Genomic DNA, 144179 nt, shown 5'->3' on the forward strand with positions numbered 1-144179 from the left:
GTGAATTCAGTATAAAGCTAAGCAATACTTTACAGAATGAAACAGTACCAAATTGGTTGTTAACACAACCTGGCCTCAGAAACAACCTAATACTAAAATTCTAAAAACTGTGAGGACCACAGTAAATGGTAGGGGGAAAAACTTGTAAAATGTATTTATGTTCTCTTATAAATCAGTTTGAAAACTGGAAAATATCCATAAATACATTTTTCTAAATAGCATCCATCTAATTTGTTGGTTCTCACTTTTTGATGTGCATAAACGTCATCTAGGAAACCAGATAAAATTTAGACTTCAAGCCTCCTCACTCCAAGAAATGTGGATTAGCAGGTTTGGAATGGAACAAAATCCCTGCATTTTTACTGAGCACACCATGTGAATCTTAGATCTCACTTTGAAAACCTCTGCTAATCACTTCAGCATGTAACAGGGAAAGAGAAAACAGCATCAAAAATCAACAAAGTAATTTTTTTTCTTAAAATGCATAGATATCATTTGTTATAGGGCTTATATTAGGGGGAAAAGGGACTAATCACAAAAGTGGCATAAGTGGAATTAATGAAGTTTGTTCCTTGGATCAGATACCTATGTTACCTATACATCATTATAAAAACATCCTAATGTTAAAATATCAAGAGATAGTTCTAAGACTGCATTTCACCTAACAATGTTACAAATCAAAGATAATCTAATAAAGGTAGCAAGGGGAATGACATACCATCTTGCCTATATACTTTAAGAGTAGACATATGCTGTTTTATTAGAGGGTTGCTTTTTTTTTGAACTAGTTTTATTTGATTGTACTGTATTTAGTTTCTGAAAGATTTCTAGGATTTAACCAAGAATAAATAACAAGGAATGTTGCTTTTTTCTAAGTTGTCTTGAGGAAAACACATTTGCAATTGACATTTTTTGCATTCATGTGGTGAAATCTCAGTTTCCCCAGTGTCCATTTTGTAACTGTAGTGATAAGAGTCACAAAACACATACCTTTCTTCCTATATTAGACATGGAAATAAGAAATTATTATGTTTTCGGGCTTCCCTGGTGGCACAGTGGTTAAGAATCCGCCTGCCAATGCAGGGGACACAGGTTCGAGCCCTGGTCCGGGAAGATCCCACATGCCGTGAAGCAACTAAGCCCGTGTGCCACAACTACTGAGCCTGCGCTCTAGAGCCCGTGAGCCACAACTACTGAAGCCCACGTGCCTAGAGCCTGTGCTCTGCAACAAGAGAAGCCACCGCAATGAGAAACCCACGCACCGCAATGAAGAGTAGTCTCTGCTCTCAGCAGCTAGAGAAAACCCACATGCAGCAGTGAAGACCCAATGCAGCCAAAAATTAAATAAATGAATAAATAAATAAATTTAAAAAAAAAGAAATTATTATGTTTTCTAGCCTCACTTCTTTCTCATCCCAAACCATAATTCAGTCAAAAAGTAATAATGATAGCAACAATTCATAAGAATGGCTGAGCACTCACTACGGGGACAATCAGTGCTGCTTGAATCATCTTATTTAATCCTCATGACAGCCTTTCAAATAGGTACACTCATTACGAGTGCAATGCAGAGGAAGAAACTGAGTCTTAAATGGAACAAGTAATTTCCTCAAAGTCAAAGAGCTAGCTAACCATGTAGGAAGAGCAGTGGGTTGAATGTGAAGTAGAAAATGTAACAAAATATGAGACATGAGGCCTGACTTGTCTTCCTTCCTCAATTTGTTTTGAGTAAGGGGTACTTTTCTTTGGAAGGTCTAATATTTTAAGGCAGCATTTTTGATGGGAAAGGGCTGGAGGAAACAGATTAATAAGACATGGTCTCCTCCTTCAATGAATTCACTGTCTAGTCTGAGAAAAAGACATATAAACAAACAATTCTGAATTCTAAACATAAGTAAAAATAACACAATGCATGGTTTCCACAACAGAAATACCTTATGTTGTATTTGGAGGAACAGGACATATTTGACATACTACTATTTAATTTGGTTTTTGCATAACGGTAAGAGATTGTTAAAGAAAATGGTAGAAGTGTTTTGGGCTGAGGGAACAACAAAGGTAACCAAAAAATGACAGATGTCTTCTACCTATCACATAATAAGTATCAAACATGAGTGCTAAGAGCCATGTATTATCTCATTTAATTCTATGAGCTTGGCCTTATTTTTCCAGGAAATTGAAATATAAAGAGATTAAAGGATTTGCCGAAGGCCATAACCAAATAAGTGATATCACTGGGAATTGAGCCTAAGGAAGTCTGACTTCACTGCTCAAGCTCTTAACAACAGAATAGTAGTTACTCCCCCCCTGAAAACTTGGTTGACACATTTGGGGACCAGCAGAAGACTATAATTAGACTTCAGTGATTTTGAAGGACATAATGTGAAATGAGGCTGAAGCGTGAGATTAGGAACAGATTGTGGATGGCCTAGCATGCCTTGCTGCAGAGTTTAGAATTCACTCTATAAGCAATACTCAGTGACTGTTAAATATGAGGAGAAGAAGTTTAATAATCAGATGAATGTCTTAAGGTAACTGTAGAGGCAGTATGGAATCAGAATGGTAAAATATTTTAGGCAGGCTGAGAATTCTGGAAAATATTAAAATAGTTTACATGTGAGTTTAAAGAATGAAATCAAGTCAGTAGGGATACATTCCCAGAAGCAAGAACTGCTGCTTTAAGTGGAATTATAATGACAGAATTGACAAAATTTGCCAACCTATTTTATGTGCAGAAAGTGATCCAAGGATAGTTAATTACATTAACAAAAGCCTGTAAGAGTCTGTAGCAGGTCTTGTCTTACAAACTTTCAGCCATTTAATCATCTTAAAACCCTAAAAGGAATGTACCATTATTAACCATTACAGAAGTGAAGAAACTGAGGCAAAAAATAGCTAAGTACTTTGCCATAAATCCTTCAGCTTGTAAGAATTGGAGCAAAATTTGAACCCAACTAGTGTGTTTCATTAGAAGGCTTTATTAGAAGCATTGCAATTGATATTTGCAAAACAGGACAAGTAATATGTTGTTATGTCTTGGAGAATACAGTTGAAAATAGAATATTCTGTATCATAATTATGAGAGGGTCATTACCAGGGGTAACTGGCAGGTTGCCCAAAGAGATCCTCATCAGATGGCTTTGAGCTGTGTGACTTTGGCAAGTGTAGTTTTAACTCTCCGTCTTCAAGGCACAGAAACTTGATATTACCTGTGTCCCCAAAGTAATCAAATTTAAGAATTCTAATTCATAATAACCAAAGCTTATGAGAGAAGGGTACACATTGCCACGATGTCAATTCGTTTTTTATAAGGAGAAATATAATTCTCAGAATTAGATCAGCTTTACCATCATTCTCTCATTTTGAACAGGCTTTAAGCGAAGCCAAATTACAATTGGAATTTTTCTCAGTGAGCATGGAAGTGGTGCAAATTGATTTAGCTACATGACACATGAGCAGTATCAGGCTTTGTTAGCCTAACACACAATTCTATGTGATTGGGATTTGCCTACCAGGAAGATAAGATATCCAAATTAACCCTAATAGATACCCTGTCCCAGGTGGAGTCTGGATAGTGGTGGCAACGTGTATAGGTGACTCTCCTATTCTTTGTTTGCTGAGCAACACCATCCACAATGACTCATACATGCATATAATTGTATAACTACATACTTAAATATCATTTCATATATTTCATACATAATGGTCTACATGTGCTATGTCATTCACATTACACACTGGTCTTCACCCATCTCTATTCTTCTCCGTTATATGATAATTCAGAGTGTAGAGTCAAGTTCTCAATCTTATTCCCTCATTTTCAAAAGCTTACTAGGTGAAGGTACTTTTTGCCCTAGGAAGTACCATTTATGATTATGTCCATTTTAGAGATGTTGATATTAAATTATTGAAGAGTTATCCATCCATAGGAGTCAAGTAAGAATTTTGGAATTTAAAAATGGACCCCAAGCAAAATGACAATAATTTTCAGTTATAATGAAAAAGTCAATAATATTATGATATTAGTTCTCACAAATTCCACATCAAATGCTTCTTAATATTAACAGGGCAGTGTCTCAGACTCAAGAGACATATATTATTTACATTGTTTAACAAAAGAAACATTCCTCTGCCTGATGGAATTAAAAAGCGACTATGTGTTTGGCAAGGCTTAGAACTCTGGCTAATTCCCTATAGAGCATGGTAACATCTAATGCATCCTAATTTCAAGGGTTTACTTAGCATTGCTATTTTACTATGGCAAATGTATTATATGCCTCATAATAGAAATCAATTACCCTATTATGTGTGGTCTAAGATTAAACTCATCATTCCACTATACACATGGGTAGGCAGATATTTAGGCTGTTAGAAGGAAAAAATGAAGGCAAGGTGAAGTAATCACAGATAAATGTTTCTCTTTCAAGGAATGTCAGTTTTATAATTTTACATCATCAGCCTACTTCTCTCGCATTTATGAATCATAATGTAGTTAGTGTTGTGAGAAAAACAAACAGCTAACACTTGTGTTTTATGAAAGGGTAATGTACACATTCAGTGCTAAGCTTCCTGAACCAGAACCTTCTTAAAAAGATGAAAAATAGTTATAATTCAACCTTGTTGAAGGTTGGAATAATTTGATTTACTGAAAACACTTTAATATAAGTTACTACAATTTTATTTTGTATATTCTAATCAATTATGTACATGGTAAGTGATAAGACCAATTCACACTCAAGATTTGGTCTCTAGATCATATCAGGTGGTTCTTTTAAGTTGGTTCATTGGCACACATTTCAACATGTGACTGTATCATGCCACCTATTTAGATGAGGTGAACAAACTAACTCAATTTCAATTCACACTTGAAAACATATACTCTGAGGTGTGCATGATAGTAAATGGCTCAAGCAATACTTGCATTCAAAAAGCATTTGCCATTATTTTGTTAATAGGCCCTATTGCTTTAAATCTACAAGGAATGCAAATAACTGATAATTCTACACTCATTGAGGAACTCTCCAGTGACTTACTTCAGTTAAATGTTCCAACAGGCATGTTTAGCACTGCTTTCGGGATTGGTAAAATTCCAAAAGTCTATAAATTAAAGTTCTGCAGAGTGCTATCAAATATGCATAATGAAGCCCAAGATGTAAATTAAGAAGATTTATATGGCTGCATTCTGCTTACGTTATTCAATAGCAAAGCCTCACAGGCTTTTATGCAGCAAATAAAGTGTTCTTTTTCTTGAATTCCATTTTAAATGGTCACTATGGATTCATTCTGACATTACTTGGTTCACCCATTATAGAATTAATTGTCGTTTTAAATCTATAAATCATCCTAAAGGTTTATCACACAACAGAGTCAAATTACATGATACTCCACGCATAATGGTCTAAAGATATATGAACAGCTCAAGCAGATTCAGAAATGCACACCATTTATATTGATGGCCTTTCAAAATATCATCCAGGAATTATGATGTGAGACTCCAACAATTTCCTTGTCGTTTTTGACTTAGAGATGCTCATCTCTGAAATCTGAAGAATGTTATTATAAGTTTGATAAGTAATGCTAAGATCTATTAAGAGGAATGTATGAATTTTATCTACATAGAGACAATTCACCACCACGTATAATTGGGCTGATGAGATAGGCATGTATCATAATATTGGCAGTGTGAAGCCTGTGTTCTTGAAAACATGCATTATTTTATATAACAGTTAAGCAAAAAAATAGTATCTAAGTCTTCAGATCATGTTTTGCAGTAAGACTAAAGGCATTTGAAAAGCAGAAAAGGGACAAATAGGAAAATATGGCATTCCATTTAAAGAAACTATTCTAAAAGCTTGTGACTAAAACGTACAGGGGAAGGATGCCAAGTGGAATTAAGAACTAATGTTAAAGATTACAAAAAAAAGTCTAACAAGTTTAGAGACATTCGAACATATCTTTGAATGTTTATGTCTGCATGCATCGGGAAATAAATGCTATGTTCAACTTAAAAAGATTGGATAATTTTCTAACTGAATATTAACTTTTACTGGAACAAACTAGAAATCAGTTTTCTCTTAGTGTCTGTTTATTTCCAATTTATTTCAGGGCATTGAAAATATGTGATAATTTCATATTGAGTATTTTAAACAAAAGGAAGTATAAAGCAGACTGAATAATTATAATAATCCATTAATATCAAAGTATTCACAAGCTTTAAACATTGAAATATACACTTTTCATTCAAATTTTTGCTCTTACACATAAAATATTGTCTCTTCGGTTCACTGTAAATGTTTTATTTGTCTGCTCCCATTTTGAAGAAAGATTATCATCATTGTGGCAAGAAAGAACAGCTGGGGAAGCTTAACACCAATTTATTATTATGACCCTCTCTTCAATATACTCCATCTGAATGAGAATATTTCAGTAAGATCATTATTCATTAAACTTTAGTTTAACTTAAAAAATAGCTACCTTAACATTTTACATAAAATGGTTTATTTTAAATTAAAAGTTTCATGATTAATAAAATGGGAGTGATATAATTTAGGCTTTTCATTGGGTACCTCTGTTGTTCTAGCAAGAGATTACAATGTTTATACTTAGCGATCTGGTTCAGACCCAGTATCATCAGACTTTGCATCTTTATAGCCACAATGATTTGTAAAAGGTGTTGGACTAAGTAAGTCCAAAGATTTTGAGAATATGTTAAAACAACCAGAAAAGAAATTCACTCATTTTCTTAATATTCTTTAACTTGTAAGGAGAGACTGGCATTTCTGTGCTCATTGGGAGAGAGAGAAAGAGAGAGAGAGAGTGGTAAGACAGAGATGCAGAAAGAGATTAAGAGAGATAGAGAGAGAGAGAGAGACGTAAAGAGATGAAGAAAAAAAAGATCATCACTTGTGATGGTTAATTTTATGTGTCAACTTGGCTAGGCTATGGTGCCCAGTTATTTGGTCAAGCATTATTCTGGAAGTTTCTGCGAAAGTGTATTTTGGTATCAACATTTACATCATCTGACTTTGAGTAAAGTAGATTACCTCCATTATGTGGGTGGACCTCATCAAATCAGTTGATAGCCTTAATAGAACAAAGATTGACAACTCCTGCACAAGAAGGAATTCTGCTAGCAGACTGCCTTTGGACTTGAATTTCAACTCTTTCCTGAGTTTCCACACACTCTGCTGGTTCTATTTTTCTGGAGAACCTGGCTAATACATCATTATATTTTTGTTGTATCAATGTCTGAAGCCATATCTACTTCTGATCTTCTCAGTTGCTCGAGGCCACTAAATCTCCTTTTCGCTAAAATAATTTACCTTGATTTTCTCTCATTTATAGTTGAAGGAATCCTGATGCAGTTTATATACTTTGAAAGAAGCAGAGAAAGAAAAGAAGAAACAAGTTCTTAATAAATGCTAACATGTTTGTAATATGTCAAAGTAAAATAATTTTACTCTCTGAGTCTTAGCTTCTTCATCTGCAAAATAAATATAATTATAAAGAATTATTTTGCGATATAAAATGAATATGTGCGGTAGTGTTTTGTAAACTATAAAATGTCATAAATACAATATATTATGTAACAATTTCAAGAAAACATTTGGGATTTTGCTGACTTTTAATTAAAAATATTTTAAATTATCATTTTATTTATATTATGTTTCTTTGTAATGTCCATAGTTTAAATAATAAATAGGAAAATATTTAGAAATATGGTAAGGAATCTCTGAAATAAATGGATGGTTGAACAAGACAATTGTTGTGGTATACAATTAAGGCATTCATTGGATTTTTAAGTAATGGTGAGAAAGTTAAGTCAAGCAGCCTACACACTTTATTTTCATAGGTAGTATAGTTTGTTTTTTTCCCTAAAGTATGTTCCCGTATTGCACACCTGCCTCCAGAGATTTTCTGCAAATAAATGAGGCCTGTATGGATGTATAAAGCATTTCAGTACACTTTATGAGATGGCTTTTCCGAGAAGTCTTCCAATTTAAAAAATCTGCTTAAGTGTGTTAAATCCAATATGTTCCATATTTATATAACCACAGGTATTTTTATTCACATGATATATTGTACCATCCTCTTGAATCACATTACTGAGAACACAGTTGAAAATCACAACCTAGTAGTAGGTCTATTTTCATACTAGACACTTTTTAATTTAGTAGAAAATCTAGAACCATGGAATTCTGCACCATTACAGATTTCTATAGCACTCAACAAATTATATTCCACTCTTATACATTCATTAAGTTCTGTGTTAAATCCAAGCTCAAGGAATAAAGGAAAAAAATTGAAGGGATAGACACAGAAATTGTCAGTTCTTGATTGTTCTTTGTGTGTGTATGTGTTTATATGAGATGGACAGAAACATAAAAGGAAGAATAAAGAATAGGTAAGTAAAATGAAAATTCAAGCCCTCTTCTCCAGAAACGTGAGACATGCCTGGAATTGTTCGTAGGGTTCAGATTTCTGGAAAAAAACAGACACTAATTTTTAAATATAGAACTTACAGAATCAGAAAATTGATTAGTAAATACTGTATCATTTCTTCCCAGTCTACTTAAAACAACATTAATAAAAACATAGGGGAATCCAATAGCAAAAAACAATGAAGTTTACATTGCATAGAAACCTCTTCTCAAATTTTTTAATTTTTTTTTTAAGATTTATTATTATTTATTTATATTTTATTTTTGGCTGTGTCAGATCTTAGTTGCGGCACGTGGGATCTTTACTGAGGCATGTGGGATCTTTCGCTGCAGCATCTTTTGTTGCAGCACATGGGCTTCTCTCTAGTTATGACGTGCGGGTTTTTTTCTCTTCTCTAGTTGTGGTGTGCAGGCTCCAGGGCATGTGGGCTCAGTAGTTGTGGCGTGTGGGTTCCAGAGCACATGGGCTCTGTAGTTTGCAGCAGGCAGGCCCTCTAGTTGAGGCGTGCGAGCTCAGCGGTTGTGGCGCACAGGCCTAGTTGCCCCGCAGCATGTGGGATCCTAGTTTCCTCTCCAGGGATCGAACTTGTGTCCCCTGCATTGTAAGGAGGATTCTTTACTGCTGAACCACCAGGGAAGTCCTGACATCTCAAATAATTTATCACCGTTCAGGTTTATTATGAAAATTATTCTCAAATTTTAAGTGATATTTAATATTTTTACAGAAAACTTTTTTCCCCCAAAATATGGATTTATAAGATATTCAAGTTGTGTTTGTGTGTGTGTGTGTGTGTGTGTGTGTATATATACTTGCATGAGACATATAATTTTTTTGTTAAATCATGCTTAGAGATTTTATTTCTTCCTTTTTATATTTTATAAATCAAGTAATTAAAATGAGTTGAATTCTCTCTTTTGGTAATGATTCATCTCCCCAGTAAGTCAACATGATTGCTGTATTAGTCACATATATTCAATAAAATGATTCCACATACCTAGCCAGTAGCATGAATATTACAAAACCCCATAGTTTAATTTAAAATTTCTTTTCTGTTAGGTGTTGTTTTTGGATGTTGACTACAAATACTGCTTAAATTTAATTAAAAATGATATGCCATAACTCTTTCAGTAGCACGTGCACGCACACACACACACACAAACACACCTGTAAAACCCTGAGTTATTTAGAAGGAAGGCAAATGTGAAAATAATGTGACTATAAGTTTTTCTAGTCAAAGAAGTTTCTTCTTAAGTTCTATACAACCATATTCTTATATTCTTACGACAGAATACATTTCTTCTTTAGCATTGCATTATATCTCTAAAAGCATGTTCGGCATATGACTTTAAGGGAGTTCTACTACTCATATTGTTTCATCTAAAGGACAGAACTCTAATCTACTTCTTGCTAAGAGTGACAATAATCTAACACTTTTATGAGGACAGATCTTAATTGAACTAAATTAAAATTAAAATTTTAATTGGAAAGGGATTTTTAGATTGTCACATCAAGAATCCATTCAGGGCTTCCCTGGTGGCGCAGTGGTTGAGAGTCCGCCTGCCGATGCAGGGGACACAGGTTCGTGCCCCAGTCCGGGAAGATCCCACATGCCGCAGAGTGGCTGGGCCCGTGAGCCATGGCCGCTGAGCCTGCGCGTCTGGAGCTTGTGCTCCGCAATGGGAGAGGCCACAACAGTGAGAGGCCCGCGTACCGCAAAAACAAAAACACAACAACAAAAAAAAACAAGAATCCATTCAATTTAGGCTAGTGCTGGATTTGTAATTTTCCTCATTTGTTTTGAGGATGTGCCTTTTTCTTAAGAATAATTCTCAACTTCATGATAATAATAATGTAATATTTTAATCTCATTGACACTGGTAAATGTTGTGATTAGTTAGATATATTTTTAGTTCTGCAGTTATAGTGTACATTTACTGAACAACAAACCAATTTCATTTATTGGAATTAAACTTCAGTCATTATTATGAATCTATTTGGAGGAAGAGAGAATTGTTTAAGTGAACGTGCAGAGAAGATTTAAGTGAAAAATTCAACATTTGCTCTGACTCATTGACTCCTTTCCAATAAATTCAACTTAATTTTAAACATTCCTTTTCATGTGTCACGGAAAATTTGAAACGCAAAGAACTATTACAAAGCATGTCTGGATTTTTAATATGCAGTTTATCTGTCATGGTAAAAGAACGCTACTTCAGTAAAAACAAAAACGATTGGTACGTTTGTCTTATATCTGGGAATACTTTCATTAATATAAATATAAGATGTTAGAATATATGCAATGGCCCTTTCTTGTATACTAAATGGCTGGCAAGGGTTTCACAATTTTAGCTGTAGAAGAAATGAAGTCCTGCCTAATAGACCTGTAGAACCAAATAAGAGAATGGAAGATAATAATATAAAAAACTGCATATAAAAGAGTCAGTTGCCGTATTTGTGCACTTTTTGTCAAAGGATTAATTTAATAGCCAAAAAGATAAAAAGTAAAATATTTGCCCTGGCTTGACATGGATGGAAAATATTGTAAGAGTTCTTCTTCCTTCAGTGATAAAAAGAGAAGTGACCAAATGTGGTGTAAAATATTTCCAACATATATCACTCTCAAAAGGCTTCTATCCAGAATACATAAAGCACTCCTGTAAATTAATAAGACAAAAAAACTGAATAGAAAAAAGGGCAAAAATCACACTTTGGCTTTAGAAGCTTTCTAAATGAACAATAAATATCTGTAAAGGAAAGAATATCAGTTATTTTATACATATGCACTTTTGTGATATGTCCAAAAATGTCTCCTTAATTATAATTTAGTCCTGTCCCTTTCTCATTTATTGCCTTTCTATCACCTCCACATTTATACAAGCTGAGATGCCTCAGCTATGCTAATTTCATCAAGACCAGGTATGCCTTTCAATTAGGGTATGTGATCCAGAGTACAATACTTTTCAAGGAGCACAGGACATGGACTGTTTAAGGCAATGGATTTCTAAGATTATTGATTCCAAGCTACAACTCCCCTAAAATTCACATGCTTGAGGACGTGTATGTAATTGAGGGACAGTGCACAATCTCCTTCCCTACACCTCACTGTTCACAACCACCTAACCTCACTATGTAGAAGAAAGATATATATATCTCAATTAAATGAATTTTACTGTAATGTGTTGCCCTATTGTCCTAAGTACCCAAACAAAGAAGCAAGTTTGAAAGTAAAATACTGACATAAGCAAAGACTCCTTTAATCAAGAAGTGCATGCAATCTGAAGGACTTCTTTTTTTACCTTTTCCATTTCTAAAGACTAAGCCTCATACTAGAGTCAAGACATACTGGCCCATGGAAAAAAATTATTACCTAAGTGTCAAATTCATGGCCATATATTACTAGAGCTAGAATTCAGAAATAAAATGTATATCAAAACGATGAATGTTAAAATATTTTTCAAAATTAATAATGAAATCAAATATTTTCTAATAAGGCAAAGTTTTTGCTTGTTTGGTAAAAAAAAATTGCCTTTTACAAGTGGCTTTTATGAACTAAACAAACTAATTACAACCACAATATTTAAAAATATAAATAATTCGTATGGAAACACAAAAGACTCCGAATAGCCAAAGCAATATTGAGAAAGAAAAATGGAGTTGAAGGAATCAGGCTCCCCAACTTCAAACTATACCACAATGCTACAGTAATCAAGACAGTATGGTACTGGCACAAAAACAGAAATATAGATCAATGGTACAAGACAGAACGCCCATAGATAAACCCACGTACATATGGTCACCTAATTTACGACAAAGGAGGCAAGAACATACAACAGAGAAAAGACAGCCTCTTCAATAAGTGGTGCTGGGAAAACTGGACAGCTACATGTAAAAGAATGAAATTAGAACACTACCTTACACCATACACAAAAATAAACTCCAAATGGATTAATGACTTAAATGTAAGACCAGACACTAAAACTTTTACAGGAAAACAGGAAAAACACTCGTTGACATAAACCACAGCAAGATCTTTTTTGACCCACTTCCTAGAATAATGGAAATAAAAATAAACAAATGGGACTTAATTAAACTTACAAGCTTTTGCACAGCAAAGGAAACCATAAGCAAGGCAAAAAGACAACCCTCAGAATGGGAGAAAATATTTGCAAATGAAACAACACACAAAGGATTAATCTCCAAAATATATAAACAGCTCATGGAGCTCAATATCAAAAAAAACAAACAATCCACTTAAAAAATGGGTGCAAGACCTAAATAGACATTTTACCAAGGAAGACATACAGATGGTCAAGAGGCACATGAAAAGATGCTCAACATCACTAGTTATTAGAGAAATGCAAATCAAAACTACAATGAGGTATCATCTCACACCAGTCAGAATGGCCATTATCAAAAAAGCTAGAAACAACAAATGCTCGAAAGGGTATGGTGAAAAGGGAACCCTCCTACACTGTTGGTGGGGATGTAAATTGATACAACCACTATGGAAAACAGTATGGAGGTTCCTTAAAAAACTAAAAACAGAACTACCATATGACCCAGCAATCCTACTAGTGGGCATATACCCTGAGAAAACCGTAATTTAAAAAGAGACATGCAACACAATGTTCACTGCAGCACTATTTACAATAGCCAGGACACGGAACCAACCTAAATGTGCATCGACAGATGAATGGATAAAGAAGATGTGGCACATATATACAATGGAATATTACTCAGCCATAAAAAGAAACAAATTTACATTATTTGTAGTGAGGTGGATGGACCTAGAGTCTGTCATACAAAGTGAAGTAAGCCAGAAAGAGAAAAACAAAACCATATGCTAACACATATATATGAAATCTTAAAAAAAAAAAAATGGTACTGATAAACCTGGTGGCAGGGCAGGAATAAAGACACAGACATAGAGAATGGACTTGAGGACACGGGGGTGGGGGTGGGGAAGCTGGGGTGAAGTGAGAGTAGCATCGACATATATACACTACCAAATGTAAAACAGTTGGCTGGTGGGAAGCAGCAGAATAGCACAGGGAGAATGGCTCAGTGATTTGCGATGACCTAGAGGGGTGGGATAGGGAGGATGGAAGTGAGGCTCAAGAGGGAGGGGATATGGGGACATGTGTATGCATATGGCTCATTCTCTTTGTTGTGCAACAGAAACTAACATGGTATTGTGAAGCAATTATACTTCAATAAAGATGTATTTTAAAAAATACATACATATATAGAAAGAATGTATTTAATAAGATAAAGACATTTTATCAAAAATATATTGACAATGGAGTATTTAAAACAACAATATTTTAATTTTCACAGCATTTTTAGGTTATACAAGATGTCTCTAATTTAAAGGGTAATGTCTAATAAGTAGCCATTCATTGGATAATGTTTTACTATATCTCTTCTTACACATGCCTTTGAAATATGAGGAAGTAAATAACTTTGTATCAATGCCTCAGTAATAAAATATTGTGAAACTTGGAGAAAATACAATTAGGAATTTAAACAAAATTTAAATAGGACCAAAAAATCTTTTATATTTTATACAATTGTGCTTACAACAGAAAGATTTAAAAGAAAAAAAGGATAAACACCATAACAAGATACTTCAGTTCCAATCTACTTAATTATGTTAATAAGATTTCTTAGTGTTTGTATCCAAATATACCAAATTAATGAATATAACTGATAGTTAACCTTTCCTCATTCTAGTAATATTATTCATTCACATATGTGAGCTAAATAGAGAAGAGTAAATATAATACTTTTATTTTTCTGATTATTTAATGCATTCCAAAAATATTTTCTTTGATAATTATATGTTAAAATTCATTCATTGTAATTAGTTTATCATTTGTGCACTACTGCATGTGCTCTAAGAGAATTATGCTTGGAAGAATACAAACTAATATAATTTTTCTTGAGTACTTTTTCATGGATTATGATGGAGACAAAATGCTATGACATGTAGATTTCACTGCACACTTTTACATATGACATAGATTATTCTTTAAATTTCAAAATGCCAGTATCTGGCTTCCAATTCTGATACAGCATCTATAATAACTATAAATTCTTGAGAAAATAAAAAAATTGAATGACCTTATGGCACTTCAAAGTGAATAGAAGCCATAAGGCTCTGGAGGTGAGCCAAAAATTGGAAGAAAGAGACAAACAATAGAGAAAGTTAATATAGCCAAATGTTGACTCTTTGAAACACTAAACACAAGGTTAAAAGCAAAGTAAACCTCTAGGTAGACAGAACAAATAAATTAGAGTATGGAATTTATCAATATCAAGAATTCAAGAGATGTGCATGTAAAGATATACCTTCATGGGTCTGATAGACATAGCATTAATAAAGGTCTATTATGAACCACTTTTATGACAACAATTTTTTTAAAAAATTAGAAGATATACCCATTAAAAAATACAATTTAGCAAAAATGACACAAGATGAAATAGAAAATATTCATAGCATGATATCTATTAAATACATTGAATTTTTATTTAAAAACTTTCTGGGTTTCCCTGATTTCGCAGTGATTAAGAATCCACCTGCCAATGCAGGGGACATGGGTTCAAGCTCTGGTCTGGGAAGATCCTACATGCTGCGGAGCAACTAAGCTCATGCACTGCAACTACTGAGCCTGCGCTGTAGAGCCCATGAGCCACAACTACTGAGCCCGCGTGCCACAATTACTGAAGCCCACGCACCTAGAGCCCACGCTCCGCAACAAGAGAAGCTACCACAATGAGAAGTCTGCACACCACAACGAAGAGTAGTCCTGCTCGCCACAACCAGAGAAAAGCCCGCGAGCAGCAACGAAGACCCAACACAGCCAAAAATAAAATAAATTTAAAAAATAAATAAATTTTAAAAACTAAAAACTTTCCATCAAATAAAATTCCAGGCACAGAATTGTTTCACTGGTGAATTCTATTTAATACTTAAGACATAAATAACAAAACTCTTACATAAGCTGCATCAGGAAATAAAGAAAGAACACTTTCCAACTCTTTGTATGAATCAGCACATCTTTAATACTAAATCCTAAAAAAGACATTCTATTAAAAAAAAGTGAGAGCAAGAAGAAAAGTACACAGCAATCTCCTTCATAAACAAAATCACATATGTACAGTAATTTCTGACAAATATTCCACAACAAGCTAATGGGAAAGGAACTGTATTTTCAATAAATGGTGCTGGATTAACTGGGTATTCACATGAAAAAAAACCCAAAAACTTAGCCTCATATCAGATTATACACAAAGACTAAATTTAGATGGCTCATAAACCTCAACGTAAAAGTTTAAATGACACAGTTTTTAGAGGAAAATATAGATAAATATTTTCATGATTTGGGAATAAGAAAAACTCTCTTCCTACATCTGGGTCATCTAAGGCAAAATACATAAAAAATAATAAAAAGAAAAAAAGAAAGAAAAACAGCAGAGAAGAAATACAAAAACAACTGGAAAACAAGTAATAAAATGACAATAAGGAAAATGACAATAAGTACATACCTATCAATAATTACTTTAAATGTCAATGGACTAAATGCTCCGATCAAAAGACATAGGGTGGGAGAAGGCGGAAGATGGCGGAAGAGTAAGACGCGGAGATCACCTTCCTCCCCACAGATACACCAGAAATACATCTACACGTGGAACAACTCCTACAGAACACCTACTGAAGGCTGGCAGAAGACCTCAGACCTCCCAAAAGGCAAGAAACTCCCCACGTACCTGCGTAGGGCAAAAGAAAAAACAGAGACAAAAGAATAGGGACGGCACCTGCACCAGTGGGAGGGAGCTGTGAAGGAGGAAAAGTTTCCACACTCTAGGAAGCCCCTTCGCGGGCGGAGACTGCGGGAGGCGGAGGGGGGAGCTTCGAAGCTGCGGAGTGCACAGCAACGGGTGCGGAGGGCAAAGCGGGGAGATTCCCGCACAGAGGATCGGTGCCGACCGGCACTCACCAGCCCGAGAGGCTTGTCTGCTCACCCGCCGGGGCGGGCGGGGCTGAGAGCTGAGGCCGGAGCGCAGGGAGAGGACTGGGGTTGGCGGCTTGAACATAGCCTGAAGGGGTTAGTGCACCACAGCTAGCCGGGAGGGAGTCCGGGGAAAAGCCTGCACCAGCAGAAGAGGCAGGAGACTTTTCCTTCCCTCTTTGTTTCCTGGGGCGTGAGGAGAGGGGTTTAAGAACGCTGCTTAAAGGAACTCCAGAGACGGGCGCGAGCCGCGGCTAAAAGCGCGAACCCCAGAGACGGGCGCGAGCCGCGGCTGAAAGCGCGGAATCCAGAGACGGGCGCGAGCCGCGGCTGAAAGCGCGGAATCCAGAGACGGGCGGGAGACGTTAAGGCTGCTGCTGCCGCCACCAAGGGGCCTGTGTGCGAGCACAGGTCACTCTCCACACCCCTCTTCCGCGGAGCCTGTGCAGCCCGCCACTGCCGGGTTCCCGGGATGCAGGGACAACTTCCCCGGGAGAGCGCACAGCGCGCCTCAGGCTGGTGCAAAGTCACGCCGGCCTTTGCCACCGCAGGCCCGCTCCGCACTCTGTGCCCCTCCGTCCCCGCCGGCCTGAGTGCGCCAGAGCCCCCAATCAGCGGCTCTTTTAACCCCATCCTGTCTGAGCAAAAAACAGACGCCCTCCAGCGATCTACACGCAGTGGCAGGGCCAAATCCAAAGCTTAGCCCTGGGAGCTGTGAGAACAAAGAAGAGAAAGGGAAATCCCTCCCAGCAGCCTCAGAAGCAGCGGATTAAAGCTCCACAATCAACTTGATGTACCCTGCATCTGTGGAATACCTGAATAGACAACCAATCATCCCCAATTAAGGAAGTGGACTTTAGGAGCAAGATCTATGATTTTTTTCCCCTTTCCTCTTTTTGTGAATGTGTATGTGTATGCTTCTGTGTGAGATCTTGTCTGTATAGTCTTGCTTCCACCATTTGTCCTAGGGTTCTATCCGTCCATGTTTTTTTTTTTTTAATTTTTTTTCTTAATAATTAATTTTAATAACCTTATTATACTTTACCTTCGTTCTTTCTTTCTTTCTTTCCGTCCTTCCTTCCCTCCTTTAGACAACGAATCATCCCAAATTGAGGAGGTGGTCTCTGACAGCAAGATTTAGGATTTTTCCCCATTTACCTCTTTTAGTGAGGGTGTATGTGTATGCTTCTGTGTAAGATTTTGTCTGTATAGCTTTGCTTCCAACATTTGTCCTAGGTTCTTTCCGTCCCTTTTTTTTTTTTTTCTAAATAAGAAGTTTTTAATTCAATAACTTTATTATACTGTATTTTATTTTTACTGTATCTTCTTTCTTTCTGTCTTTTTTCCTTCTTTCCCTCCTTCCTTCCTTCCTCCCTCCCTCCCTCCTTTCTTTCCTTCTTGCCTTCTTTCCTTCTTTGCTTCTTTCTTTCTTTCTTCCTTCCTTCCTACCCTCCTTTCCTTCTTTCTTTCCTCATACTTCTACTAATTCCCTCTACTTTTTCTCCCTTTTATCCTGAGCCTGTGGATGAAAAGCTTTTGGTGCTCCAGCCAGGAGGCAGGGCTCTGCCTCTGAGGTAGGACAGCCAACTTCAGGACACTGATCAACAAGAGACCTCCCAGCTCCACATAATATCAAACGGCGAAAATCTCCCAGAGACCTCCATCTTAACACCAGCACCCAGCTTCACTCAACGACCAGCAAGCCACAGTGCTGGAAAACCTATGCCAAACAACTAGCAAAACAGGAACACAACCCCACCCATTAGCAGAGAGGCTGCCTAAAATCATAATAAGGCCACAGACACCCCCAAACACACCACCAGACGTGAACCTGCCCACTAGAGAGACAAGATCCAGCCTCATCCACCACAACACAGGCACTAGCCCCCTCCACCAGGAAGCCTACACAACCCACTGAACCAACCTTAGCCACTAGAGACAGACATCAAAAACAGGAGGAACCACAAACCTGCAGCCTGCAAAAAGGAGACCCCAAACACAGTAAGATAAGCAAAATGAGAAGACAGAAAAACACACACCAGATAAAGGAGCAAGATAAAAATGCACCAGACCTAACAAATGAAGAGGAAATAGGCAGTCTACCTGAAAGAGAATTCAGAATAATGATAGTAAGGTTGATCCGAAATCTTGGAGATAGAATGGACAATAGATTGGACAAAATGCAAGAATCAGTTAACAAGGACCTAGAAGAACTAAAGATGAAACAAGCAACGATGAACAACACAATAAATGAAATTAAAAGTACTCTAGATGGGATCAATAGCAGAATAACTGAGGCAGAAGAACGGATAAGTGACCTGGAAGATAAAATAGTGGAAATAACTACTGCAGAGCAGAATAAAGAAAAAAGAATGAAAAGAACTGAGGACAGTCTCAGAGACCTCTGGGACAACATTAAACGCACCAACATTCGAATTATAGGGGTTCCAGAAGAAAAAGAGAAAAAGAAAGGGACTGAGAAAATATTTGAAGAGATTATAGTTGAAAACTTCCCTAATATGGGAAAGGAAATAGTTAATCAAGTCCAGGAAGCACAGAGAGTCCCATACAAGATAAATACAAGGAGAAATACGCCAAGACACATATTAATCAAACTGTCAAAAATTAAATACAAAGAAAGCATATTAAAAGCAGCAAGGGAAAAACAACAAATAACACATAAGGGAATCCCCATAAGGTTAACAGCTGATCTCTCAGCAGAAACCCTACAAGCCAGAAGGGAGTGGCAGGACATACTGAAAGTGATGAAGGAGAAAAACATGCAGCCAAGACTACTCTACCCAGCAAGGATCTCATTCAGATTTGATGGAGAAATTAAAACCTTTACAGACAAGCAAAAGCTGAGAGAGTTCAGCACCACCAAACCAGCTTTACAACAAATGCTAAAGGATCTTCTCTAGGCAAGAAACACAAGAGAAGGAAAAGACCTATAATAACGAACCCAAAACAATTTAGAAAATGGGAATAGGAACATACATATCGATAATTACCTTAAATGTAAATGGACTAAATGCTCCCACCAAAAGACACAGATTAGCTGAATGGATACAAAAACAAGACCCTTATATATGCTGTCTACAAGAGACCCACTTCGGACCTAGAGACACATACAGACTGAAAGTAAGGGGATGGAAAAAGATATTCCATGCAAATGGAAGCCAAAAGAAAGCTGGAGTAGCAATTCTCATATCAGACAAAATAGACTTTAAAATAAGGACTATTAAAAGAGACAAAGAAGGACACTACATAATGATCAAGGGATCGATCCAAGAAGAAGATATAACAATTGTAAATATTTATGCACCCAACATAGGAGCACCTCAATACATAAGGCAAATACTAACAGCCATAAAAGGGGAAATCGACAGTAACACATTCATAGTAGGGGACTTAAACACCCCACTTTCACCCATGGACAGATCATCCAAAATGAAAATAAATAAGGAAACACAAGCTTTAAATGATACATTAAACAAGATGGACTTAATTGATATTTATAGGACACTCCATCCAAAAACAACAGAATACACATTTTTCTCAAGTGCTCATGGAACATTCTCCAGGATAGATCATATCTTAGGTCACAAATCAAGCCTTGGGAAATTTAAGAAAATTGAAATTGTATCAAGTATCTTTTCTGACCACAACGCCATGAGACTAGATATCAATTACAGGAAAAGATCTGTAAAAAATACAAACACATGGAGGCTAAACAATACACTACTTAATAATGAAGAGATCACTGAAGAAATCAAAGAGGAAATCAAAAAATACCTAGAAACAAATGACAATGGAGACACAACAACCCAAAACCTGTGGGATGCAGCAAAAGCAGTTCTAAGGGGGAAGTTTATAGCAATACAAGCCCACCTTAAGAAGCAGGAAACATCTCGAATAAACAACCTAACCTTGCACCTCAAGCAATTAGAGAAAGAAGAACAAAAAAACCCCAAAGCTAGCAGAAGGAAAGAAATCATAAAAATCAGATCAGAAATAAATGAAAAAGAAATGAAGGAAACAATAGCAAAGATCAATAAAACTAAAAGCTGGTTCTTTGAGAAGATAAACAAAATAGATAAACCACTAGCCAGACTCATCAAGAAAAAAAGGGAGAAGACTCAAATCAATAGAATTAGAAATGAAAAAGGAGAGGTAACAACTGACACTGCAGAGATAAAAGAGATCATGAGAGATTACTACAAGCAACTCTATGCCAATAAAATGGACAATCTGGAAGAAATGGACAAATTCTTAGAAATGCACAACCTGCCAAGACTGAATCAGGAAGAAATAGAAAATATGAACAGACCAATCACAAGCACTGAAATTGAAACTGTGATTAAAAATCTTCCAACAAAGAAAAGCCCAGGACCAGATGGCTTCACAGGCGAATTCTATCAAACATTTAGAGAAGAGCTAACACCTATCCTTCTCAAACTCTTCCAAAATATAGCAGAGGGAGGACCACTCCCTAACTCCTTCTACGAGGCCACCATCACCTTGATACCAAAACCACACAAGGATGTCACAAAGAAAGAAAACTACAGGCCAATATCACTGATGAACATAGATGCAAAAATCTTCAACAAAATACTAGCAAACAGAATCCAACAGCACATTAAAAGGATCATACACCATGATCAAGTGGGGTTTATTCCAGGAATGCAAGGATTCTTCAATATACGCAAATCTATCAATGTGATAAACCATATTAACAAATTGAAGGAGAAAAACCATATGATCATCTCAATAGATGCAGAGAAAGCTTTTGACAAAATTCAACACCCATTTATGATAAAAACCCTGCAGAAAGTAGGCATAGAGGGAACTTTCCTCAACATAATAAAGGCCATATATGACAAGCCCACAGCAAACATCATCCTCAATGGTGAAAAACTGAAAGCATTTCCACTAAGATCAGGAACAAGACAAGGTTGCCCACTCTCACCACTATTATTCAACATTGTTTTGGAAGTTTTAGCCACAGCAATCAGAGAAGAAAAGGAAATAAAAGGAATCCAAATTGGAAAAGAAGAAGTAAAGCTGTCACTGTTTGCAGATGACATGATCCTATACATAGAGAACCCTAAAGATGCTACCAGAAAACTACTAGAGCTAATCAATGAATTTGGTAAAGTGGCAGGATACAAAATTAATGCACAGAAATCTCTGGCATTCCTATATACTAATGATGAAAAATCTGAAAGTGAAATCAAGAAAACACTCCCATTTACCCTTGCAACAAAAAGAATAAAATATCTAGGAATAAACCTACCTAAGGAGACAAAAGACCTGTATGCAGAAAATTATAAGACACTGATGAAAGAAATTAAAGATGATATAAATAGATGGAGAGATATACCATGTTCTTGGATTGGAAGAATCAACATTGTGAAAATGACTCTACTACCCAAAGCAATCTATAGATTCAATGCAATCCCTATCAAACTACCACTGGCATTTTTCACAGAACTAGAACAAAAACTTTCACAATTTGTATGGAAACACAAAAGACCCCGAATAGCCAAAGCAATCTTGAGAACGAAAGAAGGAACTGGAGGAATCAGGCTCCCTGACTTCAGACTATACTACAAAGCTACAGTCATCAAGACAGTATGGTACTGGCACAAAAACAGAAAGATAGATCAATGGAACAGGATAGAAAGCCCAGAGATAAACCCATGCACATATGGACACCTTATCTTTGATAAAGGTGGCAGTAATGTACAATGGAGAAAGGACACCCTCTTCAATAAGTGGTGCTGGGAAAACTGGACAGGTACATGTAAAAGTATGAGATTAGATCACTCCCTAACACCATACACAAAAATAAGCTCAAAATGGATTAAAGACCTAAATGTAAGGCCAGAAACTATCAAACTCTTAGAGGAAAACATAGGCAGAACACTCTATGACATAAATCAAAGCAAGATCCTTTCTGACTCACCTCCTAGAGTAATGGAAATAAAAACAAAAATAAACAAATGGGACCTAATGAAACTTCAAAGCTTTTGCACAGCAAAGGAAACCGTAAACAAGACCAAAAGACAACCCTCAGAATGGGAGAAAATATTTGCAAATGAAGCAACCGACAAAGGATTAATCTCCAAAATTTACAAGCAGCTCATGCAGCTCAATAACAAGAAAACAAACAACCCAATCCAAAAATGGGCAGAAGACCTAAATAGACATTTCTCCAAAGAAGATATACAGACTGCCAACAAACACATGAAAGAATGCTCAACATCACTAATCATTAGAGAAATGCAAATCAAAACTACAATGAGATATCATCTCACACCAGTCAGAATGGCCATCATCAAAAAATCTAGAAACAATAAATGCTGGAGAGGGTGTGGAGAAAAGGGAACACTCTTGCACTGCTGGTGGGAATGTGAATTGGTTCAGCCACTATGGAGAACAGTATGGAGGTTCCTTAAAAAACTACAAATAGAACTACCATATGACCCAGCAATACCACTAATGGGCATATACCCTGAGAAAACCAAAATTCAAAAAGAGTCATGTACCAAAATGTTCATTGCAGCTCTATTTACAATAGCCCGGAGATGGAAACAACCTAAGTGCCCGTCATCGGATGAATGGATAAAGAAGATGTGGCACATATATACAATGGAATATTACTCAGCCATAAAAAGAAACGAAATTGAGCTATTTGTAATGAGGTGGATAGACCTAGAGTCTGTCATACAGAGTGAAGTAAGTCAGAAAGAAAAAGACAAATACCGTATGCTAACACATATATATGGAATTTAAGAAAAAAATGTCATGAAGAACCTAGGGGTAAAGCAGGAATAAAGATGCAGACCTCCTGGAGAACGGACTTGAGGTTATGGGGAGGGGGAAGGGTGAGCTGTGACAGGGCGAGAGAGAGTCATGGGCATATACACACTAACAAACGCAGTAAGGTAGATAGCTAGTGGGAAGCAGCCGCATGGCACAGGGATATTGGCTCGGTGCTTTGTGACAGCCTGGAGGGGTGGGATGGGGAGGGTGGGAGGGAGGGAGACGCAACAGGGAAGACATATGGGAACATATGTTTATGTATGACTGATTCACTTTGTTATAAAGCAGAAACTAACACACCATTGTAAAGCAATTATACCCCAATAAAGATGTTAAAAAAAAAAAAAAATTAAAAAGTAAAGAAAAAAAAAAAAAAAAAAAAAAAAAAGAGATAGATCCACGTACAGATCCAGGTAAAGACACTGATATATAGGTACCTACAGAGACCCAGATAGAGGAACAGATAGAAACACAGATACAGGGGCAGATAGAGACATAGTTACAGATACAATTACGGACGCAGATGCAAGTACAGATAGAGACACGATTACTGGTAGAGATAGAGAGACACATACAGGTACTTACAGTGACAAAAACACAGGTACAGATATAGGTAGTTACAGAGACACAGACACAAGTACAGTTAGAGACACATATACAGATACAGTTACAGGTAGAAGCCCTGATACAGGTACAACCAGAGAACCAGATACAGGTATGATATAGAAACAGATATACATACAGATAGAGACACAGATGGATCTACAAGGTAGAAACCCAGATCCAGGAACAGGTAAAGACATCGATTTATGTACAGACAGAGACCAAGTACTAGTTAAAGACAGAGACACAGTTTGAGGTGCAGATAGAGACACAGATTCAATTTCATATAGAAACCCAGACACAGATACAGGGATATATAGAGACAGAGATACAGATGCAGATAGAAACGCTGACAGTTATATAGAGAGAGACTCACAAAGAAATACAAATAGAGACACAGATACAAGTTCTTATAGAAACTCAGATAAAGGTACAGAGAGTGAAACAGATATAGGTATAAATAAAGAAAAAGATACAGGCACAGACAGAGACACAGTTACTAGTATAGCCTGAGACACAGAAACAAGAATTTCTAGAGATACAAATGCAGGTACAAATAGAAACATAGATACACATACTTATAGCCACACAGATACAGGTATAAACAGAGACACAGATAAAGATACAGGGACAGGTAAAGGCACAGATGCAGATAGTGAAATAGATGCAGGTACAGATAGAGACACAGATAAAGTATAGATATACTTCTGCCCCATCACTGATAGCAGGACCCAAGGTGAGCTTAATGGCATCTGGGAGATGCCAAATGCTGACAGTTGACAGTATCGTCGATGGTATTCATACACGGTTTTTAGAATTCTTTGCTTGCTACATTTTCTCTAAAGAACTTCTTACTGGTAATGAGAATTATAAAGATAATTGTCTTTCCCTTTTCAGCTGGGCAGCCTGACAGCCTCTGATAACCCTGTCAACTGTAGCCCAGATGTTCTGCATACTCATACATTTCTTTACTTTGTTTTGATTTTCTACTGCTTTTTGCGTTTTCCCCAGGCTTGCTTCTCTATTTCTATTTTATTAAATTGTGCATATTCTAAAAAAAAAAAAAAAAAAAAAAAAAAGACATAGGGTGGCTGACTGGATGAAAAACAAGACTCATCTATATGCCGCCTACAAGAAACTCACTTCAGAACTAAAAATGCACAGACTGAATATGAGGGGATGAAAAAAGATATTCTGTGCAAATGGACACACAAAGTGAGGGTAGCAATACTCATAAGACAAAATTGATTTATAAACAAAGTCTAAAACAGAAGAAAAAGAAAGGCATTATATAATGATAAAAGAATCAACACAAGAAGAGGATATTATACTCATTAACATATATGTACGCAATACAAGAGCACCTAAATATATAGAGCAAATATTAACAAATATAAAAGGAAAAATTGACAACAACACAATACTAGTGAGGACTTTAAAACCCAACTTACATCAAAGGACAGATCTTCCAAACAGAAAATCAATAAGGGAACAGTGGTCTTAAATGATACAATAGACCAGTTATATTTAATAGATATCTACAGGACATTCCATCCCAAAGCAGCAGAATACATATCTTTTCAAGTGCACATGGAGCATTCTTGACAACAAATCTTATACTAAGCCACAGAACAAGTCTCAACAAAGAAGATAGAAATTATGTCAAGCATTTTTTCTGAACATAATGGTATAAAACTAGAAGTTAATTACAGGGGAAAAAAAGGGGAAATAACAAAAACGTGGAGACTAATGAACATGCTACTAAAAAAACTAATTAGTGAGTAATCAAAGAGTAAATAAAAAAAAAACACCTCAAGACAAATGAAAATGGAAATACAAATTTCCAAATTCTACTGGATACAGCAAAATTAGTTCTAAGAGAGAAGTTCACAGCAATACAGGCCTTCCTCAATAAACAGGAAAAATCTCAAACAACTTAACCATCCATTTAAAAGAACTAGAAAAAGAAAAAAAAACAAATCCCAATGTCAGCAGAAGGAAGGAGGATATAATGAAGATAAGAGAGGAAGTGAATAAAATAGAGACAAAAATTATAAAGATTAATAAAATCAAAAGCTGGTTCTTTGAAAAGATAAACAAAATTGATAAACCTTTAGCTAGGCTCATCAACAAGAAAAGAGAGAGGATACAAATAAACAAAATAAGAAATGGAAAAGGAGAAATAACAACCAATACCACAGAAATACAAAAAATCATAAGGAAATACGGTGAACAGTTATATACCAACAGATTGGACAACCTTGAAGAAATGGACAAATTTCTAGAAACATGCAACCTCCCAAGACAGAATCAAGAAGAAATATACAATCTGAACAGACTGATCAGTAGTAGTGAAAATGAAATAATAATATTTCCAGCAAACAAAGTACAGGACTAGATAGCTTCACAGGGGAATTCTACCAAACATACAAAGAAGAGGTAGTATCTATTCTTCTGAAATACTCTAAAATACTGAAGAAGATGGAATACTAATTTTTGTGAAAATTGAATAATGCTTATAGAAGAAAAAGATAAAAAGAATACAATAAACATAAGGAGTCATTATTTTTAAAATTCTGACACAATTATCCAAATAAATTTTAGAATCCAAACATAAATAACATCTTACACATATAATACAGAATTAAGTAACACAAAGATTCAGTATTTGACTATTTATTAATATGTAAAATAATGAAATATTGTCCATAAATATTAATACTTGCCTTTGGTTAATTCTAGAAATATCTGAAGATTATTTTCAAATAAAGGTAAGAATGATATAACATTAAATCAACATTTATAGTTCATTAAGAGTGAAAGAGTAGATTCGTATGTATAAAAAACAGAACTAAGACTCTATTAAAACTATTATATTTTTGGAAGTTTTTATCTAAATCTGTAGAGCAGAAAACATGCAAATCCTTAACCACTGGAAAGAAAAAAATCAATATTGATAAACGATAGTTTTTATATAATGGCATATTTAGAAAATCAAAGAAAATTTAAAAGAGTAATAAAAGGAGAAGTATAATGGATAGAGAACACAGCAATGATAAGTTTCATGAAATTAGAATTGACATGCTGTGTTCACAAGAAAACAAGTCTTGTGAGGCTAGAGAGAATGAGGCATTGGAAGAAAGGCCAGAAAGCGATTAGAGGCTTCGGCAGAAGGAAAATCCTTTCAGAACTTTACTAAGGCAATATTTTTAGATTATGTTCTGAGTATGATGGGAACCCATTTAAATGTTTTGAGAAGAAGGATATGTTTGCATATTGATTTTAAAATTTATTTTTACTTCTTACTTTTAGAGTTTTATTGAGTAATAAGTGGTTTACAACATATATGATTAAAATGTATAACTGGATACATTTTGACATATATATGCAACCATGAAGCCATCATCACAATTAAGACAACAAAAACATCCCTCACTGCAAAGTTTGCTCTGCCATTTTATCATTTTTCCTCTCAATTTACTCTCGTACCACCATGCCCAGGAAAACACAGATAGGCTTTCTGTAACTATAGACTATTCTGTGCTTCAAGCATTTTATACAAATGGAAACATGCGATAAATACTATTTTTGTCCTTTTTGTCATTCAACATAAATTACTGAGAATTTTTTTCATGTTATTAGGTGCATAGACATAAAAATTTTTATGCTTTCTTGTTAAACTGGACCATTCATTATCATGAAAATAATCTTTTTATCTCTGGTTAACATATTTTATTATAAAATCCACTTTGATGTTTATATAAACATTCCAATTTTATTTTTACTGAAGTTTAGTACTGTATGCTTTTCTATTATTTTACTTTTAAAAATTTTATGTCTTTATATTTGAAGCAGTATTTATAGACGGCATATATTTGAGTCTTGCTTTTTTATCCAATCTGAGAATTTTTGCTTTTTTTTTTTTTTTTTTGCGGTACGCGGGACTCTCACTGTTGTGGCCTCTCCCGTTGCAGAGCACAGGCTCCGGACGCGCAGGCTCAGTGGCCAGGGCTCATGGGCCCAGCCGCTCCACGGTATGTGGGATCTTTCCAGACCGGGGCATGAATCCGTGTCCCCTGCATCGGCAGGTGGACTCTCAACCACTGCGCCACCAGGGAAGCCCAATTTTTGCCTCTTAATTGGTGTTTTTATACCACTTCGATTTGATGTGGTTATTGATATTTATGTTGGTATTTCTATTTGCCCCCTGAATTTTGGTTTTTTTAAATTAATTAATTAATTTATTTTTGGCTGCATTGGGTCTTCGTCGCTGCGTGAGGGCTTTCTCTAGTTGCAGCGAGCGGGGTCTACTCTTTGTTGCGGTGTGCGGGCTTCTCATTGCGGTGGCTTCTCTTGTTGCGGAGCATGGACTATAGGTGCGCAGGCTTCAGTAGTTGTGGCGCACAGGCTTAGTTGCTCCGTGGCATGTGGGATCTTCCCAGACCAGGGCTCAAACCCATGTCCCCTGCACTGGCAGGCAGATTCTTAACCACTGTGCCACCAGGGAAGCCCAAGGGTTTTTTTTAATTCATTTTTTCTGCCATTTTGAATAATTAAATAAATTTTTATTCCATTTTTCTAAAAACAGGTTTATTGAGCTATACTCTTTAATGAAATTCATCAAAAAAATTATAGAGTTCAATGAGTTTTGACAAATGTATACAGTCTTGTAACATCACCTCAATCAAGATAATTTTTCTATAGTTCCCCAAAGTTTTCTCAAAAATTGAGTTACTTCTCCTCTTCTTAATGAGTTATAAAAATTATATATTCTAAGTACATATTTTTATCACATGTATATTTTACAAATATTGTCTCCAGGTCTATGGTTTGCCTAAGTTGCTTTTTTTTAACTTTTTACTTTAATTATAGACTTATAGAAAAATAGGGAAGATAGTAGAGAGAGTTCCCATATACCCCACATCGTTTCCCCTATTAGTAATATCTTACATCAGTATGGTACACATCACAATTAATGAATAAATGCTGATAAATTATTATTTAACTTAGGTCCTTATATTATTCAGATTTTATTAGTTTTACCTAGTATCCATTTTCTACTTCAGAATTCCATCCAGGATACTACATTATATTGAGTTGACACATTTCCTTAGGTTCCTCTTGGCTGTGACAGTTACTCAGATTTTCCTTGTTTTTATTGCCCTTATCATTTTTGAGAAGTCCTGGTCAGGTATTCTAAAGAATGTCTCTAAATTTGGATATGCCTGATGTGTTTTTCTTTATTAGACCTAGGTTACTGGTTTGGGGGAGAAACACTACAGAGGAGAAGTGCTATTTTCATTATAACATGTCAAGGTTACATACCACTGAACACTACTTATCACTGCTGATTTACCTTGATTTTCTGGCTGAGGTAGTGTTTCCAGGTTTCTACACTAAAGTTACTCTTTTTTTCGCGATTTCCATAGAGTATGCTTTGGAAGGAACTCCATGTGTGTTCCACACTTAAGGAGTGGGAGTCAGGCTTTACCTCCCTAAGCGTTACTTTATTTGGCATTCTTATGCACTGGAGATTTATCTATCCTCCCCCATTTATGTATGAATTCAGTCATTTATATCACTATGGGCATATGGATATTTATTTTATATTTTGGGTATAATCCAATACTATTATTATATTTTTATATGGCTCAAAATGTTCCAACTTTAGCCACTGAGAGCTCTTTGACTTGTCCTGACAGTTTTCTGTGTCCCTTTGTCCTACCCCCATCATTCTTTTCCTTAGCACTTCCTTGCTTTCGGACACTACCAGATGCTCCAGGCTCATTCTGTATATTTCCTGACCAAGTCCTAGAATGAGCCATTTCTCCAAGGAGCTTTGGTTCTTTTTACTAGAAAATGGTATTAAGACCAACATCTGGATACTAGGTGTGCTTGTTACTACTGGGGAGTGACTGCTTCTGGAGAACAAAGCTATATATTTAGGTATGTTATGTGAATTTCTATATATTTAATAAACTTGATATTCTCTTTAACTCTCAATGGTAACTTTATTTGGGGCTTAAGTTTTCATAGTACAAAATTAGAGAACTTTTGAACACATTTATTTGCAGGTTAAAATATTTGCTATTTATTTTTCACCCTTCCACTGTAAGCTAATCTTTATTTTCTTAACCTGATTTTTGCTTCGTGGTGAATTGTTCACCCATGAGGTTTGGTTCCTCAGCATTAATTTTTCTTAGCCCAATTTTAGCACTCAATCATACATTGACTAAAATTGTTCCCTAATTATGTTTTTATAAGTCAATTGCACCAAGTATATTGTAAGTACCATGAAGATGCACCCTACACTACATTTAGTTCCAGCTGCCAGCACATCCAACATTGAACTTATAGATAAAGTTCCTATTGAGAACTCCTCTTTCTCTTTTGGCAAATAAGAATCCATCTGTAGTCATAGATAGATAGATAGATAGATAGATAGATAGATAGATAGATAGATAGATAGGTAGATAGATAGATAGATAGATAACATAGATATAGCCATGTGAAAGCCAGAAATAGTTTGGGTACCATATTTAGAACAATATGGGTTATTCTGAATCTCTAGCAGTTAGAACTGAGCTTGACCTTTAGCAGCATTTCAGTGAATACTTGTTGAACAAATTAATGATCTCTTGCTGGGGCACAAACATGTTCATCCACATCTGACAAGTAGCTTCCAGCTATAATCTACTGTATCTAGGCCCTTGGCATGTCATCATTCTGACTGATGCCAACACATAAAACTATGTTCACATGTCTTGTACTGAGTTTCAATAGTTGTGTTTCCTGGTAAAATTTTGCTCATGGCCCTTGGAAAAGAGCTGACACTTATTAAGTATCCTATTCAAACTTATGTCTGCCAAACCAAGCAAAACCTGCTCTGTGCTGTTGGCAAGACGGGCAATCCTGACAAACATAAACAGCCTCAGGGGTACCTAGAAAAAATATTGTCTTGAACCTACTGCTTACATAACTCACTTCATGAACCCACTTTTGCACAGACCCAATTTGTCATCTTTAAAGCCTATGCCAAAATTTCTGCCTTCATATTACAGCATTTCACTCCTCCAACAACCTACATTTACAACTCAAAAGCCTATACACATTTTCACAATTTTATCCCTAAACAGAAATGTTTCAACACCTCCTTCTAGTCTATCTGTTGGAACAGACAGCCAGAGTCAACATAAATCCTTGGAGCACAATTGGATGTTTTTATATCTGGGTTTGGTGTGCCAAGCATACTACATAAAAACCAGTCCATTAGACAGATTAGACTTTCTTTCTTTGAGAATCATTTTCTGAACTGGATGAATGATTCAAGACATCCAACTATAACCCTTCTCAGTCAATAAGATGATATTCCCAGTAAAAAGCAAACTTGATCTTTTTCTTTGGAATTTAAAGTTTCCAATGTAAAAAGCCATAAACAAAATATAATATAAAGATGGTCTGGCTTGGATGGTGTCAAAATAGCTGCTACTTGATGATGGACTCCCTCCTATTCTCATAGTCAAATTTCATCTCAAAAGAAAATGTCAGTGAGCTAATTGTGTGAAACACACAATTGCTCAGCTTCCCTCCTATAGACACTTTCAAGATGATGATCCAGGAAGTTGGAGTCCAAGAATAACTTTTATTACCTTTTGGGAGTATTGGAAAAATATGAATAGTATTTATTTCTTTAAATATTTTATTTGTATTATGGGAGAGCTTCTCTCACTGTTAATTTCCCATTAAAATTAAAACAAATTCTTAAGGCCTTGAGGACCACAAAGTCCTCCATGATCTAGCACATGTGTAGAATTTCAAACTCATTTTCTAATACTGTCCACTTTTCTCACTACTTTCTCTCCACACTGGCTTTCTTGCTGTTCATGGAATATACTAAGCATATACCATTATCAAAACTTTGGTACTAGTGTTTCCCTCTGCCTGATATGTTTTTCCCTCAAATAGCCACATATATAGGTTAGTAGTATCTCATATCAAGTGGTATTCAAATATTACTCACACTATGAGGCCTTTCCTGATATCCCTATATAAATTACCATCTTTTACCATGATTAGTCTGTTCTTAAGCTCAACTTTTATTCAAAACACTACAGAGATTTATAGTTTACTTTTATTTATAGTTAAATTATTGCCTATTTCTCACTCTAGATTGTAAATTTTATGAAAGCAAGAAGACTGTCCACTTGATTCACTACTGTATGTAGTTCCCCAAGTACCAATAATTCTAGGCTAGGGTCACAATTACCACCTTAATCTATGAGAATTGCTCCATGACAAGTACACTGCACTATTCCAAATGCAACTCCCCTGAGTCATGTAGTGTACAAACTACTTTCTGTATATGTTTACCTTAACTGCATCCCTGGAATCTATAAGAGTGACTGGCATAAAAGAAGCTCCAAAAATGTTTTTGGATTATTATTTCATAACAGAAAAAGATTTTCATTGAAACATCTGGTCCCCGAGCTATTTGAGACTTTTCAAGTCATCTTGTTCACTCTCAGCCAGTGTTAGCTAGCCTTGCAGTATTGTAGCTGTGTTAGAATATTTTCAGTTTTAAGACCCAATGGCACTTTGTATTAGTTAAGGTATACTAAACTTCTATAAAAACCAAACTAAAGATAAGTAAAGCTCAAAGACAATAGACTTTTTTTTTTCTTGCTCACATAAGAGTCTAAGGTAGATGTCCCTGATTGATGGATGGCTCTCTTACACATAATTATTTGTGTCACTTGTACCCTCACAATGTTATTGTCATTTTATTCAGATGTTGGAAGGGAAAGAGAGTATGGAGGAAGTACACCAATTATTCAATAATCTTTTTACCAGAAGTGGCACAAAAATTCTACTCACTTTTCATCAGCAAAACTATTCACGTGATCATAACAAAGTATAAACAGGACTGGGAAATGCAGTACCTAGCTCTGCAGGTGCATTCTAGCTATAACTGTATATTATAAAGGAGAGAATAGGGTTTTAGAAAAATGCAGTACATGAAATATCTGTGCACACACTTATTTCCACAGATAGAATACATTCATGCCACACCCACTGCAAGGTCAGAGACGGACAAGGGGAGATGGAACCTATAGTTCCAACCATTCGTACCATATATGCTAAATTCCAGGATCTTCACGGGATATATTTCAGGTTTAGATATAATGCTTTGAAACTGGATATTTTGTACCTGCTTCTATAAACCTTGACCCAGATTTTGTATGTTCACTTCTACCTACATGCATTGGCAAGAACTACTCACATGGCATGCCTAATTGCATAAGAGCCAGAAAAGGAAGTCCCTAAGTGGGAAGCCATTTCCTAGCTATGCATGCACACTACAGAAAGATGATGGACTTAAATGTATTTAAAAAGTATAGTTTGTCATGCTATGCCCAAGTAGTAATGTTCTTCACTGACTTCTGCTAGAATCTCCAGACAGAATTAGATCCTCTACCAGATTCTTTTAACATAATAAGTAGATTAGAGTAAGAACTATTCTTAAAGGACCTAACCATGCTACAGTTTTTTTTTCCAAGTTCAGTTAGTTCATCCTGCTGCTTCTCTCTTCCTCATTTAAAAATGGTATGTTTTGGGGCTTCCCTGGTGGTGCAGTGGTTGAGAGTCCGCCTACCAATGCAGGGGACACGGGTTCATGCCCCGGTCCGGGAGGATCCCACATGCCACGGAGCGGCTGGGTCCGTGAGCCTGTGCTCCACAATGGGTGAGGCGACAACAGTGAGAGGCTTGCGTACCGCAAAAAAAAAAGGTATTTTTACATGCCACTTGTTACATGGATATCATAAGCACACCCAAGTTTGAAATACAATTCCTCTAAAGTGCAAGTAATAATAATCCTTAATTATTTATTCATCTTGATGTGAGATAAGAAATAATAGAGATTTTTAAAATATCTTTATTGGAGTATGTTGTGTTAGTTTCTGCTGTACAACAAAGTGAATCAGATATAAGTATACATATATCCCCATATCTCCTCCCTCTTGAACCAGCCTCCCACGCTCCCTATCTCAGCCCTCTAGGTGGTCACAAAGCACTGAGCTGATCTCCCTGTGCTATGCAGCAGCTTCCCACTAGCCATCTATTTTACATTTGGTAGTGTATATATGTCAATGCTACTCTCTCACTTCATCCCAGCTTCCCCTTCCCCCTCGGTGTCCTCCAGTCCATTCCCTACATCTGGGTCTTTATTCCTGCCCTGCCAGTAGGTTCATCAGTACCTTTTTTTAGATTCCATATATGTGTGTTAGCATACGGTATTTGTTTCTGAGATAGTAGAGATTTTATTGCTACATATTTGTTCTTGTCGTTCTGGTTTTCATGGTTTTGTTGTCATTGTTTGGCAATATCTGAGTAGCCTAAATGTATGTCATTCTCACTTTGGCTGGACTGACCAGTCAATCTCAGAATGCCATGTGTTATAATAACTTCTTCATATCACAAAACTACTTCTTTGTCTATGACTTTCTGCTAATATTTTACCATAAGGAAATTAATTATAATACAGGTGCTGGTTATCACAATCAGATATTTCCTGATTTTGTCCCATTTTCAAGAAAATTAACATAACCTGTTGGCACCACATGAAGATATACTGCATCTGTGATGGCTTTAAAACATCTTCACCAGGTTAATTATGTGAGGCTAAGGATGTGTTAAATTATCTTTATGTTAGTAATTGTTTTACAATGTTCATGCATATCTATCTAATCATCATGTTGTACACTTCAAATATATTTATTTATTTATTTATTTATTTATTTGCAGTACGCGGGCCTCTCACCGTTGTGGCCTCTCCCGTTGCAGTGCACAGGCTCCGGACGCGCAGGCCCAGTGGCCATAGCTCACAGGCCTAGCCGCTCCGCGGCATGTGGGATCCCCCCAGACCGGGGCACGAACCCGTGTCCCCCGCATCGGCAGGCAGACTCTCAACCACTGCGCCACCAGGGAAGCCCAAATATATTTAATTTATTTGCCAATTAGTCCTCGATAAAGTTAAAACATAAAAAAAAAAAGAACATGTTTACTAATTCTTTGATATCCCTTTCCTAGAATAGCTGGAACCTAATTCTTTCCTTGACTGTGGGATGGACTCAATAACTTATTTCTAACAAATGGAATGAAGTGCAAATAGTGGTGGGTGGTTTTGGAGATAGAAACTAGGTTATAAAATACATCCACAGTCCCTTCCTTGTTTTCTCTTGAGGCTCATTTGCTCTGGGGAAAGTCAGGTACCATCTCATGAGCAGAAGCCCACATGGTGAGGAATCAAGGGCTTCTGCCCACAAACCTGTAGGAGAGCTATTTTGGAACTACATCATTCAGCCACAGATTAGACTTCATATTAACAATGCTCCTGCTGACACGCTGACTGCAACCACATGTAAAATTCACTAATGTAAATTACTCCTGAATTCTTGATCCCCTGAAACTGTAAGATAATGTTCTACTTGTTGTTTTAAGACACTAAATTTTGGGGGCAATGTCAAGAGTAGCTAAGGTATTCCATAGTGTTTTTGCCTCTGTATCCATTTTACTTGGCCACGTGGCCTGCAGGATCCTTAAACCTCAAGTAAGCATATGCCCTAGATAGAAGCCCAGAGTCACAAGCAAATATAAGTCCCTGATATGACTTCTTCAACAGCCCTTGCAATCAACAGTCTTCTCTACTTCCCAATGCATTCACCTTATATAACCCTTTGATAAGATCCCCCCCACCCACCCATGGGGAAAGCCTGCTCTTTTGGTTTTAATTCACCAATTTGGTCTTAATCTGGGAACTCCAAAACACTTTATCTAATAAAGCCATGTTCCCCAGTTCCTTTCTCTTTCTCTTTGTGGGCACGTTGCTTTAGCCTCCCCATGGGGTCCCACGAGGTGTGCCAGGTACTTCTAGGAACTGTGAATAATAAATTTCTATATTTCACTTTCCTTTGCGGTCTTCTGTGGAACCGTGGCTCACCATCCAACATCCTGTGCTCCACTTAACAAGTGCTAATTTGACAGGTAATCTGCCATGCAGTGACAGATGACTAATAATGCATTTCATTCCACATGTAGTCCCCTAGCTAGTCTCTGAGATTGAACCAGAAAAGGTATTAGCAAGTTTGATTATGCTCAGCCTGCTTAACATATTTTACCTCAGGTATCATGCCAGTGGAGGAATGCCTTCATGGACTCCCCTGTGATCAACTGTAATTCCCAAGTTTCATTCTGCTTTATATGTAATAACCAGGTCAATCTATTATACAAAGTGTTACAGTGTATCAACCCCTCCAATGAACATTTCTTAACTGTTAGCACTAATTCCAATTAATCCCAAAGGGGTCTATACTGCCTCAAATTCACCTCAGCTCCTGCCTTTTGTAAATCCTAAGATTCTCATTTATTCTGTTCTATTAATTTTAGATAAAATACAAACGCAGCTTTTTCTATTCACTCATCACATCCATACGAAAAGTATGTTTGTGCTCTGTGTAAGCCATCATTTCTCAAAACAAAACTTATTTCTTCCTTTAAATATTTCCTAAAGCAACTGCCACATCAATAGTTTAATATTGGATGCTTGTTACAGTATCCTATCATCACTGTATATTAATGTTTTGTATCTACATGGGGAAAAATTGGTCCTCACGTCTAGGCAATTGAAGCTGTGCCTCAGCACATGGCTTCACATTCCCTTTGGTGACCTAGTGAAGAAATCCAAGCTTGCTTGGATTTTGAGCTTATAGCATCTCCTACAGGAGGCTTCCCTTCACAGAGCAAGATAGCAAGTCTACTTCTTTAGTTACTACTTCTTTACATTTTTCCTCTTATCTATGAATTGTAAAAAGTCTAAATCAGGTCCAGTTTACCAGCATTACTTGTACAGGATAAACATTTCAGTGGAAAGATCTGTCCCATACTTTGAACTATGATAATAGATCCAAATCATGGTGGATTATATATCAAGACTGTTTCCAACTCAACTTGCTAAAAAAAAATCTAAACTTAAAAATAAGACAAAGATATAACTACATGTCTTCTCAGTGCCACTCTGGAGAATTATCAACCCCAAGCATTTTATTTGTTTTCACTTTTTTATTAAAGTATAGTTGATTTACAATGTTGTGTCTGTTTCAGGTGTACAGCAAAGTGATTCAGTTATACATATATATATATATATATATATATATGTACTTTTTCAGATTTTTTTCCCTTATAGGTTATTACAAAATAGAGTATAGTTTCCTGAGCTATACAGCAGGTCCTTGCTGGTTATCTATTTTATATACAGTAGTGTGTATATGTCAGTGCCAAACTCCTAATTTATCCCTCCTCCCCTTTCACCTTTGGTAAGCATAAGTTTATTTTCAGTCTGTGGGTCTATTTCTATTCTGTAAATAAGTTCATTTGTATCATTTATTTTAGATTCCATATATAAGCAATATCATATGATATTTGTCTTTGTCTGGCTTACTTCACTTAGTATGATAATCTCTATGTCCATCCACGTTGCTGCAAATGGCATTATTTCATTCTTTTTTATGGCTAAGTAACATTCCACTGTGTATACATACCACATCTTCATTTTTTTAAATTTTTATTGAAGTATAGTTGATTTACAATGTTGTGTTAGCTTCTGTTGTACAGCAAAGTGAATCAGTTATACATACATATATATCCACTCTTTTTTAGGTTCTATTCTCATATAGGTCATTACAGAATACTGAGTAGAGTTCCCTGTGCTATGCAGTAGGTTCTTATTAGTTATCTATTTGATATATAGTAGTGTGTATATGTCAATCCCAATCTCCCAATTTATCCCTCCCCTCTTTCCCCCTTGGTAACCATAAGCTTGTTTTCTACCTCTGTGACTCTATTTCTGTTTTGTAAATAGGTTCATTTGTATCTTTTTTTTTTTTTTTTAGATTCTACATATAAGCAATACCACATCTTCTTTATACATTTATCTGTTGATGGACACTTAGGTTGCTTCCATGTCTTAGCTATTGTAAATAGTGCTGCAGTGAACAGTGGGGTGCATATATCTTTTTGAATTGCGGTTTTCTCCAGATATATGCCTAGGAGTGGGATTGCTGGATCATATGGTAGCTCTATTTTTAGTTTTTTAAGGAACCTCCCTACTCTTCTCCATAGTGGCTGTACCAATTTACATTCCCACCAACAGTGTAGGAGGGTTCCTTTTTCTCAACACCCTCTCCAACATTTATTATTTGTAGATTTATTGATGATGGCCATTCTGACCAGTATGAGGTGATACCCTACTGTAGTTTTGATCTGCATTTCTCCAATGATTAGCAATGCTGAACATCTTTTCATGTGCCTTTTGGCCATTTGTATGTCTTCTTTGGAGAAATGTCTATTTAGATCTTCTACCCATTTTTTGATTGGGTTCTTTTGCATTTGTTTGTTTTATTTTTGATATTGAGTTTTATGAGCTGTTTGTATACTTTGGAAATTCATCCAAAGGGGAAAGGGGGGAGGGATAACTTAGGAGTTTGGGATTAAAATATAGACATTACTGTGTATAAAACAGATAACCAACAAGGACCTACTGTATAGCACAGGGAACTGTACTCAATATCTTATAATAACCTATAATGGAAAAGAATCTAAAAAAGAATAGATATAGATAGTTTAACCAAATCACTTTGCTGTACACATAAAACTAACACAGCATTGTAAAACCACTACATTCCAATAAATAATTTGAAAAAGAAAATCTGACCAGACTAATTACTAGTAATGCAATTGAAAGAGTACTCTATAAATTCCCAACAAAAAAAAGTTCAGGGCTAGACAACTTCCCAGATAAATTCTACTAAACATTTACAAATGATTTAATGCCTATCCTTCTCAAATTATTCCAATAACTGAAGAGAAAGGAACACTTCCAAGTTTATTCTATTAATTCGGCATTACTCTGATACCAAAACAAGACAAAGGTGCTACACAAAAGAAAATTATGACCAATATCCCTGATGAATATAGATGCAAAAATCCTCCAGAAAATATTAGCAAACGAAATTCAACAATTCATTAAAAGGATCATACACCATGAATAATTAGGGTTTATTCCAGAGATACAAGGATGGTTTAATATCTGCAAGTCAATCAATGCAATATATCACTTTAATAAATGAAAGATAAAAACCACACAATCAATTCAATAGACACAGAAAAAGCATTTGACAAAATTCAACATCCATTTATAATAAAAACTCTCAACAAAGGTAGAGAGGGGATATACTTTAACATAATAAAGGTCATATATGACAGGCTTACAGCTAACCTCGTACTCAACAGTGAAAAGTTCAGAGCTTCTCCTCTTGGATAAGAAAGAAGACAAGGATGCTTGCTCTTGCCACTTTTATTCAACATAATATTGGAAATCCTAGCAATAGCAATCATACAAGAAAAAGCAACTAAACTGGAAAGAAAGAAGTAAAACTGTCATTATTTGCAAATAACTTCTTATATACAGAAACCACTAAAGACTCTACAAGAGAGCTTTTAGAATTAATAAATTACTATAGTAAAGTTGAAGGATACAGAATAAATATACATAAATCAGTTGCATTTCTATACACTATTAACAAACTATCAGAAACAAAAATTAAGAAATCAATTCCATTTACAATTGCATCAAAAAGAATAAAATACCTAAGAATAAATTTATCCAAAGAGGTGAAAGACCTGTAATTTGAAAGCTATTAAGAGACTGATGAAAAAATTGAAGACGGAACAAATAAATAGCAAGATATATTGTGCTCATGGACAGGAAGAATTGCTATTGTTAAAAATCAATACTACTCAAGTATTCTACAGTTTCAGCATAATCCCTATCAAAATACCAATGGAATTTTTTCAAAGAACAAGAACAAACAATCCTTAATTTTTATGAAACCACAAAAGCCCCAAAATAGTCAAAACATTCTTAAGAAAGAACAAAGCCGTAGGTATCAAACTCTCTGACTTCAAACTATATTTCAAAGCTATAGTAATCAAAACAGTGTAACATTGCCACAAAAACAGACACATAGATCAATGGAACAGAATCAAGAGCCCAGAAATAAAACCACACTTACATGGTCAACTAATCTATGACAAAGGAGGTAAGAATATACAATGGGGAAAAGAAAGCATCTTCAATAGATATGAAGATATTTGGAAAGCTGGATAGCTACATATAAGAGAATAAAACTAGACTAATTTTTACATCATATTAACAAAAATAATTCAAAAAGGATTAAAGACCTACATCTAAGAACAGAAGCCATAAAACTCTTAGATGTAAATATAGGCAACATGTTCTTTGACATGGGTCTTAGCATTATTTTTTGGATCTATCTCCTTAGGCAAGGACAAACAAATTTAAAAACAGACCTCATCAAGCTAAACAGCTTTTGTACATCAATGGAAACCATCAACAAAAGGTAAAGGCAACTTACTTAATGGGGAAATATATTTGTAAATGATAAATCTGGTAAAGGGTTAATATCTAAAATATACAATGAAAACATACAGCTCAATATCCAAAGAAAGAAAGAAAGAAAGAATATGACTAAAAATGAGCAGATGTCCTGAGTAGGTATTTTTTTAGTGAAAACCTACAGATGGCCAACAGGCACATGAAAAGATTTTCAACATCGCTAATCATAGGGGAAATGTAAATCAAAACCAAAATGAGATGTCAACTCACACCTGTCAGAATGGCTATTATCAAAAAGACAACAAATAACAAATGTTGGCAAAGATGTGGAGAAAAGGGAACTCTTGTGCACAGTTTTTGGGAAGGTAAATTGGTAGAGACAGTGTGGAAAACAGTATGGTGGTTACTCACAAAATTAAAAATAAAACCATATTATCCAGAAATTCTATTTATCTGAAGAAAATAAAAGCACTGATTTTAAAAGATATATGCACCTCTATGTTCACTGCATCATTATTTAAAATATCCAAGATATGGAAACAACCTGTGCCCATCTGTGGATGAATGGATAAAGAAGATGTGGTATATATGTACAATGAAATAAAGAAGAATGAAGTCTTGCCATTTACAACAACATGGATGGACCTTGAGGGTGTCGTGCTAAATGAAATAAGTCTGACAGAGAAAGACACATTCCATTTGTTTTGTTTTTTAGAGTCAAAAAACAAAAAACAAAACAAATGGAAAAACAAAAAGCAGAAACAGACTCACAGATTCAGAAAACAAACTGGTGACGGCCAGAGTGGAGGGGAGTGATGTGAGAAATAAGTGAAGGGGATTAACATGGAAAAATTTCCAGTTATAAAATATGTAAGTCATGAAGATGTAATCTATAGCACAGGGAATAACAGTCAGTAATATTGTTATAAATTTATATGTTGACAGATAGTAACTAGATTTATCGTGCTGATTATTTCATAATGTATAAAATAATGAAAAAATATGTTGTATACTAGAAACTTTCATAATATAGTAAGTCAATTATACTTCAATAAATGAAATAAAATAAAAATTAAAAATAAAATAAAAAGTTCTATGCCTTACTTCAGACTCCCTTATTTGGTGTTAATGTTATAAAATCATTTGTTGTATTTGTTAATTCCATTAGCACTCAAGTAGCCAAAGTATTTGATGTTATATTATTTTCTGGTTACCAGTGAAGATGATCCCATAAATTTATCAATGGGAGACATCAATGAAGAGAGTCAGGAAATGTTTTTCTTTTCTTTTCTTTTCTTTTATTAAACAACTGAAGTATAAAGTTCTGTGGGATTTGGAAACCAGAGTATTATAATTAGGAACAATGTTGATGAGAACACTTGCGATTAGTAAACATGGCCATTTTAAGAAGTTAATGATTCTAAGTTGAAGACTAGCGGGATAAAGGCTATTCTGAGCCAGCCATAGAATGTTTTCTCCTCTCTCTTGTACTTATGCTTTCATTTCTCAAATAAACGATCAAAATTTCAAAGTCAAATGGGAGGGGAGGAGTTCTGAATTTTATATATGTAATCATGTATTTATGCATAGTTCTTCAAAACCTATAATCATAAATTCTATAAAATTTGCAGAACACTAGGAAATCATTCGGCAAGAACACTTTATTGATGGTTCTGCTATTCAGAGAATAATATACAAAGGGTACTTGTAAAAATTAGATTTTATTCTATGTAAATTGAATGTATACAATCCTAGAAAAACACTGTTGGTGGTAAAAATAGTTAATAACCTGTTACCCTCACGGAAAAGACACTTATCAAGAAAATTTATATTATTAATAATAAAGTTTTAGTATCACATGGAATATTTTTCTTGCAAAATTCCTAAGGTAAATTATCCGTTGTTCTCAGTATGTATAACAACACTGCTGCTCTTCAACCGATTAGCCTACAACTGTCAGATACAATTTTATATTAATATTTCCACAGGTTGCTTTGTCATGAATAAAAGCATTGTATAAACTTTGGCAAGAAATGTCATGTAAACAACAAAACACTGGGATATTCTAAGGAACTCCAGTTGGCTCTTTCTCAAGAGAATTCCTGAGGCATTATCAACCTAGTAAACTCTCCATAGTATATAAACTCCTTATTCTTAAAGGTTTCAAATGCTGATTTCCTGGCATACACAAAATAAAGTCATTTCCAGAAAAAGATTTACATACACCTTACATATTGAACAGAAGTTTCTTATTTTGGAATGTTTACTCTAAGTAGACTTATGTTTTTTAGAGGCAGCACTTACTAATTCTCTATTTCTTTCTTCAACTTAAACTTTAGTTTTTAAAGAAGAGCCTGACCTTTTCATGATCACTTATCTGGAGTGATCTGGAATGGAATGGAGAGACGACCTTCTTCTTAGGCTCAATACATAGAAGCCTCCTTATATTCATATCAATGTCTTGGCTGATCTGTATATAAGAAGATGAGGGAGTTGAGCTCTTTGGTATATATCAAGATGACTTGGTTTCAATTTCAGCCTTCATTAGTGTTACCTCAAATGTAGCTTTTTGTATACTATATACCTTTACCAACTCCCTCAGCCTGATATACTGCTTGGCATATATATGCTAAATAATCATTTATCAAAAAAAAAAAATAGCAAACTTCTCTTCCTCTCCTGGACTTCATATATTCTACTCTCTCTAGGGCAAAATATCTTTTTAAGGATCATTCATGAATGTTTTTCAGGCTGCAACTTAAACATCCTTTTATCAAGGGGTCTTCCTTGGTCTATATTTCTGTATATAGTTTTATTTCCCCATACTAAGTGCTAATTTTGAAGAATACACACATACACATAATAACACATTCTGTACAAGTTGGTGTAAAAAAACTATCAAATTGTCTGTTTTCTGGTAGAGTATAAGCCTCATGAGGGCATTTTTCTATCATTCTGTAGCTCCAGAGCCACAGACATAGGAAGAGTTCAATAAATATTTGTGGAATGATTGAATAGTGTTTCAGAATTAGCCAATAATCACACACATAGTTGTAGAGGCTATAACAGAATTCTCTCTATCTTCCCAGTCATAAGTTATTTTAACTGAGCATTCTGTCACTTACCTAATTATTATGCTCCTCATGTTCCATGAAAAATTAAATATGTTTATGGCTTGAAATGTTGGCATAAACCCCCCAAAATCAAGTTTAAGCAATTTATGATAAAATGTTGAAATTAATATTATTTATGAATATAATGATAATTTGAGCCATAATAACCTCTTTATTCTCAATTAAGCTATGATAATAATACAGATATGCTTACCAAATATTTATTCAGCTGAGTATTTAAAAACTTTATTCTGTAAAAACAAATTAATTAAAGCTATTTCGAATCCAAAAAAAACCTATAACATTTTACTTAAATTCTTTACTTTTTCTTGTTTTTACTTATATAAAATATTTTAAATTTTGGGCTTGGAATGGGAAGAGTTCAACAGTATCTACACCTAAATTCCATTAATCTAAATCCTGGGTCTGATAGCAAAAGCCATTAGTAATTTTCTGTTATGAACTTAAGTATTTTTTTTATTTAGGCTTCAATTTCTATAAAATTAAGAGTTTACCAAAATTATCACTAAGTTCCACTGTGCTCTAAATTCTTGGGTTCTGTGGTGGGATACTGGTTTCTATGGTAACTTCCTGGGTTTTTAAAAAATTGTTGTTGTTTTGTTTTGTGTTAATATGTTGTCCAGAATATATGGATGAAAGAAAATGTTGAATAGGTTGAAAGGGTCTTAGTCCTCACTTTCAATGTGGGGCATATTACTTTTATTTTAAAATAGGTTTTATAGTGGTAAAAAATACAGAAATGACCTACATAATGCCTATATATGTGTCAGATTCTGTTTAACTGTTAAAGTTCCTCATAACATTATCATTAAAATTAATAAAGGTCAACGTCATCTTGAGATCGTAACAGACTAATCATTTTAGAGTACCCTCCATGCATAAACAGTTAGAAGACTGAACAAAATATATAAAGCAAATGTTTTTAGATGTTGGACAACATCCAATACAAAAATGCAAATTCTGTGGGAAGGGAAAAATATGAAATGAAACACACAATTGCTCAGCTTTCCTTTTATAGGCACCTTCAAGATTGTAATGTAGGAAGCTGGAGTACAAAAATATGATGGCCGCCATGGAGATAAGAGTTGGGGATGCAGAGGCTGCTGAAAATTTGTAGGTCAGGGTACCAGAGAGGAGGAAGTCCTTAAATATAAATAGGGATTTCTTGAATTGTCTAAGTAATAATCTCTGCATAGGAAGGACAAAACTCTGTAGATTGTGAGAGAAAAGGTATAGGGAGCTCTGAGCTGAACATATACTACAGAAGTTTCAAAATTCTAGAAGCTGTTCAGTTTCCAAAGAGCCAATCAGCATGGAGTGACATCAGTGACAACTCTTGCATGGCCATGTACTAGTAGTAGGGGGACATCCACCTTTAGTGAGTTCACTGAATCTAATTTAACAAAGATTAAAGCCAACCTTTGAGGAGTTTGTTTGGTTAGGATGTAGAAAGTTTCAAGAAAATATTGTCCCTACTCTAATGACAATTTTTTTGATAATGTATAAAATCATAATTTTTCTTGAGATCAGTTGTGATTACAGATCTCCCAGTCAATCTGCTTTGGCATGGCTATCATTTGACATGCTAAGAATCTCCTCCTTAAAATTAAATTGTCACAAAAAAAAGAAAATAAGAGACAAAGCTGAGGTTACTACTGTTCTCCTAAATGTATATACCTCAGCCCCTTGGAGGTTGACTGGATCATCCTAAAGAGGCCCCACCCCCTGCCAAACATCTAAAGAGAGAGAAAATACTTATAACCACCAAGATACATAAGTAATAATTACAAAAAGATTTTGCTTAAGAAAATAAGAAGAGGAGGTGGGAAGGGGGAAACATTCTCCGGCAGACAGGGGTCATCCCAGGGAAATGTTGCCAAGAGGTTTACCTGGGCTCTTCCACTTTCCCTCTTTTCCTCTTACAAGACAGAGTCAGAAACTAATGACTCAGGTTTCAGGAAGCTAAAAGACTAAAGCAGGAAAAAAAAAAAGACAGAAAGGAGAAAAAAGAAAAAGGAAACAAACAACATATTTAGCAAATGCCATGTCTAGCAAACATAATGCTAGCCCTAGGTAACTTATTGATTTAAAAACAAACCCCTATAGAGCTACCACTTAGTGTTTCCACTTTTGGGTACTTATCCAACAGAAATGAAAACACTAACTCAAAAAAGATATATGCACCTCCATGTTCACTGCAACATTATTCACAATAGCCAAGACATGGAAGCAACCTAAGTGTTCATCAATGGATGAATGGATAAAGAAAATGTGATATATATAGATATCTATAATGGATATCTGTATCTATCTATCTACCTATACATATAATGGACTATTAATCAGCCATTAAAAAAGAAGAAAATCTTGTCATTTGCAACAATATGGATGGACCTGGAGGGTATTACACTAAGTGAAATAAGTCACACAGAGAAAGAATACTGTATGATCTCTTTTACAGTGGAATCTTGAAACAAACAAAAACTGAACTCACCGTTCTAGAGAACAGAATGGTGGTTGCCAGAGGCAGGAGGTGGATGGTGGGTAAATAGGTGAAGGGAGTCAAAAGGTTCAAAGTTCCAGTTATAAAAATGTTCTTGGATTGGAAGAATCAACATTGGGAAAATGACTATACTGTCCAAAGCAATCTACAGATTCAATGCAATCCCTATCAAACTACCAATGGCATTCTTCACAGAACTAGAACAAAAAAATCTTGCAATTCATATGGAAACACAAAAGACCCTGAATAGCCAAAGCAAACTGAGAAAGAAAAACGGAGCTGGAGGAATCAGGCTCCCGGACTTCAGACTATACCACAGGCTACAGTAATCAAGACAGTATGGTACTGTCACAAAAACAGAAATATAGATCAATGGTACAGGATAGAAAGCCCAGAGAGAAACCCACGCATATATGGTCACCTTATCTTTGATAAAGGAGGCAAGAATGTACAATGGAGAAAAGACGGTTTCTTCAATAAGTGGTGCTGGGAAAACTGGACAGCTACATGTAAAAGAATGAAATTAGAACACTCCCTAATGCCATACACAAAAATAAACTCCAAATGGATTAAAGACCTAAATGTAAGGCCAGACACTATTAAACTCTTAGAGGAAAACACAGAAAAAACATTCTTTGACATAAACCACAGCAAGATCTTTCTTGACCCACCTCCTAGAGTAATGGAAATAAAAACAAAAATAAATAAATGCGATCTAATTAAATTTAAAAGCTTTTGCACAGCTAAGGAAACCATAAACAAGATGAAAAGACAGCGCTCAGAATAGGAGAAAATATTTGCACCCTGAGGAAACCATAATTCAAAAAGAGACATATACCACAATGTTCATTGCAGCACTACTGCAGGCAGGACATGGAACCAACCTACATGTCCATCAACAGATGAATGGATAAAGAAGATGTGGCACATATATACAATGGAATATTACTCAGCCATAAAAAGAAACAAAATTGAGTTATTTGTAGTGAGGTGGATGGACCTAGAGTCTGTCATACAGAGTGAAGTAAGTCAGAAAGAGAAAAACAAATACTGTACGCTAACGCATATATATGGAATCTAAAAAAAAAAAAATGGTACTGATGAACCTAGTGACAGGGGAGGAATAAAGACGCAGACATAGAGAATGGACTTGAGGACACGGGGGTGGGGAGGGGGAAGCTGGGGCGAAGTGAGAGAGTAGCATTGACATATATACACTACCGAATGTAAAATAGTTAGCTAGTGGGAAGCAGCTGCATAGCACAGGGAGATCAGCTCAGTGCTTTGTGATGACCTAGAAAGGTGGGATAGGGAGGGTGGGAGGGAAGCTCAAGAGGGAGGGGATATAGGGATATATGTATGCATATGACTGATTCACTTTGTTGTACAACAGAAACTAACACAGCATTGTGAAGCAATTATACTCCAGTAAAGATTTTTTTAAAATGTCATGGGGATAATAATATACAGCATGGTGACTGTAGTTAATAATACTGAATTGCATATTTGAAAGTTGCTAAGAGAGTAGATCTTAAAATTATCACCACATGAAAAAATATTTGTAACTATGTGAGGTGATAGATGCCAACTAGACTTACTGTGGTGATCACTGCACAACATGTACAATATAGAATCATTGCTGTACACCTGAAACTAACAGAATGTGTCAACTGTATCAATTTAAAAATTCCTAGATATAGGGGGAGAAAATAAAATATAATTAAATAATGTAATTAAACATTTATATATATTTTTATAAAATATATAATACATCATATGTGTATACATGTGTATATATATATAAAAAACAAAATTAAAACAAAGTTTAATAATTTGATCCAATTGGAAATCCAAAATTTATATATAAAATCTATATAAAGAATTTGTGTAACAAAAGGTAAAGAGGACAGAGATTAGACTTTGTGCCTATACAACATAGGTTCTCAATTAACTTTAACATTAGCTAAAATCCATCAGTTGACAAAACTTCATAGATTTAATTTATACCAGGGCTCAAATTATAATTATACCTGGGGATTCTACTAAATTTAGACACAGTGCCTCCTATAATCTTAAAAAAGTTAATTAAATACAAATAGAGGAAAAACTGACATGCCTCACTATAGACTTGCCTAAATTTCTCACAGTTCTAGTACCCATGGAACCCTAAAATATTCCATATTGAGCTCTAACACAATGAATAATAAATTAAAATTAAAGTGTTTGACACTTACAAATTGACTTGATAAATGGAACCCCAAGGACCACCCAGCTAATATGGTGCAAACTAAATTAAAATAGAGCTTTTAAAGATTAAAACTTATTATATGAAACCTAATCAACAAAGGGGTGATTATCTCCATGGCTTCTTTATTTGGCAGCCCAATTTTGCCCATTCTTAAATCTGGGAAAAATAAAGCAAACTTTTTGGTGGATTACTACAACTACGTTCCCATCCATAAAGGCCTGTGTTCCCATCCATCAAGACCTGCATACCTAATATACAGTATTATTAAAATTATTGATTCCATTCAATCAATAACCAGTACATAATTTGCTGATATAGATTTGGTTAACACATTCTATTCAGTGCCTATTTCAACAGCCTCTCAACTGCAGTTTGCTTTTGCCTCTGAAGGGACATGATACACCTTTTCCAGACTACCCATGGAGTACCTCAGGGGCTTTGCCATCACACACAATCTTTGCAGACAATATTTTCACTACATCCACCTTTCTCCAAGAACACAGGTATGACATTACATTGATAACATCCTCTTCCAAAGAGATTAATTTGACACACCTATTAATAACATGTGAGTCCAACATCTTTTAGTCCTTTTTGGTTGCCAATATATTCCTCATTTACAAATTTTACTTACAAATTAAAATCAACAAGCACTGATGATAGTGTCATCAGAAACTCTTTCACGGTAGATGCTTTGGCAACTTCTTCCCATGACTACTAGGGTCCCTGGATAACCTATGGCCATTAGTTGCCCCAGGGCTTCTAATGTAAGAAACTGCTTTGGGCTATAAACCATTAAAGCAACAAATGACTGGCTACCTAGTGGACTCTCCTGGAAATAGAGGCTCTCACAGTCCATTAGCCTATGACCCTCCATACCCAGATGCTTCTTTACCTTGGGTCATGAAAACAGCACTTCACAACCTCAGCACTGCTACTGAGGCCTCCTTAAGACAGGATGAAGTCAAACCTGGACTCTCTGGTATATTCCACATTCAGGAGAGAATGCATTCCTCCATACTCAGTACATTACCAGATTCCCCAGGTCATCCTTCCTCCAGACTCCTTGGCCACCTGGTGACTGCTTAGGATTAATTGAGAGAACAGCAATGGGAGTTAGTGGAATAACCATTACACATGATGAAGCTTTGTGGAATATTGTTGCTTTTGATCCCTTAGCTAGAATGTCTTTGATAAAGGATGGGACCCAAGAAACAATATACGTGGCCAAACTTCAGTCAATCATCTTAGTGCCATATGCCTTGGCCAACAAGGACCCCATCTTAACATTTATTATAAACTACTGAATCACTGCCTAAAAATTGCTTCTTTAAGGGTTAAAACAAACAAACAAACAAACAAAAAACACTGGGAGACTCTTCCCCCCCAGTTACCCAAAATATAAATCAAAATCACATGTTTCTACATATACTAAGGTTGTAAAACAAGGCCTTGCCAGGACACTCCTTATCCTCTTCGGAATTACAGCCATTACTGGTAGCAACCAAAATGTACATTTTCTCTTTTCAAAATACTAATGCTGGACTATTTTTTTTAATTGAAGTATAGTTTATTTACAATGTTGTGTTAATTTCAGGTGCACAGCAAACTGATTCAGTTATATATGTGTGTGTATATATATATATATATATATATACACACACATACATACATATATATATGCTCTTTTTTAGATTCTTTTCCATTGTAAGTTATTACAAGATATGGAATATAGTTCCCTGTGCTACACAATATGTTCTTGTTGTTTACCTATTTTATATATAGTAGTATGTATCTGTTAATTCCAAACTCCTAAGTTATCTCTCCTCCCTCTTTCCCCTTTGGTAACCATAAATACACTCACAGACATTGGACTCTTGAAAGAAATATTCAGTAGAACTTTCACGTGCCTGATAGTTCCCATATAACTAGTTTAATTGGGAGACATATTATTCTCCTTGAAGAACTTCTTTTCAAATTCCAATATAGCAAATAACCCCCTAGAGTTCTCTATCTTTCTCAGGTCTTAACCTAATTTTATACATTTTAGCTCTTCCCCCCCAGATCCTGGGCACATAATCTCCTGGGGCTTATTAACTATAGATCTCATTGCAGGCTGGTCAGCTACTCATTTGATACAGGATCCATTTGAACCTAGATTTCTACCAAAACAAAAACAAAAACCATGTCAAGTACATCTGCATACCATTCTGTTGACTGTTGGTCTTATTACTGCTGGTCTGGGTGCTTCCATTGGCTTACAATCCAGAAACCCACATCAATTCAAGTGGATACTCACCTGGAAAGGATACTCCAGCGCCACATACCAGATGACATTACGTAACCCAGGAGTTCACCACTGTAGATGACATTGCCTCAGATGACTTCACCCCCTGTGCCAGGGACAATTTCACTTGGACACTGAGGTCTCTGCCCAAGCAATGTCCACAGACTGCCTTAAAGTCATAGGACATTTTTGCTTTTGATCCTTTGATATTAGGGATTTTATTATGTTTCTAAGTTCACTGTCTGCTTAGGCTGTCATCTTGGTATATTCTTTGCTTTCAGCTAAAACTTTCATCCCTACACTACAAGGCCTAAAGGGAAATCTGGTAGAGGTTACTAAAATTAATGGAGATTATTGCTTTCCCCATGAGGCACCTGCTTCATATTAGTCAACCCCTTCACTCCCTGAAGAGAGGACCACCCACTTCCTGATGCCTTTTCCTACTATCCTTTTCCAGCTTTCCACAACTCTCTCTTGCCTTGCACCTCCAATCATGACCACTACACAACCAGTTTTTCCCCTTGGTTAAACACAACACCACATTCTCTCAGTTACATTATGTTATGAATAATTATAACTTCAGGTTCTACTGTGGCCCAAATTCACAGGCACAGCACCTTTTATATTTTTCCTTGCCAACTCCCCAGCAGGGTTACCCTAATGAAGCCATACTCCATTGTGCAGTTGCTATGCTGGGGATTTCCATAGTTTTTTATCCACCAGACACCTCCCTGTTTCCATCAACCAAAGGACGCCAGGTAAAATGAAGACTATTTATTCCTATCTTAATAGGACTTGCCAGAGTCACAGTAGCCACTACTATTGACACCAGTAAAGCAGGCTTTGTCAACAAAATCAAATCATAACTGTCAACTAACACTTTTCAGTGGCCCTTTACGTCACATTCAAACAGTGCATGAAATATTGTTCCGTATGCAACAAGGCTATAAGTCTCCAGCTCAAATAGTAAAAGATGACATACTAGCTCTTGACTACTTACTAGCCAGGAAAAAATGATTTGTCCCATACATCCTGCTGTATATTCATTATTAGCTCTGAATAGGTACAGGCAAAATTATGAGAAATAGGCCAAAAGGTAAAGAACCTTTATAACATAGCCAAAGTTTTCTATCAGATTTCCTTAAAATCAGAGATACTTGACAAATTCTCTTGGTGATCATGCAAAGTGATATGCCTGGTTGTGAATTAGGTTTCAAACCTTCCTCATATGCCCAATAGGACTCTTCCTAGCTGTTACTTTTGTCAGAGTTGGCCTACTTTTTCAAGTTGTCCCACTCACCTTTAACATCTCCACAACCAAGGTGACAAGTGTTATCCATCCCAATTAGTATTGTTTACGATGTTGACAATCACATCAAATTTTACAAATTTACAATTTGTAAATTTACATTGTAAATTTTTTAAATTTGATGTTTTCCTGATGCCTCGACATCCCCACAAACAGGCTGTGAGCACCCTGCCTGGGTGATCAAGTGCACCAGTGTGATATGTCTGGTCCCTGCCACCAGCTCCCCTCCTTACCCTCCCCTGACTGTGACATAGTGATATTTAAGTGTACCAATGAAGTCCCCTCATGACTTTTACTGTGCATTCCACCTTGACCCCGAATAAAGGCACTTTCCCTTAGGTCATTATTCTCTCTCAGCCCCCCACCTGCTTGGTTGAGCCCGCTTCCTTGAAACTCCTCCTATATGACATTTAGACAGTAGAAAAACAAGAGCAAGATAGAAGCTTTAAATCCAAACACAGCAACACATTTATATTAAAAGTAAGTAATCTAATAACTCCCATTGAAAACAGAGATTGTAACAATAGAAAAAAATACAAATCATATACTGTCTACAGAAATCCACTTTAAACAAAAAGAAAGATAAAAAAGCAGGTGAAAAATTATACACCATAAAATGTTTCACCAAAAGAAATCTTGAGTGACTATGTGCATATTAGACAAGTAGACTGAGGAAAAAGAAACATTACCAGCAATAAGGATGGACACTTACCAATAAATTCTATCAGATATTTAAGAAATAAACAATATTCATGTCCCACCAGCTCTTTGAAAAATTAAGAGGTAATACTTTTCAAATTGTTTCATGAAAACAACACTACAATTATATGAACGATTACTATGATATTAACAAAGAAATGAATTCTCCAACAAACTGAAATAAGCTGAAAGCAAATTCTTCCCCACTGACGCCTCCAGATCAGAAAACAGCCGGTTGACAAACTAAGTTCACCCTAACCCTGATCAAAAGACTCATGCCCCACTCATGACCAACAGAAAGTATAAGATAATAAAAGTATACTGATTTAACCTGCCAAGTTCTTGGTAATTTGTAACACAAGAGTAAAAAACTAATAAAATCATATTAAATGGTGAAAGAACAACCATATTCCCCCCCCCCAAGACTCACGACATAACAAGAATGTGCAGGTCCTAAACGTTACAAATGGCCAAAAAATAGATAAAACCATACATTTAGAAGGGAATAAAATAAAACAGTGTTTATTTACTTATATACAACATGATTATATGTGTACAGAATCCTAGGTACTAATCAGGTTTTGGTTTTTTTTTTTTGTTTGTTTGTTTTTTTTGTGGTACGCGGGCCTCTCACTGTTGTGGCCTCTCCCGTTGCGGAGCACAGGCTCCGGATGCACAGGCTCCAGACGCACAGGCTCAGTGGCCATGGCTCACGGGCCCAGCCGCTCTGCGGCATGTGGGATCTTCCCAGACCGGGGCACGAACCTGTGTCCCCTGCATTGGCAGGTGGACTCTCAACCACTGCGCCACCAGGGAAGCCCACTAATCAGGTTTTATCATTTAATTTCTATTGATATCTGTGTTATATTGTGGGCAATAGGAATTTCTTAGTTTCATTTTGAATAAACTAAACATGTATATTAAGCAATGCAGATTTAAATGGGGAATACATAATTAACAAAAAAGTTCACTATTGGATACCATGCATGTTCTAAATTTAAAATATTTATGATTTTATTAAGTTACGTAATTTTTACATGTTGGCGTTAGATCATTTCAAAAACAAAGAGATACCGAAAGAACATCTATTTGAGAAATCAAGTTATATCATTCATTTTTGCATTTAAGAGTATTGAACAAATCAAGTAAAATAATATAGAGTTTAAGAAAGCATATACCTTTTGAGGATCTTTACAAGTTATAGAATTTGAATTTAACTGTGTTAAGACATTTTCAAGTTTTGGACGAAGTTTACAGTTGAACCAAATGATTTATCCATTTTGAAAAGTAATTGTAAATCTCCAACTGAGAAACCCATGAAACCTTACTAGTAGAAAACTGTTTAAAGATCATTCTAATCTTGATTTCCTTTGACATTTGTGAACATGCTAATTTTCATTTGGGAGATTTTCTCCAGATCTTATTTTACTCAGCTTTGTCACTAAGCATAATGATAGAATTGTTCACAAATGAAGATAATAATAATGATAATAATAATCTTAGATAATTTAAGTTTGGTGTTCTTTCTTTCCATGCCTTTCATATGCTAAAAAGTATCCAAAAGGACTGATAGCAAGGGTCAAAGAGCTATAAAATCAAGTAAATTAACAACTAGTTACTAAATAATCAAGGGCAAATGGTGTTATTGCTAAAATGCTACAAATTGTAGTATTATATTTACCTTGTAAAATTAAGTTTCACATTTTAATGTTCTATCACACATTTTTTATTGTTAGTGTTCTATACATTCTGACATATATTTCAGTATATAGCCATAAAAAATAAATATTTCTTTCTTTCTGTACCACTTATTATATGTTCCACCCTCCCCCTACACACACACAAAATTGACAGCGTAGGGTATAAATAAGAATAATAATTTAGGTTTTCTAAAAACTTTACTTTTTAACAGACTTCAATAAGCTGTATATAAATAAGAAGAAATATTTAGGTTTTCTAAAAACTTTACTTTTTAACAGACTTCTATCAAGATGTCTTTTGTAATGTCTTTGTGCTTTGTATCCAAAATGCACACTAAAACGAGATTCATTTTTCATAATATCATTGTCATTTCAGAGCATAAAAATGTAGAATTAGCATCAGTATTAGTTCCACAGTGTACTTTCTTCAGATTAAAAATCAGCAAATTATTGTAAACAACATGATTTAATTCATTGGCAGTGATATTTTTGGCAGTTCAGTCACTGTTAGAGTTATGCTAGAATTATTATTTTTTTATTAGCAGTCATGATGTAAGCGATGCGAGAAACAACTATGAAATTATAATGTGCATAATAGACAATTCTGAAGCAGTTATTTTTCCTGTTTGCACATGCTTTTAAGAATATGAAAATAAATTAACTTCCAACCATTCTTCATATGTTTTCCTGTACTAACTATGAATACCAAATGCTCATTTGTAATAGCAATAGAACTCAAGAACAAACATAATCCAGAGATTTATATAAGCAAAATTGATGGCATAATAAAATATTGTTTTTGTAAAAGAGCTCAACTGCCATTTGAGTAAACTTTCTGGACATTTAACAATCTGGCCAATGACATATTTTCTTAGCATTGAAGGTTTAGGTTTTGGTAGATAATTTGACTATTCTCTATAGTTACCCTCTGAAATTTACAGGTTATGGGTTTTCAAAAACTCTCTAATTTTGGTTCTGTCAAAGTAGAATTCTATTAAAATTATATAATCCATATGGTAGGTAAACGGATGAAGTTATCAAAAATATTAAAATAAAGAAGATATCCAATAAGAATAAGGTGCTCTTATAGAAACTGAACCACATTTGATATTTACAAATTTAATTTGTATATTAAGGGAAATATATAAAAAATAAATGAAAAAATTTAAATGAAATGTCTTATATTTTAAATAATATGGAACAATGAATTCTAAACATTTAAGCCTGTGATCATTTCACATTTAAACAATCTAGTTTTAATGTTTATAGGTATAATATATTTAATGATGTTAATCAAAATATATTTATTTACACTTGGAATTCTCTTTTGGTAGATATAATCTGCATTGAAAATTCACTTGAAAATAAAGGCATCAAAAATCGTACATTTACTGAATCTACACAATGGAAAAAAAATAAGAATTCTTCCATACAGTTACTTCAAATCTAAGTGATAAGATGACACAGGGAATAATTAAAACATTATAAAACAGAATTTGATGTATCATTTATTATGCAGATAAGTTTTTCCAGAAAGATAGAAATATGGAGGCTGAAATATTGTCAAAATCATGACACCACTAATTGTCCTTCCTCCCTTCAGCAGAGAATGTGACTGGGTGTTTCTCAGAACTCAGTATTTGTCAACATTCACTTAAAAGGAGTCCACATACTTCTGGAAAGATAATGTAAATTTTGACAAAAATGCAGTATTAAGTCAATAATTAAACTCTGCCAACGTATTGGGTTTACCTTGTTCAGATAATGCCACTAACATTCGACTGCTAAGCTACTGTATATTCTGTCACATGCAATCTCTTCTGCTCTTCTGCTCTCCTCTTTTCAATAAGACCTTGTAAACTTGGACGTTTTATGTCACCCTACTGCGCCTGAATGTGGGTGTGTGTGTTTGTGTTCAGTTTCACCTAATGCATATTTCATCCGAAATGCTGTAATCACAGAATGTGAAAAGAAGTTCAGAAGAATAGAAGGGACTACTTCATCTCTTTTTCCTAGGAAATGAACTACTTTGTGACGTCTCAGTTCAACAAGATCTGAGCAACAGAATAGCTTTCATATACTGATGTTTGCAGTATGACAAGAAAGTTATAAGTAATCTCTAGTTTAATCCCTACAAATTTTTGAATTAAGCATCATTATATTCATTTTACATTGGAGAAACTGAGGCTATGAGACATTAGAGATAAGCAGAACATCACATACTGCTTATACAGAGAAACTAGATTTAAATGGTGGTCAACTGGCTTTCTAGCTGATCCCTTCTTGAAAGAAGCAACTGGATTGTCACACCTAATTCTTCTCTCATTAAGCTCACTCTACTACAAAAGATTTATATCTACATTTTGCATAAGTTTTACATTATGCCAAAGGACTTATTAATTAAATTACCATGAAACAGTGAACATACTGTCAAGGCAAGTGTTTAACCAAATAAACAAGAACGAGCAAAATAACGTTTCAAAAAATTGTAACAGTGTATAAATTCACCAAAACATAGTAATTTAAAGTATAAATTACTATTAAACATAGTGCTTTTTAAAGAAATAAATGCCATAAGCATGCAACTTTCTAGATACACCATTACAAACAGCAATGTTACTATTGTCACTCTTCAGATTGGGTTTTTTTGTTGTGGATACCTTAAGTTGAAAATGAGTTTTCTGTGTCAGAATAGAAACAGAATATCAAACACTTATAAGATGGCTTATATTTAAGCTAGTATAGCACACAAATGAAACTCCTTTCATTCTGTGTGTTCAATATATTTGTATTTCACCTAATTACTATAGTCTTTAGGTATTTCATCATTTTACAGAGGGAAGATAAGGCAAAGGAGGAATGTAAGTAGAATATAAAAGAAGAAAATGATTGTTTTAAATGTATTTCATTATATTTTTATCATTTAAGTACACACTTTCTCTAAGGCACAGTAATATACTACCGAAAGGGTGTGTCTGTGTAAGAATATGTGTTTGTGTGTGAACATGTGTTTCTATGTATGTTGTCTCTTCAGTGGGAGTGAACATATGTATCACACACACCCATCCAATATTGTGATTAACATGATGTGAATACCCACCAAATATATGCATGTCCCACAGTCTTCTCTCTATAGGAAAGACAACACTGACAATACACATGAACATCCAGGATATCGGTGACAAAAATCCAACAGTCTAAAATATGTGGACTCAAGAGGCCAAAAGAAGAGATCAGAGAAAATGGGTCAGAGCAAATATTTTAAGGGATAAAGGAATTCATCCTTGTTATGTGAGTAAATAGTTTATTCTTTTTATAGTTTAGTAGTATTCTATTGTATAAATATGAAACATGTATATTCTTTTATGTATTAAAGGATATTTATGTTATTTCCAGTTTTTGATTAACACAAACAGCTATAAAAAATTGGGGTACAAAATTTCTAAGGACATGCTTTCATTTCTCTTGGGAAAATACCCAGGATTGAAAAAGCTGGGTAATATTTAAGAGTATGTTTTACCTCTTATTAATTTAGCAGTGTCTTTAGAACACTTTCTGAATTTGATCAAGTCAAAAGTATCAACGTTTTCTTTACGGGTCATGCTATTGGTGTTGCACCTAAGGCGTCTCTGCCTAACACAAGGTCACAAAGAACTTTCCCGATATTTTCTTCTAGAAGCCTTACAATTTTAGGGTTTATATTTAGGTCTATGATTCATTTTGAATTAATTTTTGCATATAGTGCAAGGTATGGTTCCTTTGCATATGGATATCAAGTTGTCATAGCCCCATTTTTGTTAAACTTTATGTTTTCTCCTTCCAATTGTCTTGACAACTTTGTCAAAAATTGTATTACATATATGTTCAGGGCTATTTCCGGGTTCTCTATTTGTTTCTACTGATTGGTCTGTTTTCATGCCAATACCACACTCTCTTGAATACTGTAGCTTTATAGTAAGTCTTAAAGTCAGGTTTTATGATGAAGAATGCCTGGAATTACCAGAGGGACACAGCTATTGAAAAGTGTAAATAATTCCAAAGGTTTATTATATTTCATGACAAATAACAGGACATCAATCAAAATAAATGTCAGTGTCCAGAATTAAACACAATTAAAAATACATAAAAGCACATAGGACATACACTGAAAAACAGAATATAACGAGATTTCTAGAAAACACATTTTTAGAACATGTCATCAAGTTAGGCTCTGAAAGAAGATCACATCACTTTCAAGTTATTCCATGAAAGGTGACAATGATTTTCTGACTCATACTATTTCTGAAAAAATTGACATAATCCAAAGAAACTTATGCTGGTGGATGTCAATGAAGTTTTAATAGTAGTACATTCTTCAAGAACCCTTGACAAAAATAATGCTTACTGTCCTGCTTCTTTTAGTTTAGCTCTGTGACTATAACTGCTATGAATAAAATTTTAGATGAATTCAAGCTACATTATACCATACTAATGTAATTAACTAATACATTTTGAACCAATATTAGTGGATTATTGTATCTTTGTTACTTAATCAGGCTCCCTGACTTCAGACTATACTACAAAGCTACAGTAATCAAGACAGTATGGTACTGGCACAAAAACAGAAATATAGATCAATGGAACAGGATAGAAAGCCCAGAGATAAACCCATGCACATATGGTCACCTTATTTTTGATAAAGGAGGCAAGAATATACAATGGAGAAAACACAACCTCTTCAATAAGTGGTGCTGGGAAAACTGGACAACTACATGTAAGAGAATGAAATTAGAACACTCCCTAACACCATACACAAAAATAAACTCGAAAAAGATTAAAGATCTAAATGTAAGGCCAGACACTATAAAACTCTTAGAGGAAAACATAGGCAGAACACTCTATAACATAAATCACAGCAAGATCTTTTTTGACCCACCTCCTAGAGAAATGGAAAAAAAAAGAAAAATAAACAAATGGGACCAAATGAAACTTAAAAGCTTTTTCATAGCAAAGGAAACCATAAATAAGATGAAAGGACAACTCTCAGAATGGGAGAAAATATTTGCAAATGAAGCTACTGACAATAGATTTATCTCCAAAATTTACAAGCAACTCATGCAGCTCAATATCAAAAAAACAAACAACCCAATCCAAAAATGGGCAGAAGACCTAAATAGACTTTTCTCCAAAGAAGACATACAGATTGCCAACAAACACATGAAAGAATGCTCAACATCACAAATCATTAGAGAAATGCAAAACAAAACTACAATGAGGTATCACCTCACACCTGTCAGAATGGCCATCATCAAAAAGTCTACAAACAATAAATGCTGGAGAGGGTGTGGAGAAAAGGGAACCCTCTTTCACTGTTGGTGGGAATGTAAATTGATACAGCCACTATGAAGAACAGTATGGAGGTTCCTTAAAAAACTCAAAACAGAACTACCATACGACTTAGCAATCCCACTACTGGGCATATACCATGAGAAAACCATAATTCAAAAAGAGTCATGTACCACAGTGTTCATTGCAGCACTATTTACAGTAGTCAGGGCATGGCAAGAACCTAATTGTCCATCAACAGAGGAATGGATAAAGAATATGTGGCACATATATACAATGGAATATTACTGAGCCATAAAAAGAAACAAAATTGAGTTATCTGTAGTGAGGTGGATGGTCCTAGAGTCTGTCATACAGAGTGAAGTAAGTCAGAAAGAGGGAAACAAATACTGTATGTTAATATATATATATATATATAATCTAAAAAATAAAAAAAAAGGTTATGAAGAACCTACGGGCAGGAGAGGAATAAAGATGCAGACATAGAGAATGGACTCGAAGACATGGGGAGGGGAAGGGTAAACTGGGACGAAGTTAGAGAGTGGCATGGACTTATATATACTACCAAATGTAAAACAGATAGCTAGTGGGAAGCAGCTGCATAGCACAGGGAGATCAGCTCGGTGCTTTTTGACCACCTAGAGGGGTGGGATAGGGAGGGCAGGAGGGAGACGCAAGAGGGAGAGATATGGGGATATATGTATATGTATAGCTGATTTACTTTGTTATAAAGCAGAAACTAACACACCATTGTAAAGCAATTATAATCCAATAAAAATGTTAAAAAAAATAATACTGGGGTTCAGAGATCTGTTTTATAATGATAATCAATTAACCAATCATATTTATGTACCTAAATGCATATATTCAGACAATATGAAACAAAATCTGGGAATCTTCAAGATCTGTCCATAATAGACATTTTTCCAATTGTAGTAAAAATTTCACCTCTTACAGAAAATTGCTAGGCATATGGAAGACTTAAAAGATATTATCAACTAAATTGATGTAATTTTTCCAGTAACATTAGAATATAAATTCTTTTCAAGATCACATGGAAAATTTATCAAAATAGACTATATACGGGCCATAAAAAAGTCTCAATAAATTTAAAATGATTCAAGTAATACATATTCTCTGATCACAACAGAAATAAATCAGATATCCATAATAGAAAAACTGAGAAATCCCCAAATATCTAAAGTTTAAATAAACTTCTGAATAACTCATGAGTCAAAGAAATCTTGATTATGCTGATGGTTTCAGGGGAGTCTAGCTATGTCAAAATTCATCAAATTGTACTTTAAATGTGTTGTTTGTTGCATGTCAATTAGACCTTGAAAACACCTTTAAAAAAAGTTTGCTCCAGTAATTTCCGAGGCATATTCAAAGATACTTCTGTGAGGAGAAGGAAAGCCAGATGCTGTCACATAGCATGGTCTTGGGAATGGGTAGGGAGGCATCTTCCTAGGATGACAGAGATCAGCAGTGGTCTCTGGGTCTGTGGGTCCAAGGCCTATTAGAGAAGCTCCACCTAATAGCATTTGTAAATGTGTCTCTATATTCATCTGTTTCCCTTGGGCCATTCCTGACTTTAATTAAAGTACTGCTGAAGGTGCAGTCACTGTCCTTGTGGGCAATGAATAGGCATTTCTGTGTTCACATTTGGGTCAAAGACATTAGGAAAACATGCAACTGAGGAGAAACAATCCCACAGAAATCAGAAGGTGGCCAGACAGCTAGCTTAGTCAACAGAAGGCTATAGGCCAGATTTGGGAAACTGGAGCCATTTACCATAAGTACAAAGATGGTGATTCACTAAGCAATTTGAGCATCTGTAGACTATAGCAGTTCTAAGAATTCTACATCAAAAAGGCCAGCATCTGTAATACAGTTGGAAGAAATATCTAGGTACTGGGGTTTCCCTTGTTACATTTAAAAGCAAGCACACTGCTTTTGGTTAGATAGTATGTCTTCTTTGGGTGGCTTCCAGAATCTGACAGAGATTTTGCCAAATTAAAAAAGTCTCCAGTGGGTCTTCAGTTTTATGTGAAAAGAGTTAAGATACAGAGATTTAATTGATTAATTACATCTGTGTTTATTCTGTGTATATGTAGATAACCACACATCCACACACACAAATACACACAGATTGCTCTAGAAACTGATCCAGGCACCAAGAAAGCAACACTAAACAAACTGCATCCCTGATATTTAATAGAGAAGAAGCGATCATAAATGTTAAATAATTGAGATAATTTCAGATATAAATGGTAGTTGAGATATAAAACAGGGGACTGATCTAGAGGGAATTACTGGGAAGAGGCAAGATATATATGTCAGGAAGAGCCTCTCTGAGAATTGTCTATTTGAGCTGAGATCTGAATGATTATGCAAAGTCAGACATGGTCAGTTCCAAGGGCATTAATTCCACACAGAGAATGCAGCCTATGCCAAGGTCTGAGACAGTAATGAGCTTGGCAATTTTGAGGAGGAGAAAGCAAGCTGGTATGGCTGCAGTATATTAATAAAGCCAGTGACAGAAAATTAGGTTCTGGACACAGGCAATGGCAAGATTATGCAGGACCATGATAGATGTGTTAAGATTCTCTAGGAATCTGGAAAGCATTCTAACATGGTAATACGCTAAACTTTTTGATCAGAGGAATGACTTGATTCTTAAAAACTAATGTGCTTTGTTTTGGGCACTAGCTGATAAGCCCAGAACTTATGGGTGACTGTTATAAACTTGGCAACACTGCCATCCCTCGCAAAGGTCTCTTCTGAACTGCAGAAGAGAATCTTGCATTTATATTTCTTCAAAACACATTTCCTGTATAGTTGGGCATTAATTCCTGAAGATTGCAACAGCTTTATTGGGAGACTGAGAGAAATACACTCCTTGGTGTTGTAGGATCAGATCTTCAGACTCAGCTTCTCTGACTTCTAGCACCTGCATCCCTGTCCTTCACTATTCAGCTTTGCCTTTATTATGTAAGTCCATAATTCCTATATTAAATATTTTATACTCGGAATATATTAACTGGCATACATTTTACTGTATAAATTCAATTTAAGATACTGAAAATGGTCTCAAAAGAATAGAATCTTAAACATGGGGCTCTGGAATAAGTTCTTTGATCTGATTAGAAATAAAAGGTAGTAATGATTTCATTATCAATATTAAATGAGGTCCTGGTAGAAAAGGGCCAAAATAGTTACATAAATTCTATTTGCATGTATTCAAGGGCCTAAAGAAGAGTGAGATTTGAGATTGTAGTACATTTTAGTAATAACAGAATCTTACAGATGAAAATAAAACAAAGAGGTTATAATATGAGATAACTCCTTACCACACTGGAAAACTTGGATAAATAAAGCATTAAACTCATGGTTTTAAGTTCTGAGAACAAGAAATAAACAAAGAAACTGAAAGCTTGTAGTATGGCTGTGATGGTTAGTTTTATGTGTCAACTTGGCTGAGTCATGATGCCCAGATATTTGGTCAAACTTTGTTCTGGATGTTTCTGTGAAGGTGAGTTTTTTGGATGAGATTAACATTTATATTGGTGAACTTAGAGAAAATCAGAGTGACCTCCATAATGTGGGTGGGGTTCATCCGATAAATTCAAGACCTTAATAGCACAAAGACTAGCCTCTTTTAAGGAAGAAGAAATTCTGCCAGTACACTGCCTTTGGACTTGAAGTTCAACTCTTCCCTCATCTCCAGTCTGCTGACCCATCTTGCACATTTTGGACTTCCCAAGCTTTCACAATTGCATGAGCCAATTTTTAAAAATAGCTTATTTCTCTTTCTCTCTCTCCTTCCCCCCATCCCTCTCTCCCTCTACACACCCACACACACACACACACACACACACAACTTGTTGGTTGAGACTGCTGAACAGAAACTGTAAAGTTTGATTCTCCATGTGGATAAATCAGGATGCAAATTGGATTCACAGCTGCATGTATTTGTTATATTCAAGTTAGGGATTGGTTGAGTAATAGGGAGACTCTGAGCAGTTTACAGTGTGATTCTGACATCCTTAATTTGTTATCTCAAGGGAGAACTTCCATATGTGCTTCCTTGATCTTGGTTGGCAACTTTCTGAACTTTTCAGAAGCTCTCTTGACTTTTACTCTGCCCTCAGCTTTTCTGATAGTCATTTAACTTTTAATTCCTATATTAAGCCTTTTATACTGAGAATGCTTAGAGCAAATTCTGTTCTCATAACTTGGCTTATTAATTGTGCTAACCCCCAGAGAAAGCAACAAAAATGTAAGCAAGAAAGTCATAATGAGAGACTTAAAAAAATGAAATAAATAGAAATAGCTTTTGCCTTCATAAGCTCAAATTTTATTGTAAAACAAAAATGTTTCAGTAAAACAAAACAAGTGAAATCAAAATATAAAATAATAATTAATGGACTCAGTAAGTTTCCAAAAAAAAATTGATCATTCAACTCTCTGAATACCAGGGGATCAAGGAAAATTCTAACATTATTCAAAGAAACTCACAGGAAATTATAATAAATAATGCTTCCGGTAAGAAAATAGGAGTAATTAACTCAATTGTGCTGCTGGAAAATTTTACCAATACAAATTAATCCTGTTACTTTGTCATCATTATACCCAACTTTCAAAAATATAGGTTTGCTATTATGTATTTTCACCAATTTTATTTAATTAATTAGTTATGTACCTAAACCTTTTAAACTGGCCTATAAGAAGAGTTCATAAAATATGATAAAATTAATAAATTAAATATAATATATAAGATATAAAAATAGGGATGAGAATAACTAGAGTTAAGAATGAGGATAAAATGACTATTTCAAAGTTGGATATAGTTTTCTTCCCATGAATTAAATGCAAGCTTGTCTCTAAAGCTTTTAAAAGATTACTCAAAAAGGAAATCTTATGTCTAAAACATCCACAAAATATAAAAGAAACAATTTATCCACCAGGATCTAACATCATTCAGGAATGACTCAACAGAGCCTTTATTAAACAAGGACAGTTATTCATGAGACAATGGAAAGGAAGACTGGAATATGGGTAGAAAAAAGCAATACTGTTATAGGAACCTGAATACCAGCTAATATTACTGAATCTTGGTATCTTTATAGCACAAATGAAAAGAAATTAAGTGTTTTTCCCAATAGTTTTACTTATTTTCTCAGCTGAACTTTTGATAAATACTGGGTTGGATGTAACAGCTAGTCGATTTGCTTATTGAATACAGCCATGTAACACCAAGACTTAGTTTTGTATAAACAGATAAACCCTATAGTAAGCACAGGTGACAAAAAAGAGGTCATTTCTTTAAATAAAAAGCAATTCTCTGTGATGAACTGATAGAACAGCCAGGATTTGCTTTAAATTATGTAAATTTTCTCCAAGTCAAACAAATGACCAGTTTTCCCAAACTCATCTCACAATAGTATAATGAAAAGTGGTAGTTTAAATTTCCTATTCCTTCCATGACAAACATCACAAATCAAATGACTTAAAGCAATACCAATTTATTTTGTTATACAATTCTGTTGGTCCAAAGGCCAAAATAGTAAGCAGTTCTGTATTCCTTTTGGAGACTGTAGGGGGGAAACTGTTTCTTTGCCTGTTCTAACTTCTATAGGTCACCTGTATGCATTGGTACACGGCCCCTTCCTCCATCCTTGAAGGCAGCAGTTTAATATCTGTATCCTCTGTTTGTGTTATCACATTTTCTACTCTAATTCTGACTATCTACATCCTTCTAAGCACTCTAATGATTATACTAGGCCCATCCAGGTAATTCAAGATAATCTCTCCATCTCAAGATCTTTAACCTTTATCACATGAGAAAAATCTTCTTGCCATGTAAGGTAACAAATTCACAGTTCCAGGGATAAGGACATGGGCATTTTGGGGAGAAGAGGCATTATTCTGTTTCCCACAGTAGTTTACCCTAATATAACATCAGGGTAGATATTAGTCGACATTTTGTAAAATCTCACCAACAAATCCATGATAGAGTTAGTTTAAAATAACGTTACTTCTGTATTCTTTTGACAAAACAAAAATTGCACTAGCACGTAGTGAAGTAACCTGTTAAGTGAGATTATTATGTATAAAGTTAAATTTGGTGGGGGAGGAGGCTCCAATACTCATTGATAATAGAAACTGCCAGGAAACTAGGATTAGAGGGGATATCATCAACTTGATAAAAAAAACATCTACAAAAGCCTAAATCTAACATACTTCATAGTGAGAAACTCAAAGTTTCCCACACTAAGATTAGGGAAAAGGCAAGGAAGTTTCCTCTCACCACTCCTTTTCAACATTGTGCCAAAAGTTCCAGCTAATACAAAAGGTCAAGAAAAGGAAATAAAAATGTAGAGAGTGGCAAAGAAGAAATAAACTACCTCTCCATTTATTGAGTTGTTCACAGATGACATGACTGTCTATGTAGAAAATATGGAAGAAACAAAACAAACAAACAAAATCTTCTGGAAGTAATAAGTAATTGTAGCAAGGTTGCAGGATACAAAGTTAATGAACAAAAATCAATCGCCTTCCTACATGCCAAGAATGAATAGGTAGAAGTTGAAATTTCATACATAATACCATTTTAATTAGCATACCAAAAAGTCAAATACCTAGGTATAAACTAACAAAATATGCACAAGATATATATGAAGAAAATACAAAATTCTGATGAAAGAAATTGAACAACTCAATAAATGGAGAGGTAGTACATGTTCATAAATAGGAAGATTCAATACTGTCAAATTAGTTCTTCCCAAATTGATCTACAGATTAAACGTAATCCAAATCAAAATCCCAGAAGATTATTTTATAGAAATTTAGAAACTGATTCTAAAGTTTATATGCAGAGGCAAAAGACCCAGAATAACCAACACAATATTGAGGAAGAACAAAGTTGGAGGACCGACACTACTCAATGTCAAAACTTACTAAAACTACAGTAATCAAGAAAGTGTGGTATTGGCAAAAGAATACACAAATAAACCAATGGAACAGAAGAGAGAACCCAGAAGTAGACCCACAGAGATACAGTCAACTGATCTTTGCCAAAGGAGCAAAGGTAATACAATGGAGCAAAGATAATATTTTCAACAAATGGTGCTAGAACAACTGAATATCCACATGCAAATAAATAAATAAATAAATAAAAATAAAAACTAAAGAAAAAATAAAGAATCTAGACACAGACCTCATACCATTCACAAAAATTAACTCAAAATGGATTATAGACCAAAATGCACAGTGCAAGACTATATATCAAGCCACAGACTTGGAGAAAATATTTGCAAAGACGTATCTGATAAAGAATAGTTACCCAAAATATACACAAAACTCCTAGAACTCAGTAAGAAAATAAGCACCTAATTTAAAATGGGTAAAACGTTCGAACTAACACTTCACCAACAAGATATAGCAAATAAGCATATAATAAGATGCTCAACATCATGTTATTAGGAAACTGCAAATTAAAATAACAATGATATACTATATCTATTAGAATGGTCAAAGTCCAAAACACTTTTTTTTTGAATTTTTGAATTTTATTTTATTTATTTTTTTATACAGTAGGTTCTTATTAGTTATCCATTTTATACATATTAGTGTATATGTGTCAATCCCAATCTGACAACACCAAATGCTGTTGAGGATATGGTTCAACAAGGGCATTCATTATTGCTGGTGGGAATGTAAAATTGTACAGTCACTTTGAAAAAGACTTTCGCAGTTTCATACAAAATTAAGCATAATCTTCCATATGATCCAGTAATTGTGCTCCTTGGTATTTACCTAAAGGAATTGAAAATGTACACACAATGTTTACAGCAGCTCTGTTCATAATTGCCAAACCTTGGAAGCAACCAAGATCTCCTTCAGTAGGTGAATACATAAACAAACTGTGTTACATCCAGACAACGGAATATTATTCAGTGCTAAAAACTGATGAGCTATCACAACATGAATAGACATGAAGCAATCACAAATACATATCAAAAAGTGAAAGAAGTCAATCTGAAAATCTAAATCCTGTATGACTCCATCTATTTGACATTCTGGAAAAGGTAAAACTATGGAGACAAAAGATGAGTGGTTGCCAGGCTTAGAGGTGGAGGGGTGAATAGACAAAGCATGGATTTTCAGGGTAGTGAAACCAACTTGTATGCTGCTACAAAGGTGAATACATGTCTTTATCCAACTGACAAAAACAACAGAAGGTACCACGCCAAGCGGGAAGCCTAAGGTAAACTGTGGACTTTGGGGGATAATGATGTTTATCAGTGCAGGGCCATTGCTTGTAGTAAGTGTACTATATGCTGGCACAGGATGTTGATGCTGAGGGAGGCTGTGGGGGTGGGGTGGGGTGGGGAAAGTATATGGGAAATCTCTGTACCTAAAAAAAAAAAAGTTGGTAGGACTTCTACCAAGGATATAACATAACAAAAATTAGCTCATAGGGTGTATTATGTGCTCATGATATCCTATTTATATGTTAAGATGATTAAGAAAACTTTTAATTAATTTCCATTGGAGTATAGTTGCTTTATAACGTTGTGTTAGTTTCTGCTGTACAGCAAAGTGAATCAGCTATATGTATACACGTAACCCTCTTTTTTGGATTTCCTTCCCATTTAGGTCACCACAGAGCACTGAGTTCCCTGTGCTGTACAACAGGTTCTCATTAGTTACCTATTTCATACATAGTATCAATAGTGTGTATATGTCAATCCCAATCTCCCAGTTCATCCCACCCCCCTCCCCCCATGGAATCCATACATCCATTCTCTATGTCTAAGTCTCTATTTCTGCTTTGCAAATAAAGTCATCTGTATCATTCTTCTAGATTCCACATATAAGCAATATTATACGATATTTGTTTTCCTCTTTCTGACTTACTTCACTCTCTATGACAGTCTCTAGGTCCATCCACGTCTTGGCAAATTGCACAATTTTGTTCCTTTTTATAGCTGAGTGATATTCCATTTTATATATGTATCACATCTTCTTTATCCATTCTTCTGCTGATGGACATTTAGGTTGCTTCCATGTCCTGGCTACTGTAAATAGTGCTGCAGTGAACAGTGGGGTGCATGTATCTTTTTGAATTATGGTTTTCTCCGGGTATATGTCCAGGGGTGGGATTTCTGGGTCATATGGTAGTTCTATTTTTAGTTTTTTAAGGAACCTCCATATTGTTCTCCATAGTGGCTGTATCAATTTACATTCCCACCAACAGTGTAAGAGGGTTCCCTTTTCTCCACACCCTCTCCAGCATTTATTGTTTGTTAAAGAAAATTTTAAAGAGATGTTGCAACAGCTGTATGCACAAATTCTGCTTTTCAACACTGGTAACATGTAACCACTAAAACATGTTTTCACTCTCTTTGGTCTGACACTGGATGTCCTACTGATATACTTTCCATAGAAATATCTGTAATTAGGAAAGTAGCCTACTCCAAAACAGATACACTTGTTCCTGTTCATAGAGTCAACAGCCCATGACATGTTGATTAAAGCCACAAATAAGCTAATATTATCTTTAGTAGATGTTCAGTGTTCTCTATTTGCCAAACACTTCAGTAAGTCTAAGGGTTTTTTTATTTGTTGTTGTCTTTCCACTGAATCTGTCTTACTGATTGTCCTGTGGTATCATAACCATGATGAATCTTTTATCATTTCTAGTTTTAGTTTTCTTTCGAGAGTTACATCTTAAAGACATTTAACAACACACTGACAGAATAATTAATCTAAATTGTATTACTTTATTTCTGGATTTTATTTCATAGTGTTGGCCAGCATTTAATTTGATACCATTCTTATTAACAACTTAACTGTCTTGGACTTCCCCCAATATTTAGTTATTTAGTTTCATTTAGTATTTAATGAAACATTCTCTTCACTTACAGACTCTGATTCCAACTGCCCATCAAATATTTTATTAAAATATGTAATTAAAATGTAAAATCCTACTTGTATAACCATATTTGGGAACAAGTACAAACAACATTCAATAAGCCTTCAGTTCAATTGGTGTTAGTAGCTCAGAGCATGGTGAAAAGAGTCAATGTTTGCTGAGGTAAGCATGCTGGTGTGTGTCAATTAAGTGGAGCTTATTGAAGAGATCCTACCACCAATTTTATTCCAATATATTATCTCGTCTGTACTTATTCCTCTGTGGAAGTTACAGTATTGTCACATCAAGAAATTATCTACTCCAGCATTTTGTTAGGCACACTTTGTACACATTTAAAAAATTTATTTTTAAGGCAACTTAAAGTGTTCATAAGAACAAAAGAAATTGAACACGAAACCTAAATTCCATATTATATAAATTTTATTATTTACTTCCAGAGATTATTTCTAGAAGATAAATAAATCTTAAAGCAAGACAACAAAAAGCAAAGTAAAAAACAGAAGAAACTAACACAGATAAAAACAAGCATAAAATAGAAAGCAAATATAGAACTGAGAAAATCAACAAAGACAAAAGTTGAGTTTTTGAAACTATTAAGCCAATTTGCAAAGTCCTAGCTACTAGACTGATGAAAAAGAGACAGAACAAACTTAATACTGACAATTAAATAAGGGGAATTACTATAGATCAAGAAGACATTAAATATTATTTAAAAAAATAGAAACAATTTTACAGCAATAAATTTGAAAATTTTGATTAAATGTTTTTATAAAATAATCAACTTTAAAATGAGAGTAAGAGATAATCTGAAATAGCTAATATCTATTTAAATAGTTTAATTTGTTATTAAAACTCATTTCAAAAATAAAACCTTAGGCCCATATGGGCTGGTTAAACTTGCATTAGAAGAGTTTGATCTGAAATGATACCTATATTCTAAGAATTTCATTAAAATCAGTAGATATTATTGACCCATTTTTATTAAAATATATAATTTACAAATAAAAAACCCACAAATTCTCATGGAATGATAGATACTGAGTGTTACCCTTTAAAACAGATTCTATTTTTTGTACATGCCATGAAAATAAACTTATGTAATTTTCCAATAAAATAATTGTACCCAAAGATATCAACTGCACATTTAAAGTAAATTTAAATGGCTGAGAAATATACCTCCGAAAAGAGGCATTCTAACCGAAATAGCAAGTGACCTTTAACTGGAGTGGTTCTAGTAAGAATAGCTATACTTGTTTGGAAAAATGAAAGAAATTGCTCCTGTGATTTCTCCATTGGTAAAAATGAAATGCTGCTATGTGATTGCTTTTTGGAAATTGGCTGCCAGGTGAATTTAAGTCATGAGAAAGTTAGCTTAAAAGGTTTATGAAGATGACTAAATTTAAAAGTCAACAAAATAAAAGGAACATGTACATGGACTACAATAGTCTTAAAACATGCTTTGTCCTTTGATGTTTCGTCCCCCCTCCAGCTTTACTAAGGAATAACTGACCAATATAATTGTATATATTTAAGTGTACATTATGATTTGATATACATATACATTGTGAAATGATTACTAAGATCAAAATAATTAACACATCTATTGCTTCACATAGCTAACTTTTTTTTTTTTTTGGTGAGAATGTTTAAGATCCACTCTCAGTGAATGTTAAAAATACAATGCCATATTATTAACTATAGTCACCATGCTATACATTAGATCCTTAGAACTTATTCATCTTATAACTGTAAGTTTATACTGATTGACTTACATCTCCCCATTTCCTCTCCCCGTAAGCCCCATAAAAATTACCATTCTATTCTCTGTACCTATGAAATCAGTTTTTGTTTTTGTTTTTGGAGACCACATAGTATCGTCTTTATCTGGTTTACTTCACTAAGCATAACGCCCTCCAGGTTCATCTATGATGTCACAAATGTCAGTATTTCATTCTTTATCAAGGCTGAATAATATTTAATTGTATGTATGTATGTATACATATACACATACATACAAACTGCATCTTCTCCATCCATCCATCCATTGAAGGACACTTAGGTTGTTTCCATACCTTGGCTATTGTCAATAATGCTGTAATGAACATTTGGTGTGCAGAGATCTCTTCTAGATACTGATTTTGTTTCCTTCATATAAATATACAGAAGTGGGATTTATAGTACGGTAGTACTCTTTTTAATTCTCTGATGACCATCCATACTGTTTTCCATCGTGGCTGCATCAACTTATATTTCTACCAACTGTGCACAAGGGTATGCTTTTCTCTACATCCTCACCAACAGTTGTTATCTTTTATCTTTTTGATAATAGCCATCCTCACAGGGGTGAGGTGATATCTCATTGTGGTTTTGGTTTGCATTTCTGATTAGTATGCTTCTTAAATAAAGATTCTCAGTTATTATAATACAGAAAACATATAATATAGAAAATTGATTCACTCTATGTTGCTTAAGTTTCTGAGTTACAGATATCCTCACCTTTCTCGATGGTTTTAGCAGAAACAGATGTATTAGTTTAAGTAGTCTTTGAAAAATCCATTGCAGCCAACAATATTCTTCCATACTACAAGACTATTCTATCAGAAAACCACTACTGCCATGCTGTTTCTCTTGCCATTTATGATGCTATAGACCAAATAGTGACCCTTCACTGGAAGTGAACTAAAAGAACCAAATAGTTCTAGCAGTATGCCTAGAAGAAATACACATCTTCCATTAACATGCAGTGTTCCACGTTGCTCATGTCTTCTTTCCAGGTTGTATGTTGGGGCTACTGCTTGGCCTAACCTAGACCATATCTAGAACCCTACCCTAGTGAAAAGGAAGCCTGAGAAATATTGTTTTACTGAAAGAAAATGTTGAAGAAGAATAGATACAGAGTAAGCTAAACCATAGAATACACTTTACTTTCACTATTTTGAGTGCTCAACATCCATGTACTTAGTCACCATATGGAAGACAACAATGACAAAACTGCTGGGTTGGCCAAAAAGTTCATTTGGGTTTTCCCGTAAGATGTTATGGAAAAACCCAAACGAACTTTTTGGCCAACCCAATATATCCTTGTCTAACGAAACACCATTTTACTTCATAAAAATGAAATCCACTTGCCCTTTCACCTAAAGGTAAGAGGTAATGTTTCAATAGTCACTGTATCTTTCTCTGGCTAATGTTCATTCCTCCCTAAATTCAGTTACAATCCTGTGACACTGTAAATAAGGACTAAATTATATATTTAATAACAAGATTCATCCTCTGAATACAGTTACAGAAGAAAGAGAGAAGAGGGAAAGGGAAAATTAATAAATATAAATATGCACATAACAAATGAAATAACACATTTAACTAGCACCTACATTTCTTCTTTCTGAAATAAGTCCCAAGGCAATAATATTTATAATTTTCTCCTTACCTTATCCCTCCATTTATCCTTGTCTTCATCCAGCAACTCCAATAGTCAGGACGCTGTACTTCTTGGACTGACTCAGACATTCTTGGTATTACAGCTTGAGCCCTAAAGGAGTTGGCTGGAAGAACTCCCTCCTTCTCAGGAGAGGTTGATCTTTCTCTTAAGCCCTTTACCTGACTGGATAAGGCCCACCCATCTTATGGAAGTTAATCTGCTTTACTCAGTTTACTCATTTCAAAGTCAGTCTAATCCAAAAAATAGTTTCACAGCAATATCCAAACACGTTTGGTCAAATATCTGAATACCATGGTCTAGCAAAGTTGACACATAAAAGTAACCAACACAATTCCACTCTTTATTAGCTTGGAACCTGTGCACATTACATTAACCACACCTAATCTCCAAATAAAGACAAAAACAAGTTTATGCTTCCGCCAAGCATGATACAACTATCCTGCAAACTGTGAAAATGCGCTACTTTTTCCCCAGAAGAGGATGCAAAGTCCTTAGTTCATTACTTTTATTCTTGATATCCTGTAATAACTTAAATACTGTGTTATAAAATTAATGATACTTAAATACTGTGATATAAAGTTAATATATTCTATTTTATATGGTAGCAGAATAAGAAGAAAGCAAAGATATATCTATATATGTATATGTATGTGTGTATACACATAAGAAATTTTCATAATAAAATAAGGAAAAATACTCGTAACTATTATGGTCATCATTTCTGTAACTTGCTACATGATTGTAGCTGGTATTTATAAATTTTTCCACTACCCATTCTGTATTCTCTTCGTCCTCAACTGATCATGTTTCTTTACCCAAACCTACATTCCTAAAGTGTCTGGGTCATTAGTAGTCCTGCCTGAATTGGGTTGTTGTAATAGTTATCCATTGACTTTAATCACAGGGCAAGGTAATACTAAGAGGTACCCTAAGGGATCTCTGTATTCTTCACATCCTCTTCCTTATTCTTATTGTGTAGTAGCAATCCAATTACCTCTTGGGAGTCAGAATTAATTACTTCAGCCAGTACAGTAATACTCTTTTCTGTCTGTTGATTCAGAGGCATGAGGAGCCCAAAGTGGCTAGGTGGCAATTTTAACTTCCAGTTTAATGGAATCATTGTTGTGCCTCCTGATAGAGGCCTCCTTCACCTTGGAACTAAGACCTCTAGTTCAGTAAATCATAAGACTACAGGAACAGGAAGTGATTTATTTTATGGGTGAGTTACTACGGGTAAGAGTGGGTACTGCCACTCCAATTTCCACCCCTCGGTTTCTGGACCCATGCATTGTGGCTATACTGATTTAGAGTGTATACGGCCTTCAGGAAGACATTGCCCTGCCCTGATATTGCCACCTACTTGGTGTTGTAAGTGATTCTTCGAAATTTATTACACCATTACATTAAATCCAGTTTCTTCAGAATGGTAGGGAACATGGTAAGACCAGTGAATTCCATGAGTTTGGACCCACTGTGATACTATTCGTTGTGAAGTGAGTTCCTTGATCAGAAACAATGTTGCATAGAATACCATGACAGAGGATAAAGCATTCTATAAGTCAACAGACAGCAGTTTTGCAGGCAGAAGAAAAAAATACATGTCCAGAGTAAGTATCTATTTTAGCAAGAACAAAATGCTGTCCCTTCTATGATGGAAGTCATTCAATGTAAGCAACCTGTCACCTGGCAGCTGACTGATAACCCTTGTTCATGGTGCCATACCAGAGACTCAGTGTCAGTTTCTACTAGCAGATCGGTACTCAACAGTGGCTGTAGCCAGGCTGGCCTTGGCAAGTGGGAATCCCATGTTGCTGAGCCCATGTATAACTCCCATCTCTTCCAACTAACCACTCTGTTCATGAGCTTATTGGGCAATGACAAGAGTACCTTCAGAAAGAGACTGACATCCAAAAAACAGATCATCCTATCCACTCAATTATCAAAATCATTTTTTTCTGGAGTCATCATTTAGTAAGCATTCACATGGGACACAAATATTTCACATACTTTGCCCATTCAGAGAGCTCTATCCATATACCTCTTCCCAATACCTCCTTGTTATCAATTTTCCAAATATGTTTCTTCCAAGTCAAATCATTGTCCGTATCCCATAAATCAGTATATAAATGTCTGCCTGGCCATTTCTACTTTTAAGCAAAATGAACAACCAGGAGTAGTCCTTAAAGTTCTGCCCATTGGGGCTTCCCTGGTGGCGCAGTGGTTGGGAGTCCACCTGCCAATGCAGGGGATGCGGGTTCGTGCCCCGGTCTGGGAGGATCCCGCATGCCACGGAGCGGCTGGGCCTGCGCATCCGGAGCCTGTGCTCTGCGGCGGGAGAGGCCACAGCAGTGAGAGGCCCGCATACCGCAAGGAAAAAAAAAAAAGAAAATTAAAAAAAAAAAAAAAAGTTCTGCCCATTGAAAGGATTTCCTTTCAATTGTCTTTTAGGAACATTCCAGAAAGGGGATATAGTGCTACAGCTGTCCATTTCTGGGTGGTGCCTACATTTCACATAGAAAAATCTGTAAACCAGGCATGACTTTTCTATACTTTTCCATCAACTGATTGTAGGGGATACCCCATGAAGCCCTAGGTGCAGATTAGGAGAGAGAACGTAGTGTAGCAGGAGTGAGGATCATTGACGTTTGAGCCACTTCTTAATGTAAATTACCTGTAATTACTTAATGTAATTGTAATTACTTAATGTAATTAAGTAAATTAATTTACTTAATGTAAATTACTTGGGACTTTAGCACCTGCTTGAGCTTGATTTCATACATACCCCTTCCATTCGATGATGGGGTGCTGCTGTGTATGCCCAACTTTATGACTTGGTGTGTCAGAAAACACCCGATTCTTGATAGCTCAGGTTGGAAAGTAATTTGGTACCCATGGATAAGGCTTCAGTCTTTTACTAAGGCCCAGTAAAAGGTCAAGGGCTGTTTCTCAAAAAGATAGTAGTTATCTGCAGAGGATGGCAGAGCTTTGCTCCAAAATCCTAAGGGCCTGTGCTACTATTTACTCATAGGGGCCCGCCAAAGGCTCCTAACAGCTTCCCTATCTGCCACTGTCACTTCAGGCACCACAGGATTTGGTGGATCTTGTAATCTAAGTGATAGAGAAGCTTGCACAACCATCTGAACCTGTTGTAGAGCCTTAGTTCTTGGCCCCACTCAAAACTGGCAGATTTTTGGATCACTCAGTAAATAGATCAGAGTAGCCCACCCAGATAAGGAACATGTAGCCTCCAAAATCCAAAGAGGCCCACTAAGTGTTGTGCTTCCCTCCTGGCTGTAGTAGAGGCCAGATGCAAAAACTCATGCTTCACCTTAGAAGGGATATCTAAACATGCCCCACATCACTGGGCTCCTCAAATTTTCTTTTTTTTGGCTTGTGGGATCTTAGTTCCCTGACCAGGGATCGAACCCAGGGCCAAGGCAGTGAAAGTGCCTAGTCCTAACCACTGGACTGCCAGGGAATTCCCAGATTTGCATTGAGGTATAAGGCCCCTGAATTTTTTTTCAGATTTATTTCCCTCCCTCTGACATACAAATATTTTAATGATAAGTCTAGAGTACTTGCTACTTCTTGCTCAGTAGGTTCAATCAGCATAAATGTTGTCAATTTAATGGACAAGTGTGCTATCTTGTGGAAGGGAAAGGCAGTCAAGATCCCTGTGATATAAATTATGACATAGGGCAGGAGAACTGATACACTCTTGCGGTAGAACAGTGAAGGTGTATTGCTAGCCTTACTATCTGAAAACAAAATGCTTCTGATGAGCCTTACAGACGAATGGAAAAAAAGGCGTGTGGTAGAGCAATAGCTACATACCAAGTACCAGGGGATGTGTTAATTTGCTCATGCAATTAAATCACATCTGTTACAGCAGGTGCATTTAGAATCACCACCTGATTAAGCTTACAATAATCCACTGCCATGCTCTCAGATCCATCTGTCTTCTTCATGGCCAAATAGGCGAATTGAATGGGGATGCAGTAACCATCCCTGCATTCTTTGAGTCTTTGATGGTGGCACTGATTTCTGCAGTCCTTCCAGGATTTGGTATTGCTTTTGGCTTACTATTTTTTATATGTTGAAGCAGTTCTAATGGTTTCCATTTGGGCTTTCCCACCATAATTGTCCTCAATCCACAGCTCAGGGAACCAATGTGGGGATTCTGCCAGCTGCTATTTATGTCTATGCTAATGATGCATTCCAGCACTGGGGAGATAACTGCAAGACAGGATCAGGAACCTACCAGCACCACTGTGGAATGGTCTTGAGCTCAAACTCCATCGATTACCTGACCTCCATAAGGGCATACTTTGACTGGTGGACCACAAAGATGTTTTGGGTCTCCTGGAATTAGTGCCAGTCAGAACCAATGTCCAGTAATCTCTGAAATTTCTGATGATTTCCTTTTCTCCAATGCACAGTTACCCTGGTAAAAGGTCATAGGTCCCTTTGCTGAAGGATGGGAGAAAGAATAATGGTATAAATTTTTGGCAGTGTAGCAGAGTTCTTCAGGGGCACTTGGTTTCTCCATTTTATTCAAGAAATTTTGGATCTACGAACTTGCTCTAATGTGGGAATTTATTGACAGACCATGACTTTCTTTTTATAATTCAAGTTAGAACTTTGTTTATTTGATCTAGAACCCTTCCCCTTATATAGTGCAAGTAAGAACTTAGGCTTCCTATCTATTTCACTCCTAGAAACACTTTGATCAACTTGCCAAGACCATAGCTCTCTGCATGTCAGATTATTCAGGTTGCTGTGTTGACTCTATTGTCCATTATGGTAATCCCACTTCTTTTTTTCTTTTCTTTTTTTTTTTTTTTTTGCGGTACGCGAGCCTTTCACTGTTGTGGCCTCTTCCGTTGCGGAGCACAGGCTCCGGATGTGCAGGCTCAGCGGCCATGGCTCACGGGCCCAGCCGCTCCACAGCATGTGGGATCTTCCCAGACCAGGGCACGAACCCATGTCCCCTGCATCGGCAGGCGGACTCTCAACCACTGTGCCACCAGGGAAGCCCTCCCACTTCTTTTAATTCTGGCAATTGAGTGCTGCCACCTGGCTCCTCCCACCCTGGGATCCAATTACTCCATTTCATTCATGCTTCTCAATTCAGTGGCAGCAATTCCTGCTGTAATTTGTGACATACAAGAAGAGCAATCAGAGCTGAAGCTCCGTGACACTGAGGCACCCTTCACAAATTTATTTTCACTGTCAAGGTAAAAGGTATGTCCTCGAGACTCTCCCAGGGTGGATCTTAAATGATGAATCCATTCTAACATTACAATCTTGCTAAGCCGTTGAATCCCTTCCTCTACAATTACCAAGGGAGGTCTGGCATTTTAATTTATTTAGTGTGGGTCATCTTTTGGTGTTTGTTTCAATCAATTCAGCCTAACAAAACGTTAGAGATCTTTCTAACACCCTTAGCTGCAACATTAAACCCAGAATCTCTGCTTAATGGGCTCATATTCAACCTGATACAACTTTAAGTTCCTTCCACCATTATCACATACCCTTAATATTCGTTCCTATAGCTATTCCCTGGCTTTCTGTCTATAACACATTGGAAAAAATCATGCAGTTATTTTGGAGTGTAGCATCCTTCCTCATGGGTCACACTTTTTATCATACACTTAGGGGCCTGCTGGGATTTGAGTCTAGTTTTTGGCCTAGAAGAAAAGAAGAGTAGTGGGGGTGGGTCCTGAGGAGAACCGGCTGGGTCTTGCAAGGCAAATACCTCAGGGGAGGCCATTCAAGTTTTCTCAGGCAAAGCAGAGTTAATACCCTCAGACAGCAGTGGTTTGTCTAATCCTATACGCGAAGAAGACACATCGGAATTTAAGGCTTCGACATCCTCAACCTCATCAGGATCTTTTCATGTGTCTCCATTTCAGTTTTAAGGATCCCATTCCTTCCTAATCAACGCATTCACTTTAACATTAGGCACCCTGAAAGGTTGGGATTTCAATTTGATTGTAATTCAGCTACTTGCAGGAAAAGACTCTGGGTTTGGCTTTCAGCAATCTCACCTACCTGGCTATAGGAGATAAGGGACTCTTTCAGGGAAAACATAAGACGCTTTCAGGTCACATATGTAGCACTTGAGCTGGGAATTTGAATTCCTACACTCATCCTTTTCTTTCCCCACTTTGCCTAGTGAAGTTAGGAGCAACAAGCCATTCTCATTAGACATGTTTGTTTGACAAAAATGTCCAAAGGTATCATATATATGGTCACCTAGATGCTTACCTCTTATAAAGTATTTGGAGTATCCAATGGTGATATTTTGCATGTGTCTATTGCCACGTCACACTATGGACTATCAGTGCTCTTTTTACTACTGAAAATAGTGTTAGTGTCTTTAAATCTAACAGATCACAGAAACAATTCCAGAATCTCCAGAACGAATTCAGAAAACTCATCCTTAAGATTCTGTTCCTCTGGAACCACTTCTGGTACCAAAATCTGTATTAGACTCAACAGAAACTGGAGAACCAACATGATGAGTGTATATAATAATGATAATAATTATATATAAAATTGTGTGCCTAATAGATAGATACTTAGATCTAAGATAAAGCTGTATTTTAACAAATCGGCTCATGCAGTTGTGGGCTAGCAGGCTGGAGATCCAGGGAAAAGTTGATGTTGCAGCTCAAATCCCAAGACAGACTGCAGGAAAAATTACCTTTTCCTGGGAGTTGTCAGTTTTTTCTCTTAAGGCCTTCAACTGATTGGATGAGACCAACCCACATTGTGGTGGAACATATGCTTTACATATGCTTTACTCAAAGTCTACTGATTTAAATATTAATCTCATCTATAAAATACCTTTGCAGCAACATCTATGCTAGTGTTTAACAAATATCTGGGTACCTTGTCCTAAGTATTGATAGTATTCCACTGAATGGAAATACTAGAATTTGGTTATCCTTTCACATGCTTATGGACATTTTAGTTGTTTCTAGCTTTGGATTAGTATGATTAAAGTTGCAATAAATAGTTCTGTGTAAGGCTACTGTGGACATATATCTCATCTCTCTCTAGGAATTGAGTTGTGAGGCACAGGCTATACATAAGTTTAAATTTTTAAGAAACTACCAAATGGTTTCCAGGGTGGTTATATCATTTTAGACCCCCACCAGTAATGTATGAGGGTTCCAGTTGCTCTACAACCTCTGCAATACTTGATATGGTCACCATTTTTTTTTTTCATTTTAGCCACTCTAGTAATTATGTGGTCATATCTCATAATGGTTTTAATCTGAATTTCCCTAATGGTTAATGATGCTGGGCATCTTTTCATTAACTTATTGGCCATAGATCTTAGTTTGTAAAGTATCTGTTCAAGGCTTTTACTTTTAAATTAGGCTGTATTTTTATTATTGAATTTTAGCAGGGTTTTCTGTATGTTTGTTTCTTGAAACCATTCCCTTGATGATATAGTTGAATATTTTCTCATTATCTATGGCTGACATACTAAGTTTCACAATAATGTCTTTTAATGAGTCAAAGTTTTAACTTTTGGTAAGGTCCAATTTATCAACAACCTTTCCATGGTTAGTGCCTTCTATGGTTTCTCTAACAAATTTATGTGTAACCACAAAGCCATGAAAATATTTTCCTAGTTTTTTTCCTATAAGATTTACATTTTTAGTTTTTATGATGAGGTCTATGATTGATCTTGAAATAACTTTTTTGTGTGAGGTGAGGTGTGAGCCGAGATTCTGTCTTTCCCTGTCATATGGATATCCACTTATTACCACACCAATTTTAGAAAAGCAAAAATTATTTTCCCATTGAATTGCTTTGGCATTTTGCTGAAAAATCATTTCATCACATATGTGTCAGTTTATTTATGGAACTTCCACTTTGTTCCACTGATTTGTCTATTCTTACATAAATACAGTATGTCTTCATCTCTCTAGCTTTATATAAAATTTTGAAGTCAAGTAGTTAAGTACACAAAATTTGCTTTTCTTTTTAAATAATCTAATCTATATTCTTTGAATTTTTTTTTTTACCCTTCCTGAAATGCAATTTTCCTCTACGATTCTATATAGTAAAGGAATGTCAGTAACTACCTACTTTCTTTTCTTTCTGGTTATCTATAAATTATATATAACTCAAGAAATATGCATTGCAGTAACTTACAGCCACTCGACATGGCCCATTCCACAGCATTTCCCTATCTACTGCCACTATTGTGAATTTTGAGATGATCATTCTTATGCTTTTTCTTTATGTTGTTTTTAAACCTATGTATGAACTCATCAAGTACATTAAATTTTCATATTTTAAAATTTTATTTAAATCAAAACACTCTTTTTCATTCTTTTACGACTGTTATTATACTAAACAATTTATTTGTGCAATTTAACCATTATGACTCATCTTTCTGTAGTTTGGTCATTTTCACTGTTGTATAGTATTCTGATAAATAGCTATACTACAATATATCAGTCTAATATAGTATCAACAGGCCTTTTCTTGGATTCCAGTGTTTGTTATTATTAACAATGCTGTTATGAACATTCTATTATATATGTACAAGAGTTTCTCTGGAGCATATACTTAATATATATCCTATATATCTCTTCTTCTAGGCAAGGATTTTGACATGCATAATTTTTTATGCTCCTCATTTTCTCTACTGATATATAATAGATTCAAAATACATAATTTCTGCTGGATGCATAGATGAATTAAACAAAATCAATTACCCTGGTTAAAAAAAAAGAACTTATAATTCAGACATGTGTAAAATTTCTAAGAATATTCATTATAGCTCTGCTAATAATAGAAAACAATTAGAAACTAAACTAAGTATTAAATAAAAGAGTGATTAAATAATATATTAATACATGGATTATTTTATAATTAATAGATCAGCCAAATCCTGTCAGACTAGATGTGTAGATGTGTAGATGAACCTAGCAAAAACACAGAAGGTGCCAGTGTGCCTAGCCTAGGTATCCAAGTCTCAAGTTGATGGGGTAAATATATGTTTATTTTGTATGCCATTAAAGACTGATTTTTGTTTGTTATGCAACATAATAATAACTGATGACAAATATAACTGACAGAACACTAAGTAATCAAAGATTTTAGGAGTTTCTTTGTATCTATTACAAAGAAAAAAGTGAAAGAACCCCCGAAAAAGAAGTCTAATGGCCAATAAGCTAAAAAGGATGTGTAATATTAGAAATCAGAGGAATTCAAATTTAAATTACAAAGAGATACTATTATATATCTATCAGATTGGCAAAAAATTTAAAAGTCTGACATCATGAATTAGCAAGAAAGTTCCAAACAGTGGGGACTCTCCTTACTGTTGGTGAAAGTGTAAATTGCTATAACTTTGGAAAATAATTATCATTTGTTTATTACCTAATGAGGTTAAAAATCCATATACCTAATATCTAATCAATTTTACTTCTAACTATAGATCCTTTGAATTTCTATAAAAATTTCAGAATCAGCTTGTAAATTTATATTTTCAAAAACCTAGAGATTTAGATTGGGGTTGCATTGCACTGATAGATAAACCTGAAGAGAACTGACATTTTCACAGTATTGAATTTCAATCTATACCATATATATTTCTATTTATTTAGGTTTTTCTTTTATTTCTCTCAGCAATGTTTCATAGTTTTCACTATGGAAGTCTTACGTTTTGTTAAATTTATCCCTCAGTATTTCATGTTTTGGGATGCTATTGTAAAAGGTATTTTTTAATTTTTATATTCAAATGCTACATAATAGTGAATGTATGTGTGTATTGTATGTGGGGGTGTGTGTACATATGTATGTGAGTGTATGTATATACAAATGCAGTTTAGAGTATCCTTGTTTTTAATCTCAATTGCTCAGAACTTCATAAATATACTCCTTAGTTCATGGTACAGTCTCACAAGCTCATCACTGATCCCTGCATAGCATATATATTCCATGTATATATGTATGTATTTTTAACAATATAATAACTACCCTCTAATCCACCTCCCAAAACAAGACTTCACTGGCATTAAACTATATCTAATCATATGGTCTCCTGCCTTCAAAACCCTACAGACTGCTTGTTCACAATCAAGGTACCCTTCATTGGAAAGAGGTAAGTAAAGGGATGGAGAAGGTGCAGAATTTGGGAGAGGACTGGAGAGGGTGAGGAAGTTCACTTGATTTCTTAAGTTTAGAAACAGTCTGAGTCAACTTTTCATCTACAGTTGGGAGGGAAGTAATTTTCTCAATGTTAAGCTTAGAGTCCTCTCGATACCAATTAAAATATGCTTCCCACTCATTTTGTCTAACTCTGATATTTTTTCTAGTGGTGTATGAAGATAGATTAATTTGGGAATTTTGAGAACTCCCCACCTTGGACAATGTAAATTTAAATAGTCCCAGGTTAAATGGACCCATTTAGATAAATAGTTACAGGACGGGGACCCACAGGTGTTAAATATAAAGCTGGCAGAGGTTCCTTGGTGGGGGGTGGGGGGAGGGTGCATCTTCCTTTAAATTCTTCCTGTAAGAACTTCTCATTATTCTGAGAACTCATGAAAAGTAGAAAGAAATCCTGAAACCCAAATCTCTTACCAATCGGTGAAGACAGAAAACCTAAATCACAAGATGGAAAAACCTTGAACCCGAATCTTGAGATAGAAAAACCTAAAAGAAATCCTCAAATAAAGACCTGAACCTCAACCAAATGGGAGGTTCGGATCCAGGAGCACTCACCCTGCAGCTCTGATGCAATTGAAGAGAAGGCTGGACACAATGGGTTCGTGCAGGTACCATACGTAGAGTCAGAAAAGGTGCTGGACGGCTGAGTGGGGGGTCACTCCAGATCCTGCCAACTACGCCAGCTATGTTCACCAAAATTTCAGAAACGGAGACCTGATTAAAATAAAGAGGTGTTTATTGGGGGACTTGTTAGGACTGCTGCCCCAGAGACACAGATTCAAGAAGCACTTAAATTGTGTTCTCCCAGACTACAAAATGGAGGAAGCTATAAAGGCAAAAGCTGCAATGCCATAGTTTGTTTCATAAGTTGTTTGTCAATAATTATAATTGGAGCTGGCAAGAAGTGAGGGTTCTTGTTAAGCAACAGTTGGATGGAGTCTGAAATGACTGCATAGTTACAAGGGGGAACCTTGAGACCATAAGGCTGCAGCTTATAGATGTCATCCTGAATATGGCATGTGGTGTCCTTGGGTTTGGCACAGTTCAAAGAAAGTTCATGTCCTCAGTGGTGCAGGAATGTGTCTGATCCCAGGACCTCAGCGGCTGCCTGATTCCATTTTTGTAGGCCTGAATGTTAACTTTTATGGTCAAAAAAGGAGAGGGGAAGTCTTTAATGATGTGATTAAGGATCTTGAAATGGGGAGATTATCCTGGATTATCTAAGCAAGCTGGTAATAAAGGCAATTAAGTGTAACCTTAAAAGAGGAAGATAGAGAGAGATTTGACATACACACAGGAATAGGTAATATGAAGACGGAGAAGAGAGAGATTTGAAGATTCTGACCTTGGAGACTGGAGTGATGTGAACATAAGCCAAGGAATGCTGACAGCCACCAGACGATGTAGGAAGCAAAGAATGGATTCTCCCCTAGAGCATGCAGAGGGAGTGTGACCCTGCGAACATTTTGATTTTGGTTCTGTGATACTGATTTTGGGCTTCTGATCTCCAGAATGATGAGAAAACAAATTTCTGTTGTTTCAGGCCACCAAGTTTGTGGTAATTTGTTACAACAGCTACAGGAAACTTATATAGCAGAATATAGGGTTATATGGGGTGGGCTATGTGGCCCTTTTGGATACTCTGGTCAAGAAAGTCCTTGCTGCTCAAACCTAAAGTCTAAGAGCATGGAGACGGGATTGCAGGAGACCAGGGTTGTTTGGGAAGACCAGCTATCATGGGAGAACCACCAAGAGATGATAGTTGAGTTAGAGGGGGATTAAAGGTTTGGCAGTGAAGCTGCTGACAATCTGAGAGATTCAAGAGACATTTAGGAGACAAAGCCTACAATTCTTCTTACTACCCTGGATGTGAAAAATGAACAAGAGAGTTAAGAAGGATTCCCAGCTTGAGCAAGGAATGAGGTAATTGTTCCTGCCAACCATGGGAATTGGAGACATCAAGAAGAGGCTCTGTGAATTTTTGAGGGCATAAGACCTGAAAATATTTAGTGTTTTTTTTGTTTGTTTGTTTTGTTTTTTGCGGTATGCGGGCCTCTCACTGTTGTGGCCTCTCCCGTTGCGGAGCACAGGTTCCGGACGCGCAGGCTCAGTGGCCATGGCTCACGGGCGCAGCCGCTCCGCGGCATGTGGGGTCTTCCCGGCCTGGGGCACGAACCCGTGTCCCCTGCATCGGCAGGCGGACTCTCAACCACTGCGCCACCAGGGAAGCCCAAATATTTAGTGTTTTAAGATGACTTTGAATAATATGAATAAAGAGTTGTTCAATAGTCATTTGGATTTATGAGTCTGAAAGCTCACAAGAAATGTCTAAGCTGGAGATGCAAGGTTTGGTCATTAAAACAATAAAATTAAAAGATGGAAGGTTTGGACAATGAAACAAGAAACTGTTGGGAAGTGATGTTGCTCTAAAGCCCTCCTAGCCCTGGTTAACACATTCTCACAATGGAATCAGAACTAGCTGGTAGTGGTATCAACACCCACCCCGCTTCAGCACATGACAATCACCCTGCTCTCCCTCTTAGTGAAAAATAACGGTTTCTTTAAATAGTTGCATAAAGAAGCATTATCTTCTCCTCCAGCTTTATCTGGAGTAGCCCTCTGATGCCCAAACCCCTCTCATGGATGAGGGAATTTCTGAAACACCTCTTCAGAACTGTGCAAGACCACCTCCCGCACAAGGCTGATTGTGGGATGAGGTCCTCCTGCATACTTCTCACAGGACAAGTCTTATAAAGCCAAGTTAAGGAAGATAACCATGGTGTTCACAGAACGATCATCATTATGAAGCTCCTGTTAGACACTCACAATGCATAAGTCCTTATTAAAATGCAGATTTGGATAGGATCTGTGCCTAGACTTAATTATATACTATACTATGATTAATGAAAATATGATTCTTAAACACCATGCAAAAATGATTTTTCATCTAGCCCACATTCTTAGCTCCTGAAAGTCATCCACTCATTCATTAATTTATTCAGCAAGTAGTTACCGAACAAGGTACCAGAAGAAAAAAAGTCACTGTCCAAAACGGCAGAGGAGAATTGACTTGTAGACATGTAACCTCAGTACAAGGCAATATATAAACGAGAAGCAGGAGGCGCAGCATGGCAAAAAAAAAAAAAAAAAAAAAACCCAAAAAATGCTACAGACCTCACAAACCAGCCTCTATTTCAGAGGTCCCCAGATTTTGAATTTTATTGACCCTTACCATTACAACAATAACAAAATCTTAGGGGTTGCCAACCTTCCATTTTGCCAAATAATAAAACTTTAAAAATTACCCTCATAATTTCTATCATTTTGTGAGATAACTTTCCTGAACTTTTTTTTTTTCTTTTCCTGTTAGAGAGACAACTTCCCCAGTCTGTGGCAGCCTCAGAAGGGGATATATGAAGCCTTCGGGGAAGGCTGATCTAACCAGCTGTACCCAATAGCCCTGGGGAGATTCTTCTCTTGTTCCCACACACTATCAATCAATCATCAGCAAGTCCTGCCAGTTCTACTTTCAAAATATGACCAGGTTCTAAGCGTGTCTCCTTACCTCCACTGCTTCCACCCTGTTCCAAGCCACCTTGTTCATCTCTCTCCAGGGTGCAGTTGCCTCTGACCTGCCTTCCCTGTCTTTCCCCCTCAGACTATTCTCAGCACATCACTTAGAGAGATACCTGTTAAAAGTCAGATCATGTAACTTCTCTACCCAAAATCCTCCAATGGCATCCCATTACACTCATGATACTACCCCAAGCCCTTACCATGATCTACAAGGTCAATAAAATCCATCCCCACTATCTCCTATCACAGTCTCCCTCACTCTGCCCCAGACACACAGGCTCCTTGTTTTTTCACACACACCGAGCACATTCCACTCCAGGACCTTTATACTTGCCGCTTATTGTCTGGATACCGTTATGGCTACGGCTTCGCTTATTCTGGTGCTCAGCTCAAATGTTACACTATCAGAGAGATCTCTTTTGTTTTGGGAATCACCTGTGGCTCCAGAACACTCAGTAAGGATTTGACCTCCACCCTATTACGATCATTCATGCTAGTTGTTGGTGTTCTGACTTCTACTTGGAATCCTGGGAGACTCCCATGCCAGAGCTTCTCAAACTTTAATGCGCACATGAACCAGAAAGACGACTAGCCTGTGCTTCTCACACTGCAACATGCAAATTCACTTGCAGATTCTGACTTAGATTCTGCATCTCAAACACATGTCCAGGAGATGCTGCTGCTGCTGTCCCCCTCCCATATTTTAAGCGGCAGCGTTCTGACTTAGGTGAGGAAACTCTGCCCCTCACCCCAGACATACAGGCCCAAGGCTGGACCCCCACCTCTCTCTTCCCTACCTGTTTACAAGTTACTCCATCAGTCAGAGGGCGGTCAGCTCTTCCAGCCCCACGGATCTAACGACATGTCAGCTGAGTCGCCTTGGGGTACCGGCCTGTGGGGTGAACACTTGGCGGGACTGAGACGACTGCTCGCGGAGCTTTACGAACGCCGCGGCTCTTTCCCACGCATGCGCACCACGCTCACCACGCCCACCACGCTCACGACCGCGCACCACGCACCGACCGCGCACCACGCACCGTCCGCGCCGCGCACCGCACGCACCACGCAGGTTCAAGGCGGCACCGCGGTGTAACCTGTTGTCAGCCCTCGGCGCACAAAGGGACGTGTATAAGTTGAGAAAGCAGAGAAAACCAGAAAACCGTGAGACGAAATGAGGTCTGTGTGTTGAGATCTGAAGAATGGGAGGGTTGGGGCAGGTGGAGAACGCAGGTGGTGTCTCTGACTGGGGAACAGGAAGTAAAAAGGAGCAGCTCACATTCAGGGACGGTAGGGTGGCAGAGCAGTGGGGGAACACTGTGATCTGAATGATCAAAACCCCAACCTGGGTACATTTAAATTGTCTGTTAAAAAGTTACAAAATAATAAGTACTTTGTTTCAATAAAATAACAATTTTAGGGAAGCATATATTGTTAAAAAAAAGAAAGAGAAGGAAGGAAAGGGAAGAAAAAGCTCCTTCCATGTTCGCTGGAGGAAGGAAGAGTTCCTCCAAGTTCCCTTGGAGAGGGAACTGCCCTTCAAGAACTTTTAAGGGAATCCTCTAAGTTGTTTCGCACCTGGTTATTTCAGCAAAATATACTGGATCTGTTTATGGGCCGATAGTTTAAATTCAATTGTATAACATTCTCAAAATGTCAAAATTACAGATGATAGAGGTGGAAAGCACATTAGTGCTTCCACATTAGGGGTATGGAGGTGGATGTGACTACAGAGGTAGCATAAGGGAGAACTTGTTTTTTTTAATGGAATAGTTTTGTATTTTGGATGCCCTTAATTGTATGTAATGAATGTCATAGAACTATACACACATATTGTGCCAGCATCAAATTCCTGGTTATAATTATGTAATATGTCACCATTGGGAGAAATGGGTAAAGAGTACATTGGCCCTCTCTGTACTGTCTTTGCATCTTTCTGTAAATCTTCAATTATTTTATAATAAAATAAGTCTAAAAAGTTATAAATCTGGAACTGAGGAGATCACTATAAAACAGTTTCCCAGGGCTACTGAGCTCTTTATGAATCATTTATCAAGATAAGCCCCTTCTGGCTTGTGGACAATGGTAGAATTTTCTGTTCCCAGGGATGTAAGTGTCAGCTCAGAGAACATTTCCAAAATTCTTCCAAAATGTGCTTTCCCCAGTGAACATTTTCTCTGATAAATGACTGCAAGTCCATCGGGGAACACTGGAAGGAAGATGTACTTATGGAGTTCTCTCAGGATTCTTTCAAAATGAAACCCAGCCTCAGCTTCTTTGAAGAAATTCTGTATCTATGAATTGCCTCAGGGCTGGGAATTACATCAGGGCCATTTAAGGAAATTCAAATTAGTCTCCAGAATTAGAGGGCTCCCTCCTCCCCCCTCTCCCCAACTCCAGTTAAGTTAATCAAAGAAGATCTTGGTGAGACTTAGTCCTAGGCCTCATACCACTGGTTGGCCAAAGATTCATGAAGTTGATGTTCTGATTACAAATGCAAGTAGTTGGCTGTTAGAGAAACCAAGACAGCGTTGCTTTAGCAATTTTGTGTTACTGCTTTGTTTCTGCCACTCCAGGAATCCATCAATCGATTCCAAATAGAGAATCTACTTCAGTGGTAGCATTTCTTCTATAACAATAGAACCGTTTTAAGGGACTGTAAGGCTGATATTCTACTCATCAGTGTATTTCTCAGTGCTTTGGAAAATACAGTGTTCTCTGAATTCTCTCAGGGACATAGGTAGGAGGTGAATGTTGTATCACATATAATTCATTAACTCCAACATTTCAATTCTCTAAGTGTTTGGATATCTTCCTCTGTATTTTATCATGGAATCAACTTCCAATAAAATAAACCACTAATAACTTCCAGATTAAGCCAAGAAATGAATCAGCAGTTGAAACCACTCCTAGCTTTTCAAACTAGTAGATTGATTCAGAAATTTCTGGCAAGTGTTCCACATTAATAAATTTGGCCTAATATACTATTATTTTCTTCTCCATCTAGCAATCTAAAAATATCCACACATAACTCCTAGGTCCCTGGCCTGAATGTATGAGCCAAATCTTGCAATTATGTTGGTGTATAAACCATTTTATACAAGTTTTGGCTTTGCAGTTTCTCTCTTGGAACATCTTGAGTGTGATGTATATTGTAGATCTGGTGGCAATAAAAGAAGATAAGAAAGGAGTATGAGGGGAATTTGCATTCTCATCAATGCTATTTCCTCATGTGGATTCATTATATTTGTTTGAAAAAAGGCTAGAAAGCCTTATCATATTTTGCCAGAGCTTTTTGGAGAGGTTTTAGAATCATGTTCCTGTCACTCAAATCCTATCAAATGACCTGTTTCCAAATTTCACTATCCCACTTTCACTTAATAGGTGTCCTAATTTTTAACATATTTGAAAAGGCTACATGTTCAATCTACACTTATTATGGATTGAATTGTGTAACTCAAAAAATATATGTTGAAGCCATAACTCTCAGTACCTCAGAATATTCCCTTATTTGGAAATAGGTATACTTTACAGAGAGAATAAAGTTAAAATGAGCTTATTAGGGTGGGCCCTAATTTAATGTGACAGGGGTCCTTATAAAAAGGGGGAAATTTGGACACAGAGACAGGCATGCAACAGAGGGAAGGCATTGTGAAGACACACAGGGAGAATTCAGTCGTGTGACTGGAATGATGCATCTACAAGCCAAGGAACGCCGAGGATTGCTAGCAAATAATAGAAACCAGAAGAGGCAAGGAAGGATTCTGCTCCAGAGCGGTCAGAGAGAACATGACTCTCCTGACACCTTAATTTTGTACTTCTAGCCTCCAGAACTGGGATACAGTAAACTTCAGTTGTCTTAAGCTACCGTTTTTTAGGACTTTGTTAGGCATTTTTTAGGAAAGTGTTAGGCACTTTGTAAGGCATTACTACCAAGTTAGTAAAAACCCTAGGAAACTAATGCAGTGCCATAATTCACCAAACTGAAGGGTTAGATTTTAGTTTTGAATTTATACCTATGTGAACCTTGCCGTTAACGATAAATGATTACTTTATTGAAAAAGAAAATCCTGGTGTTCTCACCAGGCTTTGAGGTGAGAATTTAAATCTTGAGCTGGTCACCATCTTTGTAGCATAGTAGAAGCTGCCAGCCCTCCCTCCCTCCCTCAACCCTACTGCCCTGTGAGAACATTGTCATGATCATCTGTCCTAATACCACTACATCTCTTAAAGCTTAGCTCTCAATAGGCAATTCATTTCAGGCAACCTTAGGTAATATTTAAACTAAGTATTTTGCCACTGCATGCCATGGATTATTAGTGTCTTGCTTTTTTGTGTTAATTGACTCCTCACTGACTTAATCTCAACCTTGTGAAATCACTAATCCTAAATATCCCTGAGAGTGTCTTTTTTTGCAAGCACCTTTGTAACCAATTACTGTATTGCTTATAATTCTTTAGTTTCAGGCAATAATACGCATGCTAATTTATGAAGAAAGGGTCATATTAAATAATTTTCAGAATCTCCCAAATAGGCAAAGTTTAAGTACTGCATAGCTCGGAATATGTATATATATATATTTGTTTTTCTAGTTATAAATAACAATGAGATACACTATAATACTTTTCTAAATATTTCTTCTAAAGATTCTTCTGGAAATTCCATTGATGCACCACCACATTACTCAATATCTGAGATTCTAGGGAGGCTAGGAAAGATAACAGAAAAGGTAGCCTAGCATAGTGGTTTAGAGCATGGACTCTGGAGCAGGACTAGCTAAATTCAAATCTTGCTTTCACCATTCATTAACCCTGTGACCTTGGCCTTGTTAGGATATCAGCTGTGCTTCAGTTCCCTCCATCTACAAAAAAGTAATAGTGCCTGTCTTCTAATGTTGTCATGAAGATTAAATGAATGAATATTAAAAACATCTGATACTCATCAAGCATTAGCTAAAAGCTTGTGAAATAGGAGATGAATAAGTAAATAGGGATTGAACACTATAATGTCTGCCTGATTTGTTCCAGATAAAACTACTCCAACCATGCTAGAAAGATAAATCAATTTATTGTGAACATTTTAAATTTTCTGCTTTCCGGTCTCATGTGTGTGTTCCATCTTCTACACATCTAGAATCCTGGCAGCAAGTAAGTTTGACAAATACGGTTTTTAGATTTAGAGTATCCATATTGCAAATGCACAGGTCATTTCATACTGTGCATGGTACCCAGCGACAACCTCTTCCCACCCAGACATCACTGTGTTTGGATAATAGAGAGCATGTGATACAAAACCCCATAACTGCCTAAATCTCTTGGAGAAGAATTTCTAAAACATATTACATGATAAAAATATTACAAGATCAGAATTTAGGAAAATTCACTCAAACATCTTTGTAAATCAGAAACTCATTCCCAGCTGCGTAACTGACATCCCCAAGATCAAATTCCAACTCTCTGCTAAATGCAGCAAGCAGCAGCTCCAGGAACTTGTTTATAGTGACTCCCCTTGGCACATAAATTTCCTTGGCCATATTGCTGTTTCACAAAGACCATGTTTGGGGAAAAGTAAATTTTGAAAACATTGTTTTTTACGTAAAGTTCAGTCAGGCTAGCCTATGGTGAGCTCGTACTGTTGGTACAGAATGATTATTGATCTAGCTAAAACTTTTTGCTCTGGTTTCTCATGCTTTCTGCCATGTGTGATAGTATACACAAAAGTTGTCAGAATGTTTCCGGTGCTGAGTTTTTCAGTTATTGCTGTCTTTATCTTGTGGCCTGTGACCAGGAACAGTCAACCTGGTCTTAGCACACCTTCAATCCAATACGACTATGCCCCTATTAAGCTAAAACCCAAAACACTAAGAATACCAAATGCCGGTGAGGGTGGAGCAATAAGAGCTCATTCATTGCTGGTGGAAAGATAGAATTAAATATCCACTCTGGAAGACAGTTTGGCAGTTTCTTACAAAGCTAAACATAGCCTTGCCTATAATCCAGCAGTTGCAGTCCTAGGCACTTGCTGAAATGAGTTGAAAACTTATGTACACGTGAGAACCTGCACACAAATGTTTGTATTATAGTTTATTCATAATCTCCAAAACATGGAAACAACCAAGATATCCTTCAATAGGTGAATGGAAAAACAAACCGTGGTACATCCGTACAATGAAATATTATTCAGCACTAAAAGAAATGATCTCTCAAGCTGTGAAAAGACACAGAGGAACTTTAAATGCAGATTGCTAAATGAAAGAAGTCAGTCTGAAAAGCCTGCATACTGTATGATTTCAACTACAGGACATTCTAGAAAAGGCATTACTACCAAGTTAGTAAAAAGATCAGTGGTTGCCAGGGGTTGGGAGGAAGAAGGGAGGAAAGAATAGGTTGAGCACAGGGAAATTTGCAGGCAGTGAAATTATTCTGTATGATCCTGTAGTTGTGAATATATGACAGTATGCATTTGACAAAACCCATAGTGGATTCTAAAATAAACTATAGGTTTTTAATAATGTATCAATATTGGTTCATCAATTGTAACAAAAGTGCACATCAGTGTAAAAGACTAATATTAGAGGATTTTGATGGGGCAAGGAGAAGGGACTATATTAGAACTCTCTGTACTTTCTGCTCAGTTTTTCTGTAAATCTTTAGCCACTCTAAAAAGAAAGTCTGTTAATTAAAAAAAATAAAATACACAGTGCCTATACAAATGATCATGCTACAAAAAGAACTGTTTATTCTTTTAACCTCAAGTACAATGTTTATTTAAATAAACCTATTGGTCAGTAACAGGATAATAACTAGATTTCTATAGAATGTCTGCAATGTCAGTAATCTTTTTTGAGAATATTACTTGACAAAAGTTAAAATTAAATATGTGCTAATTTTCATAAGAAACATTTTTTAAATCAGTGAGTTGAGATTATAGTTCAACTGAAGAACAAATGAATCATTACTGCATCACAATAACATTCACAATAATGTACAGTTTTTATAAAATATTTTCACAAATATATTCTCACTTAATCCTGACAGTAATCCATTTGAAGTTGATTCTGTTTTATCTGAAGTTGTTGCTGTTTTCTGTATTTGAAAAATGGATCAACGTTCATTCTGAAAGATTCTTGGACAAATGGTGGTACACCCCAATCATGATTGTGATCTGTATTTCCTAAGCCCAGGACAAGTGAACCTGCCTTCTCACACTGCTTCCATCTTCATTGATAGGAAGTTCAAGAGCAGAGCTAGTGTCTTCAGTGAACTTGGGAAAGGAGAGGAGTACATAATACTGTTGTTTGAACAGCTTATTATTACAGAAGTGAATTGCAGTGCTTGCTAACTAATGTGTACTTAGCAATATGTGCCATTTGTTTTGAAAGTCTCAGAATACCTCACAGAATCTTTAAACTTTCTGCAAGCTCCATATACATAAATATGTATCAGTTTTTTTAAAATGGCTTCAAAACAGCATGAGCTTCTGTATTATTGCCTTTGAAAGTATTTACAATCTAAAACACAACTGGTTTAATTATATGCTGACTGCTGAAACCATTACATATACAAGTATCATCCTAAATATTTAAACAATTTCTTTCCAAATTTTAAATAAGCAAACAAAAAGAAAAGCAGGGAGATTCATTGAAATCTCAAGATTAAAAAAATGTTCTCAGTGTAGGGTTGCCAGATAAAATACAGGGCACCAGCTAAATTCGAATTTAAGATAAATAATGGATTGTTTTTTAGTGTAAGTATTTAGTATAAGTATTATGGAGATATTTATACTAAAACATTATCCATTCTGTATCTGATTTTCAAATTTAACTGTGTATTGTCTATTTTTATTTCCTAAATATAGCAACCCTATCTCAGAGAAAAATCCTCTTTATATCTATGATTTTTTTACTAAGTCCTGCTGTTAAAAATCAGTGACTAAAAAGATTAAACAAGAATGTGTGGAAAGTAAGTGTCAGGAGTTAAGAATGAGACTGAGAGCCTTTAAGGAATTGGCTCACACAATTAAGGAAGCTAACAGTGCAAAATCTACAGGGCAAGCCAGCCGGCTGGAAATTCATGTAGGAGATAATGTTGTGGTCTTGTTAGGACAGGCCAAAGGGCTGAAAGCTCAGGCAGGGTTTCAGTGTTGCAACCTTGATGCAGAATTTCTCCTTCTTCAGGAAACTTCAGTCTTTTGCTCTTAAGGCCTTGCTCGAAATGATTGAATGAGGCCCATTCACATTATGGGGCATAATTTGCTTTACTTAAAGTTACAGATTGTAAATGTTAATCACATCTTAAAAATACCTTCACAGCAACATCTAGACTAGTGTTTGACTGAGCAACTGGGCACCAAAGCTTAAAATTAAGAAAATTAATCCACACACTAATCTAGGCACTACTGTAATGGATTTTGAAGATGCAATTAAGATCCTAAATCAGCTGATCCTAAGATAGGGTGAATATTGGGGTAAGCCTGACATAATTACATGAGGCCGTTAAATCTGGGTTAAGTGGTCAAAAAAGGAAGTATGATATGTTTAAATCATGAATGGCATTTGAGCCATGAGAAATTTTCCATTGCTGGCTTTGAAGAAGAATGAGGCCCATGGCAAGAGGGCAGGTGGCCTGGCCCCTAGGCCCCTAGGCACCAAATGCTCCAGCTGACAGCAAGAAAATGGAGACCTCAGTTCTACAACCATAGGGCAATGAATTCTGCCAACAATCTGAATGAGCTCTCAAGCAGAATCTTCCTCCAAGCCTCCAGATGAGAACAGCCTGTCTCACTCTTCAGTGCTGCAACATAAAAACCCTATCTTGTGATAACCTGAGCAAAGAACCCAGTCATGCCTTGCTGGACTCTGACCTAGAGAATTATAAGCTGATAAATAGGTGTTACTTTAAGCTACTGTCTGTGGTAATTTGTTAGGCAGCAGCGAACTGATACACACTATTTATATTTTATTATAAATAGATTATCTTGAATCCTCTATATTCATGGAAATTGAATATGTTAAATATATAATATTATACATTATGCAGTGTAAATATAATTTATGTTTACACATGCGTGTGTATATATATCCCTATTATTTTGAAAATTTAACATACACATTTTTCTTTAACTTGTCTTAATTATCTTCCTAATATAAACTGGATATATTGCCTTCTTAGCTCAGGGAACTCTATGCATTATATGGTGGTTAACAGTGCAGCATGTGGAGCCAGGCTGCCTGATTCAAATCCCAGCTTTGACACTTCCATGTTGTGCAACTTTAGGCAAGTTAATTTTTCTAGTGTCAGTTTTCTCTTCTGAAACATAGGGACAATAAGGCTGCTGTGAGAATTCAGCAAGACCTGTGAAAACACCTGGAACAATTCATACATAGCACATAGCTCTCGAAAATGTTAGCAAGTAGTGCTATTCCTCTTAAATTTTTAAATTGTACAAATAATATACAAATGCATTCTCTTGTAATAAGAAGAGGAATACTGACACATATAAGGATAAAGAGTGAAAGTACTGTCCTCACTCTACCCACGATAATGTTCTCTTACCTGCATCAGTAACTTACTCTGAATTTTTACAGCTTTACAGTTTACTATGTTACCTCATGTAACAAGTCCTTCTTCATATTCATTTGATATTCTTGCATATTTTCCTGTGTAAATATATTAGTTGATATTTTTCAGTATGTAGTTAGCTTGTCGAACCCATCAAACATCCCATTGAAAGTTTTTTTTTAATTCATTGATTTGTTAGATTAATTTGGGGAGAAGAGTCATTTTCATATAGTCATACTTTTTCATGGATTTGAATTTCTACACAGAAGTATTATATTGAGCAGAACCTCAAGGGAAAGAAAAAATGTGAGCAAATAAATTAATAAATGATCTAATAGTTGACACTTTCAAATTCCCTCCACCTAAAACTGGCAGATAATTCATTATGACATTTGTGCTGATCTGTTTTAGTTACTAAGGAATCTATGTGATCTATATGTGTTCAAATTAATACCTTGAGTTACACCGGTAAAACATTGGGAAACTAGTGTTAGAAATCTATGTCATGTTTACTACCATAAAATTTGTTTCTAATTAGAAAATGAAAAAATTGTGGAAACAATTTTTTTATTTATTTGTAGCTTTTATTTTTTTTTAGAGAAAATTTAGGTTTACAGCAAAATTAAGAGTACTTCGTATATACTCCCAGCCCTCACACATTGTCAGCATTCTCCACCGAGTGGTACATTTGTTAGAATCAGTGAAACTGTACTGATAGATCATTATCATCCAAAGTCCATAGTTTACATTAGGGCTCATTCTTGGTGTTGTCCATTCGTTCTGTGACTTTGACAAATGTGTAATGATGGGTCTCCATCATTATAGTATCATACAGTGCGTACAGAGCAGTTTCACTGCCCCAGATAGACTCTGTGCTCAGCCTGTTTATCCCACTGCCTCCCCAACTCCTGGTGACCACTGAGATCTTTTTGCTGTCTCAGTACTTTTGCCTTTCTTAGAATGTTATATGGTTGGATCATACAGTATGTACACTTTTCAGATTGGCTTCTTTCACTTAGTAATATGCATTTAAGGATCCTACATGTCTTTTCATGGCTTTATAGCTCATTTCTTCTTATCGCTGAATAATATCCCATAGTATAGACGTACCACAGTTTATGTTTTCATTCACCTCCCAAAGGACATTGTGGTTGCTTCCAAGTTTTGGCAATTATGAATAAATATGCTATAAACATTTGTGTGCAGGTTTTTGTGTGCGTGTAAGTTTTTATTTCCTTTGGGCAAATACCAAGAAGTGTGATTGCTGGCTCATATGATGAAAGTATATTTAATTTTGCAAACTGTCAAACTGTCTTCCACAATATCTGTATCATTTTACATTCTCATCAGCAATGAATAAAAAAGAGTTTCTGTTGCTCCACACCTTTATCAGCATTTAGTATTATCAGTGCTATGGATTTTTGTCATTTAAATAGCCGTGTAATGTTATTATGTTCTACTTGTTGTCCTTATTTTTTGTTCCTAATTTTTATCTTCCATTCTTTTTTCTGCTTTTTTAGATTATAATTGAGCACTGCATATGATTCCATTTTCTTTCCTTTCTTAGAAAATCAGCTATACTTCTTTTTTACTTTATTTGTGGTTGCCCTAGAGTTTGCAACATACATTTATAGCTAATCCAAGTTTACTTTCAAATCACGCCCCCATACCTCACAGGTGGTGGGGGTACCTTATAATAACAACATAATCCTAATTTTTCTCCCCATCCCTTGTCTTATTGCTGTAATTCACTTCATTATATAAGCATATATATGTGTGTCTGTATATATATATATACACACACTATATACATAAGCATACATAATCAAATATATTGTTACTATTATTATTTTAAACAAACTGTTATCTGTTAGACCAATTAAAAGTTTTAAAAAAATATCATTTTCTTTCTATTTAAAGTATTTCTTTTAACATTTCTTGCAAAGCAGGTCTACTACCAACAAATTCCACCAATTTTTCTTTCTCTGGGAAAGTCTTTATTTCTCCCTCACTTTTGAAGGATAGTTTCTTAGGTACAGAATTCTGGTTTGGTGGGGGGGGGGGTTGTTTGTTTTCCTTTCAATACTTTCAACATTTCAGTCCACTCTCTTTTCCTTGCATAGTTTCTCGAGTAGAAGTATGTAATTCTTATATTTGTTCCTCTATAGGCAATGCATTTTCCCCCCTTTGGTTTATTTCAGATTTTTTTCTTTATCTTTAATTTTCTGTAGTTTGAAAATTATGTGCCTCTGTGTAGAATTTTTGGTATTTATTCTATTTTGTACTCTCAGAGCTTCCTGGATCTGTGGTTTGGTGCCTAACATTAATTTGAGGAACTTATCAGTTATTAATATTTCTAATATTTCTTCTGCTTTTTTTTCTCCTTTTGATATTCCCATTATATTAATGTTACACATTTTGTAGTTGTCTCATAGTTCTTGGATATTCTGTTCTTTTTTTTCAGTCTTTTTTCTCTTTACTTTTCAGGTTTGGATGTTTCTGTTGAAATATCCTCAAGCTTAGAGAGTCTTTCCCCAGCTGTGTCCAATGTACTAATAAGCTCATCAAAGTAATTATTCATTTCTGTTGCAGTGTTTTTGATTTCTAGTATTTCTTTTTGATTCTTTCTTAGCATTTACATCTCTCTGCCTACATTGCCCATCTGCTTTTGCATGCTATTTTATCCATTAACACCCTTACCATATTAATCATAGTTATTTTAAATTCCCAGTCTGATAATTCAACATTGCTACCATTTCTTGTTCTGATGCTTGCTCTGCCTCTTAAATTGTATTTTTTTAAATCTTTTGGTATGGCTTGCATTTTTTTCTTGATAACTAAACATGATGAACTGGGCAAAAGGGACTGCTATAAATAGTTCTTTAATAATGTGCAGGTAAGGTGCGGGGAGAGTGGAAGTGTTCTGTGGTCCAATGATTAGGTATCAGCCTATGCCTCTGGGCTGTGAGCTTCACAAGAATTTCTGGATTTTTTCTCAATCTTTAAATGGGATAAGCTGGCTCACATGGGCTGGAGTTGTGTTATTTCCCTTCCCTATGTCAGTTAGGCTCTAACAATACAGCAAGTTAGGTTCTGGTTACTAGTTTCACCTGAGCGCAGGCCTTGTTAAGAAGAACAGAGTGCCCTGGCGTATTTCAAAATGGTTCCTTTTCCCTTCTTGCAGGAAGCAGGAGGGGATTTTTCTCCAATATTTACTGTGGGAACCTGGCCAAGCTCCTGGAAGCAAATCTCCCATTATTGTGGGGTACCCCCTCCACTGCCGACTGGTTCTTCATGAAGTTTTTAACTCTCAGAGTTGTCCACACTGAGCCTTCAGCAGTTTGTTGACTACATTTTCAGTTTTCCTATCCTGGCACCGGTTCCTGTGGCAGTTTCACTCTTGAGTCTCTGCTCTGGTAAGTCGTGACTCCCCATGTTCACTACTCTGTCTCTAATATTGGGGTCAGTGTTTTGCTCTGCATCCTCTCCTCTCTTATTGATCCAAGAAGAGTTTTGTTGTTTTTTTTTTTCCAGTCTCTCTGGTTTTTTACTTGTTGTTAGTTTGAAGTGCTCGCTTCCAGGCTCCTTACATCTGTAACTGAAAAACAGAAATCCTCAATATTTTTTTTAAATTTACTTTTAGAATGATTGAACTTTAATATGTTGATTATAGCACAACCAATAAATACAGTGGATAACTTATAAAATGTTCTAAAGGACTTCCATTTGAATTTAAATGAATGTGATTGCATAATGTGCCTGTTAATTGGACACAGCTTAAGAAAAAACAAAATTATAAATTTGGAATCCTTTAAATTTACAATTTCCTGGTTAGGAACCTTTCCAGTGTTTGAAGAATATATGGTCTCTTATCTAAAAAAGTCACTCCTTTGACATGTGTTTCTTTTCCCTCACCACATTGATACATATCACAACAAAGCATTGAGGTAAGTCATGTGTGAAACAAATACTATTAGCACTCTTAGAATTTAATTATGAAAGTTAAATGTAACACACATGTCTGGTATCAGTGCTAATAAGTGGTACTTTTAACTTTGACAAGTTGATAGGCTTCTTAGTAACAATTTCAGTCAATTGATGGGATAATGGTACACCTGATACCTCAACTTTCTATAACACACAGAATGACTGGACCGTAGATAATTCCACATAGGAGTTAATCTATGCAAAATATCCAGTACATAGTAAAAACGCAGTAAGAATGAACCAGTATTATTTGAAAATATTAGCAGTCCCTGAGAAGTGTGATCCTAACTTGGAGACTAAAAGGTTGAAAGTGTCTTTATTCTGAATAAGAAAAAGACATGTTGTTTAAAGGTATATTTATAGATAGTAAACCACTGATCGATATCACCAGAACAATCCAAATTTCATTCAGTTCTTTTTGACTGCTTAATTCTTGTGCCTGCTTCTTTTTTTTAAAAAGGCTTTTATAAAGTAATGTAATAAATTTTGATGATAAATTAGACTTTTACAAATTTTGGTTAAGTAATAATACCAGTTAAAAATATGTTCATATATTATAGCACAGAAATTTGAAGCCTCAATTGACTTTGCTACTTTGTGTTGGATTAGACTCCAAACAGTATTTAGGGGAAAGACTGTGTCTGGCAATTGTACTTGTCAAACACCTATAAGTAGGTAGTGGGGCTTTATAATTAGAAAGGGGAGCAGGTCAAACCTTTCTGTCACCCTAAGGGATGGGCACATGTTATACAGTAAAATAATATTTGGTAAATAAAAAGAATAAATAAATAAAGCTCCAACCCAGTTGATAAAGCATGTGGATCTGTACACATCTATCAATATAGGCTATCAGATCTTCATTTACATTTCAAGATAGGGCCAAGTAGAGAAAATAGAAAAGTTAATAATTTTTTTCTTTTGTTTTTAATGTGACATTTTATCTTCCAGTCTCTCTCAGACTTTAGCCATACTGTGTCCTCTGAAATCAGTGATTTTCATAGTCCATTAAAACTTTCTTGGAACATATAAATCTTTCCCTTTTAAATAAGATTAATGGAGAACCCAATTATTAAAACACACACACACACACACACATTTTTCCTAGCAACATAATATACTGAATATGAAAAAAACTAAGCACAATTTCCCCTACATTATCCCTTGCTATGTTTTTTTCAGTTTAACCCTCAGCAAATTGATTTTCATAGGGGAATTAAACACTCATATTGGTACTTTCAAACTTTTGTCCATAGACAGGATTTTGTATCAGACACAAAACATTAGATGTGTGAAATAAGATAACATGGTACATAAATGCTCTGAGTAAAGTAAGTCATCTGGGAATAGAGTGATTTGCAATCTGTTATAAATGTAGCCCAAAATACAAAAGGAGTTTAACTATCTCAAATTTTTTGCAAAATCATAGAAATTTGTACACTCATTTTGATATTTAAGTTCAGCCACTTCTTAGTAAATGAGGTAAGATCTAAACATAGTAAACTGTTTTTATCCTTTGCTTTTTAATTGCAGTATAACCCCACAAATTAAAATGAATAACTTTTAAGCATATAGATCACTGTATTTTTAAAACTAAGCATTCCTGTATAAATATCAAATATATCAAGATCTAGAATATTACCAGCCTCCAACATATTCCCTTATGACTTTACTTAGTTACTAGCCCTTCCAAAAGTGTAATCACTCTACTAATATCTACTACCGTAAAAAGGCCCTGCATGTTCTCAAACATAATTGGTGTTCACTATTCTTTCTATGGATTTCATTTTTACTAAACACTGTGAGGTTCATCTGTGTTGTTGTACATAGTTATAGCTTGTTCCTATTAATGTATAATATTCCATTTTAGTAGTAATTCTGAAGTTTTTCATCCTACTTTACCTATTTTACTGTTGTGATAATTTTGGTAATTTCTAGTCTGGGGATGCTACGAATAGTGCTTCCTTAAATATTCTTGCACGTTGGTAACATACACAGATTTCTGTGAAGTGTATACATAAATTTCTAAAATAGATCTAAGAATTTAATTGATTCATAAGTATACATATGTTCAGATTTGGTAGATACTGCTAAACAGTTCAAAGTGTTTGTAACAATTTACACTTTCACTAGAAGTGTCTGAGAGTTCCTGTTACTCTATAGCCCTACTATCACTTGGCATTGCTGTTTTTTATTTAGTTGTAACCATTCTAATTCTTTTATAATGATATTTTATTATAGTTTTATCTGTGTTTTGCTAATAACTAAGTATGTTAGGCATATTTTTATAAGCTTACCTTTGGATAACATCTTGTTAAAGTGCCTGTTCAATTGATTTGCTCATTTTTATTTTAGATGTAGTTGTTTATCTCTTCATTATTGATTTGTACTTATTTTTTATGTATTTCTATGAATCTTTAATTGGTTATGTGTGTTGCAAACATCTCACTCTAATCTGTGGAGTGCCATTTACACATTCTTTCAAAATTGTTTTCTAATGAATTAATAATTTCTTAATTTTAATAAAGTTCAATTTATCATTCTTTTCTTTCATAGTAAATATTGTGTAATGTTGAGGAAATAGTATGCTTTTTAAATGTCACTCTTCTATGCAATGTGGCAGAAAATTTATTGTTTCACCTTTCAGATTATTTATGATCCATTTAGAATTGATTTTGTATGTGGTGTGAACTAGAAGTCATAATTTTTTTTCCATATGGGACAATTATTCTGATACCGTTTATTAAGAAGGCCATCATTTTCTCTTGTATTGAAACTATTTGTTAATGTAATTCAAGTGATTTGGCATTCTGAAGTTCTAGCAATTCTATTTTTTTAAGTCCATGTGATTCAGATTAAGAGGCTGATCAGAGAGTGTAACTCAACCACACTCATCTTTTCTATTTTTCTTATAATTTAATCAGTCTTCTATACCTGGCTTATGTTTGGTCTTTCTATTTTTTTTTTTTCATCGAGTTTTATTTGCTGGCATGCTTGGTATTATCTTGGATACTTTAAGTGAAAAGTTGTGAAGTCTCTGGATAATATTATCATCCTCCAAAAAAGACTATCTTTTTCTCTACTGAGAGCACACAAACAAATCACCTTACTACAGCAATGACTGTGAATACTTGAAGCTTTAAAGTTGTGAAGGTTTATCTATTTCTTACATGTCCTTTCTTTTAGGGCATAGCCCTTTAGAACTATGAACTATAAACCTGGAGTGATTGCAGGGTCTGACTTCCTTTTTAGGACTTCAACTATATCAGTGTTTGCCTTAGAACTCTGAGACTGCCAGGACCTTGGTATAGTTTTGTTGTTTTTCTCAGTAGCCGTTTTTCTTTGTTGTTTTTGACTTTTTACTCTAGGCATATCCAACTTAGGAATTGGTAAATGCCTTTTGAGGGATTGTATATAGAAGGCCTGGATTGACTTCCATCCTTCCATTTTTCTGCTGTTCTGTCCTCTTAATTCCTGGTTGCTCTGGCATCCATGAACTTCACTATTTGTTGCACCAGTTCAGTGGAAACAACACAAGTTCCTTCCTGATCATACTCTCTGATCAGGCTCTACAACTAAAGATAAGGATAGCAAATAATAGCTTTTCAGGGAGAAGGCTACTCTGAATTCAATCTTGGTGAACCTCTATAGATAGGGTCTTTACTATCAAGTCCTGGTACCTTAGTTGCTTTCTGATGCTTTCAATCAGTAATGTTTTTATTTGTTAGTTTCATAATTTATAAGGCTCTTAGCTGTTTTTATTGACTGAATATGATGGGGTTGCTCATTATAGGTAAGAATGAAACTCAAGGTTAAATTACACCAAGTTATATGGATGGCAATAAAGAAGTAAAAAAATATATATGAAATGCAAGTCTTTTGATTTTGTCCAACACTCTTAAGTGGTAGATTTATAGAAATTTCCAAGTGGCAGATTTTCAACAAGTCATCAAGTTCCCCTGATGTGGTGCCATATCACATTTTCTCCCAATGAGTGACACTGGTTCCATTTACAAAAATCTCTGAAACTCATCCTTTGAGGGTCAAGAGGGGACTCTTTCTTGAACTCCTTGTATCTATTTCTGTACAGTTGTCTTTCATTCCTTATTATTCCTCTCTGTTAACATTAATTAATTTATATATTAAACTTTCCCTGTTCAAATTACTCTATGATTTCTCTCTCCTCATTGTACCGTGACTGATACAAGTACATAAATAAGGGTTTTGAAGAAGATCCAGACATAAGTAGCAAAGATACAGCTACTCTAAATATAGTTTGTGTCCTTGGGTCTGAAAAGACTGGTATACAGAAAAGAGAACAAAATATAGGTCAAATATAAATTCAGAATAGGAATATCAATAATGTAGTCCTGATTCTAAGCCAATGAGATGCATGCCTACTTATATTCAGAGTTCTTGTAACTCAGAACTGCTTAGAATTCAGCAAAGGGTGCCACCATAGCTAGAGTTATATAACCTAATCTGTACAAGTCAATTGACTGCAGAGTCAAGAAGTTGAGTAGACAAAACCAACAGAATAAAAAAATCAGTGGAATAAAACTTCTGGTGGATATTCTGGAGACCTGTTATTATTAAGATGATTAAAAACCCTAGATTTAGAGAAAGATAGTCAGAATTTGAATTCTGGAATTGCTTCTAATTAATCATGGAAATTTGTCAATTTTTAAAGCCACCTGGCCTGAAGTTTCTTGAAATTAAACTAAGGGAAATAAGTCTTTAGTCATAGGTATGTGGGATGTGTGCAGTGGAAGAGAAACAGGTAGAGGGATAACAAGAGCCACAGTGGTGGGTTTCAGCATCATTGTCATCATTATCAACAGCAGCAGCAACATCAGAATCCTCAAATTAATGATAAAAAAGTAGTGAAAACAGAACAAAAACTATTTCTCAAGGAACTCTCTGCCCAAGGAGTACATAATCTCTTGATCTTCCAAGTTTTTTGGAGCCTGAAAAGTCTGAGGGCATGAGGAGAGTCTTTGACTAGGGATCTCGCTTGGGAGATGGACAGGAGAAGGCTTTAAGAAATATTGTTGCTATAATCTATATTTCTCCCAGTATAGTGACTAGAATAGCAAGCACAACTTTTTAAAAAGATTTTTGTTAAAATTTTGTTGTCATTGTAGAAATATGCTTCTCAAGTAGGACATTAATCAAACATTGAACTATTTAAATCATGACTTGTAAGTATCCCAGAGGCCCATACCTTTAACAATATCTATATCTCCTTTTGTTAATACCATGCTCAAAGCATTTTGGTAATTGTATTCAGCATGTCACTTACTCAAAAGGAGAAAATGTGTTTGACAGGCACATAGACAGTTCAGTTCTTTATTTACTTTGGAGTAAGTGTACTTTAACGTGTTGACATTGTGGGTTACATATTACTGTGTTAAATATTTTGTGAATATGTTTTCAGTCACTCTGATACAGAAGAAATTAAGATCCTAACTCATCTGGACGTAGAACCAAACTCATGGCAATGCTGAATTCAACAAGGTTAATATGACCTTAGGATTTAATAATTTGGTAACCACTCAGGCTTCCCAATAACTTTTTTGTTGGAAACATTCTCAGTATAGGCTAACCAAGGTAAAACTGGACACACTGATAAAAATTTTTTCAGTCCAATCTATTATGCTCTCCTTATAAGATACCTCAAGCCACAGATATTAAAAATAGCCACTCCAACAAGTAAGAGAGCTAAAATAATATAGAAATAAATATGAGGAGATAAATTCAGTGACTTATAAATAGTAAAGTGTCATATGAATTCATGTAATTTTCAGAAGAAAAATATAAAATATAACCTTGTTCATATTTATAAAACACATATCTAGCCAATATGATGAATAATCTTCTTATAACTGTGTTATATATATTGTATGCACAGTACAGATTTAACTGTTAATTAAAATTGTATTATCGTTGCTGGGAGTTAAAATTTCATACATTTTAATATTAAGCTGGAAAAGAATGCTTAGAGGATTATGACTTTTTTCTTTCATTTATAATATTGTTGTTTTCTATTAATGAGAGATAATTATGTGATAAATAAATAGCTCTACTCGGGAACTACTTTTTTTCACATTTTTATAGAGTTTACCATCATCACTGCTTGTACAGCAGACAATGATTTGAGTCTTTGAAGATCCCCAAACTGTATTCATTAAGGTGATTAATTATTGTAGAATCTAAGAATTTAATAACATTAAACAACATGTAATTTTTTATATAATTGTGCAAAGTTTAGTTTTTTTGGTTTTTTTGGTTTTTTTTGTGGTACGCGGGCCTCTCACTATTGTGGCCTCTCCCGTTGCGGAGCACAGGCTCCAGACGCGCAGACTCAGCGGCCATGGCTCACGGGCCCAGCCGCTCCGCGGCATATGGGATCATACCGGACCGGGGCACGAACCCGTGTCCCCTGCATTGGCAGGCGGACTCTCAACCACTGCGCCACCAGGGAAGCCCCAAAGTTTAGTTTTAAAACGTGAAAATTTGGTACAAGTAATTAAAGAGAAAAAAACAAACATAAAGATTTCACTTTCTCCATTAAAAGTAAATTAAGACATTAGCAAACGATTATCTATACTACCCTCCTACACAGCTCAATCCAGCTGCACCTGTGAGTCAGAGTATCTTCACCTGCTTTGAATTAGCAGTTTTTGTGAATATCTCAGAGGTTGCAAATTAAAGAGCACTTTGACTAGCAAATTCTGTACTGTTTAGAAAGGAAATGTCCCAGGGAGAACTCCAAATAGTGATTAAGAATCCCAGAAGTGGGCTTCCTGGTGGCGCAGTGGTTGAGAGTCCGCGTGCCGATGCAGGGCACACGGGTTCGTGCCCCGGTCCGGGAAGATCCCACATGCCGCGGAGCGACTAGGCCCGTGAGCCATGGCCACTGAGCCTGCGCGTCCAGAGCCTGTGCTCCGCAGCGGGAGAGGCCGCAACGGTGAGAGGCCCACGTACCGCAAAAAAAAAAAAAAAAAAAAAGAATCCCAGTAGTAATGAAAGGTAATGACAGGGCACGTATGAGGAAATTTTTTAAAAAAGTGACAACTACTGAAGTCTCAAACTTGGATGACATAAAATTAAGATTCAGAAGAGATTAGATGAATTTCTCTCCTATGATTAATAGAAATTTGGAAAAAAATATCTACCATCTCACTAAAAACAGTTTAAACTGTGGTACTGACTAAAGTGAGGTGATCTATTATAATTTTTTGTGTACGATATAGATTTTCAAAATTCTACCAAATTTAGAGCACATGGTATTGTCAAGATTTTACTTTTACTCTTAGCCATATCACATAATAAATACTATAGCTCAGACTATGTAGTATGAAAAATAAAAAACTGTGTTCTTAGAGAAGTACTGCAGACATAGAGATTCAAGTCTGGTTATTCAAGATTTTTTATATTCATTTTTAATACACTTTGTTTTTTAGAGGAGTCTTAGGTTGACAGAATTGTGAGGAATGTACAGAGATGTCCCATATACCTCCTTTTCCCGTATACATACAGCCTTCCCTGTTATCAACACACACCACCCCCTGCCAGAGTGGTACTTTCATTACAATTGATGAACCTACATTGATGTATTATCATCCAAAGTTCCATAATTGACTTTAGGTTTCGCTCTTGGTGTTGTACATACTATAGGTTTAGACAAACGTATAATGACATGTATCCATCGTAATAGTATCATACAGAGTATTTTCATTGCCCTAAAACTCATCTGTGCTCTGGTGTTCTGCCTAATCTTTTCATAATCAGGGTATCTTGAATGCCGGTTTTGTTTTGTTACTGTCCTGAAACAAACAAACAAAATTATTCCAAGCCTATCTCCAATTTAGAACAGTTTTTTTTCCTACAAAATCAGCTGGTAAGTTAGTTTAAAAAACAGTGGGATACATTTTATAGAAATACTACTGAGGGGTGATTGATTTATTAGGCTAGTCTATAAAACTCCCATCTATCTCATATGAATATGTATGTATGAATAAATATGTATATATTCATCTACACTTCCCAGCTCCACTGTCCCCAAAATAGAGGTTAAATCAGTTTTAAAATCATACAATTCAGAAAAAAATTAGGAAAAGATCAGAGTAGAGGTTTTGCTCTTTTGAGGTCAAGAGAACCTTGACATGCTTTGGTTTACAATATTTGATTTTTGTTTTATTTTCAATTCAGGATATTCATAAACCATGTGTTGAGTAAATAAATGCATAGATAAATAGCAGCTAAGCCACTATTGAACCATTCCAAACAAAACAATTAATAAAACATGTTGGGTAGAGGTTTTGTTTTGTTTTGTTTCTATTTTTTCTATATACCAATTTACATAGCCATTTTAGTTTTACCTCATTATTGAAAACCATGCTGGTTTAATATATTTTCTCATATATCCCTCAAATATTATGCACAAATATAATGCTAGATGTTGACTGTAGGAGGGAGACTGTAGGGAGACAAAGATGACATTTCCTCACGTTTAAAGGTCAGATCATTTACAGAAGTTCTTGTATGGTTCTGTTATTATGCCTTAGAGGGCATAGTCATGTGTGATTATTCATGTATTGTTACAGAAGTTAGGAATATTATATTCATTTATTTCATTTAATATATATGTAAAGTTCACTAATATTCAACAGAATATAAATTGTCTCACAAAATATGCTTATAATAATGTTATCTAGCCTAATGATACTTTTCAGAAAACAATCTATATGCATAAATATTGAAAATGCAATATGTGATATGTATCCACCCAAAGTGCCTAATTTATCTTTAAGGAAGAGCATATGTTTCTGTTGGTTCTAAGAACTTAAACTTGCATTAAAAAATACTGATAGGAAATTCCTTAACCCAAATGTAATGTTTGTTCTTCATGGTAACTTAAGGCAGAATTCTGTATTAACTTAGTACTCTAACTATAATGCTTGTAAAAAGAATGTAATAAATGAGGTTATTTAAAATAAATACAATTGATTTATAGCCATTTTTCTTATGTCATTCTAAGAATGAGATGATATGCTTATTAAAGTGTCAAAACTTCTCTATTAGCTATAATTTGGTACTTAATTCAAGAATGCTGAGCAGATGTTGATGGAACACAAATAGTCTTTTTGAACTTTCTCAACTGATTCAAATATGAAGTAAAAGGACCAAGAAATTGGCAAATAGCAAGATATGTTCCCTACCCTCTTCTTTTTCTTTGACCATAATTGGTCCAACTTAAAAGACATTGGCCTGTTATAGAAGTTGGAGATCCCTTATCTACTGCTTTGGGCCTTAAAGTTTCCTCATCTGTAAAATTGGGATCAATAACTTAGGGCATTAATGATAATGAAATAATTTAATTATATATGGTATTTAGAATAGTGAGTGCCCCATAGTAAGAGAGATGTTTTCTAGGATTATATTTTTCATCTGCTGTCAGACAGCCCTTCAAATAGATTTTATTAATTTCTGATAGGATTAAACACTTCAGGTTAATTTTTTTTAAAGATAATTAGAAATGATTTCCCTAACAGGAATGAAATCTTCTGTAGCATTTTTAAAAATGTATCTTTAACATTACAACATTGATTGAACCATGTCAATGATTAGATTTAAGGCTAAAATTTTGTTTATTAGATAGATAGATTGACATACAGATGATATGCTGTTAGTTTTTAAACTTAACTCAATATTCCCTGGTCAGTTTTCTTTGTACTTTGAAATAACTTCAAGTATACAGAATAGTTATGAGAATTTTTAAAGTAACTCTTTATTTTCCTGAACATTTGCAGATAAGTTGCTGACATAATGGCCAGCCAAAATAATAAGAAATAACATTGATAAATTATTATCAAATGCTCAAACCTCATCAAGTTTTTTTAATACATCTTTATTGAAGTATAATTGCTTCACAATGCTTTGTTAGTTTCTGTTGTACAACAAAGTGAATCAGCCATATGAATACATATACCCCCATATTCCCTCCCTCTTGAGCCTCCCTCCACCCTCCCTATCCCAGCCCTCTGGGTCATCACAAAGCACCGACCTGTCTCCCTGTGCTATGCTGCTGCTTCCCACTAGCTATCTATTTTACATTTGGTAGTGTATATATGTCGATGCTACTCTCACTTTGCCCCAGTTTCCCCCTCCCCTCTCCATGTCCTCAAGTCCATTCTCTATGTCTGTGTCTTTATTCCTGCCCTGCCACTAAGTTCATCAGTACCATTTTTTCTTTTTAGGTTCCATATGTATGCATTAGCATACGGTATTTGTTTTCCTCTTTCTGACTTACTTCACTCTGTATGACAGATTTCAGGTCCATCCACCTCACTACAAATAACTCAATTTTGTTTCTTTTTATGGCTGAGTAATATTCCATTGTATATAGGTGCCACATATTCTTTATCCATTCATCTGTCTGTGGACATTTAGGTTGCTTCCGTGTCCTGGCTGTTGTAAATAGTGCTGCAGTGAACATTGTGGTACATGTCTCTTTTTGAATTATGTTTTTCTCAGGGTATATGCCCAGTAGTGGGATTTCTGGGTCATACAGTAATTCTGTTTTTAGATTTTTTAAGGAACCTCCATACTGTTCTCCATAGTGGTTATATCAGTTTACATTCCCACCAACAGTGCAGGAGGGTTCCCTTTTCACCACACGTTCTCCAGCATTTATTGTTTCTGTATTTTTTGATAATGGCCATTCCTACTAGTGTGAGGTGATACCTCATTGTAGTTTTGACTTGCATTTCTCTAATAATTAGTGATGTTGAGCATCTTGGCCATCTGTATATCTTCTTTGGTGAAATGTCTATTTAGGTCTTCCACCCATTTTTTAATTGGGTTGTTTGTTTTTTTTGATATTGAACTCCATGAGCTGTTTGTATATTTTGGAGATTATTCCTTTGTCTGTTGTTCTGTTGATTGCCCTAATAAATCCTTTAGAGAAAAAGGATCCAACCCAGGAGATCATGTTGTATTTATTTTTCATTTATCTCTCAGTTTACTCAAAAAAAATAATGATATGCCCCTCAGATATACAACATATACTTGAGTTCCTGTTATTTATAGGAGAATTGCTGTTAGGTTCTAGGGACCGAGAAATATAGATTAGCAAAGCAGCAAGGACACATTCTCTCACATATGCATATGATGAAATAAAAATGATTCACAATTCATTTATATTAGTATTTATATTGAGAGTACTGTGTAATAAAATAGTGGTTGAGGCAAAAAAAGAAACAAAGTATTTAATGTAATCAAAAAAAATATCTAATTAGTATCTATCTAATATTTTGAAAATTGAATTAAATTTATTAAAAAATGGTAACTAGTAAAATGTAAAATAGCTCTCCAAACGTTCACAATAAATCTGGAATACAAGAATGCCAGTAGGAAACAACAATTTTCCAGTGATTTTAGAGGATTTTTATTGCTTCAAATGGCTGATTGTTATATAAGCAATTTTCTAGAACTTGTGAAATTTAAGTCATTGAAACAGTTTTTCATCTGAAATTTTGTACTGTTTAGAAATAGCCTTAATCTAGCTTCCATTATCTATAGATGAATCATGAATCCAAATGCATTAGATAAGTACATGCAGCAAAGGCTGGAAATGTTCCACGAGTACCCAGAGCTTCTCATTTGTACCATCTACTATAGGCAGTTCTAAGTAAAATCAGCCCTTTCTTATAAATGCTATGTTTTCTGTACTAAAACAGACCTGATGACCTCATACAGAAAGGTTCATGTGCTTTAAATTTATAAATATGTGTTTGAATTAGACCTCAAGCAAATTAGATAAATGAACTGACATTTATTTGAGAAATATCAATAAAAGATAAATTTTATCTTCCAATATTTTCTAGATCTTAATAGCTGTTTTGAAGAGTCAATTGCTTAAAATTTAGACTATTTTGTATTATATACCATATAGTATTTTATTTCCAATTCTAATAGAACTTTTATATTTTTGCTCAGAAGATGAAAGCCTTATTTCAGGTATAGAATTGGCTCTACTGTATTAGTTTCTTTATTAAAAATGTAGTCTGGTATATGTATAACTGATTCAATTTGTTATGGGGCAGAAACTAACACACCATTGTAAAGCAATTATACCCCAATAAAGATGTTAAAAAAATGTAGTCTGTTAAAAGATTAACTGCTGCATATTAAAATTTTTAAGAGTTTGAGTGAAAATCTGTTTGGAATGAGGCAGCACAAATCAGAAGTGGTTAGGAGCACTGCTCCCACAGTAGTTAGGGGAAAAACACAGAGAAAATATGGAAGCAAAGAAAGGAAAAATTTGGTTGGCTATGCCTTAAAGCCTCATTGGTTATTTGTGATTAGTTGTCCTTAGTATTTCAGTTTCATAACCTTGAGGCATTTACAGGCTTAAATTTTGGTTTCCTTAACTAGGCCACCACCACATTAGAGCCATCTCAATCTAATGACCTCATTGTGTAATTAATTTAAGAGTTCTGATACTTTAGAGGGTTTGGCATTCAACTTTCAGTATAATAAATTGTGATTCTAAGAGTTGTTCATTTAGACAATTAAATTTAGATGGTTTTGGCAGCTGTCTATATGTATTGTAATACAAAATCCTTGACAGCTCTTCTTCCTTATTAAAACTGAGAAAACTGGACAAGCGTTCTTAATTTCCAAGCTTTACAGTGTTGGTGTTCCCTGAAATTTGAAAAATAAGAAATGCTTTACAAGCCTTGGTAAATTTAAGAAAATTGAAATCATATCAAGCATCATTTCTGACCACAAAGCTATGAGATTGGAAATCAATTACAGGAAACAAACAAACAAACAAAAAAAAACCCTGTTTAAAAAAAAAAAATGAAACACATGGAGGGTAAATAATATGTTACTAAATAACCAATGGATCACTGAAGAAATCAAAGAGGAAATCAAAAAGTACCTAGAAACAAATGACATGAAAACACGATGACCCAAAACCTATGGGATGCAGAAAAAGCAGTTCTAAGAAGGAAGTTCTTAATCATGTGAGTGCCAGGGATGGTGCAACATACATATATATTTTTTTCTTCACCCAAATTGTCCAGGCCTCTTTATCTGAGTGGTCATTTCCCCACAACAAACATGATATAACCCCTTGTGTCTCTCAACAATTACTTTTGGAACTTTAATATATTAAACATTTCAGATATATCCATCTCTCTGGTGGAATTTTCAGATATTGATTGAGGGAAGGAGCCAACCACCTGTGTTTTATTTCTTTTTTTTAATTTATTTATGAAACTGAGATATTCAGACTTTAAAAAAAAATCAATTTGAAGATAGTTTATGATAAGCCTGTTGCAGGCTACTCCAGAAGAACTAAACTCTTATCACCCTTTAAATTGATTTTTAAATGTAGACTTATTTACAGTGGCAACATATACTTAAAATCATGATAACATGCTGAGCAATAATGATTGCAGGATAGTCCTGTTCATCTTTTCCTTTAATGGAATTTCATCAGAAGACTGCTATAGCACCCCATATTAGCTTTGACTAAGATAATTTCAAATTAATACACCTTTTACAAAAGTTATTTAAAATAAAGTACCTGATAGGGGAAATCAAGATGGCGTGGTGGAGTAGGAAGACACAGAGCTCACCTCTGCCTATGAACACATCACAAATACATCTGCATACATCTACATGTGATGCAGTTCTCACTGAAAACAAACTGGAGACTGGCAGAAGGACTGATACAGCCAAGGCCCTAAGAAAGATCCACATGGAGTCAGGTAGGAAGGGAAGAGAAGCAATCAGGTCAGGGCCTGTGCTCCTGGGAGGGGACATAGAAAAGCAGGGGATTTACTTGGGATCAGAGATCCTCCCTTTGGAATGAGCAGTTCGAACCACATATCAGGCACCCCAGCCCTCCAAAACCTGGAAGACAAATCCCAGGTTTGACAACCAGTGGGATGAACAGGATGGCTCTAAGAAACCTAAAACTCTCGTGAAGAGTGCACAAATACTTGTTTACTCCCGAAACGAGGCAGAGGAAACAGGTTGAAACTGCCTGGGACTCTGGCAGGTTTCCTGCACTCTAGCCTGAGTCAAGTGCCCGCTCTGACCCCTCCTTTGCAGAGGAACAGCTCCACATTTGTGTGAAGGCTACCTCAGCTGAGGGGTATGCACAGTTGTGGGCAGTAGGGCTTGTTCAAACCTGGTACAGCATCTGAATCCAGTGAGGGTGGCCATTGCTGGCACTTGAAGTGGCTGCCCATTGGGAGCAGTCTGAAACTCTGACTGGGGCCTTGACTGACACAGCCCACACCCCAATCCATGCTGAGTACCTGCTCCAGCCCCTCTTGTTCCAGCACTGCTCCCCTCAGGTGAGGGTGACGGTACTGGGTGGGGGTGGGCGGAGAAAGCACACACTTAGTGGAAATGGAGCCAGCTCAGAACCTTAGGGCTTCTGCTCCAGCATCTTGGAATCCTACCCTGCCCCTAATAGGGTGGTGTTGGCCACTGAGCAGAGGAGAAGCCCCAGCTCATACCTGACTTTGGCTCTAGCCCCTCCATGTCCTACCAAAGCAATAGCTGCCAGCACACTCTGGGGGAAGACAGAACTTGTGCTCATGTCAGACCCAGGTCACTACCGAGGCCACTGGGTACATGTGGACTGTATACGGATGCTCCCACACAAGGAAACCCCATCAAGACCAGAATAGGTAGCTGTTTCACCTAATCTCATAGAGATAGAGAAGGTTAAGGAGAATGAGAACACAGAAGAATTGATTTCAAATTAGAGAAAAAGAAAACCCCTGAAAAAACAACTAACAAAACAGATAATTTACTGGATAGAGTTCAAAGCATTAGTAATAAGAATGCTTACTGAATTAGGGAAAAGAATAGATAAACACAGGATTTTAACAAATTAGAAAATATTAAAAAGAACCAGTCAGCACTGAAGAGTATAATAACTGAAATGAAAATTACACTAGAAGGAATTAGCAGCAGATTAGTGTTACAGAAGAGCACATAAGTGATTTGGAAGATAGAATAGTAGAAATCACCCTACCACCAAATCAGAACAGCAGAAAGAAAAAAAAAAATGTGAGAACAGTTTAAGGGATCTCTATGACATCAACAGTACCACCATTCACATTATAGGAGTCCCAGAAGGAGAAGACAGAGAAAGAAGCCAAAACTTGATGAGAGTGTTCTAATTTCATTCTTTTACATGTAGCTGTCCAGTTTTCCCAGCACCACTTATTGAAGAGACTGTCTTTTCTCCATTGTATATCCTTGCCTCCTTTGTCATAGATTAGTTGACTATAGGTGCGTGGGTTTATAGGAAGAACATTCTTTGACATAAATCACAGCAAGATCTTTGTTGATCCACCTCCTAGAGTAATGGAAATAAAAACAAAAATAAACAAATGGGACCTAATGAAACTTAAAAGCTTTCGTACAGCAAAGGAAGCCATAAACAAGATGAAAAGACAACCCCCAGAATGGGAGAAAATATTTGCAAACGAATCAACGGACAAAGGATTAATCTCCAAAATATATAAACAGCTCATGCAGCTCAATATTAAAAAAAACAAACAACCCAATCCAAAATGTGCAGAAGACCTAAATAGACATTTCTCCAAAGAAAACATACAGATGGCCAAGAAGCACATGAAAAGCTGCTCAACATCACTAATTATTAGAGAAATGCAAATTAAAACTACAGTGAGATATCGTCTCACACCAGTTAGAATGGGCTTCATCTACAAACAACAAATGCTGGAGAGGGTGTGGAGAAAAGGGAGCCCTCTTGCATTGTTGGTGAGAATGAAAACTGATACGGCCACTATGGAGAATGGTATGGAGGTTCCTTAAAAAACTAAAAATAGAATTACCATATGATCCAGCAATCCCACTACTGGGCATATACACAGAGAAAACCACAATTCAAAAAGACACATGCACCCCAATGTTCATTGCAGCATTATTTACAATAGCCAGGTCATGGAAGCAACCTAAATGCCCATAGATAGACGAATGGATAAAGAAGATGTGGTACATATATACAATGGAATATTACTCAGCCATAAAAAGGAACAAAATTGGGTCATTTGTTGAGACGTGGATGGATCTAGAGACTGTCATACAGAGTGAAGTAAGTCAGAAAGAGAAAAACAAATATCGTATATTAATGCATATATGTGGAACCTAGAAAAATGATACAGGTGAACTGGTTTGCAAGGCAGAAATTGAGACACAGATGTAGAGAACAAACAAATGGACACCAAGCAGGGAAAGCCGCAGGGGAGTGGGGGTGGGGGTGTGATGAATTGGGCGATTGGAATTGACCTGTATACACTGATGTGTATAAAATTGATGACTAATAAGAACCTGCTGTATATAAAAAAAAAAAGAAAAAAACTATTTATTAGGTCTATAGACGTGTGCAATTTAAAAGAAAAAAGAAAACTACTGTTACCTTGAAAATAATTTTAAAATTCAAAAAAAAAAATTTATATAACCATCTAAATCCTTTGTGGAAAGAGTCAGAGTATAAATAAAAATTAGTAAGAAGTATACTGATTCTGAATAATAAATTATGTATCTAAAAAAAACTTGATGAGATTATGGTTGAATTAATGAATGGATAAAGAAGATGTGCTCTGTGTGTGTGTGTGTGTGTGTGCATGTGTGTATGTATACATACATATATATATATATACATACACATATGTACATACATATATATGTCTCACACAATGGAATATTAGTCATAAAAATAATGAAATTCTTCCATATGCAACAACTTGGATAGACCTAGAGGGTGTTATGCTTAATTAAATAAGTCAAACAAGAAAGACAAATACTGTATGTTACCACTTATGTGGAATCTAAAAAAAAAAATTAAATAACTCTAACAAAATAAACAAGTAACAAATATAGAGAAAAAACTAATGATTACCAGTGGAGAGAAGGAAGGGAGGAGGGGAAATATAGGGGTAGGGGAACTGAGATGCAAGCTACTATGTATAAAGTAAATAAGCTATAAAAATAGGATAACAATACAGGGAAATATCACCATTATTTTGTAATAACATTAAATGGAATATAATCTACAAAAATATTGAATTGCTATGTTATATACCTGAAACTAATATAATATTATAAATCAACTAATTCAATAAAAATAACATAAAAGTAGTTGAGAGAGTGCCTGTTACTATGGAGACTTTGTAAGGAATTAAATGAAAGATGACTTCATTTCTCAGAGATGATTTTTTTTTGGGAAAAAAACATCCTGCCTTACATTAATGTACTTATGATATGCTTTATCAATAGATTAATGTCCTAAGCAAATAAATACAACTTCTGCCCTATAAAAGTTGTCTAATAAAAAGTAATTTAATAAGTTCACAAATACAAGCAAATTTTCTTCTAAGTTTTACATTACATTCACATATCTGTAAAAGTAAAAGTGAACATTTTACTGAGATGCATTCTTATGAGAATTCTTAATTCAATGGTATAGTACTGAAAATTGTGATAAAGCCCCTTCTACCAAAGAAAGTATATTTCGAGTCTAATTAGCAAAATCATCTTGGGAAATAAAGTAAATTCTCAGAAGAGACTTGAGAGAACAGTGTATGTTTTTGTAAAAGATTATTTACCTTAAAATCTTTGCTTACTAAGATGGTGCAAAATAATATATGTGAAGTAATGTTTCTTATTTGTCATTGGATCAGATTTTAGCAAAATTTTCTTATTTTAAATGCAACAAATCTACCCAATAGAAAAGTTACTCTCTCTTATTCAATTAAATATTCATTTTAGAGTTTGGATATTATGGCTATTTAAATGTGGAATAAGTGGAAGTCTATATCGTTGATTCCCTGTTTACAAAGAAGGAAACATCCAAATTAAATTCCTACTCCTCAGCGCATTCTCTCTGGGAGACTAAATATTTGGTCCACTGATTTTGGAACACAACGTATATTTTCCTTACTTGGAAAAAAATCTTCCCAAATTACCTACAAAGAATCTAGCACATTGTAGAATTTTCTTAGATATTCTTTTGAATTAATGTGAGTTATTTTTTAGAATATTATCATGTTTAGAAGTACTGATTTTTGAAGGTGTGTTTGAATTTTTGTTTTTGTTGTTTTTTAATAGAAAATGAATTTAATTAGGCCAAGTTCAATGAATAAGTGAGTGATTATGATATTTGAAACTTGTCAAAAGTTAACATAGGCTTATCAAAATTTATTGCCTTCTATATTTATTTCCCCAAAATGACTCTAGTCCAGATTGTTTATCATAAGAGCTATAGGTGAATTTACTGAGAAACTAATTATATTTTATACATTTTGAAAGTATATGATGAAATACTCTAATTTACTTTTATATGAAACTTTAACAGCTTTGAAAAATATACAGATGTCCATATCTCTATTTCTTTTTAATTATGGCCATTAAAAAGTAAGTGAATGACCATTTATTAAGAATTATAGGTTTTATTTGTCACTGCAATACCATCTCCTTTTCAAGGAGAAGGTAATGGTAATGGTCAAGGTAATGATCTTGGGTTAAAAAAACCTTCTATTGCCACCACTGGAAGAAAGAGAATTACAACCCAATGTTTTAGATTTTTATAGGACCTATTTCTTTCCTAGAGTAAGGCTTCTCCTTAGGTCTATAGAAACATCACAAGAAATAATAGGAAAAGAGGACTGTCTTTGTAGCTTGCACTATGTGGAGATTAATAACCACTCTATCCTTGGGCAAATGACCTGTGTTCCTACAACCATCTTACTTTCCTCTCACAAAGTAACTTGGTGTTTCATTTACTGGTTTGTTTATTTAACATTGTAGAGTCTCAGTTCTTGATTACAGAATCTGGGCAAAGTCAAGGTGGGTTGACCTAATATAAGAGAGTTTGTCTCAAAATTGGATGAATGGAGGGATATCAGATTGCCAGAATATCAAAATCCTTTGCTCCCTCCCACAGAAAATCCTCAAGGTCAGAGGGTCCTAATGGGAGCAAATGTTTTTTGAACACTGTGGTCTTAGAAACTATAGTAACTGTTCAGTAATTTATCATGGAGGTCAAAAAGGTCATGGGCATAAACCCCACCAATTTTAAGCAGACCATAAAAATTTAGGCAAGAGTAGAACATTTTAATTTCTTTGGGAGATATTTACCACTGGTGAGCAAATTGAAAAGAAGAGTTAGGAGAAATTTCTTGAAACTGATTTTACACAATAAACAATCAAACAAAAAGATGTTTGTTTTATATTGGTTTTTGGGTGGTGATAGGGATTTTGGGGAGACTAAAGTCCAAATTATATTTCAGGAAAGCCACTCTTGGGCAATGTTTTAAAATTGGCTTCATAGTAGAATGAAGATCAGAGTTCCTTACCCAATTCTCTTGGTTTGGTTATTCCTTTTTTTTTTTTTCTTTTTTTCCTTCCTTTTTATATTCCTTTTTTTTTTTTTTTTAACTCTCCACAAAGAGAGAAGAGTCTCCCTTGCCACCAATGATGAGGTTATATATTCTATTAATTCTAGCAGGTAGTAGTTGAGCAAGCACAAATTTGGTTTATAAATATAACAAAATATGACATTTTTTATGCTTAAATATATTGAACAAACCCACACAGGCAGACACCTGATGTGAATTTATCCATTTGTTTAAATCTAGACACAAATCCCTTAAGAAATTGTTTTGGTATCTTGGCAACCACATTAAAACACACACACATCTAAAACTTTGTGATACCTAATCCATACATTAGAGTGAAAAAGTTTAACTAAAATAAAGTCATATAGAAAAAAACAGGGTCGGGTTTTAGGTGATTTTCAAAAAACATAATAAAAATGCTATTAATACTGCACTTTTCTAGTCATTTACCTACCTTCTTATACAGGCTCAAAATTTCAAAGGCTCTGGAAACTATGATGTGTAAACAAGTTAATTATGGAAATATGATGTTCATTTTTCAGAAAGAATTTACACTTGACTTTGATTCTGTTTCCAAATCCTCTCCAATGTACTGATTGAGTACAGCTAGAAAATAGATTTGAGTCCAAAACACCCAGGTGAGAATTGAATTAGGGATTATATATTCAACTGTAGCTCACTTATGCTTAAAGGTAACTAACATTCTGAATTAATTTCTGCTTTAGGTTTTGAGAAAACAAATCCTCTCTATGTAAACATCCAGCATTTTAATCCAACTAATTTACACTTAGAGTTGACCTCTTTTAATAAATAAAAATTAAAGTTCATACAACCATAATTTTTAAAGTCAGATCAGAAGAAATGTAAGTATCTATCTGGACAACACATCATTATGTGAAAACCCAGAAAAAAATATGATTAATTTTATACACAAAAGGATATAGAATAAAACCAAAAATGTTATCAGGGAAACTGAGAAGAGAAATTTAAATTTAGTTTTAAAATAACATATCAGGAAGTACTCTTAGCTATCTCAAAGAACAATGGAGCTAAACGTGTGGCTAGGAGGCAGAAACACAAAATCTTAGGAGACGATCAAAATGTAGCTCAGATTTGCTGAACACACCTGATGATGTAAAGTTATGAAACTTAGGTGAATAGAGTTTAGAGAAAACACTAATCTACTTGAAGCTATTTATGGGGGTGGGGGAACTATGGTAAAAGCATGCATTAATACCCTCTTAAATGAAATACTATATGTATATATATCTATATGAATGCTTATATATTAAAGCAAGCCATTTAGAAAGAAATCCTATGGCTTTGTGTTATTGTTATTTGATTATAACTTTTTATCCTGATTCCTCAGGAGGTTATGAGTACCACTTTCATTGTTAGTTACTCAAACCAATGAGCTTAAAAATCAAAAACACTCCTGTTTTTACATTAAATTACTATGTGAAGTCAATGGCTATCAGGCCGTTGCCCTTAATTATAACTTGTATTTTCCAAAAAATTGTGTTAGTAAATCTCTCCCTAGATTCTATAAGCATGATTTGATTGTATGCATTTGATTTTGTTTGAATGTATTCTATGAGGAGAACATGCCACAGGGGACTGAAAACTCTTGAAGATAAAATGACTGCCTATGGTTAAATGTTCTTAGAAAATGAGAGTGGAAGGCAAAAAGTCAGCAGATTAAATTAGCACATGATTGAACTGAAAAGCCAGATCCAATCACAATGTTGAAAGTCCAGTTGAATGCCAGAGGCTGAGCTTGCTTGAAGTCACTTTCTGATGGAAATCTGAGGAAGAAACATCTTTGTTCAAATGAGCTGGAAAAAATGCTGGCTGAATATACTCTCTGTTTGACTTTTCCAAGAACAGAAAACAGCAACGTTGCACATAACAAACAGCACTTGTCTTTTTCAAAGAAAGTGACGGTTGGCCGGCAGCCAAAGGCAGTCTTGCCTTGAAAATAAAGAAAAGCAAGTACAGCATCACAGCTTAGCCAGGAAAGAAGAGATGGAGAAGAGAAAAGTGAGAAGTAAAAGAGAAAGCAAGTAGAGAAAAGACGAACAGAACAGAATGGGTTATAAATGAATAAATAGCATTGCTGAAACTCTCTAATACATTGATGTGCAGAAGTGTGAAGGGAATTTATTAATAGAGGAGAGACCGCAGGACTCACAAACCTAGGTATCAGTCTTGGTTCTGTTATGTAACTAAGGCCTCTCTGGTTCACCTTGTCTCTCTGGGTTTAAATATGCTTATTTTTAAAAAATAAATCAACAGAAAGGATGGTTAAAAGAAGGTGAGCCTATGGACCCTTCCAACTATAAGACCTGAGGGATGATGAGTGCTTGGTGTATGATTTTTGTAAAGTAGTGCTTATTTCCTTACCAGGGTACTTCATCAAAATCTAAAGGGACTACACTTCCATGGTTTATACTGATATAATTTGTAGTAAAGGTATAATTTTATGCAATTTGTTTATTAGTGAACAAAGAGCAAAATACAAATAGTGCCCTCTCCAAATAATAGTCAACAAAAACAAAACAAAAAACTTGGCCAATGGAATTTTTTTGGAAGCTAACTTTTTGTTAGATGTCATTGCCACACACAGAAAGTAGTATATGGTTGTAGTTGTTGATAGTCCACAAACTACTTCTTCCTTTAAAAACATGCTGATTAGCAATTCTACCCCTAAAAATAGTTAGAAGAGTAAATTTTATGTAAATATATTTTACCACAATAAAAAGTATACACAAAAAAATATATTGATTAATTCCAGCAAGGATGTGTTACGGAAAAACATTGAAATTTTGCTCTTCACTTATCTGGGTGAAGTGGTGTGTGTTTGTGGAGAGGGCATCCTAGTTTTCTCCAAATATTGTTTTTACAGGTTAGATATATTTACTAAACCTTAGCCATTTCTTCGAGTAGCAGTACGAAACTCTCAGTGCAATAGAATTGCTTAGTGACCTTTAAAAAATATAGCTGCCCAGGGCTTCCCTGGTGGCGCACTGGTTGAGAGTCTGCCTGCCGATGCAGGGGACACGGGTTCGTGCCCCGGTCCGGGAAGATCCCACATGCCGCGGAGCAGCTGGGCCCGTGAGCCATGGCTGCTGAGCCTGCGTGTCCGGAGCCTGCAGAGACCACAGCGGTGAGAGGCCTGTGTACCGCCAAAAAAAAAAAAAAATATATATATATATATATATATATATATATATATATATATATATATATATATGCCCAAACTTCAACCTCAAGGGTTCATTTCAATTACTCTGTGGTATGGGCTATGCATCCGGATTGTTCAATTCTAACATGCAGCCAGGGTTGAAAACAACTGCTCTAGAATGTAGAATCTTTGAAGACAGGAACTACATATGTCTTGTTCACAAGACATATGTGAACATATAGGCCTTGCATATTGCCTGACTTACTAAGCATCTGTGGGTTGAATGAAGGATTGCATAAACAATAATCTCTTAGTCTATTTTGCCTGTACATTTACCCTCTATTAGATATTCCTTGAAACTGCAAGAGTCATGCAGATTCCACAAAATCAGCCAGAAAATGTGAAAGTAAATTGAACGAAGTCAATTACCTCTTCTTTTTTCCGATCCTCCCACCACTACCCCATTGATAAAAGCTGGAAGTGTGGTACATGAACTTTCAATCGTTATATCTCGCTTAGCGTGCAAATAGACACAAATATAAATATGCATGTTTTAAATTTTTTTAAAAATTTCTACCACGCAGTTACTCAGCCAAATGGGATGAAAATATCCACCGTAGTCTATTTTTTTTTTACTTAAACATTTTACTTAAACTTTTCTCAAAAGATCACACCTTAAGGACTAGTTCATTCTTTAACATACAGCTAAATTGTATTCTAATAATATGTCTGTTCCCTAAGCTATTTAGCTATTTAACCATATTATCTCCATATTATCTCTTCGCTTCCTTCCTTTCTCTCTTGCACATCTTCCAGTAATACTCTGGCTTCCATCATACCAGAAAAGCCAATGTTAAATTGTCAACGTCATTCTCAAACTATGTGTAATATTTGCCCAAGTCTTCATTCCTTCCTTATTGCAATACTTTCTTTTTTTCCCTCTTTGGCCTCTGAGCTGCCGCCATCTCTCAATTTCCTACTTAACTGTTGCAGCAACATTTGTAGGTAGTTCCTCATCTTCTCTAGCTGTAAGTTTGGAACTAAGCCCCAAAGCCTTTTCTCTTTTATATACATTCATTCTCTTGGTTCATCTAGCCCCACGGTTTTTGAGACCCGTTATATTATGACAGCTCCCTAAATTTTTAATCCAGGCTGAAACTCTCCTCTAAACTACAAAGTGGTTAAGTAGTCTACTGGTAACTTCAACTTTGCATCTAATAGGCATCTTATACTTAATGTGCCCAAGATAGAAATTTTGACTTTGCACTAAATTTCCCATTATCTTCCCCAGTTCAGTAAATGGCAGCTCTGTTCTTTGAGTTGTCAGACCAAAATCCCTTAAACCTTCCTCAACTTCTCACTTTCTTTTGCATCCTGCAACAATTTATTGACAAATTCTGCTCTTAACTTAGAAACCTATCTGTAATACAACCAGTTTTTACCACTTCTTAGTCAAAGACAGCACCATTTTCCACCTGGAATATGGCAATAGTACTCTAGTCATTCTCCCTGCTTCTCTCTTGGTTTCCTAAAATCTTTATACAATAGCAGCAGTGATATTTGAAGATACTAATCAGGTCACATCATAATACCCGTGTTCCACATTCTTAAGGGACCTCCCATTTTACCTGGATCTCATTCTCCTTCACTCATTGAGATCCTGTCCCTACATATGCGTGACTCCTGCCCCCCGCCACCCCAACACACACACCATTACTCCTCAGATTTCACTTCATAACATTTTTATTGTCATTTCCTCTATTCCCGTTCTACCTCTCTACTTAACGCTTTATTGGAGACACCAAACATGTTCTAGCCTTTGGGTATTTAGACTTGTCATTTAGCTGATGTAATTCCTGTAGATATCTGTAGATATCTGCATGGCTTGATCTGTCATTTCATTTATGTCTTAGCTGAAATGTCACCTAATCAAAGAGGTCTTCCCTGATAATTCTAAAATACAATCATCAGAACTTGTTACACCTTACCTAGGTTCATTTCTTTTAACCTTTATCATACAGTTGCTCAATAAATGAGTTATGGTTATTACCAATATCTTCTATGCATAAAATGCTTTGTCAGTCATCTTATATACATATTTCTTACATATTGGTGTTTAAGAAATGGAGTAGAATTATAAAAAAAACCAACATGGTCAGTTCTCTCAGGGATTTATCAGATTTCTTTCAAAAACTAGTGTAGTTTTTTGTATCACACCATGTGTTTATATATTTACCTACATTGTCACCTGTACTGGAGCTTGCTGCTTGTTGTCTCTTTCTCTCTGTTTCTTTCTCTCTTTTCTCCCCTCTGTTTCCCTCCCTCCCTCCCTCCCTTCCTTCTTTCCTTAAAATATAACCACAAATTCTTTAATATTTCTCATTTAAAAATGTAGAAATGTAATTCCTTCCTCTTGAGTGTGGGCTGGCTTTATATAATATCTTGCTTCCTATAAATAGAATAAAGTGGAGATAATGATGTACACCTTTATGTGGAAGCCATTCTGGATACATGTGTGTGCATATATGCATGTATAATGCAACTGTATATTTATATATATATATACACACATATATATACACACATATGCTTATAAATTTGTAGTTCAATATTTTTCATAATAGTCTCTTTGGTAAAATTAGACAATATTTGAACTTATACATAAAAATAATTTTATTTTTAATATTTTTACAGGTTTATTCTCATGTTATATCATGTAACTACAGGAATATTTTAATATTTCATGACTTTATATTGGAGTTTGTAAATATTTTCATTTTGTTTAATGTTTTTTTCTATTCTGACCCCTTATAAACCTCTTTTAATGTAGTTTAATTTATTTCAACTTATTTTAAAGTAGATGTTATGTTATTTAAGGAAGTTTCAATGTTCTGGGACCTCGATTTACTTTTATAGATGCATTATCTCTCACAAACGCTAGGGAAATATTTTAGACATATTTTTTAGGAACTTTGTAAACATTACATGTTCCATTTGTCTAATGTGATACGGAGAATGGTGCATACAGATTGCAATGGGACTGACTTGAGAATCATAGATAACAGCCTAATAGTTTCCATTTTTTTTCCCCAGAAGAGGTAAATTTATTAAGTTCAGGTTGCCTTATTTTAAAGGGAAATGTTACCAGACATCCTCTAGACTCTCAGTTCAACTTCTAAGGACATACCATGTTGCAAAAAAAAAATAACTGGGATTTAGAACAGATGCTTATTATCAACAAAAATCTATTGATTCACCTTCCTTTTTTCTTTTACCTGCCTTTTCCATTGGTAGCTTCATGCTGTATTCCTCAAAGGTTACATAGATTTATCTGGTCACCTACTTTTCACAAAAGTCCCAAAGGAAGCCCACCCAGATTTGTCACCATAAAAAGGACTTCAAAATCTTATTCTTAGTTTTTTACCCTGTCCTGAAAACAGATAAGAATATTTAGAAGAATATAATTTGATGAAGGCAATTTTTTGTTTGATAGTTTTGCTCTAAAACAAAGACTTTCATCTTCATGAAAAATAGGTGTTTGGGGGAAAGTAATACATTTTTCCTTTTAGGTCTTTATTCCTTCAATTATTTCTGAGCATCCTATGTTTTACATGATATATTAAATATCTTAAACTAAACTTATCTTTTGTAGCTTATCAATATATACTGTATTTTATATCCATGCAGTATTTTTATTTCATTTACATTGCATAAATATATCAGACATATAAGTATGTTTTTATTCTTAATGCATATGTATTTAGCACATTTGTCATAAATGAATGAATAATTTATATTCATTACTTTATCAAATTATTTATATCTATAAAATTAACTTCATAGTTAATATAGCTCTCCCCCCACCCCAGTCACCACTAACAGTAGTTTTAAAGTAACTGAAAATGAGAAATGAGATGTTTGGGAAATGAGAATGCCAAAGCCTCTCCTACTACTTTACTCCATGCTACTGGGTGGAGGAAAGCCAAACTTTATTGATCAAATTCCCAAAATTCAAACTAGAAAACAGTCTTATGGGTTAAAGCTTTCAAATAGGTTAAAGGGTAAAAGTCACAACATATAAAAATTTATTTTATCTCTCTTTTTGTGATCTCTTACTCTTTTAGAGCTGTAGGTATGGTACAGGCCCATGTATTTTCTCATATGGAAGATAGAATCTGTCTTTATTCCCTCTGCTTTGTTCTGAATCTCTCACTTTCAACTGTTAAAGTCCCAAGCTGTCTTTTCATGAAATAATGAGCCATCATTATTTTCCCTTTAAGGTTTACTCTTTCTTTCTAATAGACAGAAAAATTAAAATAGGTTTGGAGGCTGCCGTACTTCACTTTATCAAGATGTCACTAGACATGTACTCTAGACCCCTCCTTTCATAGGCACTATGGCAAATGTCCTCTTACTTCTGTTTCCGATCTTTGACTTGTTACTCTTCCCAACCCTGGGATGGCATGGTTTCAAAGTTAAGATTTGGGTTAGAGGTGGGGTAGAAGCTGACTCTTTAAGTCAAACCTCTTCAAGCAAATGGAGCCTGAGACATAATTCAGGATAGTTAGCTGAAGTGATTTTGGGACTTGGGACCCAAGCTTCAGTAGGAATACAGTTGACTCTTGAACAATAGGTGTTTGAACTTTGGGGATCCACTTTACGAGTATTTTTTTTTCAATATATACTACAGTACTATATGATCCATGGTTGGTTGAATCTGCTGATAAGGAACATTGGATGCAGAGGTCCAATTATGAAGTTATGCAAGGATTTTCAACTGCCAGGGGTTGAACCCCCTCATTTTTCAAGGGTCAACTGTATTTTATTTTACTTCTTTGACTTCCTTTTCTTGAATTGAATAATCTGATTTGTCCAGTTCCATGTTGATTTTGTTTAAAAAGAGGAATAAAAGGTTTCTTATGATGACATGTAAGCATGGTTATGCTGTATATTGTCTTGTGTGTGTACACACATGTATGTGTCTAAATGTTTCATTGCGGGTGTGAAATATTAAAACAAATTTTATAATTAAAATTATTTATCTGTATGCATCTGGTATTTGATTCGTAGATATTCTAATCAGCAATACCAGTCATAATACCAGTTCATGAGTCAGTCAAAATGTAAAATTCTCTACAGTTATTTGATATTAGCTCTTTTAAAAGCAGGACAAAATTACTATAAACACATTATCAGCATTTGAGGAATTCATTAAACATCTTAAGCATGTGTCATATAAAATAAAAATGCTGGAATCTCTCTTTGTTACTACCCAAAACATAATCACTGTTGTCAAAAACAAATCTCTCAGTAGTTTTATAGTCAAAGCAGAGTACATTGAATGTCTAAGTTGAAACAAGCATCCTGCTGTAATATCTTATTTGCATCTATTCTTTATATATTTATACATTTAAATGTAGATATTTTAAAAGTAATAGTGGCACATATACTTTATTTCCTATACTCTCGTATATATGAACAGTATTTAGTTTTATTAAAATGATATTGAAGTATAACATTTAACAGAAAAAAATCATAAATCATAAATGTATATTTGATTGATTTTCAAAATCTGAGGCTGCCCATGTGGCTAGCAACCAGATCAAGAAACAAAACATACCACAATCCCAGAATGCCTCCGTACTATTCCTTCTAAGCAACACTTACAAAAGGTAGTCATAATCTTGCCTTCTAAAATCATGGATTAGTTTTGCCTTTTTTTGAACATTATGTAAGTAGAATCACATAATATCTCTTGTATCATATTTGTTTCCAATTATGTTCATGAGAATAAACCATGTTATTGTGTTATTATTTTGATAACAATTTTTAACTTTTAATAGAATCTGATTTATTATTTTCTCATTTTTAGAAAGAGATTTTCCATTCTGTTTAAAAATAAATTGGCATAATCAAATCATAAGACTATAATCCATTTATTTTTTAAAACTTTATTTTTTAATCCTTTAGATTTAGCTCTGTAATCCATATGGAATTAATATTTGTTAAAGTGTGAAGTAAGGATAAGAATTTCTTTTGATCCCTTCTGACTATTCAGTTGACTTGGCACCTTGTATTGGAAAATTAACTAGAAGATAATGGGTAATTTTTTTAAGTTAGTAAATATATACAATCAAGAGATTGAATATATTTCTATACATTTCAAACTCATCACCACAATAAGTCTAGTTACAGTATGTTGTGTGACAGGAAACTAACAGTGTTATAGGTCAGTTATACTTCAAAAACAAACTCATTGTAAAAGGTAAGATTTGTGGTTACCCTAGGTGGGGAACGTGGGGAAGGGGAATTGGATGAAGGCAGTCAAAAGGTACAAACTTCCAGTTATAAGGTAAATAAGTACTAGGGATGTAATGTACAACACAATAAATATAATTAACACTGCTGTGTGTTATATATGAAAGTTGAGAGTAAATTCTAAGAGTTCTCATCACAAGAAAACAAAATTTCCCCTATTTCTTTAATTTTGTGTCTATGTGGGTTGATCGATGGTCACTAAAATTGTGATAATCACTTCATGATGTATGTTAATCAAATCATTATGCTGTATACCTTAAACTTATACAATGCTGTATGTCAATTATATATCAATAAAGCTGGATAAAAAAATTTAAAACTGTTGAATATGCACACATATACTCACACTAGCACACACAAATTAAATGTCTACACATAAATGCAAACCAAAGAATCAAATCTAAAGAAGATATTCAGGGCAATTTTAAGTGTACATAACCCAGATGAAAGTTATGTCCCTCAATACTTAAATTAGTTATAAAAATTAACAAGTATCACACTACAATTCAGCAAATAGATACGTAAATGAGGCAATAGACAACAAAGAATAAAATACAAATTAAGGAAAACAAGTTAATATGTTCTTACTTTAGTAAACTGAGAAAATTAAACATTCTATATTTTTACCCAATTAGCCAATATTTTAAAAATAGCATCCCTCCTGTTGAGGAAACAGTGAAAGATAGCATTTGCTTATGCTGTAATTGATCACTCAATTCGGCATATTGTTTTTAGAAAGCAGTTTGAAAATTATATATCAAAATCCTCTAAATATACTTTTGGTCTCTGTCTCCATAAATAACAAATGTTATAATCATTTATCATGGCTATATTTCATAAAATAGAAAATTAACCAGTATGAAAGGTCCCACAAAATATATACTCAACTGTATGACCTGTGGAACATATTGTTGATCTGAATCCATCATGATTTGTGGTATAAATATAGAAATCAATTAACATAATAGTCCCAATAGGATATGATATATGATGACCTGAATGGTTAAAAAAAGAATCTCAAAAATCATTCAGTGTGCAATGATGATAGACCTCTTATGAGAGTACAAGATAAAGACAAGTAAAAGCATAGTTACAATGAAGATTGGAAATACTGCAGTAGTTGTCAACACTGTTGTCATGGAAATGAAGTGCAACTAATACATACAGACTGGGTGGGGGGAAGTTGATGAGAAGTTTTCTAAAGGAAGAGTCATATAAGCAGGGTAGGGAAGAAGAAAGAAGATTTGGTCAAACAGAAGGGAAATGGGTGAGGAAAGTTTTCTAAGCAGAGGGAACAGCTTGGAGTAAGGTCCAGAGATTAGTGAGTCACTTGAGGAACTAGATGTTTCGGTACATTGTTATAGATAGTAATGTGGGGTACAGGCTGAGATGCAAAGTGTTATGGTACATATGTATGATACACTAGAGAGGCAAAGGTGGGGGTTGTGCTGATGGCAAGAGATAATGTTGGAGAGGTAAACATGGGCCAGAGAATTAGAAACTGAAATATTTAAAAGATTAGGGACACTAGTTGAAAACGTAAGGAGGAATTTAAACTTTAAATAGGACCTTAAGATGAGGACGGACTTACATTCTTTGTGTAAAGAGGATTTTGCTATATGGAAAATGATTGATTGGAGATTAGACTAAAAAGTATAAATTCTATTAGAATCCTGTGACAGTAACCCCCGCCAAAGAAGATAATGGGGGGGAACGGGTTAGGGGCAGTGCATGTGAAAAAGGATTCCAGAGATCTTTAGAGAAGTAGATTTGGCCCAGCTTTGCATATACTGTGAACAGAGATTTAGAGCAAACCATCAAAAATGACACCTAGGATTATGACACAAAAAAATGAGAATATGAAAGAAAAAGCAACTTGAGGAAAATGATAATGAATTGTTTTCTGTACATGTTAACTTTAATGTGTCTTTGGTCCATCCAAGTTATTAGGCCTACTAATCAACTGAAAAAGAAAATGTGCCCATGAGAGAGACCTGGGTGAAAGGTATTCAGAGAATAAATAGATGTTTTCTAATAGCTGAAAAGTAGAGGGAAAAGATGAGAGAGATTGGTTAAATTGTGTAAAATGAGCAAAGGCAAAGATAAAAATGCTAGAAAGTGAAATTATGAAAAGTTATTTGAGGGATAAAAAAAAATAAACATTATTAGTATAAATTAGATACCGGCACACTCCTACCTAGAAAAGCATAACCCAGCACACGCTGGCATGGGATGGAAATAACCTGAGACACAAAATAACATTAAGTACGCTTAAAGGAGAAAAAAAGCCCCCCAAAAAAGACAGGAGTCAAACAGGAAAAAATACATATATTTCCTACACAAACCTGACTAAGGACTTTATTGCTTCCTGCAGAGTGAAATCAAATCTTCTCTGTATTATATTTATAGTTCGCATATAGAAATAAGCTGTATATTGTTACACAGAATTACACGTATGGTTTGCTTTTGATGTTGTGGATTGAGTGAGCAAAAAAATCATTGCATAGTGATAAAATCTGTCACACAAGCGCACACACACACACACACACACACACACACACACACACACACACACACTCCTCTGGCAATTTTATTTACGGTCCAGGTGTTCAGATAGTAATGCCTGTTAATTCTTAGGATGCTATTCAGGTGAGTCTTATTTCTGTTATGTATGTTATAGTTTTATATGTTGTTTTGCTTATTTCAAAAAATAAATTAAGAAAGTACTGTCATATAATCAATAAATGATGATTCTGTAGTTCTATTCCATGTCTTTTTACAGATGATTCTGACATACAAAAAAAAAAAAAGAATTAGATAATTGACAACAAACTGGGACAGGCTGAAAAGACTATCTTCTTCCATTATTCACAAATGGGGCAATTTGTCTCATCTTCCCTCATGATGAGTTCTGGAGAAATAAAACTGCACTGCAATAGAAGGTTTTCCTTAGATACAAGTAGTCTTGTTGCTAGGGGCAACCGTGTTTGTAACCTCTTGTAAACTTGGTGACAGATAACGATGTACTTGGTGCTCTTCAGTTTTAAAAATATTTCCTCTTATACAGTATGCAGTTCTTTATTTGGTTCCATGAACTTGGAATTGTCTAAATTTATATAAAGACTCATAAACATATCATAAAAATATAGAGATGGAAACACAAAATCTTGTCCAGAAATTGTTCACACTGGACTTATGTTTCCCCACTTTTTCCTCCCACACTCAGAATCAAGAGACCTCTGTTGTGCTTGGACATGATTTCAGAATCCTTTTCCAAGCAACAGGGTAAGCATCAAATATGTTAAAATGGGTTTGACGTGGATGAGTCCTAAATGATATTCTTAATTTGTTACAAATTTTAATTGAGATATAATTGACATATAACATTATATTAGTTTCAGGTGTACAACGTAATGATTTGATATATGTATATACTGCAAAATGATTACCAAAATAAGTCTAGTTATTATTCATCACCATACAAAGTTACAATTTTTTTCTTATGATAAGAACTTTTAAGATATACTCTCAGTAACTTTCAAATATACAATAGTGTTTGATTACGTTTCCAGTTTTTCGTTACGGAAATTAAGAAACAAATGGACAAAATGATTCAATCTTAGCTCGATAGTAGCAAAAAGAAGATTAAATTGCATTTCAACCTTCTGTGTTTTCAGGATAAAAAAAGTAATGTTTGGTGTAATTAAATGTCTTGCCTAAGGTCATTAGGTGCCATTGATACATCTAGATACCTGGTTCAGAGCTTCTTCCTCTAGAACAAAGCTCTTATTGAAGTCCTTCCTTTTAATTTTCAACTTCAGATCCTCTCTGTGGTTTCTATTTGCTAGTACACTGTGCATGGATTCCTAATAATCAATACTAAAACATAATGGGCTCTCCCCTTCCCTCCTCAGAGCTAGCTTCTTCTACAGTGTTCCCTTAGCTTGGCCAATGCCACCAGCATAAACACTGCTGAGAAGCCTGAATATCGGCTGTTATCTTTGACTCCACTCAATCCCTTGTGCCTCACCCCCTCTACTCTCTAAATTCTGTGTTCTTCCTCCTGGTTATCTCACATATCTATTAATCTAATTCCCAGTGTCTTCAGCTTTCATTTCTCTGTCTAGTATAGCAGCCTCTTGAAACTGATCTTCCTTTATTTTCTCTTCCTCAACACCTCCAATCCATTCACTACTCTGCTAGAATAAGCAGAGTAGAGTAAGAATAAGAGTAGAATAAGAGTAGAATAAGAACCTGTACATGTCACTATGCTAATTAAACTATGTTATGGTTTCCCATTTCTCTTAAGGTCTAAAATATTTATTAAAATTTATGTCTCTATTAGTAGAACAGTTTTCTCTCTTCTTTTTATGACCCCTTAGCCTAGACTTTTTTTTTTTTTTAAAGATCACTACCTTTTTTTTTTTTTTTTAATTTATGGGCTGTGTTGGGTCTTCATTTCTGTGTGATGGCTTTCTCTAGTTGTGACAAGTGGGGGCCACTCTTCATCGCAGTGCGCAGGCCTCTCACTATCGCAGCCTCTCTTGTTGCGGAGCACAGGCTCCAGACGCGCAGGCTCAGCAGTTGTGGCTCACGGGCTTAGTTGCTCCGCGGCATGTGGTATCCTCCCAGACCAGGGCTCGAACCCGTGTACCCTGCATTAGCAGGCAGATTCTCAACCACTGTGCCACCAGGGAAGGCCCTAGACTTGTTTTGTTTTTGTTTTTAATATACTTTATTTTTCAGAGCCGTTTTAGATTCACGGCAAAATTGAGTGGAAGATACAGAGATTTCCCATATAGCCCCTGCTACTGCACGTGCATAGCCTCCTTCCTTATTAACATCCTCATCAGAGTGATATATTTGTTGCAATTGATGAACCTACATTGATACATCTTTATCACCTATCATCCATAGTTTACATTAAGGGTTCCCTTATTGCTGCTGTACATTTTAAGGGTTTAAACAAGTTTATAATAACATGTATCCACCATTACAGCATCAGGCAAAGTAGTTCCACTGCCCTGAAAATCCTCTGTTCCTCCTATTCATCTCTCCCTTCCTCCAACCACTGGCAACCACTGATTTTTTAGTCTCCATAGTTTTGCCTTTTCCAAAATGTTACACAGTTGGAATCATGCCAATATATAGCCTCTGTCTAGCTTGTTGACTCCAATTATTTAAAAAGAAACAAAATTATCTTACCTCTTTAGATAGGTCCGTCTACGTTTTTTTCACACGTACTGTTGCCTCAACCTACATAACTTTATATTTCAGTTCTCAGTTAAAATGCCATTTCCTTAGGGAAACTTTATTGAAATTTCCCAGAATAAGTTATCTTTCCTATACACACTTCATGGCATGTTATACATCTATCTTCCCAGTATTTAACTTCAAAAGTAAGAGATTATTCTTAATTATATGTATAAGATCCTTTTGTCCTGCATATTTTAAGCTCTGTTAGGACAAGCATTATGTCTGTCATTTACATTGCTGTATCTCTAGCAACTAGCATGGAAATTACTATATATTAAATGCTTAAAAATATATCGAATGACTAAATAAATTAGTGCCCATGTACCAAGTGGGTAGGAATAGGGTGGGTACAACTTTAGTAAATGATATTAAATACATAGATTATGAAGACTGCATTTAAAAGTCATATGGAGAAACAACTGATTCATACTTGATGATAACTTGTGTTACATAGCAGTTAGAGAATCATAATTTTAAGAACTGATTAAGCCAATCTAAATTAAAATGTTATAAAATGTTAGGATATATATAGAACTAGAATAGTTTTTTAACATCAAATATACATATGAAACTATCAGTAGGTGAAGAAGTGTTTCTTGATAGAAGCCACAGAGGAACATATTAAAAAGATAGCTTTTTTCAGGTAGGTAGTTATTTTAGTGGTTTGAAAGAGAAGTTTTTATTCCTAGTTATTAGCTTTTCTCTAATTGATTAAGCACCCTCCTAAAGAAAGAAATTTTTTATTCCTCCTTCCCTTAATATTCCCAATACTTTTGGATAATATTACAGGTTCTTTTGGGAGAACCTATACAGATAAAAACATAGTCACATTACAGTGTTTTCTTTTCTTTCTTTTTTTTTTTCTTAAGTCTTAAGCAAAACTCTCTGGCCCAACTGTGGAAGGCAGAAATAGAAATGAGGTTGATGACTATAGATTTCTGTTGGGCAAACAGTATCACTTGCTTTAAACATACTTGTGCCCAGAATTATTGAGCCAGACAAACAGATGGAGAAAGTATAAAATCTGGGTAAGCTTCATCGAGGCGTGTATATGTGTGTGTGTGTGTGTGTGTGTGTGTGTGTGTGTGTGTGTGTGTGTGTATGTATATATATGTATACACACATATATATAATACTTTTTTCCCTTTACAGAAATTTTACAGAAATCTCCCCCTAGTGAAAGTTCTTTCACAAAATTTATAGCTTCATGTCAATAGTAAATGAAATAATATAAGAGAATATTCTAAGATTTTTTTTTGACATTTTAAATGGGCCTTTATCTTTCATGCAGGAAGTCAGTAGGCTTCTAGGCATCATCTTCACATGGATATTAACAGCTGTTTATTAATTATATTTTATTGAATACCCCTCTCATTTAAGTTTTTCTAGGTTTTTAAAGATATACTTTATCTCCATAATTTGCAATAGACAAAAGTTCTGATTATGTGGGAATAGTATTTTTATAATTTATTCTACTTTCTGCCATTCCTTTTCTTCCATGTTTAACTATTGGATATTAGATTGTGAGGTGATGCCAGCTGTCATTCACAATATTGAAATTAATAAAATTTACCAAAAGATTATTTCAAGTAGCAAAACAAAATCTCCAGAAGTATTTTGTTTCAAGCACTTTTTCATTACATATTAGTAAATGAGACACATATATCATGACAAAGGTGATGATGTGCTTCAAAGAGAATACTTGTTAAATTTAAAGCACACATTTAATGTCTCCCTACAAAGGTCTCCAGCACACTGATTAGTATTCTAATGAAAGTTTTATTTTTCTCAGCTAACTTGAAGGTGTAATATAAGCATTTTAAACAGACAGTACCAATGAGACTACTTGAGCCTGTGATCAATAATATCCCTGTGGATCTATAACCTAGACAAAAATCATATAGAAGTCTTACCAACCCATTAGTTAATTGCTCATTTGGGTCATGGAAATAGCACATCTTCAAAGTGCTAACAAAACGTAATGTCCAGCATCTACAAAATAAGTAGACTTCAATTGGTAGACTTCAAAGAAGAGTCAATACTATTTATCAAATTAATTTTCATAATCATATTATTTGATGTAAATAAAAGGTGTTAATCTGGCATAGTACAGAAATCTTGATGGTTTACTCTTTCCCATCTCAATTAATGAACATTTCATCTTTCTATTTAATCAGACCAAAAAAGTCAGGCTTCCTTTATTTCTTTTTCTCTCACATCGTATTTCCAAGCCATCAAATTGTGTCCAAAGTCTTACCACTACTTCAAAACCTGTACTGCTATTCTAATGCTACCATCCTGGCTAAGCTTTTTAAACTAGTCAGCCTGCTTCTATTCTCATTCTCCTACAAACCATGTTCAATATGTCAGCCAGTGTGATTCTTCAAAGACAGATCAAGCCTTTTCTCTGCTTAAAATCCTCCAAAGTCTCCCGATTTCACTGAGTCAAAGCCAAGACCCTCACAGTGCTATACAGCATTTGACCACAATCAGGTCCTCAGTTTGCTCTCTGAATTAATCTCCTACTATTTCTTCCTTAATCACTGATTCACCTACATCATCTCCTTGATGTGCCTCAAACATTCAGGTAAGTCCCAACCATAAACCCTTGAACTGGATGTTCCCTCCACATGAAGAGAACTTTCTCCAGGTATCCACATAGCTAGCACCTTCTTCTCCTTCAAGTCATTGCATAAATGTCATCTTCTCACAGAGGCCCCACTTGAATCATTCTTTTTAAAATTGTGACCTGTCCTTATCCCCTCACAGATTGGTGTATGTGATTCAACTTATCCCTGCTCCTTTTTTTCCCCTTCAATACTACTTTGATGTTCTAGTTTGCTATACAATTTACTGTTTATTATGCTGCTTCTGTAAACTCTGCTGGGCAAGATTTTTTTTTTTTTTTCAATCTGTTTTGTTCAGTGATGCCTTTCAGGTGCCGAGAACAGCGATTCTGGCATCCAGTAAATATCTAAGTGAATGAATGAATGAATGATAACCCAGCATCTGTGTCAATTGCTTCCCAAAGGAGAGATTTTTTTGTTTGTTTTTTGGTGACTTTTGATAGCAGAGGGCAAACCAGATGGGCAGAATGTTTATGAGCTGTGATGAGGCATTTTTTAATATATCTTGTTAGATTGAGACATGAATTGATGCTTACACTATAGCATTTTGATGTGGTCAGGCTGTATTCTAGAATCCAAATAATGTGTTACTTTATAACAATATATCTTTAAAATTTTTCATTAATAATTCATAAGCTTTTTTACACAGTAGTAAATTAAATTTAGGAACAGTAGACAAAATATGAAAATATTTTAAAATTTTTATATAACTATACACATAACTCCTAGAATTTGGATAAAAATTGAATCACTTGAAAAAAATTAAAACAAAGAGTATTTAATGGAGTTAAATACAATATCCTTTATGCTATGTGATGTAAGAAGCCACACATGTACCTCACACATATATATACAAATTGTAGCTGCATTTGAGAACCATAAAATATCTGAAGAAACGATCTTGAAAACAAGTAGAATATCTGAATTGTATCATTTACGTGATTTGAAGATAAATTTTACCATAAAAGATCTTATATTAGTAGAATACTTAGAGATTTTCCTTTGGAAATTGAATTGAGCCTTAACACTGTATACTCTGTATATTTTCTGACACTAGGTAGTTTCAAATTACACAATAAAGTAAGTATGCTCTATATTTGAAACTTTTAATATTTAGGAATCAGAGAAGTACAGGAAGTTTTAAAAATCTTCAGCAAAGTGGAGTAGTTTAATGTCTTCTCACCTACATAATGCAAATTAAAATTAAAGGTCTATATGCTTTCAAATAACTAGCAATAGATACTTATTCTTCATGCTTCTAATAATTATTTCTTTGCCTTTTGTAAATAGGAATGCTAGAAACAGCAACAATAACATCAAGATGAGAAATAGCAATGAAAATACATATTGGATGGCTACACACCAGTACTTATATTAAATTCTGTACATGTGCCAGTTTTTCCTAATGCTTGGGGGTAATGCTAAAGTGACTTCTAAAATTTATACTTCTTTTTTTTAATCATTGTGCAATTGTATGGAAAGAAAACATCATGAGCCATTATTATTTGAGAACAGAAACTATTCCCATTTCCTTATTATGGAGGCTATTGATCAGTTTTGAAATTTATTTCTGAGAAAACCTTTGCCATCTGATAGATCTGTAATGTGATAGATCTGTAATGTGATATCTTCAATCTGGCCACTAATCATTGTCCCCCAGATAGTCAGGATATATAAGATCAATTTCCATTAAAAATTAGCGTATACTAACTGAATAGTAAAAATGTCTAAGGTTTTATTACACATTAAATGTCATTTTGAGAAACTATGACTCTGAAACAGTTATGATCATATGACAAGTTTCAGAGAAGGAAGAGTTCTAATGACATTATAGTATGTGAACTCTGCTATTTATGGTTTGTATTAGGGCTTAACCTTGCAGCATTATTGGAATTTTAGTATATATAAACGATTTTGAAAGCACATGCTAAGTTTAACTTTGCAATAAAAAGATAAAATGTTTATTGAAATCAATCAAGCAAAACAATATCAAACTATTGTCTATGAAGGTGCCTTAAACAAAGCATGTTCAGTTTGTCCTTTAGCAAATCAACAGGACTATTTTAATACTGAATGAGGCAGTTTGATGTTTAGCCTCAAGATTGCTATTGACTCTGTGCCTAGACTAAAATAATCAACATGTGGGTTTAACAGTGATTTTAAATTAGTTACATTGAAAGATCTCAATTTTCAAAGTCATTCTCATACTTATTAGGAGTTTACTTCTTGCAAAATAATGTAGAGGTCAGAAAGAGAAATCAATATCTTAAGATTTTTAATAGAAAAAGAAAATTCATATAACTACATTTGGATATATTAACTAATCATAAAGAATGGCCTGCTTTAAATGGCAGGGAAGGGAGCAAGTCTGGACATCATGTATAAGCCTATGCTAGAAATATAGTGTTTGTGTTTATAAGTGCCACCTTTTCAATGTTCTAAGCTTCCTTACCTGTTGAAGAGATTGCATCAAATTTTACATGAACTATTTTTTCAGCAAGAGATTAAATATATAATAAATAATCTCTTATACATGCATTTAAAAATATTGCTTGCAGTCAAACTAATTATGTCTATGCTATTATATCGGCATATATGATATGATATGGTATGGAATAGTGGTTAGGGCATGTTCTTAGAAGACAGGTAGCCGAGTTTGATGCCCAGCTTCCCTCTAGTATTCTAGGAGATCTTGACCAATGCATGCAACCTCTCTGTCCCTCAGTATACTACCTATGAAATGTGGGAAAATACTGGTAGCTCTCTATTCTTTAAGATTGTTGTGAATATTAAATTAAAAATGTGAAATATTTGTGACAGCATGAGCACATACTGTGGGGAGTACAAATTATAGCAAAGATTTACAATATATGTGATACATATAGCAAACATATAAAATGCTATTTGATATGTAATGCATACTCTATTATATAATATGTAATGTAATTATACCAAAATATATAAAACGTATATGTCATACAAATTTAACCTATATAAAATATCACAATGGGGAAAATTGAAAAACAATAAAAATAGAAGTATAAGACTTTTTTAGCATAACAGTTTAACACTGCAAAAAATCAACACAAAATACATGTTTATAATATATAAAATAGCATTGCTACTTTGACATTCTCAATTTAAGTGGAAGTTTGTATTCAAAAATTTATTATGATTATACTTCCATATTGTGTCATTGCTTATAGTTAATGACTTACACATATAATTGTTTTAATAAAGTAAGACATTAAAGAACAATTTATAAGGAATTCTTGAAATACAAACAACTATCTTACATATAAACTATGTAAGATCACCCTAAGCTCTGTTTTATCTATATCACTCTACCTGTAGTCCATTGCTATACCTCCTTAGAGAGAGCTGAAAAGGCTTAGAACTTCTCAGAAACTGTGCAATCAGAAAGGAAGGAAGGAAAGAGCAAAGACCCACTCTCAAAACAATGGCAACAACAAGAAAACCTTTAGAATAGCCATCCCTTGATAGACTCCCAATAATGGCTCTCTCAAAATTCATAGCCTCCACCACCTCTTCCAAAAAAAAAAAAAAAAGTCATCATTCCAGTATTTACTGATTAACTCTATTTAACTTTGTAAACTGTGTTAAATTTCTTTATGATTTACAGATTATTGTTTTTAATAAATATTCTATTTCAAAAAAAATCAGAAATGTCAGTCTCATAGCTCCAACAATAGCAAACATTGATTATAACATTGGTGTGAATTGGTACAATATAATTAATTTTCACCTACCACCTAATGAAACTTTGCTGAAAGACTGAAAATGTTACTGAGTGAAGGGGAAGTTTAAGATAATCGGTGGTAGAGGCTATGTCGAAAATGGTTTACTAATATCTGATTTAAAGTTATTTGTAGGAGGACATAGACATCTGGGAGAAAGTATCCAGGAAGAGTGAAAAAGGAAGAGACAAAGAGTCTATAATTTTAGTGTATTCTGCAGTGTATTATGAGCAAGTTGTCTAGGATCCTTTATGACATTCACTGGCATACCACTGTTTCCATTAAAAAAAAATCATCTTTAGTTTTAAATGACCATGATACAAACAGTTCTGAAAACAATATATTCATGGTTTAGAGAAAACCTGTTTGTAAAAATTATAGTATTTGGTTTCCCATGGGAGATAGCCAAAAATACCATAGATTATCTAAAGCCTTTCTCTAGTCTTTGCCAACAATAAACTTACAAGATTCATTTTCAGCAGCAAAGATTTGTTTTTCTGTATATTTCAGTGGTGTTTAGGTTACTTCTGCTTATCTGCACAATAAACAAGGAAATAAAGCAAGAAACAAAGCAACAGAATCAAACTTTGATGAGACATTCTCATGCTGAAAATCAGCTTTTTTAGGATCAAATAAGAGAATGTATGTTTGACACTGGACTTCTCTGGCCTTGTGCAGGATTTGACTCTGTATGAGTCATTCCAAGTCCCTCACTGAGGAATTCACCACTCAGAAGAGAGAGAGTAAAATACCTCAATAAATTAATCTGAAACAACCTATGTGAAAGTTGTCTAATAATCATAAAGATTAACTTCATTCACTCATTCATTTATTCAACCATGCAATACAAAATCATTGTACCTTCCATTGCATTATATTGTATATTAGGGAAGTAAAGGAGAATGAGATATATTCTCTGTGCTCAAAGACTTCACAGTTTTCTTGGTTGGGGGTGGGGGAACAAAATGGAAAGGAAAAGCAGATTAAAATATGGTATAGAATATGAAATGATATAGCTTGTTTAAATTACAAAAGGTAGAACTGAGGGAATGCATAATCTTGTTGGAGTTTTTAAGGAGAGTTTTATAGAGCATTGGATCATTGATGAAATGAATATGACCCATTAGATAATAACTGTATCTTCACTGTATACAATCTGAACCAACCTATGAAAACTTGTTAAATTTTATTTTTCATTATTTTTTTTATTGTTGTTTTACAATGTTATGTTAGTTTCAGGTGCACACCAAAGTGATTCAGTTATATATATATATATATATATATATATATATATATATATACTTTTATAGAGTAAATACATATATATACTTTTCATATTCTTTTCCATTATGGTTTATTACAGGATAGTGAATATAGATCCCTGTGCTATACAGTAGGAAATTGTTGTTTATCCATTCTATATATAATAGTCTGCATCTGCTAGTCCCAAACTCCCAATCCAGCCCTCCCCCGGCCCTCCCTTTGGCCACCACAAGTCTGTTCTCTATGTCTGTGAGTCTGTTTCTGTTTTGTAGTTAAGTTCATTTGTGTCCTATTTTAGATTCCACATATAAGTGATGTCATATGGTATTTTTCTTTCTCTTTCTGACTTCACTCAGTATGATAATATTTAGGTCCATCCATGTAGCTGCAAAAGACATTATTTCATTCTTTTTTATGGCTGAGTAATATTCCATTGTGTATATGTACCATGTCGTCTTTATCCATTTATCTGCTGATGGACATTTAGGTTGTTTCTGTGTCTTGGCTATTGGTAGCAAAGTAGTGCTACCATGAACATAAGGATGCATGTATCTTTTCGAATTATAGTTTTTTCCAGATATGTGCCCAGGAGTGGAATTGCTGGATCATATGGTAACTCTATTTTAGTTTTTTGAGGAACTTCCATAGTGTTCTCCATAGTGGCTGCACCAACTTACATTCCCACCAACAGTGTAGTGTAGGAGGGTTCCCTTTTCTCCATACCCTTTCCAGCATTTGTTATTTGTAGAGTGTTTAATGGTGGCCATTCTGACCAGTGTGAAGTCGTACCTCACTGTAGTTTTGATTTGCATTTCTCTAGTAATTAGAAATGTTCAGCATCATTTCATGAGCCTATTGACCATTTGTATGTCTTCTTTGAAGAAGAGTCTGTTTAGGTCTTCTGCCCTTTTTTTTTTTTTTTTTATGGTACATGGGCCTGTCACTGTTGTGGCCTCTCCCATTGCGGAGCACAGGCTCCGGATGCACAGGCTCAGTGGCCATGGCTCACGGGCCCAGCCGCTCCGCGGCATGTGGGATCTTCCTGGACCGGGGCACAAACCCATGTCCCCTGCATCAGCAGGCGGACTCTCTACCACTGTGCCACTAGGGAAGCCCTTCTGCACATTTTTTGATTGGGTTTTGTATTTTTTCTTTGTTATTGAGTTGTATGAGCTGTTTGTATATTTTGGAAATTAAGCCCTAGTTGGTCGCATCATTTGCAAATATTTTCTCCCCATCTGTAGGTTTCTTTTTATTTTTTTTATGGTTTTCTTTGCTGTGCAAAAGCTTATAAGTTTGACTGGCCCCATTTGTTTATTTTTGCTTTTATTTCTATTGCCTTGGTAGACTGACCTAAGAAAACATTGGTATGATTTATGTCAGATAATATTTTGACTGTGTTCTTTTCTAGGAGTTTTATGGTGTTATGTCTTATATTTAAGTCTTTAATCCATTTTGAGTTTATTTTTGTGTATGGTGTGAAGGTGTGTTCTAACCTCATTGATTTACATGCAGCTGTCCAACTTTACCAACACCATTTGCTTAAGAGACTATCTTTTCCCCATTGTATATTCTAGCTTCCTTTATCAAAGATTAATTGACCATAGGTGTGTGGGTTTATTTATGAGATCTCTATTCTGTTCCATTGATCTGTATGTCTGTTTCTGTGCCAATACCATGCTGTTTTGATAACTGTAACTTTGTAGTATTGTCTGATGTCTGGGAGAGTTATTCCTCCTGGTTTGTTCTTTTTCCTCAGTATGGCTTTGGCAATTCTGGGTATTTTATGGTTCCATATAAATTTTAGGATTATTTGTCCTAGCTATGTGAAAAATGCCATGGGTAATTTGATAGGGATTTCATTAAATCTGTAGATTGCTTTGGATTGTATGATCATTTTAACACTATTAATTATTCCAGTCCACGAGCATGTGATATCTTTCTGTTTATTTAAATCATCTTTAATTTCCTTTATCAATGTTTTACAGTTCTCAGTGTATTAGTCTTTCACCTCCTTAGTTGGCTTTATTCCTAAGGATTTTTT

This window comes from Grampus griseus (assembly GCF_964374135.1).
Source record: "Grampus griseus genome assembly, chromosome: 4".
In the NCBI taxonomy this organism is placed as follows: Eukaryota; Metazoa; Chordata; class Mammalia; order Artiodactyla; family Delphinidae; genus Grampus; species Grampus griseus.